General features: G+C 42.5%; 1 protein-coding gene across 1 annotated transcript; it reads right to left on the minus strand.

Moving 5' to 3' along the window:
* Nucleotides 1-57045: 57045 nt before the first annotated feature.
* On the minus strand, nucleotides 57046-116863 carry GNAI1 (G protein subunit alpha i1). The gene is made up of 9 exons (XM_044983010.1): nucleotides 116384-116863; nucleotides 93097-93139; nucleotides 92873-93014; nucleotides 84858-85015; nucleotides 77591-77719; nucleotides 62724-62853; nucleotides 61273-61426; nucleotides 59172-59378; nucleotides 57046-59050 (listed from the first exon to the last, which is right to left on the minus strand). Exons 1-8 carry the CDS (start codon nucleotides 116499-116501, stop codon nucleotides 59188-59190), a joined length of 1065 nt encoding a protein of 354 aa, XP_044838945.1. The 5' UTR covers nucleotides 116502-116863; the 3' UTR covers nucleotides 57046-59050; nucleotides 59172-59187.
* Between the last annotated feature and the right edge of the window lie 27316 nt (nucleotides 116864-144179).

Consider the following 144179-nt stretch of genomic DNA (forward strand, 5'->3'; position numbering starts at 1 on the left):
CAGAATAGGTTCTCACTGTGCCCATTTCTCATTACTGTCCTTGGGACTGATCCCGCTTCCCTTCTTTGCCTCAGTGGGCACCAGTGTAGGCCCCACATCATGAGAATGACATTCAGGATCGGAATTTTAATCCCAACATATTTTTTAAAGACTGCAGTCTGGAACGCCTTTGACCTTTTCGGTGTTCTCTGTTTGATTGGCTGAACAGTCTATCCCCTCCCTGGGGCTCACTCTCTGACTCTGTTACTAATCACATGGCAGAGGAGTACAAATGTCACAGCAGCACAAAGCTACACTCCCCAGAATCCAGGCAGCACTGCAATTCTCACATTCCATCCTTGGAACGCAGATGATGAGAAAACAAGCTCACACGACAGATGGGAACCTTTCCTTGTGAAAATGAATGTGAAAAAGGAGCACTCAGCATTCGGGGGGGTCATTGTCTCTGCTGCGCAGTTTCTTGCAGAGGTCTTAACACAAATTCACGGGCAAGTTTATGAAAGTGTAGATGGAATCTAAGATGGTATAATTTGCACCTTCTTCCGGCCCCTTTAGTGAGCATGTTGCTTCAATTTAGATTGGAGTGGCATTGGCCACTGTCGGTAGACAGGATACTGGGCTAGATGGACCTTTGGTCTGACCCAGTATGGCCATTCTTATGTTCTTATGACACATGGACACTACTATATGGGAATACTCACTGGTATGTAATAAAGAATTCTAGTCCAGTCCCTCAGCTAGTGTAAATTGATATAGAACCAATTGCTTCAATTGAGCTACTCTGATATATACCAGTTGAGGACCTGGCCCTTTAAGTATTTAAAACCCTAAAATGATCATTGTGGAGTTAAAGTTCTGTAATTTTAAGATAAATTCCCTGCCACATGTGCATCAGCAGTACACATGATTATTTGCAACTTGCCAGGAAACGAGCAGTCAGTAACGTGACCACATTTAAACGGCTAAGCTATAGCTGAGATTAATAAAATATAGGAACCATGATGTGAAGTAGAGAGATTCTGAGTGGTAAAAATAATACACTATTCACCACTGCATACCTCCAGTGCACTAACATAATGGGATGGATTTCCCCTTTTAGTCTTCAAACACATTCCTCAGGGAGGCCTGAATATCTGCGCAGCTCAAAACTTTCACCACCAGCTCATTAACAACATTTACAATGCCATGAATCTAACCACAATGTTTGCAATCATGGTTCCTAGTAATGCCATTGCTACTGATGCTGTTATCTAACAAGAGCAGCCACTAAAACTGGGACTATTCAAATTTGATCTTCACTAAGTGCTTCATACTACGCATATTATGCTACTATGCATATGTAATTGGAACAACAAATGATAATAGCAAGCATTTGCTTGTATAGGGACAAGCTACTCAATCATCTGTAATAATAGTTGAAGGTTCCATGGGCTGGGCTCTCTGATGTACCAAATTTCTGCTTGGAGTAGCAGAGAATGGGTATCATCAAGGAGCCATTTAGGACTTCCTAAATCTCTGTTTGGAGCAGTCTTTGACAAAGGTTAGAGGAACCTGGGGGCTGCTTTGACCTCTCCCAGGTGACAGCAATTCTCAAGGTGTAAGGCAACCATATTTTCCCAAAGCAAAATAGGACACTGCTTGGGGCCGGCCCAAGGCCCCCCACCCTCTCCCCACCCACATGGGGCCAGCCTGAAACCCCCTGCCGCCTGCCCGTGTGCGGCTGGCCCGTCCCAAGCCAGTTCCTTCCTTCCACTCAGGGCTGGGGTTGCCATTCTCCCACCTCCACTCACACAGTCCTCTGTGCTCCAATAGGGGTTGTGCCCCACTTTTTTTGGCAAAACTGAACATTTCACCCACCTTAGAGTAGCCCCATCTAAGTTGTATTTGCCTAGTTTATTGATAAGAATATCATGTGAAACCGTATCAAATGCCTTGTCCTGTTTGCTCTTGCCAGCTGATGATCAGAGAGCACACAGCTGAAAGGAAGGCAGACAGCACTAGCAAAGAATTTGGAAACTCTCTTCCTTTCTTCCCTATTACCCCCACTCTTTTGTTTGGATTTTCATTGCATGAGACGCTCTTTGGTGTAGGGTCAGCATTTTCTTGTTTCTACTGAACATTTGTGGTTGCTGTGAAATAATAAAATAATAATAGGGAGAAGTAAACCAGAGAAGCATTCATGGAAGCCTGAAATGTCTATCCTGGAATGTCTACCCATTTCAGGGAATATCTAATCTGGGACACCCATGATACCATTTAATCTCCTCATTTTCTCTCACCCACAGACCTAAGCAGCTGCAAATCTTGGCTTGTGAAATCAAGTGATCAGTTGCTGAAGTAAAAATGTGTTAACTTTAGCAGTTGCTTTATGTCTCTCCATGCCAATTGCCAGGCATGACAAATAAGCACTTTTAAAAATATAGGGCCAGATTCACCAATACACTCTTCCTGTTTGCACCCCCTCGAGTGATGAAAATAGCTATAAAACTAATCTTCGCAGACTGATTATGCCTGCTTTGCATTACCAGAGCGACACGAAGCAGCCAGAATATGACAGTGACTGTGGCCCATAAAATCCATCTCCAGTGGTAATAGTGAATATGACCAATAACAAACCATTTTCTGTTCCTAAAGTATTAAGCTCTAACTGGAAAATGTGTCTCTTCGCTATCAAAGGAATGTCCATTTTCACTGCAACATTCAGGTTTGCCTTAAACATTGCATATTCTGTTAGAAATTCATAGTATTCAAAAGTCATTTATGTCTCATTCTCCATTTGTTAATGAAAGAGCTGAAACACTGGGGTAGTGATTCTTGTAATAACTGTCTGTTCAGTGTCTCTCTGTGTTTCTCTACTTCCTGAAGCAAATCAATGCATTAGGAAAGTCTGACTCTTTGGCCTGGTCTACACTGGGGTGGGATCGATCTAAGATACGCAACTTCAGCTACAAGAATAGCGTAGCTGAAGTCGACGTATCTTAGATCAACTTAGATAGACTCACTTCGCGTCCTCGAGGCATGGGATCAATGGCCGCCGCTCCCCCGTCGACTCAGCTTCTGCCTCGCGCCCTGGTGGAGTTCCGGAGTTGACAGGGAGCATGTTTGGGGATCGATGTATCACGTCTAGACGAGACGAGAGATTCATCAATTTCCAAGAGATTGATCACTACCCGCCGATCTGGCAGATAGTGTAGGCATACTCTTTGGATTCGTGTGTGAATTTTTTGCAGCTGACTTGTGTATTTATTCTTCCTAAATGGAAAAGGAATCCATCACATCTGGATCAATCTTCTCATTAATGGTCTGATCCAAAACTTACTGAAGTCAATGTGAGTCTTTCCATTCACTTTAGTATGCTAGGGATCAGTCCCTGTGTAGTTGGGAAACTAGCCTTCTGCAAGCATTACTCACATGTGTACTCTCACTGATGTTTACTTCTGTGAGCGAAGCCTACGCATGTGTGTGAGGGTATCTGGACACAGCCAAAGTATTGCTCATTATAAATAATAAGAATCATCCATGTCATTGGAAGACTAAATTTCCCTTAGTTGATTGTCTTTAATTTTGCCCTAAAGTCCAGATCTTTGTGTAATAAAGGCTTTAAAAAGTCCAATCTTCCTTTTTCCATCCTCTCCCTGCTCCCTCCATCCCCCAGCCCTGGGGGTGAACACTGCTACACGTTGCAGCTAGAAGAAACTGTAGAATAAAATACAGAATCTCTGCTCCTGGGACATGCATGCAAAATTTTCTTCTTCTATTTCCTTTATAGCTTGTCACAACTTGCTTGAATTGCACATAGAACTATCTCTGCACTAGCTCGCCGATATCAGAAAGTGCCAATTAATACCAGGGCTGTCTGCAGAGTGTCTTTCAGTCCCTTTAAGGTTTTCTCTCTTTCCCCAGAAGATCCTTTTCAAATGTGGGTGAAGATGTCTGTGAATTATGTGCTCGTGACAAGCATAGCCCAATACAAGTAAATGCATGTAACTACATACTTTGGGTACTGGGTAGAAATGAAAAGGACAGCATATTATTGTAATGTCTTGGTAGACACAGACACAGGCAATAGATGTGATTATGCTGATGCTGTGTTAACTGTGCAAAGACAGTTCTAGCTTCCCTGCTTTTATTATGCAGGAAGGAAAAATTAAGTGCTATGTGGCTTTTGAGTCATTGGCTTCTCTGAAAACATTGCCTTACATAGGACCTGATGGGACTCTTTCTAATGACTTCAGTGGGCATTAGATCAGGCTTAAATGCAGGGATTGACAGGTCTGATGTAATTATTTGCACCTGTACAGCTATTAAACACAGCTTTAAAACCTCTTCTGTTCAAATGATCCTGAACTAGAATTTACATGGAAAATGGATCATTCTTCAAATAAACTTATATTTTACAGGGCATAATATGTCTATGAATATGTAATGGGAGTTCTGAATCTACCACCTTCTACCAACTACTGTTTGGTTTTCACAGCTCCTAAGTGTTGCAGTCATAGACCTAACACATTCTTTATTGTGAAGAAATGCTCTTTTCAAGTGGCTAGCAGCTTCTAAAGAGAGATTAGAGCAAATTAAGTCTGCATATACCATATATAGCAGTGGTGGACAACCTGTGGCCTGGGCGCCACACACGGCTCGTTAGGGTAATCCGCTGGCAGGCCACCAGACAGTCTGTTTACATTTGCATGGCCGCCCACAACTCCAGTGGCCGCAGTTCACCATTCCCGGCCAATGGGAACCACAGAGACATGCTGGTCGCTGCTTCCCGCAGCTCACATTGGCCGGGAATGGTGAATCGCAGCCACTAGGAGCTGCAGGCAGCCATGCAAATGTAAACGAACTGTCTGGCGTCCCGCCAGCAGATTACCCCGATAGGCACAGGCCGCAGGTCACCCACCACTGATATATAGGGATCACTTCACCCATGGCTGAAATGCCCCAGGCAATAACTGCACATGTAACCCACGTGCTTTTATACTGCCTTTTTTGTTGGTGTTTTATTCCAAAGAAAAAGAGAGCAGCAGTGGAGAGTAGGAAGATCTTTGTTGGTCTCATCGTGATTCTGATACACATACAGGGAGAAAAGCAGGGACGTGGCCAGAAGTGTCAGAAATACGCAGCAGAGGAGTGTGGTACCCACTGAGCATGCTCAAAAACTTCCTTGAAGCCAATGTTTGAAGGCGCCATTATGCACAAGCAGTTTTGCATGTCTTACACATCCTCAGTCTTAGATGTGAGCCAATCATCCAATGGACTTGGCTCAATGCTGATGATGGAAGGCTATTTAGATACTGAGCCCTTAGGGTCAGGCTGGTTTCCTACTCTGTTTGTACCATGTTGAGCACAATGGAACTCCAATCCTTGGAGTCCATAAGCCCTACATACTACTACTGCTAATAATAATAATAATGAATAATGCCAGAAGAGATGGATGCTATCATGTTTGGGTCTCAAAATCTGTAACACTTTGGCTACGGTTATGTGTTATTCCAGCCTTTGCCTATTAGGGAAACCCCTTAATCAAAATAATGTATGGGTCACTACAGTGTATTTTATGGGGGAAGGGGGAGAGCTGGAAGAGGAGCTTCTGTCACCCCATAGCATGTATTTACTAGGGAAAAGGCATGTTCTTAACTCAACAACTAAAGCGAGCTAAAATCCTAGGGCAGACAGGGCAGTTTTTACACAGGTCATGCTATGGGGGAGTCTAGAGTTTACCTACATTTTAGGCCACACTATGGACTGAGAAATGGCCTATGGAGAAAATCAGTAGAAAAAAGAATGTATATACACACGTGTGCGCTAAAGAGAAATGTTATGGTGAAGCCCTACATTGCAGCGTAACAACCCTTCCTTACAATTCACACACACAAAAGGGAGTTTGTGAAAGTCTATTGAGGAAGAACAGACTGGTAGACTTACTGCCTAATAATTTTTTAAACAAAATCTATTAATATTTTTGCAAATATTTGTTTGTAGCCAATGTACACATTTGACTAACAAGCAATTGTGCAGTGCTGTGTCTGTGAAGGGAACTGAGAATTGTTAAGAAAGACCTAAACTTAGGGTTTCGAAGACAATAGCTCTGGGTTTGGCTCTGTGCAATACTTTCTGAAAAGACAGAACTCTGACATGACTTCAGCAAAAATGTAAGCCGAAATGCAAGAAGGTGAATATAACAGTTGGTGCACATAATTTGCCTCCATGTCCCAGTTCTACACACACATACCCCCACACTCTGGCTCTATTTTACTCTCTTCTAATAAATACTTGCTTCACCAGGCTATGGTTTTAGACTGCCATGAATCAGATTATGGTCTGAAGTACAGTTTCTACTCTGGCTTTGTCTACACAATGACTTAGTGCTCAGCCAGCCAGGGTGTGACTCTACAGTGCACTAGCTTGCCGCACACTAAGTCGCTGGGTGGACCTTTCTACACCAGGAACTAAAAGTTCCATTGTGCGCTTTGACATACTCCCATTTCCAACAGCTGGTATATCCCGTCCTGCCTTTCAGCTTAAACAGGAATACATCAAAACACGTTACGGAACTTTTAGCACTCAGTAGCAGGGTCCACATGACGACTTAGTGCGCAGCATGCAAGTGCGCTGTATATTCACACCTGAGCTTGCTGTGCACTAAGTCACCATGTAGACAAGCCCTAACTCAGATATACTTTGAGAACACAATGAATTGTTGCTTTCACAGCCAATACCTTGCCTGCTACTAATAGGAAATGTAGTAAAGCAGAAGGGGATCAATTGTGGGAAAACTGGCAAAATTGCTTATAGGTTGGACAATGCATCTTGATAATCCAATATTAACTACTGTCTATCCTGGAAGTTCTCATATGATGCTTGTCAAATGAGCAGCTAACCTGCTTTGCTTCATCTATGAACTAGCATATGGAGCAACTTCTCGGAAAGACCGTCAGAGCAGATTCTTTATCTAGGCCTTGTCTACACTACAAGACTATTTCGAATCAACTTAGTTCGAATTTGTGGATTCGACCTTATGAAGTCGAATTTGTGTATCCATACTAAATACACTAATTCGAATTTCTGAGTCCACATTCACGGGGCCAGCGTCGACTTTGGAAGCGGTGCACTGTGGGAAGCTATCCCACAGTTCCCGCACTCCCCGCTGCCCATTGGAATGCTGGGTAGAGCTCGCAATGCCTGCTGGGGGAAAAATGTGTCGAGGGTGGTTTTGGGTAACTGTCATCATTCAACCGTCACTCACAAACGCCCTCCCTCCCTGAAAGCGCCGGCGGGAAATCTGTTCGCGCACTTTTCTGGTCGGTTACAGCGCGGACGCCACAGCACTGCGAGCATGGAGCCCGCTGCGATCATCGCTGCACTTATGGCCGTTGTCAACTCCTCGCACCTTATCGTCCACCTGTGCAACAGTCAGCTACTGAGAAATCGGGCGAGGAGGCTCCGGCAGCGCGGTGAGGAGAGTGGCGCAGACCTCTCAGAAAGCAGGGTACGCCGGGCAGTGGAGATCATGGTGGCAATGGGTCAAGTTCATGGTGTGGAACGGCGATTCTGGGCCCGGGAAACAAGCACGGACTGGTGGGACCGCATAGTGCTGCAGGTCTGGGATGAATCACAGTGGCTGCGAAACTTCAGGATGCGTAAGGGCACTTTCCTTGAACTCTGTGACTTGCTGGCCCCTGCCCTGAAGCGCCAGGACACCGGATGCGAGCAGCCCTGAGTGTGCAGAAGCGAGTGGCCATAGCCCTCTGGAAACTTGCCACGCCAGACAGCTACCGGTCAGTAGCGAACCACTTTGGCGTGGGCAAATCTACCGTGGGGGTTGCTGTGATGCAAGTAGCCCACGCAATCGTTGAGCAACTGCTCTCAAAGGTAGTGACTCTCGGAAACGTTCAGGTCATCATAGACGGCTTCGCCGCGATGGGATTCCCAAACTGCGGTGGGGCTATAGATGGGACTCACATCCCTATCCTGGCACCGGCCCACCAGGCCAGCGAGTACATTAACCGAAAGGGCTACTTTTCCATGGTGCTGCAAGGACTAGTGGACCATAGGGGACGTTTTACCAACATCAACGTCGGGTGGGCGGGCAAGGTTCATGACGCGCGTGTGTTCAGGAGCTCTGGTCTCTTTAGACTCCTCCAGGCAGGTACTTTCTTCCCGGACCACAAAATAACGGTTGGGGATGTGCAGATGCCTACAGTGATCCTCGGGGACCCAGCCTACCCGCTAATGCCCTGGCTCATGAAGCCCTATACAGGCGCCCTGGACAGTGAGAAGGAACTCTTCAACTACCGGCTAAGCAAGTGCAGAATGGTGGTGGAGTGTGCTTTCGGACGTCTCAAGGGGAGATGGCGGAGCTTACTCACTCGCTTGGACATCAGCGAAAAGAATATCCCCGTAGTTATTGCTGCTTGCTGTGTGCTGCACAATCTGTGTGAGAGCAAGGGCGAGGCCTTTTTGTCCGGATGGGAGGTTGAGGCAAATCGCCTGGCTGCAGTTTACGCTCAGCCAGACACCCGTGCCGAGAGAATATCCCAGCGGGAAGCGCTCTGTATCCGGGAGGCTTTGAAAGCAAGTTTCCTCGGAGATCAGGGTAACCTATGACTCTCCACTTGCTTTCAAGAGAAACTGACCCTGGGCCTGTGTCAGTTTGTGTCGATTTGGATCTGCGGCTACATGCCTTGTTCTCCAAGTTTCCCCCACTTCCAAAGCACGTTTTTAAGCAAAGTAATTGTTACACTCATTATTAATAAATCTTTCTTTTACTTTGCATTTCTGTTCTGGTGTTGAGACATGGACGCATACTGTGCTGGGCACGGTGTGCACTGACGTACAGACCGCTTCCTCCATAGAGGACTGACATCCTCCTGCTCCTACATAGGTCTCTGGGGTGGGGACGGATGACAGTGGTTCTGCATGAAGGGGAGGGTTTGCAGGAAGGGGCGAGTGGTGCCTTCTTTGCATAGGGGTTTGGATGACGGCAGTGGGCTGCGGGTTTCTGCGTGGGAAGGGGTGATGGGTGTGGGAGAAGGGTGACTATCTGTCCGTGGATGAGGGCTCTTGTTGGGGCTCAGGGCAGCGGATAGGCTCGTGGATCCGTTGCAAGTGCATCGTAAGGGCAGCCTGCCTTCACAGTAATGGCGTGACAGGCGCTAGGACCCTGGACAATTATACACATTACGAAATGAACAGGGGCAGCATACACAACACAGAATGACCCTGGTGCCTACTGACTGCAGTGTGTGTGTGCCCCGCAGTTGATCCTTTCCCCAAGTCTGTACCCTGGTACTGTAGGCTATACCGTGCAAGTATGAAACCCCTGTCCACCCCATACACCGAAAAATCCTCTGACAGGAAAGACATGACGGAAACAGTGATTAACAGCAAACAGCTTTTATTAATCTAATAAACAGTGGGGGGATGAACCTTGGATTTGGGACTGGCTGAGCCTATAAGGGAAGCACTTCTACAAATTTCTAACGTGAGAAGTGCGGGGTACACGGCCGCTCTGCTCTGGTTCAGTGACAGTTCTCACGTCCTCTACCACCCCTCCGTCTTGTACTTTTGGGTGAGGGGGGGCCAGGACTTCTTGGCTGGTGAGGGCGATTGCAGAGACACTGCAGGGGGGCCCTGTCCTCCAGCCTGTGGTCCTGCAGGACATCAACAAGGCGACGAAGCGTGTCCGTTTGTTCCTTCATGAGACCAAGTAGCGTTTGGGTGGTCTGCTGGTCTTCCTGCCGCCACCTATCCTCACGTTCCATGAGTGTGCGATGCTGCTCACATAGGGTCTCCCTCCAGTGTTTCTGCTCTGCAGCCTCTGCTCGGGAGCAGACCATCAGTTCAGCGAACATGTCGTCCCTAGTCTTCTTCTTTCGCCGTCTAATCATTGCCAGTCTCTGCGAGGGGGATGCCTGGGCAGTCCGGGAAGGACCCGAAGCTGTGTGATGGGGAAAGTTAGTGATTTCCTTGTACAGATACATTTTCGCGAACAGTGAACACCGTCTAGTCAATTTCCATGAAGAAGACCGTACCGGACAACAAGTGTCACGTGGTCTCCAGAGAAGCACAACATTTTGGCCTACGCTCTGATTGGCTGCGCCATTGCACAGGAGAGCGGAGAAGTCGGGAGAGAGAGCAGAATCCCTCTAGCAGAGAGTCCTGGTAAGCCTTACAGTACATTATGCTTATCAGTTAACGGATAGCTGTGCCGTCGTGCTAACGGCAATCTGGAAATCAGATACTATGACCCTTTTGCAGCCACTCCCGACACTGCAGGGGAAAGATCAATGTATGCTTTTCCTGTGTGGCCTACAGCACGTGGCTGCTAAGCGCGGGGCTTTGTTATGCAAAGTATAAGTAAACCATTAAGAACAGTAACTATTCGCTAATTGCCCTAATTAGATGCAGCACTTCAGTAACGAGATTACCCTGAGGCGTGTCTCTCGAGTGCAGAAAGAAAGGATGTTAAGGGAAGCACTTCACCGACCGGGACCCTACGCGGCCATGCTGGTAGAGGCGATGGTTCCCCTGTATCTGAGGATGTCGTGGCGTGGAAGAGTGAGCTTCACCGGAGGACCAAATAGGGCACCTCTTCCTCGAAACCTCCTGCGGAGGGTATTTGAGGAACTGTTTGAAGCATTTGTGGAATTGTCCATGGAGGACTATTGTTCCATCCCAATCTGTGTAGACCTACTGTTCGTTTAGTTTCCCTTTAAAAAGTTTTAGATATAGTATTTATAGATAGAATTTATATTTTTGGTATACATGTTTTCGAGCAAATAAATATTTTCTTGTTTATACGACTTACCGCCTGATCCTTCCCCTGACTCTGAGTCCGGGTTCACGGCCGTGAGGGTTGGTAGGGGATCTCTGTGAGGGTGAGGAACAGATCCTGGCTGTCAGGGAAAGCGGCATTGTGTTCGCTGTCGCCTGCGCCTTCCTCCACGGACCCTTCGTCGTCTTGCCCATCGGCGAACATCGAGTAGGAACTGTCCTGGCTCACTATGCCATCCACTGAGTCCACGGTCAGTGGTGGGACAGTGGTGGCAGACCCACCGAGAATGGCATGCAGTGCCTCGTAGAAGCGGCATGTCTGGGGCTGTGCTCCGGAGCGTCCGTTTGCCGCTCTGACTTTTTGATAGCCTTGCCTCAGGTCCTTGACTTTCACGCGGCACTGCATCGCATCCCGGCTGTATCCTTTCTGTGTCATGGCTTGGGAGACCTTCTCGAAGGTCTTTGCATTACGCTTGTTGGAGCGCAGCTCCGACAGCACAGACTCCTCGCCCCACACAGCGATCAGATCCTGGACTTCCCGGTCTGTCCATGCTGGGGATCTCTTTCTATTCTTGCATTGGGCTGACTCCTCTGCTGGAGAGCTCTGCATCGTTGCAGGTGCTGCGGAGCTCGCCCCGATGTCCAGCCAGGACGTCAGATTCAAAGTGCCCAGACAGGAAAATGAATTCAAATTTTCCCGGGTCATTTCCTGTGTGGCTGGTCAGAGAATCCAAGCTCCGACTGCTGTCCAGAGCGTCAACAGAGTGGTGCACTGTGGGATAGCTCCCGGAGCTACTAAGTTCGATTTGCATCCACACCTAGCCTAATTCGAGCTAGCAAGTGCGAATTTAGCGTTACTCCACCTGTCGGGGTGGAGTACCAAATTCGAACTAAGGAGCCCCCTAGTTCGAATTAAATGGCTTCCTGGTGTGGACGGTTGAGCGATTAGTTCGAATTAACGCTGCTAAATTCGATTTAAGATCCTAGTGTAGACCAGGCCCTAGATTGCATTAACTGGTTTATTATCCTTAGCCCCAGAAGGAAGATGAGGGATTTAATCACATCCTGAAATACATGTGTCAAGGAAGGAAGAAAACAAGCAAATGCCCTGTAAAATAGAGCTCAAAATACTTCCTTACCTACCTCACAGGGCTTTCGTGAATTAATTTTTAGTGAGCATTTCAAAGAGGTAAATCACTAAGGAACAGTTGTATTTGGAAACTGAATTTATTCTTTATTTCTGCCCGTGGTACAGTAATGCCTATAAGCCTCTGTGGCAGGGTGGCGACTCAGCGGCACGGCACCTCCTGCTGGTCATCCTGGGAATTAGCTTTTTCCTGCCCAGAGCGCCCTCTTCAAGCTGGTGTCTTGCCTGCCGCTGGCTCCTGTGTTCCTCCCGGACCCTGGTACCCTCTATGTCAGGGTTCTGCCCCGACAATAACCCACAATCTGGGTCTCCCCACGCAGGGGAACCCCCCAACCCTCTATCCCCACCTTGCCTCAGTGGCTACTGCCAGTCTCCATCTAGCCCCCACTCACTGGGGCAGTCTGTAAAACACTCATCATTGGCAAGGAGGGTTCATAGACTTAAGGTCAGAAGGGACCATTATGATCATCTAGTCTGACCTCCTGCACAATGCAGGCCACAGAATCTCACCCACCCACTCCTGTAACAAACCCCTAACCTATGTCTGAGTTATTGAAGTCCTCAAATTGTGGTTTAAACACCTCAAGCTGTGGAGAATCCTCCAGTAAGTGACCTGGGACACACACACTGCAGAGGAAGGCGAAAAACCTGCAGGGCCTCTGCCAATCTGCCCTGGAGGAAAATTCCTTCCCGACCCCAAATATGGCGATCAGTTAAACCCTGAGCATGAGGGCAAGACTCACCATCCAGCACCCAGGAAAGAATTCTCTGTAGTACCTCAGATTCCACCCCATCTAACATCCCATCACAGACCACTGGGCATATTTACCTGCTAATAATCAAAGATCAATTAATTGCCAAAATTAGGCTATCCCATCATACCATCCCCTCCATAAACTTATCAAGCTTGGTCTTGAAGCCAGATATGTCTTTTGCCCCCACTACTCCCCTTGGAAGGCTGTTCCAGAACTTCACTCCTCTGATGGTTAGAAACCTTCATCTAATTTCAAGTCTAAACTGCCTAGTGTCCAAGACTGCTGCCTTTGCCTATCTCTGAGCTGCTCCTCTGCAGCCCCAGTACCTATTTGGCCCCTTTTTGCAAGGCCTGCAGCCTGGGGTTTTTCCTGGCTAGAGCTCCCCAGCTCCCTCTGCCCTTCCCCAGCACTGCTCCACCTCAGGTGCTCAGCTCCCAGGCTGTTAGCTTCTGGCCCACTGCCCTCTTATAAGGGCAAGCTGGGCCCTGATTAAGCTGGCCACAGCTGTGGCTGCTTTCTCCATCAGCCTCCCTTTTCCCAGCTGCGGCCCTCTCCAAGGCTGCTTTAACTTCTTCAGGACCGGAGTGGGGTGCTAGGTACTGTATGTACATATAGTAAAAGACAGTCCCCACCATGAAGTGCTTACAATGTAAATTAAAGTGTGGTGGTGGCAGCACTACACTTAAGGTTAAGGCTAGCTTACTTTTTCATAGCTGATTGTTCTAAAATCCACATGCTTAGTCTTGAAAGTTACTGCACCTCATAGGGACCCAGGAGGACGTGTGGTCAGATTTTGAGGTTGGTTGAGCAAAGGGTTTCTGAAGTACAGACCTCCTAAATAAGTCATGTGACACCAACATTGTACAGTTCATCTGATAGTTTTGCACATAGCTGGGGCTCCTATCATGGATTATTAGGGTTGGAAGGGACATCAGGAGATCATCTAGTCCAACCCCCTGCTCAAAGCAGGACCAATCCCCAAATGGCCCCTTCAAGGATTGAACTCACAAGCCTAGGTTTAGCAGGCCAATGCACAAACCACTGAGCTATCAGCCATCAGTATTGAGTTCACCAGTGTTCAACACCCACCGCCCCTTTGGGAAAGCAATACTTTGAAAGTTATTCAGGGTGAAAGTTGGATCTACAGTATCTCAAGCCAAGCTGAAGAGCCAGAGAAAATCATTTGTACGGTGTGACAGGACTCGGGTTCTGTTGCTAATCAGAGTGTTTGCAGGCAGGCTGATGTCAGAGGGACTGGATGCAGTGGTGAGCTGGAGCCGGTTCGCAAGAACCGGTTGTTAAATTTAGAAGCTGATGTAGAACCGATTATTAAAGGGGCCAGCGGGTGGGCAAACTCTGGTCCGCGGGACCATCCTGTCCGGCCCGCCTGAGCTCCCAGCTGGGGAGGCTCCCCTGGCCCTCCCCCGCTTCCCCCCTGCCCTTGCAGAGTCCCAGCGTGTCATGCCACAGGCGCTCTGGGCAGCTCTGAAGCTCCTACCACTTTGGGCAGCATGGTAAGGGGGCCAGGCCGGGGCTGGGAGGAGGGGTTGGATAAGGGGCAGGGAGTGGTTGGAGGGGGCGGAGGTTTGAGGGGGGCAGTCAGGGGACGGGGAGGTGGGTAGGCGTGGGAGTTCCAGGGGTCTGTCGGGGTGGTGGTGGATGGGGTCGGGGCAGTCAGGGGACAGGGAGCGGGGTGAGTTGGGTAGGGGGTGGGCTCCGGTGGCTATTTAAAGGGCTGGGGCGGTAGAAGCAGGGGAGCCCCGGGCCCTTTAAATAATCCCCAGAGCCCAGTGGTAGTGGGGGGCTCCGGGGGCTTTTTAAAGGGCCCAGGGCTCCAGCTGCCTCTGCCACCCAATCCTTTAAATAGCTGCGGGACCCCTGCTGCTTCCCCAGGGCTCCCGCAGCTATTTACAGGGCCAGGGCAGTAGAAGCAGGGGAGCCCTGGGCCCTTTAAATAGCCCCCAGAGCCCCAGGCTGCTGCTGCTACCCCAGTGGGGGGGGCACTTACCTTACAGAGTGGGCTGGGGCTGACTCCCTTAGCCACGCCCTTTCCGCCCTAGGCCCCACCCCTTCCAGGGGCCAGAGCTGGCCCCAGCGTACCGGTAAGTCACTGGACTTACTTTCACCCCTGGTCTCGGGAGGGGGTGGTCAGGGGACAAGGAGTGGGGGGGGGTGATGGGTTGCGGGTTCTGAGGGGGCAGTCGAGGGCAGGACGTGGGTTGGGTTGGGGTTGGATGGGGGGGGGAGACAGGCACATGGTGGGGGTATCTTCACTTGTTCCGGGTGAAGGACCCGCCGCTGAAATGCTGCCGAAAACCCAGAGCGAGTGAAGACCCCCCCCCTCCACTGAAGTGCTGCCGAGGACCTGGTAGGGAACCAGTTATTAGGATTTTGGGAGCTCATCAATGACTGGATGACTTGCGGTAACATTTCTTGTGCCCACTGGTTGCTCCCTGGCTGCATTTTGTAGAGGCTCCTTGTGGAAGTTCTGCTCTGAGAGCAGTTTCCTGTTTACAAGCTGATATTTCAGAGTGTTCTAACAGCCACATGCATACTCTGTTCTTACTTTAGTGTCAGGGAGAACACCAATAATTAAATAGAGGGAAGACAAAAGACTCTAGAAGCAGCAGCATTAGACCAGATCTACACTCAGGGGCGCTGGAACAATTTGTATAGTGGGGGTGCTGAAAGCCATTCAACCAAACTGTAAACCCTGTATATGATGGAAACCACTTTGAGCCAGGGGATGCTGCTGCACCCCCAGCACTTCTAGTTCCAGCACCTATGTCTACACTAGAAACGTTTGCCAATATAGTAATGTCAGTTGAGTGTGTGATTCTTAATGACATTGTTTTAATTAACAAAAGCCCTAGTGTAGATGTACCATTTATCTCATTTGGGTAGCTGGTATAAGCTATAACATCAGAAGTATGCTCTTACCATTGTAAGTTGAACCTACATACATTAAGAGTGTTTGCTGGGTTAGCTATAGCAGTAACCTTTTGTAGTGACTACTATGCCTTAAGGTAAGGCAAACATGTGTCATGGTCCTCACCTGTTTCCTAAACAATGGGACAGAGTGTGAGCAAAGAAAATCAGGTAGCTAGGTAGCTACAACTCTCATCAATGGCAGCATGATCAAAAGGAACTGTAGTGCACCAGGAAACACATCCCTAATAGAGAGCCCTATTCTCAGGGCTGTCATAATGCTGACATTAATAAATGTAGTGCCAGGGTAATGCGGTCAGTCAAAACTATAACTTGTGTTTATCATTAAATATGAAGTCAGAAAACAAATTTCAATTTTCTACAATAATTTATCCACGCGTCACAAACCAAAAGCTTTCACTCATCCTAGTGCTGTTGTTCCTGTGAAAAGGGGTCCAAAAGGAAATGTTAGACATCAGAGCATTTTTTTTAAAACCAGCCATTGCAAACCTCAAATGATATTTTCCCCTCACAAATCAAGGAATAGGAAACAGGAAAATCAAGGAGTACACAAATTACAACAAAATTTTAAAACGATACTCAAATCCAAAGGACAGAATTTCAGTAGAACTTTTTCACCCCGTGTTAAAATGGAAATCCAGGTATAACATCAATTATTATGGGCCATTCATTAGGGCAATGGGAAGAGTCTGTGGTGCAAATTGAGGGTCACTTCATCAAGGGCTCCCTCAGATATAGTCCCCACCCCGATAACTGATTTTAATAATCCAAGAGCTCTAAAATCCACATGCACAGGAAGATTGTCTTGAAAATGTGTATACTCCTGGGGTAGAGTTAGTGGTGCAGAGGTTGGGTAATTTGATTAAGGGGTTCCCAGTATACATCCCCAGTATGAATTTCTTTTAATTTTCAAACTGCTCAAAATCCATGTGCATAGTGAGATTATTCTGAATACCATTTATCATAAGGCCTGTACAGATCTAGACAAAACAATAATATGCCTAGACACATTTCCCTGCCTCAGTTTCCTCACCACTTTGAGTGTTCTTTGAGTTGAGGTGGTCCAAGATTTTTAAGGAGTCCATAAGAACATAAGAAAGGCCGTACTGGGTCAGACCAAAGGTCCATCTAGCCCAGTATCTGTCTACTGACAGCGGCCAATGCCAGGTGCCCCAGAGGGAGTGAACCTAACAGGTAATGATCAAGTGATCTCTCTCCTGCCATCCATCTCCATTCTTTGACAAACAGAGGCTAGGGACACCATTCCTTACCCATCCTGGCTAATAGCCATTTATGGACTTCACCACCATGAATTTATCCAGTTCTCTTTTAAACCCTGTTGGAGTCCTAGCCTTCACAACCTCCTCAGGTAAGGAGTTCCACAAGTTGACTGTGCGCTGGGTGAAGAAGAACTTCCTTTTATTTGTTTTAAACCTGCTGCCCATTAATTTCATTTGGTGACTCCTAGTTCTTGTATTATGGGAATAAGTAAATAACTTTTCCTTATCCACTTTCTCAACATCAGTCATGATTTTATATACCTCTATCATATCCCCCCTTAGTCTCCTCTTTTCCAAGCTGAAGAGTCCTAGCTTCTTTAATCTCTCCTCATATAGGACCCTCTCCAAACCCCTAATCATTTTAGTTGCCCTTTTTTGAACCTTTTCTAGTGCCAGTATATCTTTTTTTGAGGTGAGGAGACCACATCTGTACACAGTATTCGAGATGTGAGCGTACCATGGATTTATATAAGGGCAATAATATATTCTCAGTTTTATTCTCTATCCCTTTAATGATTCCTAACATCCTGTTTGCTTTTTTGACTGCCTCTGTACACTGCGTGGGCATCTTCAGAGAACTATCCACGATGACTCCAAGATCTTTTTCCTGACTCGTTGTAGCTAAATTAGCCCCCATCATATTGTATGTATAGTTGGGGTTATTTTTTCCAATGTGCATTACTTTACATTTATCCACATTAAATTTCATTTGCCATTTTGTTGCCCAATCACTTAGTTTTGTGATATCTTTTTGAAGTTCTTCGCAGTCTGCTTTGGTCTTAACTATCTTGAGCAGTTTAGTATCATCTGCAAACTTTGCCATCTCACTGTTTACCCCTTTCTCCAGATCATTTATGAATACATTGAATAGGATTGGTCCTAGAACTGACCCTTGGGGAACACCACTAGTTACCCCTCTCCATTCTGAGAATTTACCATTAATTTCTACCCTTTGTTCCCTGTCTTTTAACTAGAATCATTCCCCTCCCCCTTTCCTCCTGCACTTGCTTTCTCCTCTGTGTAAGTGGACTGTTATCCCCTTACTGACATTCAGTGCGGGTGTTTTGGTTGGCTAGCTCCCAGCACTAAAAGGGGAAGGGCCGATGGGAAATCAGAACCCTGAGACTGACAGTCCCCAGGGGCAATGGGGAACGGCCAATGCTCCATTGCTTAGTTATCATGCCCTGAAGTTTGCCCTGAGCATTAGCCATCTCATTGTCCAAGGGGCTCCATTTGAATGGATGATCATCAGAGTTCAAATAACCCTTTATTGTTAGCCCCGTGCCAAGTGCAAGAATTTCTCCTGTCCCCTCCTGCTTTTAGTTCAATATGGAGGCAAAAGACATGAGAGAAGGCAAATAAACCCAACTGTCAAAATGGAATCTGCAGTGTGTGACACGGATAAACACAGTCCCTAATATCAAGCAGAAATCATAAACTCTATCTAGACAGATTATCTCAGTTGTCACACCTACATCTCCTGGTGCATGATAAATGACATTCCTTCCAGGGTCACTTAGGAAATGACTGAGTTTAGATTGGGAATCTCTTGTTACACAGTCAGTACAGCAGAAGAGTCTGTACTAACCATGTTTAAAGTAATGTTAACGTTAATTTGTTGCCATGTCTTTATTTTACTAGCCCGTTCACCTGGCTACCATCCCCGAAGAGACAGTACCCAATTTCTAGTTGGTATTGTTCAAGGAAAGTGGTTTTGTTTTGTTTTCCCTCAACTATAGTTTTGATGGCTACATGCAGAGGACTGTCATAATAACGCTTTTGGTTTCATCTGATGAATCACACTTCAGTATTTCAAGGACAGAATTATAAACAAACCTTCACTGAAAAAATTAGAGACACTTGACAATGAACTACTCTATTTATACCAGGTTTATATCTAGTTCCCAGGGCATTATTGACTTGGTCGGTGCTTGCAATAAAGGGAAAACAAAGCTTGCATTTTTATTATGAGAGTAACTAGTGATCTGAAAATAATGTGGAAAAAAGCAGCTTTCAAATCTAGCTGAGTTTCCACATCTTGGTATTTAAATACCCCATCTCTGCAGTGCCTTAGCACAACAAAAGTCTTTACAAATTTATCTTCACAACAACCTGTGAAGTAGGGATGATTTATTATTAACCCCGTTTTACAGATGGGGAGCTGTGGCAGAGATTACAGGCTTTGTCCCAGGTTATATAGGAAGTCTGTGGTAGAACAAGGAATCAAACCAAAGCCTCCTGCATGCCAGTCCAATGCCTTAACCTCCCAGCTGACATAGCCTTGTCCCCATGCAGGCCTGTGTTGTCCATTTTTGGAGCTTTATAAGCTGGCGGCAGACCTCCAGGCAGGCAGCTTGCACCCCGACAGCCCCACTGCTGCCATGCTTTCTGCCTCTGGGGTTATGGAGCATCCGTTCTGCCAGCAGATCCCAAGGTGGTGAATCAGTCCCACTGATTTGATTGTATTAATGCCTGTGTAACTAAAAGCCAGATTCGGCCCTTTGCACTAGAATTGCCCTAGGTGTATATTCATTATCTCACTGTTGACATAGGGCAAAAAGAGGGGGGTAGTAGGTTATGTCCAGAGATCCTAATTTTCCATGATGAAAACCCCCAAAATTCCCTGATTAAAGACCAGAAAAAACCGTGGTTTTTCCATGATTAAAATGAAACATTGAACTTTAGTTTCCCTATGCACAATATAAATAGGTATCAGTTGAACACAATGTTTTATTGATATATTTACCATTTTTAAGCAAGTTTGAAGCCTACCTTCAATGTGAAATTTGTCCTTGCCAAACTCAGTGACACAGTTTTTAGGGGTCTTTCCTAAGTTCTCAGCATCTTTTCATAACTGCAATTATTCATGTCTGGAGGCTGACGTGAAATTTGAGATGCATTAAAACCTGAACCTCTCTACACAGTAGAGTAACCTCTATTCACTGGAAGCAGTTTATTGGAGTATGTTTAGCTATGTAAATTTAAAGCACATTCAAAAATCAACCACAAGACGGGGAGCTTGCGTGCACTGAGTAAGTGACACTGGTACTTTCAGTAAAATTTAATTGATAATTAATCCATGTTTTTATTTCTTCACAAAATGTAAAATCTAAAGATACTCTATAAAAATAACCAACACAGGGTCCGCACAGGTATCCGTCTTCTCGCGCTGTGCCCAGGCTGGTAAAATAAGCATTCTCACACCTTCTTCTGGTGTTTCACCCTTGTGCTTTATTTTACAGTGCCACCGTGCAGTCCCCTTTATCCCCCAGAAGGATCCAGATCCAGATCCAGACTAACACGGCTACCCCTCTGATACTTTATCCCCCAAGTTATCCCCTTGCCAACCTGTTTCAGTGTCTCTTGGCCCTTGAGACTCCCGTCTTGTGGTGAGGAGGCAGAGCTGTAGCCTCCTAACCCCATGCCTCCTGACTGAGTGTTGTTCAGGGCTTTTATAGCCCGCCCAGCCTTCAGCCCAGCTGTTGCTGCTTAGCTCAGTCTATTGCAGTGAGCCAGCCCTTGTTAGGGCCAGCAGCTAGGCACCTCTGCCCTTGGCCTCTTTGCCCCAAAGCAGGGTTTAGCCAGCATTTTAGCAGGGCATTCAAGGGGTTTCACCCCTGCCCTGCCACACCATGGTGAACGGATTTCTAGGATCTCTGGTTATGTCTGCAGAGCTGTTAATGGGCCACTCTAATGGGTACCTTATAATAGGTGCTAACTACTTATGCTAAACAATCTGTTCCACCTTGCATTTCTGCTGTGATGCTGGGAGTACCTTTCCCAGACCTGAGGAAGAGCTCTGTGTGGCTTGAAAACTTGTCTCTCTCACCAACAGAAGTTGGTCCAATAAAAGATATTACCTCACCCACCTTGTCTCTTCTTTTTAAATCCTGGACATTCTAATGCAGGAAATTTTCAACCTTTCATTCTTACAGCTTTCAAAAGATTAAATGTCCATTTTCCCTATATCATTGTGAGCCTCTCTAGATGATTAAGCAGTTCAACGGAGATGGCTTTAGGTGTCCAGTGTGAGATACAACTTCAGTGGCAATTTTCTTTCAAGCAAGGAAGGAAACAACAAGAAGAAATATAGTCCTGTCCATATTCAATATGGCTGGACATATATAAATCATGAACTGTGCAAAGCTTCTGAAACATTAAGTGAAGACACAAGTCCTTCTTTAAATTCACACACACTCCTGCTTTTGTTCTGCAAATTTGCTGTAGTCTGTACCAGACAAAACAAAATGCTGTCTTTCTGAGTAGAGCCATTAGTGACAGTGCTAATTATTTCAGGGTATTTTCTTTGCCCTTTGCCTCTGGAGGTAGTTTTGTTTAGTGGATAGGGCACTGGACTAGAATTCAGGAAAATTCAGTCCTCTTCCTGCCTCTGCCACTCACCTTCTGTGCAACCTTGGGTGAGTCACTTCACACTCCTGGCCTTAGTTTCCCTCCCCGTGGAATACGAATAATGATGTTTACTTCCTTTTATAACATTCTCTGAGATGTATGGATGAAAAGTGCTGTATTAGAGTTACGTATAATTACTGAGTAGAGCATTTTTATGAGTCTTGCTGAGATGGTTTAAATTACACTTATGTTAAACTGTTTGCTCCCTCTGCTTTAATGAGCATGATATGAAAGATCATTTTAATAGGGTATTAGCAAATGTACATTTCAGATTACAATATAAAGCTGATGACATCCTCTGAGATCAGTTCTTAAGATGGATAAAAACATGCAGAGATGTCCAAGCACTTTCCAGATATTAGCTATCAAAGCCTCACATCACCTCTGAGATATAAGCAAGGAATATCGAGGGATCAATTCACCACTGAAATATGGTCATCTCTGATTGAACATAGCAGCTGCTCAACAGCACTCTTCAGCAGAACTACATAAATGTGTAGTGGAAGTAAGAATACTCCAACTATAATTGCATGGGGGGGATTAGGGAAGCAGAATGTCACTACTTGCACTGGAATTTGGCCAGGACACCAAACACTTCTAACTACTGAAAAAATGTCAACAAATCTTCAGTGAATTAAATCAAGTGGTCAGAACCCGAGCTCCAAATCTCATACAAACCATGTAACTTTTGGTAGCACAGTGCTTCTGTCTCTGTGTTGTGGCCTTGGCTTAGTCCTCAAAGGGAAAACCATCACCTGTCAAATCACCAGCATCACTTCCTACAACATCCAGGAGTTCCTTGGAGGTCTCTCACCCAGCCACTGAGTAGCCCCTCCTCTTCCTACCACAGCCAAAGTCAAAATCCAAGCAAAGGAGTGAGGCAAGTCAAGATCATGACAGTCCAGCCCAATGTGAGTACTCACTTGAGCAACGTTATTACCTGTCTGAGGGCCAGTGGGACTCCATTACATTAATTGGCCTAATAACCTAAGTGCCTGCAAGATCAGGACTTTATCCAGTGACTAGTATTGACACAGGCTTTAAGAAGTTAGATACATGAGTTGTATCCCGAGAGTGTCACTTTAGGGGAAGAAAATAAGTGTTTGAGGAGAAATTCAGTGATTTTTTCCCCCCTGAAACAGCTAAAGCCACCCTGCTTTTCTGCTCTGTGGTAAGCGTGAAACATACTGAATCACTCTGGCAGATATCTTAAGCAAGGTGATTGTATATCACTTCACGTGGTTCTAGTCAAACATGCTCTTGCGTAATAAAAAATAATAACCATGTTCTCATGCCCTATACCATATTTTTTATGGCACTGACATCATTAGCAACTGCTAGTAAATTGACCAGTAAGAGAGTCGATTTCCTGTAGCTCAGTGTACAAGTCTTAATGATCCATTTTTTTCAGTCCATGTTCACAGCCATGCAGGAAAAGGATGTCCTATTTTTAGAAATAACCTTGAGCATGTTTATTGGCAAGCATATCTATAGACAAACAGTGCAACGGCTGTAACTCTTTTATCCAACTGCTTTTCATAATCAAAGAGCACAGCTAAACAGGCGATGCTACTGAACTTATGCATTCAGGAAGCAAAGCACACCTGGATGAAGCACAGTCTACTCGTGTTATTGTTTTTTGTTCTTTTCTTTTTTAATGTATTTTCCAGAGATGGAGATAAAAAGAATTTGAGGTCAAAGCCTACACTTCCACACAGACTGAATCACTGCTGGAGCTGTGCAAGCTCTGCGAGGCTTAGTCCATGAAGGGAACAGCAAACTGAGCTTTGCAGTATGGATGCAAACCAAGTTTGGCTTTGGTAAACTGGAGCCTCCAAGTGAAACCAGCACCTCCCTGACTCCCCCCGCCCTCACATATATAGATGTCTTTCTGCCACACTTATACCAGCTGCTCTCCCCACACACACACCCCAAACAGGAGTCCTCCTCTCCTTCACCAGCTGCCTCTTCTTCCAAATCAGCACCAACACAATATCTTGTGAGGTTAGCAATGGAATCTGCTTCTCACTGCTGGGACCTGGGAGCCCCTTCCAAACCTTCCTGCAGGTTTTTGGGGCCACAAAAGGCCATTTCTTCCAGAATAGGCTTCAGAGAGCTATGAGAAATGAGTGACTGCCTCCATTCCTTCCCTACCACCACCTGTGGGGGAAATGCCCCGTTCCCTTGCTTGATGGCTTTATTGAAAGATAACTCACAATCTATGTGGCAGCTAGGGAGCTCCTGAGGATGACCTGAAATAAAAGTATGTGCTAGGGCAGATGTCTCATAATCCCTAGCATGCCACTGGGGCCCAATTCCCTCATTAATCTCAAAGGGACTGCATAAAGTTAGGCAAGTTCTGAAGTACTTTGCTGAATTGGGGTTAAGGAATACCCCGGCAGAAGGGGCGGTTGTTGCTGGGGAATGAAGGCAACTTCCTAGGAAGAGAGTGAGATTTGTGCTTTTCCAGTCTGTGCAATAATTGCAGTTGTTCACCAAACTTCTGTGAGCAAAGGCTGAGGCTTTCAAATTTGTTGAACCCCCAACCCATTCAAACTGAGGCTCAAAGTGACTGTTCCAGCTACAGCCCCAAAGATGGTCTTTTCCTTCATCTAAATGCACTGAAGTAAAAGAGCAAGAGTTTAATCTAACCTGAGTCTACCAAAGACTCCCATTAGACACGAAAAGGTATTGCAGTAATTCAGTTTTCATCCCTTTATGGATTTACATTCATTTAACACCTGTGTACCAGGGATATAAAACCCTTTAGAATTATTTTTATAGTTTCCTTTGGTGACAGCAATAATGAAAATACAATGGTAAGTTTCCTCATATATATATCAGTGCCAAAAATTCTTTGTCTGGGGAAAGGCTGTAAATAAATAAATGGGATAGCAAAGTGATACAATGTCCATTTAATCAGTAACTTGCCACTTGAACAAACCAATACCTGATGTTTCAGATAACATCTCATTCTAATACCTGATGCTGCTGGATTAATACACTGAGAAGATCCTACAAATATTCACTCAGCTGTTTAAACAAATGTGCTTTTCACTTCTTTTTGTGTTCATTTTCCAGGGCTGTTCTACAAACTAACTGGCTAGCAAGAAGGTTTCCAGAAACAGTGAATTTTAAATGAATTTTGGAGATTATTCACTGAAAACAAATTTTGAATTCTTAAAGGTGAGTATTCTCATCCCAGACCTGTGGCTGATACATACTCTCATCCAATCAGAGAGCAGAAACTGATCACAGTGACCAAAGCTAGCCAATAAAACTTGAATTTCAAATATCCAGTGCGCAATCAGTCACTGGATCATGAACCATTTGCAGAAATTACTGAGCAAATAATTATAAAGAGTGAATAAATTGGCAAAAATTGCAATCATCTTATGGACAATTTGTGAAAAGAAAAAGATGCAAAATCCATTCAATGAATTATTCATTATGAACTAGTCAGTGAACTCTACTCAGAATAATTCTTACTTATTATTTGCATTGCAGTAACATGTAGCACTCCAAAAGGAGACTGGGGCCCCATCTTATTAGATGTTCTGCAAACACGGAGTGAGAGCCAATCCCTTTTCCAAACAACTCACAAGCTAAACAGGCAAAGCAGACAAAGGGTGGGAGGAGCAACACAAGCACTGTGAGGTGAAGTGACTTGCCGAAGGTAACAGAGCAGGTCAGTGGCAGAGCTGGGAAATGGGACTAATCCCCAAATATCCTGACTCCCACTCCAATGCCCTATTCACTGGACCACACTACCTCCCCAATATTCTGATTGATTAATCCTGTAAAGTTCTAAATATATTCGGTGAGGTGCTGAGGGCCCTCAACTCCTGTTGTCAATGGCAGAAGAGGGTCTTCAGCACTTCTCAGGGTTGGGCCCTCATCTTATTGTGAAAATTAGAACTGGTCAGAAAAATTCCACTACAACACTATTTTTTTGGTCAGAATTTGCCAATTTGTCAAAACCTGCCTGCTTTCCTGCCAGCTCACCTGCCCAGCTCCTCATCAGCCTGTCTGGTGGACCAATGAGGAGCCGAGAACAAGGAAGCCCTTGGAAGCTTCTGGTTCCTCAGCAGCCCAGGCCTCTAGCTCCTCAGCAGCCTGGGCTTCCAGGGATCACAGCAGCTCACTATACATACTGCCCCAGAGTCAGGGTCTCCCAAGCTTCTGCCCTGAAGACTGCCCTGGAGTCAGGGCTCTGTTCCCTTTCTGAGTCCCTTGTTCCAGATCAAAATAAAACAGTTGTGATGGGGCAAGGCCAGGTGCCTACAGGAAAGTACTGAGGAACAGGTATGTTAGCCCCAGGCTAAACAAATCCCTGGTACCATGGTAACCAAATGGCAGTTGCTCCAGGTTAATCAAGACACCTGGGGCCAATTAAGATCCTTCTAGAAGACAGTGGAGCTAGCTACATTGATTGGGACACCTGAAGCCAATCAAGGGCTGGCTGGAACTAATTAAAAGCCTCCCAGTTAGTCAGTGAGGTGCATGTGTGAGGGGCTGGGAGCAAGAGGCGTAAGGAGCTGAGAGTGAGAGGGTGCGCTGCTGGAGGACTGAGGCGTACAAGCATTATCAGACACCAGGAGGAAGGTCCTGTGGTGAAGATAAAGAAGGTGTTTGGAGGAGGCCATGGGGAAGTAGTCCAGGGAATTGTAGCTGTCATGCAGCTGTTACAGGAGGCACTATAGACAGCTGCAATCCACAGGGCCCTGGGCTGGAACCTGGAGTAGAGAGTGGGCCCGGGTTCCCCCCAAACCTCCCAACTCCTGATCAGACACAGGAGGAGTTGACCCAGACTGTGGGTTCCACCAGAGGGGAAGATCACTGAGGTGAGCAAATCCGCCAATAAGTGCAGGACCCACCAAGGTAGAGGAGGAACTTTGTCACACAATATATCAAAATCTTCTGCAAAATGAAGTTACCATTCTCTGCCCAGCTCTAGGAAATGGGGTGGTAAATACATCACTTGTGGCATATCCCTTTGTCCATGGTGATTTGCCTTCCCTCAAACACTTATCATCTTCTCCCTCTTTTTCTGTATTCAGAGTTTTCATGAAAATACTGCAACATGCCTGCAAATTTCAGTTTTGGCTCAGAGACCAATTTAAGCTTCTATTATAACTCCTTTAATATGCAGTTGTTTTTATTTTAACAGAATTGCTGATAGACCCTGAGGATCAAGTTGCAAACAGTGTTACGGTATAATGTTTACTACTTTGCAACTGGGTTTGACAAATGTACAAAATGTTAAAATGTTGCCATGGAATATATTTCCAAGAAGTATTGTTAGAGCCTATTGGAAACTACGTGTTGCTCTAATAGGAGGGGAAAACATAATAAAATATGGATTAACACATAAGATTCATATAATAATACACCCTGACAAGAGCAATAACCATGCAGTTTCTGAGAAAAAGGATACATATTGAGCCACTTCCAAGAAAGAGTTTTAATCTATTTCCCTGGAACAGCAACTTACGCCACAGCTGACTGCTCAAAGGTTGGGCTATTTTTCCACTGACTGTGTCTGGAGAAGAAGGCTGGTTCCGTGGAATGATAGCCTGAGACTCAGTTGAATTCCTTGCTCTGCCCTAGATTTCATGTGTGACACTGGGCAAGTCACAGTCTCTTTGTGCCTCAATTTTCCATCTTTAAAATGGGGATAATTGTGTTAAAGACTGTGACTTGTTCAGAAATTATATTGATGGAGGCCATATATGTACTAGAACTGGTCAAAAAGTTTTCCACACAAGAGTGCAAGGAGCGGAAGTCCATTGGTTGGAGTGTTCTCAGCTGTCTGGTATTCTCCAGAAATAAATGATATGTGCCTACATGGGCACACAGAATTCTGAGTTAAAATAATGTTAAGGTCTGTGTGCCTTAACATTCACTTCTAAACATCACAGGGCAGAAGATAGGTGATTTCATATACTGTACTGTATTGCTGCTGTATACACTCAGTTTAAATCATAAAATTGAACTCAGGTTAGGACTACTGATACTAAACCTTATGGCCAAGATATAGTCTTACTGGAGCATAATTTTATAATGTGAAGTCCGACATAACCTTAACTATTATGGTGTTACTGGACACAACAGTAGTCTGAAGGGAAATGATAGAACATGTCTTCTGTAACCCATGAAGGTCTGGGTTCTAGATTTGGCAGGTGCAGGATCCTGTGCAAAGCAGAATACCTCGCATCCATAACTTACAGTGCACATTTGGTCATGGGAGGGTTGAGTCACAGACATTTGCTTAGGTGGGTTTAGCCCCTCAGGAAGAAGGATCAAGGTGGTTTTCAATAGTGGGGAGGGCTGGAAGGGTTTCATTATCTAGAAGGAGGTCAAAACATTTTCAGCAACCTGGATAATAAAGCTTGGGCCCCATCAGTCCAACAGCTAGCACATCTCTCGGCCCATGCCGCTTCCCGCAGCTCCCATTGGCCTGGAGGCGAACTGCGGCCAGTGGGAGCCATGATCAGCTGAACCTGTGGACGCGGCAGGTAAACAAACCGGGCCGGTCTGCCAGGGGCTTTCCCTGAACAAGCAGCAGACCAGCTTTGAGAAGCACTGCATTACTCCACCTCCCAGGTTGTCAAGCCCAAGAGAGGTTTTGCCACAGCATCCCAGCCTCTATGTCTCCTGGGCCCTTCCCTGCTTAAGAAGATAAAAGTGCCCTTAGAAGACTTTGGGTACATCTACACCATAAATGATGTGTGACTGTAGCATGGGCAGGGATATATACCCACACTTGCTCTAATCAAGCTAGCATAGATAACAACAATAATGAAGACATGGCAGCATGGATTTCAGCACCAGCTAGCAACCTGAATACATAAACAGGATCCCTGGCAGGCTTGTCATGTGGCACACAGCCCATGCTGAAGTGTGCGCTGGCATGTCTTCACTCCTATTGTTAGCCATACTAGCTAGATTAATGCTGGCACAGGCATGCCTACCCATGCTACAATCAGACCTTAATTTGTGATGTAGATATGTCCTATGCTGTCAGAAGTCTACAGCTAAGGAGGGAATATCTTCCTGTGAGCCTCATTCTCAATCCAGCAGTCAGAGGATAATCTGGTTTAGAATTGAATCCAGTCTGGATGAGTGGTACTTAGTACAGAAATGCCTTGACATGGACCTGAAGTCAAAACCAGACAGATCTAGGTAAAAGGATAGCTACTCTAGCTGGAAGCATCCTACTCTCCTATCAGAAACCTAAAATGCTCAGCTGCTCAGCAGATTGCCTGACTTTCTCAGTAGTTCTTAATTCTTCATGGATGATCATAATACTGTGCCTGATTCTCTTTTCACTTCACTTGTTTCATACCACTGTGAATTAATGGAGTTATCCCTGATTTACATTGCTTTAAGTAGGAGCACAATCAGCCCCTGTGGAGGTAACTGAAAGTGAATCAAGCATCCAGAGATGAAAAACTAGAGTGTATTATATCAAATTGCCACTTATTCAACTAAAAATCTTTCTTGACACATCACTTAACCACTTTGCAAAGGAAATTTCTAGACTCAGGATGACAACTCAGGCAGATATTTTTGCATCAAATATTATCTTGTTTTGTACATCCCCTCTCATCTATCCCTCCAAAAAAATCCAGAGAAATATTTTAAATACTTACTTACACTTATAAACGGGAATATTGAGTAGGAGCACCAAGGTTATATATCACCTCTGGATTTGTCAGTACTAGAGTACTGTGCCCTTGTTCTGGTGTCCACAATGCAAGAAGGATGTTGAAAAATTAAAGAGGATTCAGAGAACAGCCACAAAAATGATTAAATAATTGAAAAAATATCCATTATAGTGATAGACTGAAAGAGGTCAATCTGTTTAAGATTATCAAAGAGATGGCTAAGTAGTACCGTAACTTGCTCAATCTATAAGAACCTACGTAGAGAACAGGAATTTGATAACAGAGGTCTCTTCAAAGATATAGCAACATTCAATCTCTCAGATTTGGAGCTGGACAGTTTTAGTCTAGAAACAAGCTACAAATGTTTAAGAGTGAGGGCAGAGCAGATTGAGATTTATTGGGGCCCTGGGCACAAAGACCATGTGGCCCTCCACACCCAGGGGGTCCAGGGCACCAGAACTGGGGGGAGGCAAAGGGGGGGCCATGCCCACCCAATTTTTAACATGGGCATAGTAGCCTTGGGCAGGCACAGAGCAGCAGTCGCAGGTGTTGTGCTTCATGGCAGAGGTGCTGATAAGGTGATCAGATCCCCCACCACAAAGCACAGCCCCTGCTAAGGGTGCCTGCCTCTTCCCAGTAGAGGACTGAGAGGTGGCCGAGCCCCCTTGCCATGGGGCCCTGTCCCCTGTTCTTCCCCTTCCCTCCAAGCCCCTGCCTCCTGGCCAGAAGCCGGAGCTGGGCCGTGGTAAGAGCCGCTCAGGGAGCCTGGGCTGCTGTGGGGAGCCCAGTCCCTCCACTCGCTCTGGGTGGTGCACCCCGGGGGGCAGGGACATGGGCTGGCTGCTGCTTTGGGGCACCCTGCCCAAGGGAGGAAAAGGGTACGGGCTCCCCACAGCAACCTGGGCTCCCTGGGCGGCTCTTACCACTGCCTAGTTCCGGCTTTTGGCTTGGCCAGGGGGCGGGGCCTTGGGAAAAGGGAGAGGAGCAGGGGTGGGGTTGGGGGGAGGAAGGAAGAGCAGGAAGAGGAGACACAGTTCCAGCACCAGAGCACCCCCCCGCTTCTGCACAAGTTTCGGTGCCCCTCTGGGGGGCCCCAAATTGGCCAGGGCCCCTAGGCATGGGCTCTGAGGCCCCATGCATTAATCCACCACTGAGTGAGGGTAAATAATCTTTGGAACAATTTACCAAGGAGTGTGGTGGATTTTCCATCACTGGCAATTTTTAAATCAAGATTGGATGTTTTTTTAAAAGATATATTCTAGTTTAACAGGAAATGATTCAAGAAATTGCTGTGGCCTGTATTATGCTGGAGGTCAGACTAGATGATCACATTGTACGACTGGCTGCTCTCAGCAGAAAGATCTGGCAGCTGCTGATCATACAGCTGACTTGAGATTGCTGTTGCCTTGGCACTTCACCTCAGCCTTCTGCCATGGTCAGGACACAAGGGTGGGGTGGGGCTTAGGGACACAAAAGATCCTGTGGGACTGAGTGTAGGTGGCACATTGGAAATATGTGTGGATGTACATTTTGCATGTTGCTTTATGCTTTCCAGTCTTCTTTCCACAAGCAAAACTTGCTAGAGATGGATGCTATAGTATCTTCCAATGAAGTTTTGACTGAGCAATGTTACAAAATTTAGAACTAAAAGGAGCATTTTGCAAACCAATCTGTGAAACATTCTTTGGGGCACAAAGTTTCATGTCAAACAAAATTCAGAGGGCTCAAAATTGGGTGGGATATTTACACGTTTTCCCACCATCTCACTCAGTCCTAATATTATTATCCCCCTTGGGGAAGCCAAGCCAGAGAGGTTAAAGCTACCATTTAAAAAAAATGATCTCTGATTTTGGGTGCCTAAAGACACCTTAGCCAGAGCCTCAAATGTATTTAGGTACTTAACTCCTAATGGGCTTTATTTTCTGAAGTGCTGAACTATCACAACTCCAACTGAAGTCAAGGAGAGGTTCAGGTGCTCAACATCTCTGAAAATCAGGCCCAAGATGTTTCAGGAGGCACCCAAAAACAGGCCATCAAAAGATAGAAAATCAGACACAACTCCCTTATTGGAAGTTAAAGAATATCTAAACTGCAAGAGCATACAGTTTAAATGATTCTAAGCAGTGCGATTTGCTACAGATGGCCCGTCTGCCCCAAACCGCCGACAGCAGTTCTTAACTTATGTTATGTTTTACATAGGAACATTACCATTAACACATCCATATACATACTATACTAAAACTGTACTATGCTATAATGTAACTATACTTATAATTTAACATTATGTGATAAACTCACTCCTTCCACTTGCTATAGTTACACTGTCTCTTTCTGTGTTTGCTCCTTCTGCTGTGGCTGCTGCTGCTTTTTCATTCTGTTACTGTTGCAGCTTTGGGTCTATTGTTCTCTCTTCTCCAGCAGCAATTCTTGCTGGCTCCTAACTGTCCAGCTGCCGGTCAGCACACTGCCTTTTATACTGTCAGACCTTCATTGAGCATGTTCACTATTAAACATTACCTCATCCCTGCTTACTGTGCATGCTTACTACTACTAAAAAAAGCAGCCCCAGACCAGCCCAGACCTGTCCCTACCCTTCTAAGCATTTTCTCAATTCTGCACATGCTCACATGCTTAGTACCAACATTCAATTTGAGGCATCCCTGGACATGTCCAGACATGCTTGGACTTATTCAATACTAATAACCTTGCACATGCTCACTGCTGTTGTTTCCCTCAGAGTTATGGGCCATGGAGGAAGGGGCAGAATGGGGTTGGATCGTGGGTGAGGCCACAGGTGGAAGGGGTTGGAAGGGCACCCCCCTTGCTCTGACCCAGGGCCTCACAAAACCTTAACCTGTCTCTGAGCCAAAGACACAAAATGGAGGTTATGAACACAAAATGGGGTTAGAGGAATTTCTTCAGTTTCACCATGATTTTTCCTCACTTAAGTATGCGATAGCACCTCTAACAGAACCGTTCACTGGTCTCTTAAGTCCATGCATGCTGATGAGGCAGCAAAATCATGTTAAGAATGGAATAAACTCTCACTTGGAAGCCAATTGAAGGAAATGCCATTTTAGGGGATGAGTCCTCTGCACCCTTCTCAGCCGAGGCTGATCTCAAGGGATAGTGACCTCACATAATCACTGACAGTATTATCTTAAGAGTCACTTCTCAGATCTATTGCTATTGTTCATCTTTCCTCTTCTTCAAACCTGCAAACAGTTATGTGTCTAGATCAGCACAGCCTAATCAGGAAGTGCCACTGACTCTTATTGGCTCTTCCATGGAAGTTATAAATCATAGAAATGTAGGGCTGGAAGGAACCTCAAGAGGTCTAGTCCAGCTGCCTGAGCTGAAGTAGATCCAAGTATACTTAGATGTTTCCTGACTGGTGTTTGTCTAACCTGTTCTTAAAAACCTCCAATGATGGGGATTCCACAACCTCCCTAGAAAACCTATTCCAGTGTGTTTAACTATCCTTATCGTTAGAAAGGTTTTCCTAATATCCTTGCTGCAGATTATGAGACATAGTATAGTGAAACATGCTACTGCAATGTAATATTTCAGCATTGATCACAGGGCAACTCAAATGTTGCATTCCTTTAGTTATTCCATAAATCTTTTTAGTACAACTCTTTTAGGGGATGTAAAATGAAGTAGGGTCATTTACTTCTGTGCCATGGAATGAGATTTATAGCAATCCAAATGTTAAGAGCATTGTCTAATGACTATACCTTTTGGTTTGACTTTTGAAGAGTGTTAAAAGTGTTAATTGTTTGATAGTGGTGTCCCCCACTATTGAATGTTTCATTTCAAATGCAAATGTACTTTTAGGAAATTAACCCATTTCTAATCAACTTTCTTTGAAAATCTGAGATTATGAAAGACTTAAGAATTCTTGATTCAAACAAGCAGAAAATTATTCTGCAGACATATCTTTTCAACCTTGGCTTGTAGCTTAAAGGGAAACACATATGAGGAGTTGGGATCAGGTTTGGAGGTCAAGTATTAGCATTCCCATGGGCACATTCAACTGATCATGGTCTTCTAGACCATAGCTAAATATTTATTTTCTTCTTGTGAATTTGTATTTTCCAATTTTCAATGAGGTCTATGGCTAACAACAATACATCCATTAAAATACAAGGTTATGAACAATCTCTCCTTTGACCTGATACAGCCATAGGCTAAACATGCCCAACTCCCATGAAAGTCATGGGAGTTGTGTGTCTTCCCTGGTGCTTGGAACAGCCTCCCTCTCTTGTACATTAAAAACAACCCCTTTCTCTTCCTTTATAGCCATACCCTTATGCAGTAGCACCTTACTCCTGGTGTAGGCCCATTATCATAGGGGTTGACATGCTGTAAGAGAGAGTAAGGTCTCCCAATTTCTGGCTGCAGTGGGGATAGCTGTCCAATTCCTTTCTGCATGCAAGTTGGAGGAGGTAGAGAGAAGTGGGACGAGCCCTGACTCCATCTCTTGCCCCTGATATCCAGACTAGCTGGCCAGCTGCACAGCAAGACGTACGTTTTTCCATGAAAAGGAAGAATTATCTTACTCCCTCCCCAGAGCACCACTGAGAAGTAGAGGAATATCACATGATTCACAGTTCATGGTCTGATTTATTTTTGGGGCAGTGCCAGGCAGATTGTAAAGTTACAATCTAATCCACTGAGTTGAATGGGACTATTAGTGGAGTATGGTACTATTCCAGGTAAGTAATGGCAACAAGGTCTGGCTCTTAATTATTACTATTAAACCTTTATATTATGGTAGTGTCCAAATGCCCCAAATCAATATTGAAGCCACCAGGCCTTCCTGCGATCATCAGCGCCTCACTAACAGCAACTCCACACCTCCACTGTTGTCCCATGGTTTGTATTTGCCCCGTTTACTCTACATGCTCTTCAGGACAGGGATATTGCCTAATAAAAGCTCATTTACAGTGCTGCAGTCTGTAAGCAATTAAATCAGAGTAAAACCACCCATGACAAAAAGGCCAGAAGCTACTGGGAAAAGAAATTCAGATTATTTATGAGTAACATTTCAATTATGATATTGCATTTCAGTCTCTATACACTATTTAGGTCAAACTGTCCTCAGTAATGATGTCTTTCCTCTTAGCTGACATAGAACATGCTTTGGCAGGATGCAAATTGTGTTTCCCCTCTACTCCTGGTGTGCTTTATTATTTAAACTCATCGGGAACTGTGGCACACTGTTTCTTTCCCCAGATTTTAGAGAATAAACATATTTTATATGACCTTGACTCTAGGGAAAGATATTTGATCTGGAGTGTTTGTATTCAAACAAATAGTTAACAAAGAGCAAAACTAATTTATTTTGAGAACCAAGTCTAATTGCAAACAAGTTAATTCTACAACATTGGTACTCAAAACACATTACCATCACTGAGCAGGACTAAATGATCTAGCCAGTCTAGAAAACAGAACAGACTATTTGGAAGTATTAAATTTTGCCAGCTGTACTCATGTTGAGCTGTATGTTACTCCATGAGTAGTTTCATTGAAATCAATGAATGTTCATAAAGTGTTTTGAGATCAAAGGCTCTATTTAAATACAATGCATTGGGTATGTCTTCACTGCACAATTAATCTGGGTGACTGGCACCTAGCTCTGAGTACCTAGATTAGTCTAGCCTAGGTCTGAGAGTCCCCACAGCAAAGCCCTCCCTGCATTACTATGTTCTCCCTGTTTCTGCACTCACCTGTAGTGCAGACATGACCTACCAGTGGTTTTCAAACTTTTTTCCTCATGACCCAGTTGAAGAAAATTGTTGATGCCTGTGACCCAACATAATTATATCTTTTGACTAGAGTTTTCATAAAATCATAATATTGCAATACATTCCAGCGTAACCCACTTAACATAACTAACACTAGCCTTAGTAAACCTATTGTAAGGAGTGTGGGAGGTGGCTCAGGGTAGGGCAGAAGGTGGGGTGTTTATGGGATTGAAAGTTATGGCATTGAAACTAGGTTTTTTGCAGTGTAAATTTTGCAGTGCAAAAGCCTGTCAAAACTTGCAGCGATATAAATCAAAGAAACCATCGAGTGATAAGATGTCCACAGTGCAAGGTGCACTCCTTTTTGCAAGTCATCTTGATTAGCTAATTGCTTCCAGAAAGCACTATTTCTGAAAGTGATATTTTAGCACCAGTGAATCGAAGTAGCTGTATTGAAACAGCATTGCTACTCTAGTACTTTAGTGGGAGTACTGCCCTTTCGAATTGCCAGCACTATAAAATCACAGGTGACTGAAAATGCTGGCTATGTTCCATTTACATAGTAACTGACTGCACTAGAAACAACTGTATCAAAGAAATCAGTGTCATCACTACAACAGAAAGACTTTGGGTGTGTCTACACAGCAGCTGAGAGGTGAGATTCTCTCAGCTCAAGTAGACATACACACATTAGATCTGCTTCAGCTAGTGTGTTAAAAATAGCAGTGTGGCTACAGTGGCATGGGTGCAGCACAGGCTAGACATCCCAGAATTGTACTTGAGTGGCTAGCCTGATACCAGTGCCACCACACTGATACCTCTAACATTAGCTCAAGCAGAGCTAATACAAATACATCTGCACATGCTGGCAATCACAATTCCCAGCTGCTGTGCAGACATACCCTTAATATTCAACCTGTTAGAAAAAGAGTTGTTGAGACGTACAAGAAAATACAAGTGGCAGCATGCATTTAAAAGTCCAAAACAATATAGCAAGATAGAGTCTTTGTTCAAGATGGTTTCTCACAGTCTCCTTGCCAGCCTTTTACTGGCTGGTCTGGCCAGGACCCATCAGAGAGATCAAATTGCTTGGTTTGTCTCCTGAGGTGAAGGATGAAAACAGAGCCCCTCTCTGTTCCTTATATCCCCAAAGGGGTTGTTTTTTTCTTACAAGTCTCCTTTGTCCCTCTGGGGTGCAGGAGCCTTGTTAATTCTCTCTCAAGTTCAGGATCAGGATAACTCCCACAGGTTTAGCTTGATGGCTTTGTTTACTGCTAATATGTAAAATGAGGCAAACCCACATTCCTTTGTGCAGGACAGACCTGTTTACTACCTTTACCTAGACTAGGCTGTCTTGTCTTAAACATGTTCTAGTAACATCATGCAAAGGGAAGTCGTAACTTCACATACATGCATTTTACAATATTAATAACCAGTGTGTTTTTAGCTTTCACATGATACCTCTCAAGGCATATTTAAACAAATCTTATTACAATAGTGTGTAGGGTGTGAATACAGAGGTGCCTAGGGTCACAACATTAAAGGTTTTGCTCGGGGAGGTGGAGTGCAGATTGAAAAAAGAAGGCCCAGCCCATAGATTATGGATAAAAAAGGCACAATCAACTTTCACTTTCAATTTTGTCTCAACTTTATTTAATACCACCTGTTCCCACACTTCATTCTAGTTGTGTCACTGTATTTGGATTAACGAATTTGCTCCTCCATACTTCCTTTTATTGGTCTGAATTCATATTTTTCAACTCAGTGTGAAGCTTTACAGCCCTGTTACAATATCAAGGGGGCGGGAGAAAATGGGCTGATATAATACAACAAGTGAATGTTTTATTCAAGCTAATTTAATAAGGAAAAGATTAAATATTTATATCGTACTACTGGCATGCACTGTGCTCCAAAGGGAAAAATGGCTTCCTATTCCACATATGATAAAAATACAATTAGATTGTAAACTAAGTCCTAGGTACCGGTCAGGACATAATTGCTCTGCCCCAAGAGTGGACCAAGCAACAAGACTTGTCTACATGGGAAAATTGACCAGAATTCTTATTGCGGAATAAGCTTGTGACAATGCGGTTCTGGCGGGACCCAACTGAGAGTGCCAATTCAGGACAAATCGCTTAAAGCAGGGCAGTTACAGCCCAAGGCTGGGGTTTTTCCACCTCTAAGGCAAACCAAACCAGCCAAAGAGGACTTTGTTCTCACCCCACTGGCTAACCACAAGTCACACAAGTAATTCCCTTAGACATTCCAGTTTCCCAGTATCACCACCAGTGCCACTTGTCCTGGGGATGATGGTTATGAAAACCAACACCCCAATAAAAGAAAAAAGGTTCTCTCAATCCCAAAGAATCAAGCCCCAGACCCAGGTCAATATACAAATCAGAGCTTACCCACAAATCATGCTGTTGCCAATCCTTTAGAATCTAAAGATTTATTCAGAAAAGGAAAAAGATATAGATGAGAGTTAGAATTGGTTAAATGGAATCAATTACATACAGTAATGGCAAAGTTCTTGGTTCAGGCTTATAGCAGCGATAGAATAAACTGCAGGATCAAATCAAGTCTCTGGAGTACATCCCCCACTGGGATGGGTCATTCAGTCCTTTGTGTAGAGCTTCCATTTGTAGCACAGTCCTTCCAGAGGTAAGAAGCAGGATTGAAGACAAGATGGATATGAGGCATCAGCCTTTTATAGTCTTTTCCAGGTGTAAGAACACTTCTTTGTTCTTACTGTGGAAAATTACAGCAAAATGGAGTTTGGAGTCACATGGGCAAGCACCTGCATACTTTGCTGAGTTACAAGGCGTGTCTGCCTTCTCTCAATGGGTCAATTGTGTAGCTGATGGTCCTTACTGGGCCATCAAGCAGGCTAGGCAGAGCTAACACCAACTTGTCTGGGGTGTCACTCAGAAGCACAGCACAAGTTTGAAATACAGAGAGTACAGAGCCAATATTCATAACTTCAACTACAAACATATGCACAGACAGCATAATCATAACCAGTAACCCATAACAAGGTCTTAGACACCTTATATGACCCACTTTACATAAGATTTAGTGCCACTACAGGACCTTGGTTGCAGCCATGTTCTATATGGTCCCAGATTATATCAATAATGTCACAAAGCTATTCTGGAATAGTTCCCTGTATGGACACACTGATTCTGGAAGAAGAATATTCACAGAGAGCTATTGCAGAGTAATTTATCCCGCAATAGCTATTCCAGCCAATTTTCCTATGTAGAACAAGCCCTAAGTCACAATCTGGTGTCTGATCACATTTTGCATTTGGGGAAATAACTTGTGACAGTCCTATACCTTGTGCAGATTACTTTCCTCTCTGCATTGGTTCAAATGTGCTGACTGCCACATTTTTGTAGGGGAGGTAGGGCAGAAGCCCTTTAGAGGCTGCTCGCCACCCTGAATTGTGACATGGGTCTAGACCACACCAAGAATTAAACTAGCGACTTACACATTTTTACTCCTCTGTGTTGACACATGATGGGGGCCACAACTGTGTTCTAAATTAGGTAGATAAGCATATGTGTCTGTATAAGAAAGCATACTAAATTTTGTACATTTAAAATTAAGCTTCTAGTAAAAAAGAAATGTGGTGGATGTATGGAAAGGGGAAATAGGTAAACATTTAACCAAGTCTGTGATCCAAATTTGTCTTCTCAAAAAACTTGATTCATTTCTACTCCTGAGAGAAATTCTTTGTACCATCCATGGCAAAGGCAAGAGTACATTCCCAGCATGAACAAATAGTAGAGGCCAATTCAAGACACCTCAGAAACAAATTCAGCAACTGAGTTGAATCTTAATCTACTGCAGGTTATTAGTGTACAGCTATGAACTTACTTTTTTTGAAAGATCTCAACATGACACCAAATTCTTGCAACATTTATACTGCGTGTACAAGTAATCAACCTGCAGATTGTGCTCCCATGGTAACTTGAAAAGTGTCACAGCACTCAGTGGGTTTAAAGAAATAAACTAACCTGTACAGACATAGTTCAAGAACAATAATGCACAGAAGTGATTCTAAAATATTACTACTAACAAGATAGCAAGTATGTCAGAACAGGAAGAGAGAAGTACGAGGAACATTATGAAAATGGTTCATGTCATTACACACATCAAGAATGCAGAATACACAGATTGTCAAGGAAGTTTTTCTGCATAATTTGTTGACCTTTTCAATAGTTACAGATACAAATAATTCATATTAAATACCCATATTGAAAGACAGCAGGTCAATCTCACTAATGAGGGGAGGGGTAGCTCAGTGGTTTGAGCATTGGCCTGCTAAACCCACGGTTGTGAGTTCAGTCCTCAAGGGAGCCACTTAGGGATCTGGGACAAAATCACTACTTGGTCCTGCTAGTGAAGGCAGGGGGCTGGACTCAGTGACCTTCAGGGTCCCTTCCAGTTCTATAAGATAGGTATATCTCCATATATTATATGTGGTTTGGTCTGTTCTAATCTTACAGATTACTTAATTTACAGGAACATTCTTTGAGATACAATCTTCTGCATGGGTCCTACTGTAGAAATGTGCACGTAAGAGCAAAATATTTTAACCAGTAGGGTCCTTTGAAGCTATGCATGTGCCCTTCACATCCTTGTGTCCCAGTCCTCAGTGAAGTTATAAAGGGCAGAACAGTCCCACTGCCACTCAGCTTCTTTAAAAGCAGCAAAGAGTCCTGTGGCACCTTATAGACTAACAGATGTATTGGAGCATGAGCTTTCGTGGGTGAATACGTCAGATGCATCAGTTTCTTTACTAACACATAATCCAGGTAAAGGACCCCATATCAGTAGAGGAGGAGTGCAGGTTGTGGGATTGGTGCAAATACAAAAGCATCTTGAAGAATTCCAATTACTATGAGGTAAGTAACTTCATTTTCTTCTTTGAGCATTTGCCCACAGATCCCACTATAAGTGACTAGCAGACACAACTTAAGGTGAGTGAGAGGAGTCCTATCTAAACAACATTAGGACAGCCCTTTCAAACTGGGTTGTAGGGATATTAAAGAAGGTTTATATTAGACATGGTTTATATGAAAAATGACTTATTGTTAATTGATGCCTCATAACTAAAGGTTTATGTTAAAAGTAAATTTGTGATTCTAACCTGCAAGCCACCAGCTGTGTCTGTTTGAAGCCTGCTCAAAGAAATACTTTGTATAAAACTTGTTAAACATTAATTAACTCTAAGTAAGCCAAAACAGTAGCTGTTATAGTGTATAAATAGAGACCCCCCCACCCTCTGTAAGTTTTCATCTCACTTTATCTTTGATTGTTAAAAGACAGGGAGTCTCACATAAATTGGTAACACCCCAAAAAGTAAAGAAACAGTGAAATAGATGTGATTAAGATAGAGAATGTATGTGACTGAATGGTTAGGGAGTTACCAGTCTGAAGAATTCAGTGTTGGCTGAAGAAGGTGTCAAGTGGGATCAACCAGATGACCCACCACACCTCAAAGGAAGGAAAAACAAGCATCTGACAGAATAGAGCCAGCCATCTGCTGATTGATTTAACAACAGCAGAATGAGGCAACTCCTATGAACTAACATAGGGAAAAATCCCTATAAAACTGGACTCTAAAGAATAAGGACTTTGAGTCTATGGTTCTGATACCAACCTCCAGGAGCATCAGATGCATCTGACACAGACTCGGCTCCATCCTCATGACCAAGATACCTGGCCAGTAACTTGGCATGAGCAACATCTAGGCTGGTAACTATAACATCTATACAGAACCTGAATGAATGATTGTGTGGATGAATATGTGTGCGTGTGTGTGTATAAGGAATAAGTAGTAATAGAAATAAGTAGGAAAACATTGTCTTTTGTTTTGTTATGGTATTTACAATAAATGTGGCATCTTTGCCTTATCCCTCTTAATAAGATCCTGCTGGTTTTTATTATATTGGTACAACATTTTGGTGGAGAATAGCGAAAGGGGGATTATTGGTATTTTTGCCTCACTTATTGTAAACCATTCTGTGTGCACACAACCGGTTCTACAGAGCACGGTTCTATTCTTGGTTAACCAAAACTGCTGGCCCCCGTGTGGGTAGCAGGAAAATAAAGAGCTCATAAGATTATTAACAAAACCTGCTGGCCCCCGAGTGGGTAGTAGGAAAAGTAAAACTGTTAACAAAACCTGCTGGCCCCCGGGTGGGTAGTAGGAAAAGTAAAATTGTTAACAAAACCTGCTGGCCCCCGGGTGGGTAGTAGGAAAAGTAAAATTATTAACAAAAACTGCTGGCCCCCGGGTGGGTAGTAGGAAAATTGTTAACTAAATCTGTTGGCCTCCGTGAAGGTAGCAGAAAAAGAAATATATATATATATATCAGGAGCAACAAGAGGGTCCCAGGGACCAGACAGTGCTGCTCGCTGAACAAAATTTAAAATGTTTAAGAAAAGGCAAGGGAAAACAGTCCCAGAGGAAGAAATGAAGTCAAAAGTAGCTTCTACCTCACCTTTTATTAAAGAGATAACGCCTTTTCAGAAAATTCTCCAAAGATATGGGCACAGTCCTTGGACTGAACAAGCCCTTGCAGATATCTGCACCATTTTGGACCTAGAGGATAGATTGGCCCAATATATCCTCATATGCAAACCCCTAAATGCAGTAAAAAGAGATGCTGCAGGGATCTGGCTGCTGTGGAAGGCTTGTAATGACAGCTACCTCCACCTAGCAGCCTGTAAAGAGGAAAAAAATACCTCTAAAAGAAAAACTATCCCAATTGAAAAAAGGGGTAGAAAATTGGAAAGTAATGGCTCATTGGGAAAAAGAGGCTTGGGACCCCCCAAAAAATGGGAAGAAAATATGTAAAACAACCATTGTAAGCTGCTCTTTTAGGAATTAGGGGCTATAGTGCTTAATATTTATCAGTTTGGGTTTTTTTTGTTGTGGTTGGTTGTTGTTCACAACTGTTGGGAAAATGTAAAAACAAAAAACTGCATCAAGATTTAAAGCCTCTGCTGCAAAAGCAGAGAAATAAAAATGTATGTACTACCCAAACCCAGTTAAGTGCCCTTAAGGTTGGGTACAGAGAGTTAAAACAGCACTCTCACATCTTACAACAGCAGTAACATCAGAAGAAGGAACATTTGAAACCCCAGAAGGGGCAGGTTTTTGGGACCTCTCTGGAGAGTGGGAAGGGGAATATTTGGGTAAATTCCTCCTCCCAGGGCCAGAATGCCATTGCAACAGTAACAACAGTGCCTGCTTCTGCCTCAGACCTCCAGGCCATGGCAAAGTGGCTGGGGATTTTAAAATGAAAAATTTTTTTTTTTGCACCACTTAATTAGCATTTGTGCAGCCCCAAGTACCAAACACACTGTGGCAGAGACTAAGCAGGGTCTGCCATGTGGAAGCACTGTGCTAATTTATTTCTAAGTTTCTATTTTTCAGGCTCTAAAACCAAAACATCAGGAGAGCTGGTACCAGCTGAAGAGTTATAAAATACCATGGTTATAGTGTCGCGACAAAGTCTGTGTTCAGTGTTCTGTGTTGCATGTTCTCTGTTGCGTGTTCTGTGTCTGTCTCTAGTGGTGTCCTGTGCTAGCATTGAGTCCAAAAAAAAAAAAAACTACATTAGACAGAGCAAATGTCTTTTCCTCTCTCTACTTCCCCCATGTCCATCCAACTTATCAATCACCACTTGTGTCCAAAAGACTTTGGTCCCCAGTGCATCAGGTTTATTTTTTGTTAGGTTTTCCACACTTTTCTCTATACACTCTGGTTCTACTTCCCCAAGTCCTAAAGGGTAGTTCTTGGGCCCCCATAACCTGTAAGACCTTGACCCATAATTGCAGGGCCCCATCTTTCAGGTCCCCAAAAACCTCTTAAGTACAACTGTTAAAAATAGGAAATTCTGCAACATTTTAGCAAATAAATGTTAGTTTAAGTCCAAATCAGCTTAACCTTGCATAACTGTGGTCCTCCAACAAAATCTTATTTGTTGTGTGTGCTTAAAAAGGTCCTAACCTCAGTAACTTTTATTGTTTGATGGCTATTGCAGCATCAAATGTACCCAATTATTGTAATGGTTATGGTTTTATTGTACTCCCAATTATTATAACTATAATTATTTGGATTTGTGTTTAGGTTATATCTGGTGTTTAGTCAATTGTAATGGTTTTAGTTATATTCACCTGGTTATAATTGTTTGGTTTGTTTACAGATCACCTGAGCCCTACCATAACAACAACTACTGTAATAATCATAAATCAAGGGGCAGAGTGTTATCAGCCCCCCCCCAGTAAATAAATGTAAATGCAATGTCAAATTACAACCTACATTATATCAGTAATGCTACATCCCTTCATAGTTGTCTTAGTATTAAATTGTATTTGTATTATTGAAATGTTAACCATGTGTTTCTGGATAAAAAGACTGTACACTAGATTGAAATCACAAACCCATGTTGCCTCACAGTACCTTCTTTTAAACAGGTTACATAGAAAGTGACACTAACGAGTATATGTATATCGTAGTGTCAAAAGGGGGATTATGTAGGGATATTAAAGAAGGTTTATATTAGACATGGTTTATATGAAAAATGACTTATTGTTAATTGATGCCTCATAACTAAAGGTTTATGTTAAAAGTAAATTTGTGATTCTAACCTGCAAGCCACCAGCTGTGTCTGTTTGAAGCCTGCTCAAAGAAATACTTTGTATAAAACTTGTTAAACATTAATTAACTCTAAGTAAGCCAAAACAGTAGCTGTTATAGTGTATAAATAGAGACCCCCACCCTCTGTAAGTTTTCATCTCACTTTATCTTTGATTGTTAAAAGACAGGGAGTCTCACATAAATTGGTAACACCCCAAAAAGTAAAGAAACAGTGAAATAGATGTGATTAAGATAGAGAATGTATGTGACTGAATGGTTAGGGAGTTACCAGTCTGAAGAATTCAGTGTTGGCTGAAGAAGGTGTCAAGTGGGATCAACCAGATGACCCACCACACCTCAAAGGAAGGAAAAACAAGCATCTGACAGAATGGAGCCAGCCATCTGCTGATTGATTTAGCAACAGCAGAATGAGGCAACTCCTATGAACTAACATAGGGAAAAATCCCTATAAAACTGGACTCTAAAGAATAAGGACTTTGAGTCTATGGTTCTGATACCAACCTCCAGGAGCATCAGATGCATCTGACACAGACTCGGCTCCATCCTCATGACCAAGATACCTGGCCAGTAACTTGGCATGAGCAACATCTAGGCTGGTAACTATAACATCTATACAGAACCTGAATGAATGATTGTGTGGATGAATATGTGTGTGTGTGTGTGTGTATAAGGAATAAGTAGTAATAGAAATAAGTAGGAAAACATTGTCTTTTGTTTTGTTATGGTATTTACAATAAATGTGGCATCTTTGCCTTATCCCTCTTAATAAGATCCTGCTGGTTTTTATTATATTGGTACAACAGGGTATCTGATCTAAAAGCTGCCACAATGGAGTAGCGATTTATAAATGTATGAACCGAACTGCAAGTAGCTGTCCTGCAGATCTCAGAAATAGGGACTCTCCCAAAGCAAGCTAATGATGTCATCTGACTGCTCTAACTCAAAAGAGAAGAGGTAGTGTACTAAGTAGAAAATTTAATGCAGTCTAACTCATTTAGAGAGTGAGAGGAAGCAGCCTGCCCATTGGATTTATCACCAAAAACCACAGACTGGATGATTTATGAAATGGCTTTGTTCTGATCTGATAAGCAGATACAGCCATGAGACCTAGTATGTGGAAGTTAGCCTCTACAGGAAAGTTGAGCTGGGGGGAGGAAGATACCTGTAAGTGGGTAAGTTGATTTATATGAAAATCCAAAACCATCTTTGGTAAAAATTTCCGATGTGGCCTGAGAGTAATCCTGTCTTTATGGGGTGGGGGGAACAAAGCAAAACATTGTTTGGAGTGGCTGCCCTCAAAGCCTAAAAACACTGAGGGATGGGACCAAATCAAATTATTTTTTTTGCAGATATAGCAGCAAAATTAACTCTAACATAGCTATAGCCAGCCCTGAGTGTTTCAAAGACAAATATTCCAAACCAGTCCAAGAGCTGAATATGTCTCTGAATGGACAACAAAAAATAATTCCAATTAGCATGGTATGCCCTTATAGGAGAGTCTTTTCTGCTCTGGGACAAAACATCCTAATCCAGCTTCTATCCACAGAACTAAGCCAACAAGCCTCCAAGCTGTCAGATGTAGACATGCTGGGTCCAGGTGGAGATCCAAAGGTCGATGGTAATTACAGCCCATGCATCCATAAAATAAGGAGATTGTCAGAGAACGGAAAGAAGGGGTAAAGATTCTCTACAACTGTGGAAGCCAGTAAATAATTAACAAGGATTTGAAGAGATCTTAATGAATGTTAGTTAGCAAGAGTCAGGCCATACTGTAACCTTAATGACGTAAGACTTGTAGGAGCAAAGATAGTGCGAGGCGACAGGACAGGAACTGTGTACAAAGTTATTACGACCTTGCAATCACTAACCAAAATGCAGGCTTGCTTTTCCTAGGATTGAGACAAATAAGATAAGCCTTTTTGCTATGTATAAACAAAATGTAGTTGTTGCTTTTTACTGTCTGTATTATTGTTAGAAATTGTCTGTAAAAGGTATAAAGGCTTGCTGTGATTGTTTACCAGTGGAGAGACCTGTCCAGGACTGGGGTGACCCTGTGTCCTATGGCACTCTCTCCCTCCATGGTAATTACTGGAGAAATTAAAGTATTTGGTTTTGCTGCACCCAAACAAAAGCGAGAACTGAGTTTTTCTTCGACAATTTGGGGGCTCGTCCGGGATGGCAACGCCCACGGACCCACAGACAACTACTACGGATCATTCCCCTTCGAACCCCATGGCGCCACATGAGAGGTATGAGACCTTTTGAAATCTCTATTGGGGTATCGGAGGAGGACTTTCCGTGAGGACGTCTGTCTCTGTTGGGCTCACGCCATCTGAACTTATTGACTGTGCAGCAGGATCAGATGCAAAGTGGTATTGGGGAGAGGCCCCAATAAGGTTAGTTTATAGCAGTACTGGGAACTGCTGAGTTGGCCAAGGAAATGCATAAGGTAATGCATAAGGTAATGCATAGGTAAATGCATTAGAATGCACCGGTGCTGAGGGGTTTTTACCGCCTCAAGAGGGGTTGTCATACCGCCTCATGGTATTGGTCCGGACCAGGTAAAGATGCATCATGGTTAAAAAAAAAAAAAAAAAAAAAAAGGAAGAAAAAGAGGCTTTGGGGTGTGTGTGTGTACACCAGTGTGAGTGGCTGTTACCGGGCTAGCCCGGTAACTAGTGGATCTTTAGGAGATCCGACCCACGGTGGGCTGACTCAGCCCGGCATAGTCCAGCGAGGAAGCTGCCTGGGTCTAGGGGTGTGTGAACCCATCTTCCCTCCCCTTTCCCTTCCGTGTGGGCTACTGACAGTCTGATCATCTCCTTGGTTTTTGAGCCGCTAGCACGGACAGGACACCCTCTCTGTGTGTGTAAGTGGAAAATGGGTAAGGGACAGTCTAAATATTCCACCTTACCCCCTAAGGGTGCCCCAGCATATTACATGTACGTACATTATGGTCCTAAAACCTGCAGGTATTTAAATGATTGGAATCTGTACACGCGTGAAAAATTCATTTAAACAATGCCCATTAGAAGGTACCTTCAATCTAGATAAGATCATATATCTCAGTGGAGCTTTAATCACAGAGAAAAGCCTCTGACACAGTGTGAGCAATTTGTCTCGGAACGGGTTAATTTGAAATTCGGCTTAGCCCTGAGATAAAGGAGAAGTTGTTTTGTCTTCAAGGTCATGAATCAGTGCGGACTATGCTAAGTGCAAAGGCTGTACAAGTTACAGAATTGGAATTATATTTGCAAAGCTTAACTTCCCAGTGAGACATGTGTGAGTATTGAAGTGGTTTAAGGCTTGGGGCATTCATGTTTTTCCTGTGTGAGGTGGGAGCATTCCCAAAACTCTCCATTGTTGTTTTATTATTTTTAATGAAGCTTTAAAATTTGATTGTATGCTCTGTCAGTCTGATCACCTGACATGAGGGATAAATTAGTAACAGGAATTTGTCACAGTTTGGTGTGCAATTAATAATGGGGGGGCCCTGCAGAATTTACACCATCTCTCTGTTTACCCTTGTTATTTTGTGTTTGCTTTGTTTGGTATTGTTGGTTGCATGATTAAAGGTGAGCTCTAATAGAATAAGGAAACACTATTTAGCTTTGGCTCTGTTTTGTTTAACCGGTTACTGATGTTTTCCTGCTCTGTTCATTTGGGCGTTAGGTGTGTGAGCGGAACTGAACTTCTCGTTCGTAATTCCTCAGGGTGGAAGCCATGTGTGCGATGAAGCTCTGAGGTTGTCCTGAGATTTTTACAGTCCCGCCCCCCCCCCCCCCCCGTAGCGGACAATATAATAGAAGTAGAAAAATTTGGCTTAGACTGTAATTTTCTCTGCTTTCTGTGTAATTTTCTTTTCTGTTTAAGTGTCAGCAGACAAATGGGTGGGTCTCTGGGTAGACCCCCAAAGGGGTTTGGATTATGTGTTAAGTGAATGGCCATGTATTTTTGCCCAGGTGGCAAGCCTTACTAGGGAGGACTCAGGTAGTCTTGTGAGTAGAAATGTTTTGGGGACAAGACCAGAAGGGTGGGGGCTAGTTGAGTAGCCCACCCTCCTAGCTAAGAACTGGTTGTGGAACAAGCTCGTGTCCATGGATGGGACGATTCAGTGAGGAAAAAAGGATCGGGCCCAGGCGGACAGGCAACAGACAAAGAGATTTGGAAAACAGGTTGGAAACTTTTGAGGGTGTAGTGGAAAGAAGGAGTAAGTGAATATAAGCATGAGGATTTCAAATACTCAAGAGGATATTTGGAATGGTGATTTGAGTTGATAAAAGTGGCTGTTGGAAGGGAAAAGCAAGTGATTTTTAAGAGAACAGTTTTTGGTGTCTATGAAATGTTTGTAAATAAATTCAGGCAAAGAACTTATTAGATTGCAATCATTTGGCTATGAACAATTTTGTTAAATCAGTTGAAGAATGTATACAGTGCTATGTGATGAGAATTTTATTAGGCTCTACAGGCACTATAAGTGGTGATGTTTTCTTTCAGTGTTTAAAAGCAGGAGTTAAAAGAAATAAAAAGCAAGCCGGAAATAATCTGTGTTACTGCAAATTAACTAACTGATAAGGTAAAGGCCTCTGAAACCAAGGCTGTCTAAGAAACACATACGAGAAAATATGGGGTAATTCCTCTGTTTTGCCTAGAATCAACAAGAGTATTTGTATATTTTAAGTATTTAATTGCCCAGACGGGGTGGACCTCTGTTTTTGTCTTTCAGATAATCAAAGAAAACTAATGCCAGCAGCACAGCATTCAACGTACCTTGATTTACTGGCACAGTAAAAAATTATGTTGTGTGTTCTATGTTCTGTCTTGTTGTGTTTTTTTTTTTGTGTGGCCAGAATTGTTGTGTTTAATATTTTCATGAGATGGTCTGATTTGATATCAAGCGGAAATGTTGGATTGAGATGCAGATACTTGTTTTGTTCAATTTAGAATACAAAGTGTTTGGTTACATCAGAAAATGTGATATACTAAAGTCTAATACATTTTCTTAAGTAAGAGAAAGAAACTACATTGGCCAAATCTTTTAATTGAGAATTGTTGTTAAAATTTGCATACTGACAGTCTTTGGAAGCGAGGACATGAAAAGTTAACCCACTCCCCATATTGTACAAGGGATCCTTCTGGCTACCTCAGACTTTTAGCCAGCGGGCTGGGGATGGTGGATAGCTATTGGACTAGAAGTTATATTAAGTGGACTTCTCAAAGTGGGTGTGCTTGTCCTGGCTTGTCCTTCCAAAGTTCTGTAATAAGGTTATTTTAGTGAAAGGGTATATGTGGCATACATTGAATGATAATACTTCTGTACTGTATAACGGTACTGTTTATGTGTTCATGGTATGAAAAAGGTGTATAATTGAAGAGTAAAAGTTTTTTTTTTTTTTTTTTTTAACCTACAAAGAAGCCAAGAAGAGAATGGCTAACCTGCGCTGGCCCCAGTCAAGGACACCGCTTGGCTGCCTACCAAGAGAAGGGGGGGGGGAACGCTGGGACAGTGGAACGCCGGAACGGGACTTACAAAAAATAAACTGGCCAAGATTTGTGCTGAGACACACTTAAAGTGGCCAGATGCCCTTCCTTTGGCACTGATGTGTATGAGAGCCATTCCCAATCGAAAGACTGGACTCAGCCCTCATGCAGTTTTGACAGGACGCCCAATGTGACTACCAACTGCATCCCCACTAACCCCAGCTCAGATGGACATTCATTTGCTGGATAACATAATGCTTAAATATTGTCAGGCACTAATGAAATGTGTTAAGTCTTTTTATACACAGGTGATGGAAGCACTACCAAAGGATCCTGTGCAACCTTGCCACTCGTTGGAACCAGGAGCCTGGGTCTACATCAAGATCCATCAGCGAAAGACTGCCTTGGCTCCATGCTGGAAAGGCCCTTTCCAAGTCCTGCTGACTTCCGACACCGCTGTGAAGTGCCACAGACTGACTGCTTGGACCCAGGATTCTCACTGCAAAAAGACCCCTCCACATCAGAAGAATTTTCCTATTGATGATTAGCCTATTCTTTCTTCTAGTTCTACTGTGCTTCTGGACAGCTTCTGGACAACCTCTCCCTTGTCCACTGACAGACCAACTGTGCCTTTAGACTTTTCTAGAAAAAGCACAGCTATTACAGGGTGATATGTGCTGGAAACCTCTCCCCTGTAGGATGCTAAACCTTGATTGTTTTGGGAACGAAGAAGAAGCACTCACTCCACTGACATTGCCAAAGTCCAGGAATTCCTGACTGAAAAGGACACTGAGAACTGACCCTGGTGAAGAAACAAAGAATTGCATACTGGCAGGAAGAAATTTGTGGGACCCATGCTTGGGACTGTGGTATTAATTGGATTTTGGGGTTTATTCTACAGGCTGCGCCCTGTGTTCTGGATAAATCCTTCAGTATGTATTGCCCTCCCTAATAGGATTTTAACTGACATTACCCTTATCCAGTTTTCTACATACCCAAATTGCTCACAAGGGGCTGCCATTAGATTAGCACAACAAATGGCCTGGGTTATTTCCTCTGGACAAAAAAGGGAATTGACCAGATCCCTGTGGGCTGGGGCCAATAGTGTAGTAGTCATTTGGACTATTCTTAAAGGCCAAGAACATGATAAGAAATTGGGGCAACTAGAAAAGGCCACTAGTCTTATTTTTGAAGCTCAGCTATCTTAAGTACAGGCTGGAGTTGGTGAGTTACATGTCATTTCCACCCTTAGTTCTATGACCCAGAGGGAGACTGACAGAGATGGTATTGAATATCACTGAGGCTGAGAAGGCATTGCAGTGGGATCTGGACCAGACTTGGCCCACTGCCCTTACAGACACGTCAGGAGTACCATCTGATCTGTGGTCATGAAGACATACTTGGACACTTTCTGGATGGAAGTGTGGACATTCCCAGTGCTCCTTCCAAGCATATGGACCGGTTAGGGTGGGTGTGGGCTCCCACATACCGAATCCTGCTGGGTCCATGGGGAGGATGCCTGTGGGACTGTAATTATTTACCGAGACATCTGGGAAATTAGGCCACCTGGTATACCTACCTGATTTATAGACGGTACCCCTAGAATACCACCTGACAAGATATACATATTGATCTTACCACTGCTGCAGGCAATTATATCATTTACTGGCCTGCAGATAGAATGCAGATAGAATGTTGCAAGAAGCTCTTAGATTTTAGGTATATTTTGATTGGACTAGAATAATGCCTGATCGGTTTCAAAATTTGCTTTCATTGTTACCAAAGGTTCAAAGAATCTCTGAATTGCAAGGGCAAATTCCCATGCTTTAGAATATATATCAAGCTGGAAGGAATGCCTTTCATACAGCTTATAGAGTGTTTACTTTATGTACTAGGTATGATGTTTTGTGCTTTGTGTTCTCAATTGTACTACAGCCCCATTATATTATTCCTATGGGATTGTTATTGTTTGTGGTGTTGTTAGTTAATTTAGGATTATATTATTGTTGTTGTTGTTGTAGATAACGTAAGAATAGCAATGCCTTTCATGTTCATGCTAATCATGCATTGTCATTACGTCCCATGACGGTTGACATGTTTGCTGTAGAATCTGAAGTCCATGGTTTCATGCGAATTGAGATTTGAAATTGTTTGTTGTACTAGAAGTACAAAAGGGGGGAGTGTGGAAGCCAGTAAATAATTAACAAGGATTTGAAGAGATCTTAATGAATGTTAGTTAGCAAGAGTCAGGCCATACTGTAACCTTAATGACGTAAGACTTGTAGGAGCAAAGATAGTGCGAGGCGACAGGACAGGAACTGTGTACAAAGTTATTACGACCTTGCAATCACTAACCAAAATGCAGGCTTGCTTTTCCTAGGATTGAGACAAATAAGATAAGCCTTTTTGCTATGTATAAACAAAATGTAGTTGTTGCTTTTTACTGTCTGTATTATTGTTAGAAATTGTCTGTAAAAGGTATAAAGGCTTGCTGTGATTGTTTACCAGTGGAGAGACCTGTCCAGGACTGGGGTGACCCTGTGTCCTATGGCACTCTCTCCCTCCATGGTAATTACTGGAGAAATTAAAGTATTTGGTTTTGCTGCACCCAAACAAAAGCGAGAACTGAGTTTTTCTTCGACAAACGAATCCAAGTTTCTTTGAACTCAGCATAAAACATGCCACCTCCAGCCTTATAAAAAGCATGCTGTCATAGTAGTAGGGCTTCTTCTCTTTCAAAAGAGAGGCCTTTTTCTTATTTCAGTACCAACAAAAGGATCCTAATTTTTCTAGAAAGATGGAGGCCTCTACCTGGAGAATAAGAGAGATCTGGTTTACTTCCCCTTCTGCAATTGTAAAGACCAAAAGACTCAGAATCCTTCAGAAAGTGAAGCACTTTGTCAGTTCTTGACTTCAAAAACCCTCAAAAGGAAGGTCCTCAATTGTGGCTTGAACCTCGTTTGAAATGCCTGACAACTGCAGCCATGGTGTTGTCTGCATAGAGACTGCAGTGGCCATTGACCATGCTCTAGCATCAGAGGCATCCAGTGAGACCTGCAAATCAGTCTTCGTCACTAACTGACCTTCCATAGCCACTGCCTTCAATTACTCTCTGGTCTCTTGAGGAAGCTTACCCATTAACTGTAGCACTTTGTCTCACTGCAGGAAATTGTACTTCACTCACAAGACTTGATAGTTGGCTATATGAACCTGAAAACTTGCAAAGGAGTAAACTTTTCTCCCCAGAACGTCCATCTTCTTGGGCTCTTTATCTCTGGGCATAGATTTAGGCGGCCCAAGCAGCTCAGAATTTTCATGAGCCACTGTCACAACCAAAGTTTCAGGGATTGGATGAGTAAAAAGTACTCAAAACCCCTTAGGGCGAACTTGGTACCTGCAATCTCCCCTCTTAGATGTGTCCAAGACAGATTCCAGGGTCTGCCACAGGTCCTTGACAGGCTCAAGAATGCCTTCATTAGTAGGCATGGAATCTCTAAGATGTCTGCCATTCTTTTAAGGAAATCATGGAAGGCCTTGAAATAGTCTATTGTGGATGTATTAGATGGAGCCATAACTTTGTCAGGTGACAAAGATCACATGGTCAGGTGAATAGGCTGATCCTCATATTTCTCAAGGAGGTATACTTCCTTGCTATGAGGTTCTTGCTCAAACTCTGAAGGAGTTCATGGTAAGAGGACTGTGGCACTTGTAGATGATTCTTTAGAAGGATGTAACCTTACACAGGATCTTGATGCAGCTGAATACAAAGCAGAGAGGGTGAGGCCAAGGATTCCACAGAGGCCAATAGAGTCAGGACTGAGTCTCATAAAGGAAGGGCAAATGGTTCCCCATAAGTGGAAACCAGAACATGAGAGCACACTGAAGCATGGGATCTGTGATGAGAGGGGCTCCTTTCCAAGGCTACACTCAGGAATCAACCTAGGCAAAGAAGATCTCATAGGTGAAGGGCTCCTGCTGCCATGTGAAGGTGATGCATTTAACAGAATCCTTCTAGAGGAGCTAATTCCTGAGGCATAGGAACAGAAAGACTCATAGCATGAGGAGGCATTGGTACTTGTCACAAGGCACCCTCAGGGTGGGGCAAGGGCAATAGCCCTGTGGTTAAGTCAATATGGCTGAGCTCAGCCTCAGGGCTCCATGGCTGGCACCAATAGGGCTCTCCTCGTATGCGGGAAAGTGTGGCTTAATGTCCAGAGTCAATAGGGCTCCCCTTGGTGGCAGGGAAGCATGGCCCTATGGCCAAAGTCAATGGGACTCCCCTTTGCTGCAGGGAAATGCAGCCTAATGGCCAGAGTCAATAGAAGGGGGTTTTGTACGCCACTCCCGAAAGGGGGGGTGGCTGGGTAGGGGGACCCAGGCCCTCTCATCTCCACCAGGTCCCAGCCCTGGGCCCTGGTAGTGGCGAAGGGGTTCACCACAAAGACGATGGGGAATCTGACCACAACACACAGACTGCTCCAGGGACACTGGCTAGTCCCTCCCTGGGCTACTTCCTACCTTGACTCCTGCAGTGGAAGTGTTCTCAGACTCTCCAGGCCCCTTGGATGGCATAGCCCTTGGCAGCTGCAATGTCTCTGGGGCATCTGCCAGTATCCTGGTGCCAGCATCCCCCACTCTCATGGCTTGGGCTTCCAGCTGCTTCTCTGCTGGAGCTGAAGAGTGCATCCTTCCTCCTCAGCGGTCAGCCCAGACTGAGCTGAGTTGCTCCCTTTTATACTGCAGCAGTTGGAGCATACTCAGTAGGGGTGAGGGGGCGTGGCTTCCACTGCCAAGAGTACTGGTTTAACCCTTTCATCTCCCGTGCAGGGCAAGTTTACCCCATCACAGTACTGTAGAGGTTGGATGCAGAGAAATTTTCATCTTTGGTACTCAGGGCTCTGGTATCAGCAGAGACTTGGATAGCACAAATACAGGAGAGACATCCAAAAAGCGGATTCTGGTTCCAGAGTAATGGTATATAAAAGCAGCCTTGGTGGACATAGGAAACAGTACTGATGGTGATGGAATTGTGACAGTGGTACCAGCGCGGAGGTCTTAGAATTCTTATCAAGATGTGGTACCAATGCCAATGATGCCAAGGAAGTAATGCCAGTCACCAAAGATAGACGACACTTTGAAACTGTTTTTGAAGTCGGAGCAGACTGCTTTTGAGGGGGAACCTCAGAATCTACACTACACAATGAACTTTCCATTAGAAATAATATTAATGGGCATGATAAGCCCTTTGTGGAAGCTCAGAAAAAAAGTTACAAGTGGCACACTCAGAGATATGAGACTCCCCTAAACAAAACATTTTGTATGTGCATCATTGGCGAGCATAGATATCTTGCAGGCAGGGCATATTTTAAAGCCCAGAAACCTATTCTCAGCCATCAGACATATTCAAAAGAAAGAAAAATAAAACTTATCAAAACTAATTCTAAATGTAAGAACTATGGGGAAGCTGGAGGCCACCCTGGGCTCTGACTCGCTACCATGGGCAATGAAAAAGACATGCATGGTGGTTGAGGCTGCTCTGTCCTTTTTACCCTTGCTGTAGGGGGTGTAAGGGTAAGCAGGATGCATGCATAGCCCCAATGGACACTTCTGGCTAAAAGATTCTTGGCTCACACACCTATAGTGATATCCATGTGGACAAATGCTCAAAGAAGATACTTCTAAGTCATATACGATAGGCTTTTATCTGGCTGCAGCGCCCAACAGATTCACACCTTGGAAGTTTATCTCCGTGATCCTTTGTACTCTTATCAAAAGATGCTGAACATTTCAAAAGCACAAAGACCTTATCTCAGTATTCTTGTAGATTTTAAATTGGCTAGATTAATCTATTTCTAGGGGCTATAGCCATAATTGATAAATCATACACATGCGAACTCTGAACATGCTCACATAAGAGGTAATTAATGTTGGGATAGAGTACCCTTAGTATCACTAGGCATGTCTCTGGTTTCATTAAAAATCGTAATAAATTGACAGGTTTCAGAGTAGCAGACGTGTTAGTCTGTATCCGCAAAAAGAACAGGAGTACTTGTGGCACCTTAAAGACTAACAAATTTATTTTAGCATGAGCTTTCGTGAGCTACAGCTCACTTCTTTGGATGCATAGAATGGAACACACAGACAGGAGATATTTATACATACAGAGAACATGAAAAGGTGGAAGTATGCATAACAACAGGAAAAGTCTAATCAATTGAGATGAGCTATCATCAGCAGGAGGAAAAAAAACTTTTTGAAGTGATAATTAAGATGGCCCATAGAAGGTGTGAGGAGAACTTAACATAGGGAAATAGATTCAATTAGTGTAATGACCCAACCATTCCCAGTCTCTGTTTAAGCCCGAGTTAATTGTATCTAATTTGCATATTAATTCGAGTTCAGCAGTTTCTCTTTGGAGTCTGTTTTTGAAGTTTTTTTGTTACAAAATTGCCACCTTCAAGTCTGTCACTGAGTGGTTAGAGAGGTTGAAGTGTTCTCCCACTGGTTTTTGAATGTTATGATTCTTGATGTCAGATTCGTGTCCATTTATTCTTTTGCGTAGAGACTGTCCAGTTTGGCTAATGTACATGGCAGAGGGCCATTGCTGGCACATGATGGCATATATCACGTTGGTAGATGTGCAGGTGTACGAGCCCCTGATGGCATGTCTGATGTGATTAGGTCCTATGATGGTGTCACTTGAATGGATATGTGGACAGAGCTGGCATCGGGCTTTGTTGCAAGGATAGGTTCCTGGGTTAGTGTTTATGTTGTATGGTGTGCGGTTGCTGGTGAGTATTAGCTTCAGGTTGGGAGGCTGTCTATAAGCGAGGACTGGCCTGTCTCCCAAGATCTGTGAGACCAGTGGGAGAACACTTCAACCTCTCTAACCACTCAGTGACAGACTTGAAGGTGGCAATTTTGCAACAAAAAAACTTCAAAAACAGAGCTGGATAAGAGGTGGACTGAGGAAGGTTCTAGGCTGTAGCTTACAGTGAAGCAGAGAGAAAAAGGCAGACAGATCCAGTAACTTCAAGGACACCACTTTTCTGATCTAATGAAGTTATTTGTTCTGTGTTAGAGGAAAGCTACAATTTCAGATGTCAAAGGTGTTGGTTTCACAAGTTGATGTCATTTTGGTGGCTCACACACATTTTGATATTGGTGACACAAGTTGGTGTAATTTTGACTCTATTCAGGAAAGCAACAACTCTGAAAGTGTCCCTAGCCTGTTTGCCAGAAGCTGGGAATGGGCCACTTGATGATTACCTGTTCTGTTCATTCCCTCTGGGTCACCTGGCATTGGTCACTGTCAGAAGACAGGATGCTGGGCTAGATGGACCTTTGATCTGACCCAGTATGGCCATTCTTATGTTCTTATAAAGTGACAGATGTCATGATAATTAACTAATCTGCATACACGCTTCCCGCATGATGCTATGGATACAAAGGCTAACAGTGTCTTTGGATGTATGAGTAGGGAAACAGCAGGAAGAAGTGAGGTGACATGACCTGTATATACAGCACTGACGAGATTACAGAAAGACAATTTGTTACTAGATAGTTCTTTATATCGGACAAAGGCATAACATCCTCCAATAGGCTGGAAGATAAAGCTCATGGGATTGGAGGATTCTCCATCATTTGAAGTCTTTCAGATTGGATGACTTTCTAAAAGATCAACCAGAAATTATTAACCTGATGTAGTAATTACTGGGTGAAATATCATGGCTTGTGTTATACAGATCAGGCTAGGTCTTCATAACGGTCCCTTTAGGCCTTAAAATGCATGAAAAAGAACAGCTTATTTTGTATACACCATTCTGTAAATGTAAGACACAGACCTGTGAGATTCCCACCATAGAATCAGTTCGGGGGGAGGGGGCGGAAAGGAGAGTCTTCATGGAAATTTGTCCAGCTGCCAACTCATCAAGTCAAAAGAGGAAAGTTCATCAGTCTGGAATGGAAGAGCTCATGAGGAGATATATTTTCAATGCACTTGTTTAGCACAGGACAAAAAACAGTGTATATATTTCAGGAAAGAATTATAATTCGTTTTTTTTTAAAAATCTCAATTTTATTAGGATGTTAGTAAATTATACAGGATAAAATTCAGGAATCCATCAGCAATGGTCATCAATGTGTGCTCATTTTTATTTTACTTACATACACTCATGTGAATTTACACAATTTCATTTCTTTTCATTTTTATTCACTATCTTCACAAAGTGGATGCAGCAGGTCTTCCATCAGTAAATTTAATGAAAAACATTTCTCTTAGGCAAGGCACAAAGAATTTAGACAAATTTTCAGTAATTTTTGATTAATCCCAGGTTTTTTTTTTTTTACATTAAGTACAAAGACAACAAGTTAAATAGTCACAAAATATTTCAGTGATACATAAAATCAGTTGTGACTGCAGCATAATGCACAATTCAAAGCAGTCCAAGATGTAAACTGTTTACCATAATTACTAACTAAAAGAGCTTGTGTGTGAACATTTTCAACAACCTCCATCATTAATAAATTAATATTACTGCTCTTTTGTTTTAACCTCTCATTTGAAAACATTTAGAAATTCCATAGCAAACAATGGAAAATTCCAAGAATGAAAAGAGCTGAGATAAGAACTATTTCAAGGCCATTTGACAGCCTTAAACCAAGTATACACACAACCAAAAATGAGTTAATGCTTTAAACTAACTCTAATTAGACATTTAGAATGAACACTTCTAAGCATATGAATCTGTAAGAAAATATGAAAAACTTGCAACAGTTTCAGAGGTGTTCTCGTCGTGGACAAAGTAGTATGGTGTATGGTAGTTACAAACAATGTTCCAACAACTGTAGAAAGTAATATTTCTAAATTTGTTGTGACTACATTTCTTAGGTGACCAAAATGCTCAGGACAACCATCTAAGAACTTATTTACAAAATAAAAGCTTATTTCAGTTTCAAATGTATAAAAATCAGTTTTGGCACTACCCATAAGGCAATGCACAATATACCCCTTACATAGTAAATGATACAATGAAAGGAAATAAATTCTATGCAATATTATTTAAAGGGACACGGTCAATTTAAAAATCACACAAGTGCACACCATTAAAAGTCAACATTAGCAAATAATTACCTCATATGGAGATCAGAGATAGTGAAGATTTTCTTTATATTTGCAACAGAAAATATCTGTACTATATTTGATACCACTGTGCATTGCTTTTTGGTAGTGTCTGATGTTTTCATGACTATCAATAATTTGTAGAACTAGTTTTCTTACCTACAATTAATAGCAACACATTAGGAACCTGATTCTGAATCCATGGAATGAAAAGAAAACAAGTCGTCTTGCTCTCAAGTTTTGCCACTGGCTTTTACGAGAGCAAGGAGAGTTTTGTCACTCGCAGGAGAAAGATAAATAGACAAAATACATTTAAAAAATTTAATCTCTGTTATTGATACCAATAATTTCTTTTTACATTTCCATCAGTTTGGGCAATGAAAATTAACTCATCCAGTTTCAGTTTCTCAGTGTTGTAACGTTTGGACTGAAAAGATTGCAAGCAGAAGTTTATTTGTAATCAGTTGTTTCCACTGGAATTCTAATAAATCAACGAAAACTTATTAGCCTTGAAATTTTTAAGAGCTTTTTCAAAACCGAAGGTTAGGGACAAACTTCAATTCACAGTGTCCCTTTAAAGCTGAGCAAGCGTAAGATTATTTTAGACTACCAAGAAGCCTGTAACACTTGGTTATGCAAACAAAACCTAATAAGTCAGCATGCATATTTAAGATGAAACAAAAAATAAATTTTACAAGATGTTTAAATAATCCAAAGGCGCAAAAAAAAAAAAATTTACCCTTCTTAAGAGCATTCTCATAAAACGTGGAAACTTTGGAACACAAATCAAGTTATTAAAATATTCTGTTCAATGTTCATACAAATAACATTCCTACAATTACAAGTATACATACAATCAAGATACTTTTCATTGTTACCTAATATTTAATTACTTAAATTTACAAGACAAACATAAATAAAGCTGTTAAAACAGGCAAGTACAGTACTGGTCTGTTATTCAGCACAAATTGTTTTGTACTTCTTTCTTCTTGAAACCCCATCAGGTTAGAAGTTTGTGAAGTCATTCTTCAAATCTAAAAATAAAGATCAAGAGAATTAGACTCCTATGTACATGTACAAATGCTTTCTATTACCGAGGCATATACAAAATGATGAAAAGTTCTATTACTCATTCTGGTCAAGGAACACAATTACCATTGAATGCAAAGTCTTAGAAGAGGCCACAGTCTTTCAGATTATTTTTTATGATGACGTCAGTTACCGCATCAAAAACAAACTGCACATTCTTGGTATCTGTGGCACATGTGAAGTGAGTATAGATTTCCTTTGTGTCCTTTCTCTTGTTCAGATCTTCAAATTGACACTGGATGTATGCAGCTGCCTCTTCATAAGTGTTGGATCCTGAAGAAAGGGAAAAAGTTGATCAATAAATACTAAATTTCAGACTAAGGGCTTGTCAAACCCACAATAAGTGTAGACACACGGTGACCGATGCATTGGCGGTCGATTTAGCGGGTCTAATGAAGACCCTCTAAATTGACCATCTATCGCTCTCCCGTCGACTCCTGTACTCCACCTGAACGGAGACCCGTAAGGGGAGTCAATGGGAAAGCGTCTCCAGTCAACATCGCATAGTGTGGACCCCGCGGTAAGTAGATTTAATACGTCGACTTCAGCTATGTTATTCATGTAGCTGAAGCTGAGTAGCTTAGATCGATTTCCCCTTGTAGTGTAGACAAGGCCTAAGCAGCAATGAATACTATACACTTTGAAGGAAGCCATGAACTATTTTTTTTAAAACTGCTGGACAGTTTCTTTAAAAATGGAAGAATTGTATGCAGTTTTAAGTAACCTCACAACTACTGTTTTAAGTTAGAGTATAAAACTTGCTGGTGGTAAAACATGCTGGATTATTAATTATAAAGGCTATGGACTCAATTCAACTCCCACTTATTTGGAAATTTTACCCTTGACTTCGATGGGAGGTCGATCAGGTTATTAAAGAGCTATAACTGCTCTGCAAATAGAAATGATGTTTTGTTTCCATGGAATTGTTAGTTCATGTTTTCAGATTAAACACTAAGGAAAATAAATACTGAGGGAAGCAACAACCAAAAAAACCAACCTTCCCCCATTCCATTTCTTTTTGTTTACACTCACTTTTCTTTTTCATGGTGCTTTCTTCCATCTCCACCTGCCTAAATTTATATTTGGCCTATTCTCTCTTTTCTCCCAGTTTTAATTATATTTTTTCAAGTAAGTATTCTCTGCACAACAGAATGATAGATTTCCACTACCTATCAGTAGATTTATATAATTATATGACATTCTAAATACAGACCACTGCTGAATTACATCATCCTCTCTTCCTAAAGAATTCTTGCATACCATGTTTTTCCTTCCAATGTGTTTAAGAAAACCTAAATGCCCTAAACCTCTTTAGGAGAAAATCCTATGATTGTAAAGGTTTTGGAGCAAAATGGAGTACAGGAAGAGCCTAAGCAGAATAAATTGGAAAGTATCTCACCACGAAGAACATTTAAACACTTTAAATACTGAACAATGAACCAAATATTTGTGTGGATTCTCCCCCAGTGCTTCCAAACATTCCATGTACTTGAAAAGATGTTTGATATCAGCTTTCAATAAACCATGAATGTAACAATACTTTTGATTACAGTTAAATATTTTAAATTCTTGTTTAATGTTAGTAATTGGCCAACTATGCTCTCAAACCACCACCTTACAATACATCTATGTTGGAAAGACTATCAGAGTTGCCATTTTGTAAGCTGTTACAAGTTTGGGACAGTTTTCTCCCCTTATATGTACAGTTTTTCATATCTTTGAGCTGTAGTTAACTATATTTTGGAATATTTTTAGACCTGGTTGTGATTTTTCAGGCTGTCAATGCTCGCAGCCCAGAGATAGTGAGTACTGGTCTAACAGGAGCATTCCTGCTCTACAATGAGCAGTTATAAATTCTCTTAGCCTTACTCACATTCATTGTTCTACTGACTCAGCTGGGACTACTCAGGTAAGTAAAGAAAGCAGGATTTGGCACATACTTTAAAGTGACTAAAAGTGGCATAGTGAAGTTTCATGATTTTGTTACTCAACTTCCATATGAAATTGGCTCCGTTTACAACTAAAAAACTATCTCCCCAAACTGCTAGCTACAGACACAAGTTTGATTCTAGATTAAACTGTTTCTTACTGGCTCATGCATCATAAAACCAGTAATAAAATTCCATAACAGGAAGTGACTTGACTTCCCAGGTAACTAGCAGAATACCTGCATATTCAGGGTAGCAAATAGTGAGGGGACTCCTTTTGATTTTTTCTTCAAAGAGATCCTTCTTGTTTAGGAAAAGAATAATAGACGTGTCTGTAAACCATTTATTGTTGCAGATGCTGTCAAACAATTTCATGCTTTCATGCATCCGATTCTGCAATTGAAAAGAAGATACTTCAGCCTACCCTCCATTATCCTTTTCAATAGTAATGAAATCAGGAAACATATACCTGTTTGATACAGTGAAACTCTACCAATGGAGTAATAATATACAAAAAGACTTTTACAGGAGATTTTGAATCCCAGAACCCCACTCCAGTGCTGTATGAAATGGAGAACAAAATAATCAAAGCACGATTTCCTATAATAATTTTGGCAGCGTTCAGGTGAGAAAATACTTTATTTTTTCATTTACTTATGACTGTAATTTTGAATATTGAATGTCTAACAATTGCACAGTTTAGTGTCTCTCTTCCGTACATAACTGCAAACGTTATAAAGAAAAGGCATTCCATGGAAGACAGTGACCTTTAAGTGGAAATTGATTACTGTATAACTCCTCTTAAAGAAGTCAGAAAATCAAATATGGCAGCCCTGCCAGATAATCAAGTACTCCAGTGATACCAGGAGATCAAATGAAAAAGTGCTTTACTCACAAACATTTTCCAGTCATGCATATAGCCTCTGCCATGCTTTTAACTGTTTACACTAGTAGACTACCACCCACCCAGGACACAATTTGCCTAGGCTTGATTTGAAGCCTACTTCCTTACCTCCCAAATTACAGTCTACAGGAGAGTCAGCACCAAAGTAGTACTTTACTTATTAAGCCAGCTAGAGAGCAACACAGACTAGGATCACTCTTGTCAGCTCCATGAATAAAGAGTGGTGCTAGTTTGTGTCTGCTTTCGCTAGGGGAGTCTGATCCTGAAAGAAGAGTTGCTGGAAAGAAAAACCAAAGAAACGAAGACACAGATAGAGGAGACCAGCAAATGCAGGGAAAATTATCAGAGAAAGAGACCTATAGAAAGGAAGATTGAAGGACTGGACACTAGGTAAAAAAGAAAGAAAGAAAACACAAAGTGGTGGTCTAAATAAGCCATACGGTTTTCCACTAAAAATTGTCTGAATCACCAAAATTTATCTTATTAACCCCCTACTATGCAATTTAAAACAAGTGTTCACCTCTGTTACCTAATTTAAAAATAGAATGTCTTTTGGAACATGGAAAAGAGCTACGTGTAAACAAAAGTATCCAGTAAGAAAGTGATATTCAAAGAGATGGCATTTTCTTCTCCATTTCTACTGTCCACTGGGACACTTTCAAGTGGAAATTACTTCCTTGTGAAAACAGAGGATATACACACTTTTCATAAAGGGATTAACTTCTTTCAAAATCATTTAATTTTTATTTCCTCTTCTCCCCCTTCCTTCAAGATTAGTTTACTTGCCATTTCCTCATCTTCTGCTAGGACCAAGTCATAATCACTGAGCGCTACACAAAAGATTATTGCTGTAACTCCCTCAAAGCAATGAATCCATTTCTTCCGCTCTGATCTCTGGCCTCCCACATCAAACATTCTGCAAAATAGAAAAATAAGATAGCGTTAAAATTCCAGCCTTCTGAATACTATACATAAAATTAAAGAGCAGACTGTACTAGTCTGATCACACAATTTTATGGTGGAAGGGTATTAAAGTTTTAGAGTAATAGCTTAGTGTTGAAAATTAATTTTAATAAAGCCTTAAAAATCTCTTCAATACAATAATTTGCATTACTTTCTAGCAAAAATTACTTTGAAACTAAAGCAAATAAAATGCTCTGCAGAAGTAAACATGATCTGAACTACACAGTTTCTCTGCAACTGTTTATGGCTGCAAGATGTCAAAACACACTGCAAAATATGCACCTGGATATAGTTTTATTATACATATACACGGTTTATCACTCAAACTATAATTTTTCTAAACTTTCAGCTTTTCAAATTCAGCCTAGAAATCATGTTGGGTTTCGACTCGTGCACAGCCATACAGCTGGGGTTTGGCAAACACGTCAGTTGCTAATGTTTAAAACAGAAAAATCCAGTTCTCTTTCCTATAGCTGATCAGGTTGATCTTTAAAGAACTCTAATATATAAGCTGAGGTAAGCATTTCAGTACCCAAGAGATGTTTGAGATGATTTAGTCAGCGTGGATTCCTCTATTGGTGGGCATGCACCTTATGGGTGGTGAGATCTGAGTTTTTGAATAGGGCCTCCTGATACCACTGTACAAGGGATAAAGGGCAAAGTGGCCACAACTCTCCCTCAGTTTCCTCACAATTCAAAGCTTGTGTTAGCTGAGGACTCCTAAAAGCAATCTGAAGTTGCAGCTCAGGCTGGATCTTGGGCTCTGAAGCCTAGAGTGGAGAGGACTTCAAAGCCCAAGCTGCAACTTCAAAGCGCTATCTAAATAGCTATTTTTAGACCACTAGTGCAAGCCCCATTACCTAAGTCTATTGATCTAGTATGGAAGGCTCTGGATGCCGTGGACTGTGTAAACATGCTCTACAGCAGAGGTTCTCAACCTTTTTCTTGCTGAGACACCCCCAACATGCTATAAAAACTCCACAGCCCACCTGTGCCACAATATCTGGTTTTCTGCATATAAAAGCCAGGGCCAGCATTAGAGGGTAGCAAGCAGGGCAACTGCCTGGGGCTCCATGCCACAGGGGCCCCCACAAAGCCACATTGCTCAGGCTTCAGCTTCAGCCCCGGGTGGCAGGGCTCAGGGACCTGGGCTTCAGCCCGATGCGGTGGGGCTTCAGCTTTTTGCCCTGGGCCCCAGTGAGTCTAATGCTGGCCCTTCTTGGAGGGCCCCAACAAACCTGCTCGTGGCCCCCTAGGGAGCCCAGGGTCCCATGGTTAAGAGCCACTGCTCTAAAGGTCCTGAAAGTATTCAACACTGCAATTTAAATATTCATCATTACAATTTAATCTTTACTTTGGAAACTGTCTTTGCCATGTTTGATATACATGCAGTTATTTGCACCAAAACAAAGCTTCACAATCAAGTTTGCTGAGAAATTATAAAAGACCTATCAAAAACTGCATAGAAAGAAAATTGATTTGCTGTATTTCTGCAAAATTAAAATTTAAGGTTTTAAACAGATACGATAAGTAAAATCCAAAAAGAACCAGCTTAACTTCTGAGAGACAGCTTATCAAAATGGGATAAAAAACTTGTTGCTACTATTTTAGATTTATTCAATGCTCAGAAGCATGTTAGGAGCTTTACAGACAACGAAGAAATGTTGCCCTACCTCAGAGAACTTTTTTTTAAATATAGACATGATAAAACCAGGAGGGATAGAAGGATAAAGTGTACAATAAGCTAGAAGTCTACAATGTTATGTGGTTATTTTAATTATTTATGAACCCTGATGTATTAAAATATGTCTCTCTTCAAAACTTGGCCCTGTCCATTTGCATCTAAAAAAATTCTGCTCAGAAGCAAGTTATTTTTACTGATTCCTCACGTCTATAAATCCACTACTGCTTGCTTTAAAAAACAAAAAACAACAACTAAAATCCTAATGACTTCCCGCACTCCTGTTTAACTATTACAGTTTAACCCTTGTGATGCTCTGCCCACAAACTCTAAATATTATGGAGTTCTAGCTTTTTTTTAAAAAGGAAGCAATCAGGCAACCAACTAGCTGGATGACACACTTATATGCAAAGTAAAGGTCAAGAAAAGAAAAAACAAGTTAAAAAATCTACAAAAAGTATGAGTAAGTAATCTAACAAGATGTCAGAAATTTGACAGCCAGATCTTCAGCTTCCTGAGGAACAAACAGAACTGATAACTAGGGGTCAATAACTCACAATTTGTACTATTGTCACTCCCAGGGGTTTCAAATTCCCTGGCTTTGCTAATCACTCTACACCTGAGGCTAGATATTCAATAGTGTGGCTTTTTTAATTTTACCTCTGGAAAAGTAAATTTCACAAAGAATTCGGGAGACAGAGGGGAGAGGATTCATTTCCATCTGCCGCAACAGCTACATTTTTCATGGTTGAACAAAAATAATTCAATATACTTAAAACCTTCTAAAGTACAGAAAATGAAATAAATTTCCAATATAGTAAAAAGTCTTAAAACTTGGATTTGTCAAATCATAGAATCTCAGGGTTGGAAGGGACCTCAGGAGGTCATCTAGTCCAACCACTTGCTCAAAGCAGGACCAAACCCAACTAAATCATACCATGCATTTCTATCAATATAAATACTGAAGGGTTTTTTTTGTTTGTTTTTTTAAAGTGGGAACAGACAACGGATTAGATATTTAGAACAGAATTGCAGCTGGTGCACAAGAATCACAATTACCTAGTAAATGTATTTTTGTAACAAATGCTACTCTATAGTGAATCAATACTACTAAATTTGTTGCTCTTCTCATACAAGCCAATCCAGTGTACATAAAGCAAGAAAAACACTTCTCTCCAGTTCCAAAACAACTTATAAGCTTAAAGCAGACTGAAAGAACTAATCTATGATTTCTTTTTCAAAGTCCAAAAATGGAAACTAAATAGAACATACTATTTTAAGAGGAAAGTCAATTTAAAAAACAACCCCCCACACTTCTGCCAACATATTGTATTTACTATTGCTTCAATTAATACCTAAGATCACACAGCAGATTTATTTATTTCATTACACTTTATTGTGTGCCTTTGACGGTAGTCTAGTCAGTTTGCAGAGTCAGGTAGCTAGTCATATTTCCCCCTTGTTTGTGTGAGCTTTTCATATAGCAACAGAGGAGAGAAACACTTAAAAAAAGTGTGACTGTAAAACCACAAGAGTTTACAGGCTGGAATTAGGGACAAGGTTAGTAATCTACTTGTAAAACAAAATCTAAACTATTTAAAAAATGTAAGTTAAAATTGATCTAAAAACTCTCCCACAGACTTTAAATGAAAAGTTACAATGCTTTGTTAAGCCATCCAATTAATAAGATTTGCATGTGACCTTAGCAAAGTCGCAAACATCCAGACCAATTCAAAAATGATGTTCAAGGTCTATTTCTACCTTCAGATACACATAGAATAACTTCCATTGAATTCAGGGAAGTTGCAATAATTTATCCAAGGACAAAATTGTTAGTGATAGGTCACTAATAAACAGCATCCTCATTTTCAAAAGACTGGCTGGCCTAACAAGGATTAAAAAAATGTTTGTCAGGTGCAGCTAGACTCCATTCTGGATTTGACCATTTCTTTCCACCCACATTTACACTGGAAGGAAGCCACATATTCCTACTAAGGTACATTTGTATGTCAGCAAGAAGTGAGGCAGATGGAGCAGCCAAAGTGCCTATTTATTTGTGTTACCATAGGAGCCTTAGTGCAGCAAAAGCAGCCAGTTTCTTCAAAGAGCAGCAGAAGCTTCGCAAGACCTGGGGTTGGGAAGAGAAAAAGGAGGGGGGAGGGGGAAAAAGGTATATTTGGCTCTTCCCTCAATCCACCTAAAGAATATGGGAGGGAAAAGGAAAGAAGGGAAAGAGAAACACATCAAACACCTCAAAGCCAGGTGAGAAAATTGAAGGGGCATCTGTGTCCCCTCATAAGAACAGATTCATTAAAGCAAGAAGTGATTATTTAACCATCTAATCTGACCAAGCCAAGAATTTCATCCAGAAATTCCTCCACGTCAATACCCTGTGTTTGAGCTGAAGTATCTTATTTTACAAAGACATCTAGTTTTGACTTAAGACTTCAGGTAATGGAGAAGCCACAACCTTTGATAAGCTGTTCTAATAGTTAAGTACCCAAACTTAAAGAGGTGTGGTTTATCTCTAGCCTGAATTAATCTATTTTAGGCCTCTGGTCTCGTCTGCTAGAATAAAGAGCCCTTTACAGGTACTAATGAGTGATCAAGTCACCTCTTAACCTGCCCTTTGATAAATTAAATAGATTTGAGGGCTTGGCTACACTTGAGAGTTGCAGCGCTGGTGGAGGCTTTCCAGCGCTGCAACTCAGTAACTGTCCACACCTGCAAGGCACATCCAGCGCTGCAACTCCCTGGCTGCAGCGCTGGCTGAACACCTGGTCTGCTTGGGGTGTAGCGAGTGCAGCGCTGGTGATCCAGCGCTGCTCATCAAGTGTGGACACACACCAGCGCTGTTATTGGCCTCCAGGATATTAGCAGATATCCCAGAATGCTTTTAACTAAATTACTCTCTTTGTTTTGTTATGCAGCCTCTCTTTGTTTTGTTGTGAACTCGGAGCTCCGGTGCTCCGGGAGCTGCTTATCTAAAAAACAAACACAGCTCCTGTTTGCTGTGATCAATCTGTACCTGACTGTGAACAATCAAATGAGATAACCCCTGTGAATGAGGCAGGCAGGGAGTGAGTCTTTGCTTGACAGAGAAACAGAGGGGAGAAAGGGAGTCCTTTGGATGCAGGCTGTTTGCAGTGAAGAGTAAGGGGTCGGGAACATTTTCTGATTTTGCAAGGAAGGAAGCTAACACACAGTGTTGGCTCCAAAAATCCACTCTCTCTCTCCCCCGCACACTACACCCCCCCCCTCTTTTGAAAAGCACGTTGCTGCCACTTGAACGCTGGGATAACTGCCCATAATGCATCACTCCCAACAGTGCTGCAAATGCTGCAAATGTGGCCACACACCAGCGCTGGTAGCTGTGAGTGTGGCCACACACCAGCGCTGTTCCTACACAGCTGGATGACCAGCGCTGTAAACTCCCAGCGCTGCAACTCTCAAGTGTAGCCAAGCCTTGAGCTTCCTAAATCTTTCACTGAATGGTGAGTTTTCCAGACCTTGACTCATTTTTGCAGCTCTTTTCTGAACCCTTTCCAATTTAACATCCTTTTTAAAGTGTGGACACCAGAACTGGACACACATTCCAATAATGATTTCACCAATGCTGTTTAGCGGTAATACTACCTCTCTATTCCTGCTCAATGTTTCCCAGCTTATACATCTAGTTACCCACCATGGCCCTTAAATACTCTTCAGAATCACTGCTTTTGAGGATACAGTTTGCCATAGGGGTAAGATCCAGGCTCTGGTCTGACATTCTCTCAGCTTTCATGCAGGTCACTAACTGGCATGGGCTTGTGGCACGCCACGCACTGTTTGAAGCCGTGGGACTGAGGCATGTGCCAGTGTCCCAGGAGGACTAGTCCTGCAGGGCAGGAACCTACTAAGGGCTTGTCTACACTGGCAGTTAACAATGCTGCAACTTTATCACTAAGGGGTGTGAAAAAACATCCATGAGTGCAGCAAGTTGCAGCACTATAACGCGCCAGTGTAAACAGTGCCCCAAGTGCTGGAAGCCACACTCCCAGCACTGGGAGTTACGCCCCTTGTGGAGGTGGCTTTTTTAGAGCGCTGGGAGAGCTCTCTCCCAGTGCTGTGCCATGACCACACAAGACACATTAAAGCGCTGCCACAGCAGTGCTTTAGCGTTGCCAGTGTAGGCTAGCCCTAAGTGATCTAACTACTTGTTAGATTATTCTAATCCTAACTATTTACATGCCATTTAAAAATCTATTTACAGGATAAAGAAAACCACTCAGGAGAATCACTTGCAAAGCAAGAGAAACAGTGTTCCAGCAACCATCACAGTCGGTAAGAAGGAATTGAAGGGCATCACATACCTATATACTGCAGTATGAAGGTGCCACTCCAGGGGGCACCAGAGTCAAGCCGATGGATACCACTAGGGGAAAAACTTCTGGTGATGGGGCAATCACACCTACATTGGAATAGACATGAGCAAGCACTCGAAGAACTCCAGTTACTATACGGTAAGTAACCTTCATTTCTTCTTTGAGTGCTGGTCCCTATGAGTATTTGCAATGGGTGACTTCCTGTGATGCTTCCCAGGGTACCCAGGGTTGTGAGGCACCTTGCTACCACCTGCCCTTAGTGTGAGGAAACCCTGTCTGTGCCTGCCAGAGTCAGTTCCCCAACTGTACTGATCTAGGCAACACACACACTCCTCTCTAGATCTACGTAGAAACTATTCTCTCTCTACAGGTTAGCCAAAGGCACACACCAACCCCCAAACGTCTCCCCAGAGTGTGCAGCCCATTCCACTGGACACTCACAATATTCACAGATCTGCTGCTTCCAAAGAAACAGTATTGCCCCCAGCTTACAGATGCACCTCAGATCATCTCTGTGCTTAACCTTTAGATATGTTTACAGAACATTCAAATAAAAGTTTATTTAACAAAGAATAGCGATTCAAGTGATAGCAAATAGAAATATTGGAAACACGGTTCTATACAAAATAAAATAACGTACATTTTAGAGCCTAGAGTTAATTAACAAAACAGTCTCATGTTTAGCAGAGTAGTACTTAGCAGTGCTTTACCTGATACCTCTTTTCATGAGGCACAACACTGTCAGCTTGATGGGGTCTAAATTAGCTGTTACCACTCAAGAAACAGATCCTGGAGTCATTGTGGATAGTTCTCTGAAAACATCCACTCAACGTGCAGTGGCAGTCAAAAAGGTGAACGGAATGTTGGGAATCATTAAGAAAGGGATAGAAATAAGAAAATATATTGCCTCTATATAAGTCCATGGTACGCCCACATCTTAAACACCGTATGCAGATGTGGTCGCCCCATTTCAAAAAAGATATATTGGAATTGGAAAAGGTTCAGAAAAGGACAACAAAAATGCGGTATGGAACGGCTTCCATATGAGGAGAGATTAATAAGACTGGGACTTTTCAGCTTGAAAGAGAGACGACAGGGGGGATATGACAGAGGTCTATAAAATCATGACTGGTGTGGAGAAAGTAAATAAGGAGGCGTTATTTACTCGGTCTCATAACACAAGAACTAGGGGTCACCAAGTGAAATTAATAGGCAGCAGGTTTAAAACAAACAAAAGGAAGTATTTTTCTTTCATACAACGCACAGTCAACCTGTGGAACTCCTTGCCAGAGGATGTTGTGAAGGCCAGGACTATAACAGGGTTCAAAAAAGAACCAGATAAATTCATGGAGGATAGGTCCATCAGTGGCTATTAGCCAGGATGGGCAGGGATAGTGTCCCTAGCCTCTGTTTGCCAGAAACTGGGAATGGGAGACAGTGGATGGATCACTTGATGATTACCTGTTCTGTTTACTCCCTCTGGGGCACCTGGCATTGGCCACTGTTGGAAGACGGAACACTTGGCTAGATGGACCTTTGGTCTGACCCAGTATGGCCTTATGTTAGCTTGCCTCCTCAGTGAAGGATCCATCCTTAGAGGCAGGGGCGACTCTATGTATTTTGTCGCCCCAAGCACGGCAGTCAGGCGGAATGCCTGCGGGAGGTCTGCTGGTCCCGCGCCTTCGGCGTACCCGCCACCGAATTGCCACCGAAACTGCGGGACCGGTGGACCTCCCTCAGAAATGCCGCTGAAGGCAGCCTGACTGCCGCCCTCACGGCAACTAGCAGGCTGCCCCCCACGGCTTGCCGCCCCAGGCACACACTTGGTGCGCTGGTGCCTGGAGCTGCCCCTAAGGCCTGGCTTGACAAAGCCCAGGCTGGGATGATTTAGTTGGGGGTGGTCCTGCTTTGAGCAGGGGGTTGGACTAGATGACCTCCTGAGGTCTCTTCCAACCCTAATCTTTTATGATTCTATGAGCCAGAGTGTCTCCTGGTACCCCTAGATACAAATATCAAGACAATCATTTATCCTCATTCATAAACAGGACATCCCCTGCTTACTGTTTCTTCTTGGGTTTCCTCTTATTGATTTCACAATCTCTTGATTATGCAAACAGGCATACACTGTGAGGCAGAGAATACCTAATACACATATGACCAGACAGGGAGATAAGCATCTGTTACCACCTGTCTGAAAAAAAGTGTTACTAACCTTTCTGGAACTACTGTTCTTTGAGATGTGTTGCACTTGCCCATTCTGCATTAGGTGTGTGTGTGTGCTGTGAAGTCACCAGAAATTTTTCCCTCAGTGATCCCCACTGAGTCAGCTCTAGTGTTCTCTGGTGTTGCGTGCTCATGTGCCGGTATAAGGGGCCCAGCCAACCCTGCACCCTCTCAGTTCCTTTTTTGCCAACCAACTCTGACAGAGGGTCAGGGGGTCGTGGAATGGACATAAAATCATAGAAAATTAGGGTTGGAAGCGATCTCAGGAGGTCAACCCCCTGCTCAAAGGAGGACCATATGTAACATCTCTAAGAGCAAGTTATGGAAAAGTTAGGAACTGTTTTTCTTCAAGTGCTTGCATATGTCCATTCCACGTTAGGTGACTCCCAAGCAGTACCATAGGAGGTGGGACCAGAGTTCATGGACACGCTGACCGCAACACAGCTCAACCAAACCTGGAGTCATCTCTAGCTTGCTGAGTGATGGCATAGTGGCAAGAAAACATATGTACCAATGACCAAGTCACCGTTCTGCAGATGTCCTGGATCGGCACCTGGGCCAAGAATGCTGCTGAGGAAGCTTGCGTCCTTTTAGAATGGGCCGTCACTATAGCCAATGGTGGAAACTCTGCCTGCTCGTAGCATGGGTGAACGCATGATGTGATCAAGGATGAGATCCTCTGAGCCAAAATAGGAAGGCCTTTCATCCTGTCCGCTACTGCCACGAAGAGCTGTGTGGATCTACGGAACTTTTTGTCCTCTCAATGTAGAATGCCAGGGTACATCTAACGTCCGGTGTGCAGAGACGTTGCTCCTCCCTGTTCATGTGCAGTTTTGGGAAGAAAACTAGCAGAAAAGTAGCCTGATTACAGTGAAATTGCGAAACCACCTTTGGGAGGAATGCAGGGTGAGGGCAAAGCTGTCCCTTGTCCTTAAAGACGACTGTACAGGGCCCTGATCTCCTGGCTAAAGGGATAGCCACCAAAAAGGCCACCTTCCAGGAAAAGTTTGAAAAGGGGCATGTTGCCAGCAGCTTGAACAGGAGGCCCATGAGTTTTGACAAGACCAAGTTCAGGACCCACAGGAGATTGGGCTCCCAAATCTGAAGGTATAGTCTTTCCAGGCTCTTGAGAAAATGAACAGTCATCTCAAGTGAGAAAACTGATCTGCCATCCACCAGGGTGTGGAATACAGAAATCGCTGCCAGGTGCACTTTAACTGATGAAATTGCCAGACCTTGCTGTTTCAGATGTAACAAATACTCCAGAATAGCCTGCAGAGATGACCACGTGGGCGAGAGACCTTGCTGGGAAGAGCAAATGGAAAAACGCTTCCATTTGGCGAGATATGTAACTCTGGTAGAGAGCTTCCTGCTACCTAGCAGAATCTGGCAGACTTGCTCCAAACAGGCCAGGATTTAGCCATAGAGCTTCCAAGCTCCACCTGAGGTTTGGGTGGAGCATTCGACTGTGGTCCTGCTGTATCAGGTCTGGGAGGAGAGAGCGGCATCAGAGTCGCTACTAAAAGGCCCAAAAGCATGGTGAACCAGTGTTCGCAGGGCTAGGCTGGGGCTACAAGAATGACCCGCTCTCTGTCTTGCTTGATCTTCAGTAGGACCTTGTGCACTAGAAGAATGGGAGGGGGGGGGAAGGCATAGAATAAGTGTCCAGTCCAAGAGAGCAGGAAAGCGTCCATGAGTGAACCCTGGCTGTGGCCTCACAGGAAGCAGAATGGGTGACATTTCCTATTCTGCCTGGTTGAAAACAGGTCTACCTGGGGAGTCCCCCACTGATGGAAAATGATCTTTACTAGGTCAGAGCAAAAGGGACCACTCATGGTGATCTGCCAACTTGTTCCTGGCTCTCAGAAGGTGAGAAGCTTTGAGATGGATTGCGTGTGTTATGCAGAACTCCCACAAGCAATTAGTTTCCTGACATTGGGGGGTGGGGCGGGGTGAGCTCCTCCCTGCTTGTTGAGGTTGAACATGGCTTCCATACAGTCAGTGAGCACTAGCACATTCTTGTTCATGATGTGGGACAACACCTGACAGTCAGGCAGACTGCTCTTAGCACCAACATTTGTATGTAGGAAAGCTCCTCCTGGAACCACAAGCCCTGCATCCTGAGGTGCCCTAGGTGAGACCCCCATCCTAGATCCAACAGAGAATCCCTCCACCAGTCGAGGGAGGCAAGGACCGGGCAGGAACCGTGAGCAGTGAGTCCAAGTGATGGCAACTCAGTGAGTACACCGAGGCTAGTCAAACTTGAAGGGGTCTGAGGCATCGCCTCGCATGCTGCACTACGTATGTGCACGTGGCCATGCGGCTAACTATTAATGACACCACTGTTTGAAAGTGGGCTTCTGGGAGGAAAGCCATGTCCTGTGAGAAATCAAGCATTGCTCTGTGATAAATTCTATCCTCTGTACAGGCCTAGCACCTGAAAGGTCGACTGTATGGCCTGGGCCTGGGCCTGGGACCAGCCAGTCATTGAGGTTCAGGTAGACTTGTAGCCCTCTTTTTTTCAGGAAGGCCAACACTACTGCCATACATTTAGTGAAAACCTCAGGGATGCCAAAAGGCTGAACAGGAGAACTATAAATTGGTATTGAGTCTGGTTTACCATGAACCTGAGAAACCTTCTGTGGACATGGAAAATCAAGATGTGGAAATAAGCATCTCTCAAGTCGAGGATGGTGTACTAGTCCCCCAGATCCAAGGAATTAGATAATGGAGGTCAGGGAGACCAGGTGGAACTTCAGCTTTTTGAGGTAGCCGCTAAGACGGCGCAGGTCTAAAATGAGTCGGAGACCCTCCTTGGCCTTTGGAATTAGGAAATACTGGAGTAAAACCCTTTCCCTCTTAAGTCACGAAGAACCTCTCTGGCTTCCACTCAGAGGAAGGCTTGCATCTCCTGAGCCAGAAGTTGCTCATGAGAAGGAAAGCATGTGGGAGGTATTGGTAGAAATAAATATAAGCATATAACCCCTTTCCACAGAGCTCAGCACACAGTGGTCCGAGGTGATAAGAGACCATGCCATGTTGAAGGGGGGCAGGTGGTCCAAAAACTAAAGGTGGACATGATCTAGTGGCATGGGAACTAGTATAATGCCCTAAGGAATCCCATCAAAAGTTCTGTTTAGCTGGCCCCCGCCTGGGAGCCCAGGTAGGGATGCTGAGGTGGATGGGGGCAGCTGCCTGCATCTAAAACCCCTGCTTCATTTCTTTTGCAGGTCCTGATTGGGAGATGGAGCTGAGAAACAGGTGGAGTGCTGGGGCCTGAAGTGTTTCCTCAAAGGCACCTGGGCATAAAGACCCAGGGACTTGAGGGTGGCTGTGGAATCTTTCAGACCATGGAGTTTTGCATCTGTTTGCTCTGAGAAGAGCAAAGCGCCTTCAAACAGAAGGGCTGAATGGACTGCTGGACCTCCATTGGCACTCCTGAGGAGTGGAGCCAAGAGCATCTGCGCATGACCACTGCAGAAGCCCTGGATCTAGCCGCCAAGTCTTTTGCGTCCAGGGGAACCTGCAGGGAAGTCTTGGCTACAGACTTACACTCGTCTACCAGAGCAGAGAACTCCTGGGGAATTGAGTCCTTTAATTTTAACAACTAGTCCCAGACGTTAAAGTCATACCTCCCCAGCAACACCTGCTGGTTGGAGCTGCAGACCTCCCTAGAATAAACCTTTGTACCAAAAAGATCTAGTCTTTGAGTCTTTCACTTTGGGGGTTGCTGCTTGTCGCCTTTGTCTCTCTCTCTTGTTGGCTGCCAAGACCACCAAGGACCTGGGAGGGGGATGGAAGTATAAATAATCATACCCTTGAGTGGGAACAAAATACTTCTTTTCGGCTCTGAGGTGGGAGGCAAGGAGGATGGGGTTTGCCACAGGGCTTTAACTGGTCCCATGATGGCCTCACTGAGAGGGAATGCTTCCTTCAATGGGGCTGCCGCCCTAAAAATATCAGCCAGGTTGTGGGAGGACTAACTATCTATCTCCACTTTCAGCCTAAGGTTCGAGACCACTCTTTTCAACAGCTCCTGCTGAGCTTTGAAATCACAGTGGGGAAGTGACATGCCCACCTGACACTGCCTCATCCGGGGATGATGAGGAGGCAGCCTGCACCAGCAGGGGGTCCTCCTCTTCTCTTTCTGCACCGATCTGATCCTGAGGGTCTAGGTTCTGAGATTGGTACTAGGCTTGGTACTGAAGTCCAGATCGGGTGTTGTTCGATGGGATGGAAGTGCTTTCCTCTCTGAGACCACTGAGCATGAGTGCCTGGAGTCAGGGGAAAATCCCCCGGGTTCGAAAATGGCTATTGCATCTACATAGGCCAGTGCCCACTGTGCCAAGCACTTGGGGGTAGCCCTACACCTGGATCCACAACCTGATAAGGCTGACTGGGGTGGTACTGGGAAAAGTTCTTTGGCTGGGAATACAATTCCACTTCTGAGTCAGATGACGAGTCTTCCTCCAGGGGCCACAGAGGAGCAGTACCATTCGGTGCCGGGGAATGGTGCTGAGGCGGGGAGACCTGAGTCGAAACCAGCAGGGACAGTTTCCCTCTTGACGGTACCGAACATGAGCTTGGTGCAACATGCTGCCTTCTGCTCACTGGCACAGACATCACTGATTCTTGTACTGCCAGCAACAGTGCTATCGAAAGAACCAGCAAGTCCCTGGCTGCAACAAACGCCTCCAGGGTTGATGGCACCACAACTCTGCTGGTGCCACAATGTCCCTCCAGTGCGGAAGGTTGATCCGAGACCAGACTCAACAGAGCCTGCGTAAGGATAGAGTCAATGAGCCCTTGGAGTGGGGGCAGAGGAGTGGGCACACTCAGGTCACACTCCGCTGTGCTCTCCATACTTGGCTTTCTTCAGAGTTGAGGAACACTCTCTCTCAGCCACCTGCTTATGTTTTTCCTTCGGCATAGGTGATGGGAAATGGTGCCAAGAGACTCTCACAGTGGGAGAAGCACTCCGCACCAACACCAAAGTACTCAATGTCAAGTCGACCAGCTCAGCTCCAACAAGGGTCGGCACGCCGCCTACACCAAGATCTTTTGGCCACAGCATCACACTGGGAGCTCAAGTTCAGCTGATTATCCACCACCAGCACCAAATCTTTTTCAGAGAGTCTCGGCTTTCCAGGAAAGAGTCCCCCATCCTGTAATTGTGGCCTATATTCTTTGTTTACATTCAGCCACATTAAAATGCACATTGTTTGCTTGTGCCCAGTTTACCAAGCAATCCCAATTGCTTTGAGTGACATGTCTTCTTCATTATTTACCACTCCTCTAATTTTTGTGTCATTTGCAAACCATCAGTGCTGAGTTTATATTTTCTTCCAGGTCACTGATAAAAATGGTAAATAGTGTAGGGATAAGAACCTATTCCTTCAGGACCCCACTGGAAAGAGACCCACTCAAGACAATTCCCGATTTACAACTACAGTTTGAGACCTATAAGTTAGCCCATTTTAAAGCCATTTAATATGTGCCATGTTAATTTTATATTGCTCTAATTTTTTAATCAAAATATAGGCGGTACCAAGTCACACACTTCACAAAGCCTAAGCATATTACATCAACGCTATTACTTTCATCAACCAAACTTGTAATCTCATGGAAAAAGATATCAAGTTTGACAGGATCTATTTGCCATAAACCCATGTTGATTTACATACTACACAGACAGTAGGTATAACTCTTCCACTGTATCCTTTTCATGCATTTGCTTTGCTGAGAGAAGTGGAGGAGATTCCAAAATGTTTAGTTTCAAAACACCTAATGCAAACAGAGAGAACATCTCTTAGTAAGACTTGATGCAGAGACGTCTGCTCCTTAGAAGTTTCCTGAACTCTCTCTACAAAAGTCCCATTTTTTCTTCATGAAGAAAAAAATAGATTTGAAAAAGTAGTCAGTAAACAAAGCATCATGTTGCAAACTTGAACAGAAATCAGCATTTAGCTTTACCAGAAAAGATATCTTGGTGGTTTCACTTCACAAATAGCGAATGTTCATAGTCCATCAGCTCTTCAACTGATTTTTAAGTAGAAGAAAAGCTGATTTTTCAATCACTAGTTTTTCAACATTACACAAAAGGGATTATTTTAAAGAAGTTTATATGTGCACATTATTCATGTAAACATGTAAGCTTACACGGGAATTAAATAGGCTTTCCTGGTGCTGCAATTCAATGTTAAATATGCCTCCACGAAGTTGTGTTATTTCATTGTACTTGGTCTCACTATGAAAGTCATTTCCCCATTCCCTTCCCTCCCCGCTGACACCTCCTCGTCTCTGAAAATAGTTCCAAATGCCAAGAAATAAGTTGTGACAAAAATAAGTCAAAGTTGTTAATCAACATTTAAAACTTTGAATAAAACACATCACAGAGTTATGTGTACAGCTTGAATACTCACTTAAAATGAAGATCTTTGAAAGTAAAATGAGTTTCCACTATTCCTGTAGTTTTCACTCTAGTCCTGAGAACATCCTGTTGAGTCGGGATGTAACTGGTTTGTGCTATCCTGTCCAAATCATTCAAGTAACTAAAGATAAAATAAACACCGCTTTTAATTATTTAAAAAAAGATAAAGAGATTTGCACAGATAAAAGGTATTTTATCGGTTATAAAAGTTAACATATCTAAATCCTCACATCTATTCAGCACATTCAGTTTAGTGTTCATCTTAGACATAAGCAGGGACAGTATTCTTTGGGGGTAAAACAGAGAACCTGCATACTACATTCATGTATTACAGGTTATTTACCAGTTTAAAAATATTATTCTAGAAAGAAAAAAAATTAAGCAATTCATTCCCTCTTAAATAATTCTTCCTTCTAAGTCTCAGAACACGTGTGGTTTTCTTCCAGTTGGTGCAAGCAATTATAAAGCAGGAAAACATGTAAACAGAGAATACATTTTATTATCTTTACACCTGTCTACAGAATTAAAGTATTTTAATATGCTGTCCCTTAATGGGAATTATTAAATGAATGAAGAATGTTCCAGCCAAAATACTGAATCAACAGATGTTCATGTGACTTAATGCTCTATGATTCTGGTTATTGACTGGGTGGCTGGGGGTGGCTGGTTTGGCACACTGTAACACAGTAACTTTCCTTCTAGTCAGATAGTCTTGAAAACAAAGCCTTGTGTTTTACTTTCTGAAATTCTTGAGATGCGTGCCATCAATTCAGTGCTTTTAATACAGTACATATGTGATTTTTATTTGCATTCACTCTGAAAAGGAACAGAAAAAAGGAACGACTACCTATGTGATCAGAAATTATCAACTTCAGGGATATAATTAGGGGTGTTAAGTAAACTATGCTGTCATTATAAAATTGCAGGAAAGAGAAGAGGAGGTTACTGTAGGTTCTCCGAGATGTGTGCTCCTTATATGTATTCCACTGAGGGTTATACACATGCACTGGAGCTTTTCAAAGTAATATTGCTCGACGGTCTGCAGAGGCACCTTTTATTGCCTTGTGGTTTCGACTGATTGTATTAGTACCGATTGTATTCCACTGAGGGTGATTGACAAGAAGGTGCAAGGAAGATGGTGGAACCGTAGAACGGAGGACCACTGCACCGAATGAGGCATACGTCGCAGCATCACGTACTAGAGGATAGTGAGAGGAAAAGGTGTGTACTGAACGCCACGTGGCTGCCTTACATACGTTCGCAAGGGATCTATCATGGAACATGGCTCTGGTTGATGCTTGTGCTCTCATGGAATGGCCTTGTATCCCATCTGGTGAGGAGTTCCCTGACAATTGATAGTGACACTTAAGAAACCCTGAGACCCACTGAGAGATTCTCTTGGTGGATATGGTGTGTCCTTTAATTCTCTCAGCTATGGCAACAAATAGCCTGGGAGACTTCGGGAATGGCTTCGTCCTTTGTAGGTAAAAGGCTACGGCCCTACACACATCGAGGGACTGAAGCCACAATTGCTCATTAGAAGCGTGTGGTTTTGGAAAGGAGGTAGGCGGATGTATGGGTTGGTTGAGATGGAATTGGGAAACCACTTTTGGCAGAAACTTGGGATGCCATCACAGTGAGACCTTGCCCTTATCTAATGTGGTGAAATGGCCGCTCCCAGTTCACCAACCTTCCTCACTGAAGTAATAGCAACAAGGAATGCGACCTTCATAGACAGAAGAGAGAGAGAGAGCACATGCGAGGGCTTGAGGCCAGCAGTTCAAAGGGAGAGTTCATTAAAGAGGTAAGGACTAGGTTGAGGTCCCATCGGGGAGTGATAGGCCGATTTGACAGATATTTACATAAAAGGCCCGTCCAGAATCACACGGTCCAGGGGTGGGTAAAAATCAAATACCCTTCTACTGGAGGGTGGAAAGCACTAATGGTGACTACATGCACTCTGACAGAGCTGAGATCGAGTCCTGAGGTTTTCAGGTAGAGGAAATAGTCACAGCATAGGGATGCCCACAGCTTTGGGGGAAAGACTTTGCCATTGGGCCCAGGAGGTGAACCATGTCCATTTGGCCTAGCAGGATCACCTTGTGGAGTCCTTTTGGTTATTGGAGAAGAGGTCTTGCACTGCCAATGAGCATTCTTGTGCTAATGGAGGTGTCCATTCAAAATCTATGCTGTTAAGTGTAGCTTCCATGGATCTCGATGCCTGAGTCTGCCATTGTTTTGTCAGCAGTTCCAGAAACGTCTGGAGTTGGAGAGGAGGTTATTTGACATGTGGAGAAGAGGGAACCAGAATTGATGACACCAGAATGGAGAGATCAGAATGGCTGTTGTGCTGTTCTGACGGAGTTTGTGGAGGATGCCATGGGGGGGGGGGGGAGATAAGAGGAGGGGGGACACCATAGTTTGTCCAGTTTGACCAATCGATGACCAGAGCGTTGATCAGTGAGTGAGCACCGAGTCTTCTCCTGTAGCAATACTGGGTGCACTTGGTGTTGGTGCAAAAAGGTCTCTGATTGGTGTACTCAGCGACCAAGTATCAGAGGGGTAGCCGTGTTAGTCTGGATCTGTAAAAGCAGCAAAGAGTCTTGTGGCACCTTATAGACTAACAGACGTTTTGGAGCATGAGCTTTCGTGGGTGAATACCCACTTCGTCGGATGCATGTAGTGGCGACCAAAGTTGTCTGTGATTATTGTTTCATGCAACTCCCATTTGTGGTCGGTTGTAAAGGTCTTGCTGAACCTGTGATTACATTCTGGGTGCCAGGCAGGTAGGTTGCTGACAAAAGGATATGATGTGCAATGCACCATTCCCAGACGTGAGTTGCCTCCATACACAGCGCTGGGGCCTTGTGCCACTTTATTTGTTTATGTAGTATACTGTGGTGGTGGTGTCTGACATGACGAGGATGTGGCAATAGCAGATAGCTGGTAAGAACACGCAACATGCTTTGTTTACTGCTCAAAATTCAAGTATGTTTATGTGCATCCTGGACTCTCACATGGGTCCAGGTGCCTTGTGTCATGTGATCTCCAATGTAAGTGTTCCAGCCCAGTGGTTCTCAACCAGGGATACATATACCCCTGGGGGTATGCAGAGGTCTTACAGGGGGCACATCCACTCCTCTAGGTATTTGCCTATTTCTACAACAGCTACATAAAAAGCACTAGCAAAGTCAACACAAACTAAAATTTCATACAATGACTTGTTTATACTGCTCTATATACAATACACTGAAATGTAAATACAATATTTATATTCCAATTGATTTATAAGTATATGGTAAAAATGAGAAAGTAAGCAATTTTCAGTAACTGTCCTGTCATACTTGTATTTTTATATCTGATTTTGTAAGCAAGTCGTTTTTAAGTGAGGTGAAACCTGGGGCACACAAAACAAATCAGACTCCTGAAAAGGGTACAATAGTCTGGAAAGATTGAGATACACTGCACCAGCGTGTGAGTGACGTGCCCAATATGAATATCACAGTTGGCAAGGATGGGAGGAAGGGCATCCTGGAGCAGACTTGTAGTGGGTCTGTCCACCACCAAAAAGAAGAGATGACATTGGGTGGAATGTTAAGTAGGGTGTGCATAGATTGGTGCATAGGAGAATAGTTTTTTTGCAGCCACAGCTATAGACAGCAAAGATGCAGGCAGGTGAAGGGTGTGATGTATGTGCACACCACCATGTGCCCTCAAATGGAAAGGTAGGTCTTGGCAGAGACCAAAGAGTTGGAGGTTATCAGGGCTATTTGGTTCAGTAGGCTTTGGAATCTGACCTGTGGCATTTAAGCTCCTGCAGAGATCACATCAATGTGAGCTCCTATGAATTCCAGGGACTGAGGAGGGCACAAAGTTGATTTTTCGACATCGATGCTCACTCTTAGGGAGGAGAGAAGTAGAAGAAGCTGGGATATCAATGCTTGAGCTTCCTCTTTGGACCACGCTGCCAACGGCCAGTTGTCCAGATAGAGGAAGACAAGGATTCCCTGACATCATAGGTGAGCCGCTACCACAGAGAAAACCTTTGTAAAACTCGTGGGGCAGTGATGAATCTGAATGGGAAAACCCTGTACTGGAAGTGCCGTTGTCCCACTTTGAACCTCAGGACCATCTGCAAGCACGGGCCCCCCGCAGTTCCCAGTGGACACAGTTCACCGCTCCCAGCCAATGGGAGCTGCTGGAAGCAGCAGCCCATCCAACCGTGGGCCACAAGTTGCCCACCACAGCTCTAGAGTTTTTTAGATAGTGCAAGGAATCATCAGTTTTCTGGTTGAAGAGGTGATTCATTGAAGGAAAGGTCCTCAATAGTGTTCCGCACCTCTCTAGGGAAACCCAAGAAGTGTAACCAGGATTCCTTCCTCATGACAATTCCAGTCACCAATACACGCAATGACATGTCCACTGAACCAACTGCAGACTGAAGTATGGGCTTAGTGACAAACTTGCCTTCCTGTACAATTGCTTGGAATCCAGTACAATCCTTATGAGGTAACTTATCTGCAAATTCCTCCGTCCAGCCATAGTTCATAAAGCCATTCTTGGCCATCAGTGCCAAGTAATTAGAGATCTGGAACTGCAGTCCAATTGAGGAGAAGACCGTTCGACCCATGAGGTCAGGTCTCTTACCCTCCCTGTCTGCTGAGATGGAGCGTGCGTATTGTTGTTTGGTCTGCTCTACTGCAGCCTGTATTACCAAGACATTAGGTGGAGGGTGTGAAAATAAAAGTTCTGGTCATGGGGTTTGGGGGGAGGGGAGAGTGGCGTAGTACCTTGTTGCAGCCCCCTTTGGAGTTGGTACACACATGTCCAGGATATGCCACACACTGTGTGCTGGTTGAAGAATAGCATTACTGATTGGTAAGGCCACCCTTGCTGGTACTAATGTGTGCAGAATATCTAGTAACCGGTGCTGACTGTCCCACACCTCTTCCAGTGGGATCTCAAGGACAATGGCTATCTCCATAGGAGGTCTTGAAACTGACGATAGTCATCTGGTGGGGAGGAAGGTGTTGATGACACAGCTGCGTCTGGAGATGACGAAGGGAATCTCTCCCGATCCACCAGTACCGTTGGAGCTGGCCTGACTGGTGCCTCGTCTAACCCCATTTCTGAACCTCTGCCGGACAAAGGGTGGCACGGTGAAACAAGGGAGTTCTCCTGAGCCGAATGAGACTATTCCGGAGGAATATATTGGGGCCATGAGCTCCAATATGGCCAACCCAGTTGATCCTGCTGCTGTTATGCTTGTGCCCAAGACGACAGATACCAGCTTCTTGGGTAAGGCAAAGGGGGAAACTGGGAGCTGTTGGAACCCTCCAGTAGTCGTGTTTCCTGAATGGAAGTGGCAGACCATGCTGAACGTCCAGGTTGTCAGATTCAGAGAAGTCGGAGTCTTGCATGAATGCCAGTACTGATGGAACGGGATGTGTTAGAGGGGTATGGCCAGCAGATGGTAGATGTAACACATGATATGGAGCTCTCTACAGAGGTGAGTGCATCAGAACAGGGGGATAGCTCAGTGGTTTGAGCATTGGCCTGCTAAACCCAGGGTTGTGAGTTCAATCCTTGAGGGGGCTACCTAGGGATCTGGGGCAAAATCAGTACTTGGTCCTGCTAGTGAAGACAGGGGGCTGGACTCAATGACCTTTCAAGGTCCCTTCCAGTTCTAGGAGATAAGCTATCTCCATTAAAACAAAAAAAAAAACATGCAGTGACGTAGCTCCCTCCAGAGTGAACAGTTTGTGAGGGCTGGGAGTGCTTCCGAGTTTCCCCAGAGTCAAAAGTATCCGGAACCGGTAAAGGCATCTGGGATGCCAACAGCCAAAGCAGGAGGGGTACGCAGATCTGGCACTGGGACTGGCAGATCTAGCAAATGGTGCAGACTTTTATCACTCAGGCGAAACTACAAGGCAATACAAGAGCAAATATGCGGACCACTGAGCAAAACTACTTTGAAAAGCTTCGGCTCCGGGCACATGTGGAATATAATAGGGACTATCACTCAAAAAGGAATGCCTATTTCCCCAATAAAGCTAGTTACCTAACATACTGAAGCCATAGAGACTGAGGGATCTTATTAGAAGTAGGAAAATGACCCACAAAAGTGACTTTCAAGTTCTTTTTGTCCTGGATGTGCTTTCTTCAGGCTTATCTTTCTATTAAGTTATTTGCTACCTTGAGTTTCATCCTGTTTGTCCCTATTCTCGATGGCTTGAAGAGTCTAGAAAGTTCATGCTGTCATTCAGGTGCAGAGCAGATAAAAGCAGGCTGGAGATCTCTCCAGCAGTGTTTTTCAACAACTGATCCGTAGACCAATGCTGGTCCCCGAGATCTCCCTGACACAGTTTAGGAAGGCAGCAAGCCAGTCCCTGGTATCAAAAAGGTTGAGAAATACTGATCTATAGTATCTCAGTGCACTAATGGCATCATGTTTTTGTTCATTATATATGGATTTGAATCGAAAATTAAACCAATCATTTAGCCGGTGTACGGTTCGGTCTTGGTAATTTATGCTTGAGATATGCTTCAGCCACTCTCCCCCGATCCTTTTCCTTTCTACTGCAAAAAAACTAGTAGCAGCAAATTTGAAGAGCAATCAGGAACAGAAGATTTATTAAACTTAGAATCCTTTCAGATAATTCAGAATCATGATTTACACAAGCCTGTAATTGCTTCATCTTATTACTATCATCATCCTCCTCTTACCCTATTTTCCATCTGTTTTTCCTCTCTTGCTGCATCTAGTCTTAATTAGTTTTAAACTCATTAGGGCAAGAACTATATCTATCTATGCATCTGTACAGTGCCTAGCACAACAAAGACAAATCCTGATTAATACTGTGGTAGCACCCAAAAATACCAATGTAATGGAAGTGAAGCAAAGTTCAATTGACAATGCTGATTCAGAGCCAACAGTCATGAAAGGTTTTCATATACGGAACAAGTAGCCCTGAGACCACAACTCCCCCCAGCTCCACTATATGGGCAAAAATAAAATAAATGGCCATATAAAGCACTCAAGAGTACCTGTTAGTTTGTATTTCTTACATTAAACTGCTCTGGGTACTGCTCACAGATTTGACCTGTTAATTCCAGCACAACACTTAGGTTCCCCACCCAACTCCTTTTCTTCGAGTTCAGACTTCTATTTCAGGACTGCTGCAACTGTCTGATCCCAGAAAAGGACTATCTAGGTACTTCTAAGACTCCCATCAACATAGTATCAGTTCTACACTTACTAAGCTGCAGAATCATTAAGCTGGTATTCTCTGGATCTATTGAAACAGGCTTGAACTCCACTATCTTTCCACAATCTCTTGATAACTCCTGCAAGTTCCGTGGTCATAAATCCTTCCTCTGCTGCTCCAGCTAGTACAAAGAGTTGTCGGGCATCATCCTGTAAGAAACATGGAAACAGAAAACTTGAGGGTAAAAAAAAGCTAGAGCCGAAATCCATATCATTCCTTTAAGTTAATAGAAGGACTTAAAAGCATCAGCCCAGTCCACAGCAAATGGATGAATTAGTAGACTAAGGAAATGAGTATGTCTACACAGCCCATGACAGTGGCCTCCCGACCCAGGCTGGCAGACTAGGTCTCACAGAGCTCGTGCTACTGTAACCCATGTGCCTAATAGGGAGATCTCTTTAAGAGATCTATGGGGGTGGAGTAGGAATAAGTTGTGCTTGGGTCCTTATTGCTAGGCAGATGCACAATTAGATCTCCACATTCAGAAGTTTCTGGACTTGGGTGTGGCAGTTTTGGGAATGATAAATACGTTCCCTGTTCCTGAACTCAGACTCCATGAGGGCAAGTAGTCAGGGCAGCTACTTTACAAAAGGCCATATGCCCTATGTAGTTTGGGAGAAGCTGTGCTCCTGGAGCAGAAAGCTGACTGTTTTCTCTAACTCTAAAGTATTTTGCAGCAGTTTAAAGAAAAAAAAATATATACTGAACTAAGTGGCTGATTAATTGTAGCTAACTAGCTAACTGAGTTCATTTCAGCAGAGCAGGAGGAAGAGTCTTCATGGATTCCAACTAAAGATTTCTACAAACAAGTGGTGAGATGTTGCTTTTAACTCAGCAGACTATATACATTTTGTGATCAAAGACTAATAGAGACTCAGGTGAACTCAACCTAAGCTTTTGGGAACTCAGTTTCTTTTAACTGGGTTTCTGTGGGGACTGACCTGTTTAGATTTAATTTGTTTTCTTTATTTATGCTTATGTATAAACTGTGAAGATAACATATGTGGATTATAAAGCAGCCATGTTATGTTGTAAAAAATAAATTATTAACTATGTTTCTTTATCATAAGATTTTATAAAGTTGGTACTTAATTAAGCTTATTCCTTTTGTTCTTTTTGGGACTTGAATGTGGGGAGGTTGACCCTGTAGAATCATTGCTGAAAAATCTTTAGAGACAGAATTCTGAGTCTCTTGCTGCTTTTCTATGGGAGCTGGGTTTTTTAAGGCACTGGAGAAGGGCAATGAAGTGAACTCTAGCCCAACCAAAGGTTACACTACTACACTAAAAATAGCAGTGTAGACAATACTTTGAAGTTGCAACTCAGATTGGAGCTCGGGCTCTAAAGCCCACTCGTGCCGAGGCTTCAAAGCCCAAGCTGCAACAGCTACACATCTATGTTTAGTACAGTAGCACAAGTATGAGTCTGTCCACCCAACTGTAGAAAATAAAAGCCTATTAATTGAAGTTTTTAATATATTGACTGGTAGTAAATCAAATATTTGCGTGAAGACATTAAATTTTATTGATAAAGAAATTTGTAAGATCTCAACAAGAAAAATAAGTGGATCCAACGTATTTCAAGTTGAAGTCAAACTCCAATCCCATTTTAGCCCTCAAAACCAACTGGATACAGTTATATTTACACTCAAATTTTTACAGATACATTTACGTGAATTCTGAATTTGTAGTACACTATTTTTAAAGACCTACAAAAAAAAAATCAGCTCTGAGTAGAAGCCATAAATTGCTAGCTCTCCTCAAAGCATTCCTCCTCTTCTGTCAGCAGATGCATCAGGTAACCAATCGTCTCAATATACAAGAAAATGTTTTCTAGTATTTCTGGAAAGAATAGAAGAGGTATTAACCTGTAAGCCTATTTTACCCAGCAAGAATCCATTCTCTCTCAATGCTGGCCAACATCGAGCAGTTAATAGTTTTTAATAGAACAAATTTGGGAGGTTTAAAAACTAAACTGTTGAATAAAAAGCAGAATATAGAAAACTGTTCAATCATGAGTAATTTTTGTGATACATGCATCGGATTATTGCATTTTATTTCTCCTCCCATTTCTAGATATGGTGAGAATGAAAAGCAGTTCTTGTTTTGAGGGGGGTTAACTATTATATTATCATATTAGAACACTGTGGAATTCATAAGTCATATCATAGTATCACTAGTTAAAAATTTCTTATCTTACACTTATACTGCTCTGACCTTCAATACACACAAGTCTAAGCACAAGAATAAAAAACCACCTTCCTTACAGCTTAATTTTCAGATCTGTTTGACATGATAGTACAGGAATGGCATCTCCCAACATCACGAGAATTATATGTCCTGGTCTTTTTGCTCTGATTCTCTCACAGGCAAGGCTTGCTTGTTTGCCACAAACTCAAATATGGGTCCCAGTTCTCCAGGAAAGAGATTGCAGTTCAAATTTTGCCTTCATTTACAAGAGCGAAACTTTCACTGAAGGACAATTAGACTGACAGGTGTAAACGAGGGCAGAATTTGACCACAGCTGTTCTACACACTTAAATACAAAGATGAAAAAACCCTGCCCCACGGAGCAGAATCTCAACAATGGATTACATAAACAACTGAAGTAGTAACAGACACCAAGAAAGGACATTTGTTAAATACACAGATATTCTCTTTATGAATATATACATCTGAGTAGTTGAAATATTTGTTTTGTTTTGAAGTATAAGCATATTTTTTTGAGAGTGGCAGGGGTGATTTCTCTGGAATGGTTTGAATAAAACAGTGAAGCCTTGACAACAGAACTGAGAAACATACTATAAAGCAAAGGGGAGCATGGCAAGAGACACAGAGACAGCTCCTGCTGCAGAAGATGGAAAGACGGTCTCAATTAGACCGGTATCTTTGGTGGAATGGAAAGGAATAGGAGACCTTGGATTCAAAAGGTGACCAGGTTAGAAATGTAAATAGGGGCTGCACGATGCAGGGCACAATTTATGGAGCACAGAACAATCACCTGCTTCTCTTCATCCCACCTCCAATTCCATCAACAAATCTACTTTTTGTTTCATGACTTATACTTATCCGTCAGTGCCACATTTCCCTTTACAGAAACAGTAGACACACCAAGTGTGGCTGTATTAGGGGGCATTAGGATCAACTCTTCTTTTTATGAAGTTAGGTAATGTGGGGTTTCTTCCATCCTTCCCTTAAACAGTCTGGAATAGAGGGGCTTCCCTTCAGGAAAAAACAGTTACTAACTTTTCTGTAACTATTGTTCTTTGCGATGTGTTGCTTATGTCCATTCCACATTAAGTGTACATGCACCATCACCAGAGATTTTTCCCTCAGTGGTATCTGGCAGGCTGGCTCTAGCGCCCTCTGGTGCCATGTGCTGGTATAAAGGGCCTGGCTGGCCCCTTACCCTCTCAGTTCCTTCTTGCTGACTAACTCTGACAGAGGGGCAGGAGGGTGGGTCGTGGAATGGACACGAACCACACATTTTGAAGAACAATAGTTACGGAAACATTAGTAATCATTTTTTCTTCTTCAAGAACTTGGTCATGTCCATTCCACATTAGATGACTCACAAGCGGTACCCAAGGAGGTGGGTTTAGAGTTCATAGACATGCAGATTGCAACAGTACTCTTCCCAACTTGGCATCATCTCTGGCCTGCTGGGTGATGGTGTAGTGGGAGGAGAGGGTATGTACTGACAACAATAAAGCAGAAAGAAAGAGCCTCAAAACACACTTCCCCTGATTTCCTATTTTTCATACCAAGACTACACTGACAGATTTAGCTGGACCAAAGTCACTTTCAGGAAAATAAATTATATACACACACACACACTCACTGTACACACACACACACACACACACTAATTATATACACACACACATTAAGTGAGGAGTTACTGTGTGTGTACACACACACACACACACAGAGTAACTCCTCACTTAACGTGGTAGTTATGTTCCTGAAAAAAAAACAACTTTCAGTGAAATGATATTAAACTAATCCAATTTTCCCATAAGATTTAATGTAAATGCGGGGGTTATGTACCAAGGAAATTTTTGGGGGGCAGACAAAAGGCATTATATACTGTACAGTACTGTACTGTGGTTGGGAGGTGCCCCTGGCTTACCCCACACAGGCACAGTAGCAGCTTCCCCACAGAAGAACAGGCGCTGACTTTGCCTGGGGATGCTCCAGGCCCGCCTCTTCTTGGCCCTGTTCCACTCCAGGCCTACCTCTTCCCGCCCCCACTCTACCTCCTCTCTGGAGCACGCCGCGTCCCCCACCCTCCCAGTGCTTCCCTGCTGCCAAACAGCTGTTTGGCAGCGCTTAGGACTTTCTGGGAGGGAGGGGGAGGAGCGGGGACGCAGCACTTCCCCCTCCCTCCTAGAAAGTCCTGGTGGGGGGAAGCACTGTGAGGGAGGGGGAGGACGCCGAGAAGAGGAACTTGTGCAATGCTCCCTTGCAAAGTCGCTGCTCTTCCACAGAACCTTACAAGCAGTGGACAGAGCAGGCAGCCAAACGACGTTATAAGGGAGCATTGCACAACTTTAAACGAGCATGTTCCCTAATGGAGCAGCGACATAACTTTGAAACAATGTTAAGCACACACACACCCCTCTAGCCCGATATAACGCGACCTGATATAACACGAATTCAGAGATAACACGGTAAAGCAGCGCTCCGGGGAGGGGGAGGGGGGCGGAGCAGCGCACTCTGGTGGATCAAAGGAAGTTTGATATAATGCAGTTTCACCTATAATGGCTCCTGAGGACAGCGTTATACCGGGGTAGAGGTGTGTGTGTGTGTGGGTGTGTGTACACACCCACACACACAGAGACCTTTTCTGCTTCCTGAAGTGTTTAAATAAAGTCAATGTTGATACTACAGAGCTATATATGCTGAAGGTTTTGTCCCCCATCAAGCATGCCAATTCGTGATAAACCAAGTCCACAGAGCTACTTAAATGACCTATTTTCTCAGTCAATATGTAAATTTACACTGCAGCAAGAATTCAGAATAGAATCAACTTTATATTATCTATCTATCTATCTATATAAATAAATAAAATATAAAGTTGATTTTATTGTGTATATATATATATATGAGTGAAATTGTATATATGCACCCAGAACTCTGGACTATTGTAATTTTTTACAAAACAAACAGAATTGGGTTTGTCCTGTTCCTACAGACAGGAAACAAGTGACCTGACTAAATTTATGCATTACACGAAGAAAAAAATGTCACAAAACTTAGTCATCTCCTCCTTATGAGTCACTAATTTATCTCTCCATCTCCTTCTTGTTACCGCTATTAATATAGTAATTATTTTTGAATACCATCACAATAAAGAGTCATCACCCACCCAAAAGCAGTCAGTTCAACATTTACACCTGGGGGAATTCTGCGCCACTGCAAAATTCATGTCTAGTGCATAAATTTTTCCCCCCATGCAGGAAATACATTCTTCCCAAGAATTGCTGTAGTTCCACCTTTCACCCACCAGAGGCCGCTGTGGCGCCAGAATAGCCAGCAACATGAACCCAGCCACCTGTTCTGGCACCACAGCAGCTTCTGGTGGGCAAAAGGTGGAACTGCAGCATTCTGGAGCAGAATGATTTTCTGTTGAGGAAAAAAAATTCTGTGCATGTGCAGTGGTGCATAATTCCCCCAGGAGTAGAAGATCATCACAATACCCTTCCCAGGGAGCCAGGTTAAGCCACACAGAGACAATGCCTGTCCTAGAGAGATTACAAGAGGCAAGACACACCCAGTTGGAGAACAAACTAAGCAACAGGTGAGGAAAATGAGAGTAACAGTGAGAGAAACAAGGTCATAAAGACTAGATGTGTGCATAATTTGCAGGTTCTGAGCACATTATTATCTATATAAATTTTCTTGTTTCATATATAACAAGAAAACTAATGATCTAGTAACCCCTATTAGCCAAACCATTATCATTTCTGTCTTACCCATCACTATAAACTCAATGTCAAAAGCAAAGCAGCATTATCTAGTAGTCTAAATATAGGACTGGAATCTGAAGATCTGGGTTCTACTCCCAGCTTTGCCACTGACTTGGTGGCCTTAGACAGCTGAAAATCTCTGTTCACACTCTTCCCTGCAAAATTATGATAATGGCTACTACATAGGGGCATTGTGGCTATAGTCATTAATGTTAGAAAAAAGTGGTTTTGAGACATTCACATAAAAGAGGTATAAAATGCAAAGCGTCAACATATAAAATGGTGCTTCTTTCCTGATAAAACCATTTTTCTTCCCCTTGTTCTTTGTTCCCACCCACCCCCTTTCTGTCATTCAAGCTTGCAATCTTGACGTGTGAGGAAAAAGTAAATATGGCACAAGACCCTAAAGTACTAAATAATAAATAAAACATGTAATACAAATAAATACTTTATAAGTTTCTTTCAGTACATGATTTGCAGAATCTCTCCCCTTCCTCTGTGACCCTTCTGCGAAGACTAGCCCATACCAGGGCTACTTCCTGCTTCAGCTGCTGCAGCCAATGAATATTCCACACACTGACCTCCACCTCCATTGAGTACAATAACTTTTTATGCATTCCAGGGTACGGACTGCCATTTTAGGTGTTAAATCCAACATCTGGGTATTACTGAGGTCCTCAAAACCCCTTCTTACCCAACGCCTAATTCTGTAGATACTTTCCCTGGGTGCTTGAGTATCCTCTGTTAAAAGTCCCTAGATACCCAAATTTCTGCAAGTGTGTATGTGCACAGATGCCCGAGTCTAGGTGCGTGGGCACCTCTTATGCTTTAGCCATCAAACTAGGCATTTCCCCACCAAACTCACCTGCAAGGCCTGATCTGGCAGGTGTGCTCAGGGCATGCCTAAACTCACGCAAAAGGGCTGGGGAGGCCCACCTTATAAGTTTTAGCCCAGTGGTCAGAGCACTCACCCAGAATGTGGGAGGCGTGGGTACAATTCTCCCATGTCTGATGTAGAAGCAATCTGAAAACAAATTTCCCATCTCTCAGGTGAGTGCCTGAAGCACTGTGCTATGGGATATTCTGGTGCAGAGTCTCAATTTTTCCTGTTGAAACTGTTCCAATGTCTATAAATGAATAAATAATTATGCATTCGGACAGAGGAGCAGAACGACTGTGTAGAGTAGCAGTTAGGGCATTCACTTGGGATGTAGGAAATAAGTTCAAATCCATTCTCCACATGAGGCAGAAGGAAAATTTGAACAGCCATATACCATGTAAAGTGCAATGACATTTACGGAGCTCTATAAATCAAACCTCCTGCAAAGGAAAATTGTCATTTATTTGCAATGTTAAAAGTGGACTAATAATATTTTTGTCAGTCTGCACCTGTAAGACAAGGTAGGTTTGTATAAATGTTGCCAAAGTTCTTTAGATTCTGTAAAAAGAACAGGAGTACTTGTGGCACCTTAGAGACTAACAAATTTATTTGAGCATAAGCTTTCGTGGGCTACAGCCCACTTCTTCAGATGCACAGAATGGAACATATAGTAAGGAGATATATATACACATACAGAACATGAAAAGGTGGAAGTAGCCATATCAACTCTAAGAGGCTAATTAATTAAGATGAGCAATTATCAGCAGGAGAAAAAAAAAACCTTTTGTAGTGATAATCAAGATGGCCCATTTCAGACAGTTGACAAGAGGTGAAAGGATACTATTTATTTCCCCATGTTAAGTATCCTCACACCTTTGTTAGTCTCTAAGGTGCCACAAGTACTCCTGTTCTTTTTTGCAGAAACAGAACAACATGGCTGCTCTACTCTGAAACTTTAGATTCTGTGTTATTCTGAAAAGTACTTTTCTCACTCTAAGGAGTTTGGGTTTTTTTTTCTCTTCTTTTTTGGAGTGTGGATAGGGGAAAAAAATTCTAATATCTTTACCATGAAGCAACAATGGACAGAAAATGATGCTTGAACAACATATGGCATGTTAGCGGCATATCTACATTTGTATGTACTTCAATACTCACAGCCCTGGTTGGATCACAGAAGTCTATCTTCAATCTCCCCATTGCTCTAATGATAGCAATAATGGACTGAATGGTATTACTGTAGACAACAGCTTTGTATTGTTTACATTCTTCTTCTGAATAACCAGCTTCGTGGATAATCCTATGGAGGAAAATAATATTAAGTCTTCTATTCAAATGCAAGCAAGTAAATCATTTCAGTTATATCTTTTAACCATACTTACTTCATTTGCTTTACAATCGTGCTTTTCCCTGATTCACCAGCTCCTGAAAAATAAAAGGGTAAAAATTATTAAAAGACATCCTTCTTGACTTCCCTTCGTTTCCAAAGCTAGCAGTTAAAAAGTCAGTTTTCATCTTTCAAGAATCCCTTAACAACTGATATATTACTGAAGAATTTTAAAACACAATTTTTACGAGTTACCTTTTAACATCAGACAGGAAGTTTAAATTACAATTTCTTGTTTTTGACACTTACAACAGGAGGAGATTTAACTCTGAAATGCCTTTATATTCATAGCTATACTCCATCAAGCCACACAATCTTCTCATTTAAAAAAATTGCAGGAATTTCTAATACAAACAAGCGGCCAAATATATATGTGTAGAATCCACTAACTAAGTTTGCCCACCCCTGAACTAAACCAATAAATTGACAACTTTTTCCCTCACATGTTTTCACAATACCTCCCCTGAAAGACAGTGTAATAAAAATGTCATTACTGTGACATCTAAAGGCTTGTCTGTGGGCCCCACAATGCAGGCTATGGGTGTGTGAGTTGCAAAGCACACTAAAGTGTTTACCGGAGTTGCCCCAGGTAGACCCTGCTAGCACGAACTAAAAGGCACAATGGGACTGCATTAACAAAAACTAGGTACAGCTTTTAGTACACTATGTCAATCATTTCATTAGTCAGCTTCTGGCACTTAACATGTCTTTCAGCTTGACTTGGGCTAAAAGTTGTATGAGATTCAGTCTAAGAACAATTTATACTTTTTAAAAAGTTATGAAAATCATTTGTGTAAGTAATTTGTTATTCACATGAAATATACAGCAATGAATGATTCCCTCTCCTCCATATGTAAGTAGTTTTGGGTTTTTTATTTATCACTTCATCATAGTAAAAAATGGACATAAATTCTGTGCCTGGGACGGTACATTTTACCACAATCTGAAGAGTGTGTGTGTACATGCACATACACATACTACATACATATTCTCAGAGGTTCTTCTGAAGACTTCATAACTCACTTGTAGCTTCACTACTCATGAATAATGCAGCCATCCTAAACTCCTACTGATAGAACCCTTATATGGTACCACATAATCACATTCCATACAGCCACAGAGAGACATGATAAGTAAAGGAAGGGAGAGGAGGGTTCCCCAACACCATCAATGAGCTCTAGGGACAAATATTTCCCAATCTCAACTGATAAGAAGGGAAAGAGGATTGACTACACGAGTCCTCCAACTTTAGTATCAACCTCTAGTAAAAGCAGCAAAGAATCCTGTCGCGCCTTATAGACTAACTGACGTTTTGCAGCATGAGCTTTCGTGGGTGAATACCCACTGCTGCTTTTACAGATCCAGACTAACACGGCTACCCCTCTGATACTTAACCTCTAGTAAGTATGTCTAATAAAGTTGGTGCCTCCTGCCTACCATACATGGGAAAGGAGAAGAATCTTTCTCCCCCTTCCCATAATTCCATCCTACCCTCAGGGCTTGTCTACATAGCTGCACTTGTGAAATCCTCCACTGTACTCATGTAAAAAGTGACAAACTGGGGCAAGTTGTACTAATGCAACTAACACTAGAGGCTTGCATGAGTGCAGCTACATCACTAAAAATAAATAAATAAATACCACCAAAGAAAAAACCACTATGTCAGAACCAAGTGTGCCATGGAAACACAGGTTTATGGAAGAGGACTTGAAACCTTTCTTGAGGGAATTTTCAGTCTACTAAATCATTCCGGTCAACAGCTCTATCTACTGAGATCAGGGTCTCCCTGTACCAAGAATGGATGAGGGGGAGAAGTTTTAGATACTGAACAATAGCTTTGTCTTGTGGGACTACTATATTTTAAAGGCAGCCTTGTTAATCCACCTCTCTCCCCCCAAATTAAACAATCCCCAAATCACAATTTTCTCCAGGGATTCCAGATTGAGAATAAAATATTTGCCCTTTTTGCATCTGATCGTTAGCTTTTCTAGGTGGTGAGCAAGAGCTTATTGTTGGCATGTGCTATATTCCAAGGTGGAAGGAACAATTTCTACCTAACATTCCATATCATCTGAATCATATTGGTCTGAGATTAGAAAGCGTCCTGCATCCTTACAAGGAGAAAGGGAGGTGGACACTTAGCAATCCCCACAGGACTGCAGAGCTTCAGTGAACAATAGTCTGATTTCCATTTGGGATAGAAGGGGATCATGAGGCATCTCTTTCTGCTTGCTCTCACTTTGGAAGGCACAGTTCAAGAACTCCATACACTCTGACTATATAGTTCCTGCAACTATCTGCAGAGGGCACACACCTGCAAGAACAGGAGAAGCCCTGCCACTAGTGGCTGCTGGTTTGGTTTCTCCACTACTGTACTGTTCGCTACAAGAAGAAGAAGAGGGGTCCAAAGGAGCCTGAGCTAGTCTTTTATCAGTGGAGGAGGAAACCTTTCCTTTATTCTCCCTGTCCATGATCTTTGCCTCCAGTCACCTTTCTGCCCCTCATCAAAACTAAGAGCTCTGTGTTGACAGCTTGGAGAAACTTGGTAGGGACAATGTTCTCCACCTGCTCAACACAAACAAATGACACCACCAGTCAAGTAAGAGATACAAGCAGTACAATGACTGTACCTAATCAGGTGAAGAATCTGTGCGAAGCCGAGCAGAAACAACTAAGATGTTTGTACACCAAATGCAAGGAGCCTGGGTAACAAAATGGAGGTACTAGAATAACTGGTGCAAGGGGAAACAGATATTATAGGGATAACAGAAACACGGTGGAACAGTAGTCATAACTGGAGTACAGGTATTGAAGGGTATGTGCTCTTCAGGAAAGACAGAAATAAAGGTAAAGATGGTGGAGTAGCACTGTATATTAATGATGAGGTGGCCTGTAAAGAAATCTGAAATGATGGAATGGATAAAAACAGTCTGTTTGTGTCAAAATCCCAAACTACAGAAGATTAGATGGGCTCTATTTTTATCTTTCTATCTTCAGTTGCATTAATTTCTTCAAATTCAGTCATTCACAACTTAAAATAAGTACAGTAAATACTCGTTCATAAGCCGAAATTTTTTTAAGTAAAAAAGGGAGGCACCAGAAAAGGGGGTCAGCTTATGAACGGGTATAGAGACGAAGAGGTGGGCCACAGCCCCTCCCACCAACAGAGGGAGCAAGGAGAGGCAGCAGAGCCAGAAGGAAAGAAGCAGGGCCAGAGTCTCCGCTTCTGGCCATGCTGCTCTCCCCCCAGCCTTTGAAGCAGCTGCAGCTCCGGGGCTGGCACACTGCGGCCATGCCACCCGGCCCAGCCTGCCAGAGCAGCTCCAGCCAGGCCAGAGACATCCCTCCCTGGCCCTCCCCAGATAAGGTGGGAAGGGATGGGATGGGGAAAGTGTGGGTGCCCCGGGCTAGGGTGAGGTCATGTGGAGGGTGGTCACAGGGGTTACTCCCCTGACCCCCAGCTTCTCCCCCCCCCCAAAATTTTCCCCACCAGTTGCTGTCCTGGCCTGTCAAGGTAAGCAGATGGCATGCTGGGACACTTTGTTTACTTAGGGTTACATCCGTGCCTGCAGACACTCGAGGTAAACAAACCATGATGGCCTGGGAGCCAAAGTTTGCTGACCCCTGAATTATAGAGTCGGCTTATGAATGGGTCATAAAAATTTTCCATTTTCACTTATCCATCGGGGGGGTGTCGGCTTATAAACGAACCAACTTATGATTGAGTATATAGGTACATACATAACTTTCTCAGGAAGAGCTGACTAGGGCTGATAAAGCCTGATAAATAGTATTTCAGAATGAGCAAATAAAACCATTTAAGAAGCAGAACAGTATATATAATTATAGTATATTACAGTATATATAATTATCACAATAGTATCAAAGTATAATATAATGGAGAAATTGGTCATGATTTCATAGCTCATGTTGAATTTAAACTTCCATTTTAAGGCCCATTTTCAATATCCCTCTAACTTGACTGGAGAAATTAGTTTATATGCTTACATTAGGTTTGAAATAGAATTCTTCTACAGATTTAGAAGTCTACAATTAAAAACTGAAATGGTAAGAGAGCAAAAGTTAAGAGTTTCATGACTGTAGACATATGCCACATTACTTAGAAATTGAGAATGCTAGAAAAAAAATATTTGTTTGCAGTGTGGTTGTAGCCCTGTTAGTCCCAAGATAGGAGAGAGAGATGTGGACGAAACCACTGTGGAATGGGCCACCTGAATATCCTGAGAAACTCTGCTTTACCCCCCTCCCCCAACACCTACTGCACATGCCTAGCACATCACCTACCACCCCACATTAGAACCCATAGGGGGTTTCACAAAACAATTACTACCCATACTTGATGGAGACCACATCCTGAAAGAAATTTTTCCTGAATGCCCTCTTCTGGCCTTGAAACAATCCCCCATCCTTATCATCAGAAACAAGTTCCCCACATTACAGGACGGTCCAACTCAAAATGGCACCAGACCCTGGCATAACAGATGCAAAACATGCAGACCTATCTCCACTGGCATGATGATCAACACCTCCCACAACACACCCGTCAAGATCCCTGGGTCTTATACATGTGTATCACAACATGCATCAAATACCGCAAAAACAAATGTGGGTGAAACCAGAAAATCACTACACTCCTGAATAAACTTCCAGAAACAAAAACACCCTATCACTCAAGGGCGAACAATTTCCACAAAACGATCATTCCATATCTGATCTCTGTCCTCATCCTCACAGGAAACCTGCACAACACCTTCAAAAGATGTGCACAACACCTTCAAAACTTAAATTCATAACTTTGCCAGACACTAAAATCATGGACTCCATAGACACTGGTTTTATGTCTAATTGCAACAGTCTAAGGCAGTGGTCCCCAATCTTTTTGTCTGGCGAAGGACTGTGGCGGCGGTGGGGCATCCACCAAAATGCCGCCGAATTTCGGCGGCGATGCCTCTCGATGACGTCGCTTGTCAGTGGCAAGCAGCGTCATCGAGAGGCGTTGCCGCCGAAATGCCACTGGATGCTCCACCGCCAGCCAGGACGCAGGCGCATTTAGATGTGCCCGCGGGCACCGCGTTGGGGACCCCTGGTCTAAGGGCATAGCTACATTAGAGAGAGTTTACAGTGGTGCAGCTGCACCAATGAAATACATCTTCATCAGTTGCTTATCAATTAAAGTTTCCTTATACGAATAACTAAAGTTTTGAGTGCTAAGAACTTAACTGCATTCCAAATCTGCCATGAGTTGGAGGGTGACATGTTTGGGTGCGTCATAAGGGAGCAAAGAAGGGAAGCCCCAAACTATATTACGCTGCCACCTTAGGGATATGACTGGGATATACTAAAAGTCTAAGCACAGAGATCTCCTCTTGCAAACATTAAAAGAGGAATGATTGTGAATTGAGGGTGGGGCTAAGAGGAAGCCAATGAGAGAGTTTGGCTGGAAGCTGGAGCTGCAGAACAGAGCTGGTTCTGGGCTTCCAATTCTATCTGGCTCAGGAATAGAGCCAGGGAATTAATAAAACAATCTTATTTGCTCCAAGAAAACGGGTTGCAAGCAGGGCAGAGAAAATTTTAACTGACAGAAACTTGGGGATTGGTCCTGCTTTGAGCAGGAGGTTGGACTAGATGACCTCCTGAGGTTCCTTCCAACCCTGATATTCTATTATTCAGACAGCACTCAGCTTTTCAGGCGAAACAATAGAAGTCTGTCACTGTATTAAATCAGAAACAAAAGGACATGAAATTCCAAAACAAAACTAAATTACAGTTAAGGTTGCAAAGCACCACTTTGAAGTATCAATGAACACATCTGTGTTAAAAGCCAACCTATACACATTAAAAATTATGGAAATAGGCTAAACACCCTATGCACATACAGACCATTGAATAGAAACAGTCTCAATCACCAGCATCCAAATCACCTTAACTCTGCCCTTACAAGTGTTGTTTGTTTGTTTTTTAAACAGGGGAAGGGTTAAGGTTATGTAGATGTTGGTGACTAAGCCCTGGTCTACAATAGGAAATCTGGTCAGCATCACTTTTGCTTGGGGTGTGAAAAATCCACACTCCTGAATGCCACAATTAAACCCACCTAACCCTAGGTGTAGGTAGCACCAGGGCAACGGGAGACTTCTACTGTCAACCTAGCTACCACCTCTTGGAGAGATGGACTACCTATCCTGACAGGAGACGACCTTCTGTCAGCATAGGCAGAATCTTCGCTGCAGCATTTTAAGCATAGACATGCCCTGAGTTTTTGTGTTTTGTTTTGTTTTTTTTCCCCTAAATCATTTATTTTAATACCAGGGAATAAAAATCAAACAAACTAATTTAAATTGGATTTTTTTTTATAAAAAAGTTTTCCTCAAAAAGCAATCTAAAGATAGTTTAAGATACATTATAGCTCAAAGATATCTCATCATGGAATAGGGATTATAAATTCTAATTCTATAGTATGAGACAATATATTCATGTCATGTTTAAGGAAAGTTTTGTAAATGAGTTCCAATAGTTCACGGATTAAGGACCCAATTTTATGGGGTTCCAGGGGCTTCTGTATAGATTATTTAGGTTAATCTTTCTATCTACCCAATGGGACTCAATGCTCAGTCTAGAGGATACCATCAGAGATGCTTAGTTTTGCAGTTCTCAAACTGTGGATTTGTGTCTCCAGAGATAACATGCTTGTTAACAGCAAAAAAGTTTTTAAATAAATAATATATAGAGGTGAGAAATAACAGACCTCAACCCTATTGTCCCTCTGCAAATTTGTGTACACAGAGTCAATCCCTTACCGCTCTCTAAAAGTGCAAAGTTTCAAAAAAGTTCAATGAATAGAATATTGTTGGGGCCGGAATAGATCTGGACACATAGAAGAAGTCTGGAGATAAATGTGAGAAAGGAGGGACAGGCAGTAGAAACAAAAAGTGAAACTGTTCGAGCAGCATATTCCAGAAGTCTTGAGGTCTTTCTGAGTAGCCTTCATTGATTTGAGATCTATCATACCATTCTCTCACTAGAAGAGAAAACCTATAATGGCAGCAGGCCATAAAGAGACCCAGTTTGGAAATATTTTAATAAAGTTCCTCTACCTGTGGGTAAGACAGGCATGCGTGCAAAATGCAAACAGTGCCACAAAGAAATCCAAGGCCTGGTTGCCAGAATTAAAGAACATCACGAGAAGCGTTCCCTCTCAGGAGGAAGTTCTGTTGAAGATGATGAAAGGAACATGTGTAAACGTGCAGGATCTTCTGGTTGGTGAACTTTTTATTTCCATACTTCTTTCTTAAGGACTTCCTGTCTTCCTTCTGGACTATTCTTGAATTCTCATGTTTAAGCAAAAAATATAGTTGTTAACTCTATCGTACTATCATTTTAGTTGCAGTTGTGATAAAAAAATAAATAGCTGAGATAGGCAGATCTTTCTTTTACAATTACACCTTTAAAGTAGTATTGAGTGTCAGTGAATGCAATGAGTAATACTACATGAGCAGTCTGGTAATAATAATTGAGTAACTGCATTGACTTATTTTGTTTAGGAGAATCTATCCTCAACATACAGGATTCTGAAACCTATCCACCTTCAAGATCACCATTTTCTATAGTTTCAGAGTTATCTGCCAATGATAGTGTTTCAGTCACATCATGTATGTCACATAGCCACAGTATATCTGTAGCAAAAAGAAAAAAAATCATCATCATCCAGAAACAACCATAGATAAGTTTGTGATAAGAACCAGCAGATTACAAAGAGGTAATGGATGAAAAAATTGCCCGGTTTATTTATGCAACAAACTCTTCTTTCCCTATGACTGAGAACCCACACTTCATTAACATGGTTCAGTCATTAAGATCAGGATACAGTCCACCCAGCAGAGCAGATGTCGCAGGCAAATTGCTGGATAAAGTGTATGAAAGAGAAATTGAGCAGTGTGCAAGATGTCTAGAGGGTGAAATTGTTAACCTGAGTCTTGATGGGTGGAGCAATGTCCACAATGATCCTGCTGTATGTGCTTGTCTGACAACAGAAGAAGGGAATATCTTCCTTACAGAAACAATGGATACATCAGGAAATGCACACACAGCAGAATACTTACAAGTAGCAGCAGTAAAAGCTATAACAAACTGTGAAAAAAAAATCAAATGTCTAGTACGCAGCTTGGTCACAGACAATGCTGCAAACGTATCCAAGATGGGAAGAAATTATTTAGAGTCCTAAGCTAATAACATATGGTTGTAGTGCTCAGTTGATGCACCTTCTAGCCAAAGACTTCAGTGTTCCAGAAATAAAGGCTAATGTTGTTGAAATTGCAAAATACTTCCATAAAAACCACTTTGCAGCAGCTGCTCTGAAAAAGGTGGGAGGAACCAAGCTAACTCTCCCACAAGATGTGCGATGGAATTCAGTAGTGGACTATTTTGAGCACTATACCAAGACCTAGCCTAATCTGAAGACAGTTTGTGAACAAAATCGTGAAAAAATAGATGGCACTGTCACAGCCAAAGTTCTCAGCATTGGGCTTAAGAGAAATGTGGAACACATGCTGAGCACTCTGAAGCCTATTTCTGTAGCTCTGAACAAAATGCAGGGAAATAGCTGTTTTATTGCTGACAGTGTTGAAATTTGGAAGGAACTGAGTGATCTTAAAAAGAGAAATATGCAATGACAGAGTTAATTTACAAGCATTAAAAATAAAAAAAATAAAATGGACAAGCACTATGTCCAGTTCATTTTCTTACAAATAGTCTCAATACTCGGTACCAAGGTCAAACCTTAACTGTTGAAGAGGAGGAGTTGGCTATGACATGGACATCCAGCAATCATCCCTCCATAATGCCAACTATAATAAACTTCAGCACTAAGAGTGAACTATTCAAAAACTATATGTTTGCTGATGATGTTTTAAAGAAAGTCACACCAGTGAACTGGTGGAAGTCAGTTAAGCACTTGGATTCAGAGACTGTTGAAGTGATAATCTCACTTTTAACAGCAGTAACTTCTGCCTGTGTAGAACGAATATTTTCTTCCTTTGGACCGGGGTGGCCAACCTGAGCCTGAGAAGGAGCCAGAATTTACCAATGTACATTGCCAAAGAGCCAAAGTAATACATCAGCAGTCCCCCATCAGCTCCCGCCTCCCACCCACTGGCAGCCCCACCAATCAGCGCCTCCCCCTCACCTCCCGATCAGCTGTTTTGTGGTGTGCAGGAGGCTCTGTGGGGGAGGGAGAGGAGCGAGGGCATGGTAGTCTCAGAGGAGGGAATGGGAAGGGGTGGAGTGGGGGGCAGGGCCTGTGGCAGAGCCAGTGGTTGAGCAGTGAGCACCCCCCGGCACATTGGAAAGTTGGCGCCTGTAGCTCCAGCCAAGGAGTCGGTGCCTACACAAGGTGCCGCATATTAACTTCTAAAGAGCCGCATGTGGCTCCGGAGCCACAGGTTGGCCACCCCTGCCTTGGACTAAGTCATTCCAAATTGAGAAATCTTTTGGGGTCTGAAAAAGCAGGAAAGCTTGTTTTTCTTTTTCAGATTATGAACAAACAGAAAAATGAAGGGGAAGACAACTGAGTTAGCTGCAGAAGCCAATATTTCTCATGTTGACCTGGCTGACATAGTCTACTTAATTTTTTTTTAATATTTCATTTAACTATTTTAGTTAAACAATTTTAACAAAAACAAACTTGATTTTAAAAAACTAGAATGTTTAAATTAAAAAAATATGCTTGTTTTGTTAAAATATGATGTTTGCTGTTGAAGAAAAAAATCCAGAATACATAATGTCATTGTTTTAGTTAAATAAAACAATTTAAATATCTGTTTGGTGATGTTCTCCTATTAATACAAAATGGCAAGAAAATCCTCCAAATATTAATGATTAACCTTTTGGAGATAGTTCACCTCCCAATGACTTCATAAATATCTGCACTTCAATTACCTTTGGCAAATGAAATAACCAAACAATCATTCATTTTCTGATATAGCTGTAAAACGAATCTGAAAAGTTTTCAAAATAAATCACTTTAAAAATTATAGTGTGTGCCTTCTAAAAACGAAACCTACATATACCTCTGAGGTGTGAAGAATATGTATTAAGGTTATAACAACCAACAAGAGTGTGCTTTTATGTAGAAATCCATGATTAATAGAGTCTTCCCAACTAGTGACTTAAATCAAATCCACCCTGTTTAACACATTGATGTTTTTAATGTTACGTCTTCTCTTGAACTGCTCTTACCTTTTTTTTGTTTTGGAATTTACAAATTACTTGAAATGCAATAATTTGAGAGAAGCTTGAAGGACTTAAGAAAAAAGTTGTCTACATAGTACCTACAGACTACAGAAAATAAAATATTACAATAACTCACCCAGGAAGTAACGAAGCATGAAATAAAGATCAGAACATCACTGTTAGAAGCCACGAGAATAACATGACAGAATTTGAAGTGATAATGACACTGATTTGTTGGACAGAATATTTGAGATAATTCAAGATCTAGAAATCAGCCAGTGTTCAGATATTAGGTAGAAATAGAAACCATGTGTATGCCAAACTTTCAATGCACTCTCACTTTTGGTAAGCACTCTGGAAAACTAATGAATTAATGCTGCTTTATTTCTTCCTTGATAGGTCTTTGTTGCTCTAGACAAATCCTTAGAGTCAGTCTCTCACAACAATAACTCATTTAGCTGATTACAAAGAATACGTACTACTTAAGGTTACTTGTATTCTATTTACACCCCTATCATCTAGGGCAAGTATGCAACAACTCATTTAAGTATATAGAACAGGGGTAGGCAACCTATGGCATGGGTGCCGAAGGCAGCATGCAAGCTGATTTTCAGTGGCACTCACACTGCCCAGGTCCTGACCACCAGTCCAGGGGGCTCTGCATTTTAATTTAATTTTAAATGAAGCTTCTTAAAAATTTTAAAAACCTTATTTACTTTACATACAACAATACTTTAGTTATATATTATAGACTTATAGAAAGAGACCTTCTAAAACATTAAAATGTATTACTGGCACGCGAAACCTTAAATTAGAGTGACTAAATGAAAACTCGGCACACCACTTCTGAAAGGTTGCCGACCCCTGATATAGAACATAATGATTTACCACACATAGGCCTCTGTTAGTTTGTTTTGGTTTGTTTAAAGTAGTCAAATTGAACTTGAATACCTAGATTATTATTATACCTAGATTTATCAGGCCTGAAGCAAACAAGAAAAAGTAAGAGAAGGTAATTCAGGATTTTTCATTTTGACCATTATTTCTACAAAAGTATGTTATAAGTAGTCCAATGTTTCACAAGAAAATTGGAATTTAAAAATAACCCTAAGAATAGCATTCACCCTCCATAATGTCCACTTTTATCAAACTTTAAAAGACAAACCTTTAAACCCGTATTTATCTCTGGATTCCTGACCTGAAATTTAAGTTAAATTTAACAAGATATCTTCAGATCATCCCCAATTCTTTCCATATTAAGACTTAAACACATCCACACATCACTGTGTCAAATAAAGTGCTTACCCATCAGTTTCAAAAGAACATTCCAAATATAAAATGATGCATTTTGTCTTCCTACATCTACTGACACTCTAAAAGCAGAATGTAGCAAATTACCCAAGGGCCAAATCCTGGACCCAAAACACAGCCCAAACAAACAGACCATGTGCTGGGGAGAAGTATTTTCCAGGGTTTCAAGTTTTTTCCAATATGTTCACCATATCTTAACAGAGACTGACTAGTCGGCCACCTTCCCTCCCATTTGCAATTGCAAAGATCATCTCACTTCCCCCGTGGCACCTACACCAAATAAAATCTCTGAACACAGTAATTGTTTATATAGGAAATATTAATATTAACATTATAATAGCACTCACCAGACCATTATGTTGGGTGCTGTGCAAATACATATTAAAAAAAAACAACACTCTGGCCCTAAAGAACATATTGTTCTATGCTCTGATCTTGCTCAGTTTCACATGTTAGCAACTTTGCTCATATAAGCAGTCCTGCTGAAGCAGATTACGACAAACACACAAGTGGCTTTAAGAAATTAAAGGAAATAGAAGGGCAGACAAGGATAGGAATGCACATCTATAGCTAGCCATATGACAAACCAAACTCCAAGCCAGAAGTAATTCTTTTATTTTAAACAAGGAATATTCATATCATCAGTATTTCCTACTGACCACCAGTCCAGCTATTGGCTGTCAGAAAGTATAATGTTCTGTGTAACTGCAAGTCTACCTCTGCTCCAGAACCTCACTGTTCAATAGCTGACCTCTGCTGAATACAAGGAGTGCCTAGATTTCTGCTGTGATACATCCAGAACAAATTCACTCCATAGCTCTTCACGTCCCATCTCTGGAGAAGAGAATATTAAGACTCACTAAGCAGGAGGTCTCAGGATCAGCATCAGTGGTCCATGAAACCAGTACACCGCTACCTCGATATAACACCACCCAATATAACACGAATTTGGATATAACGCGGTAAAGCAGTGCTCCGGAGGCGTGAGGCTGCGCACTCCGGTGGATCAAAGCAAGTTCAATATAATACAGTTTCACCTATAACGTGGTAAGATTTTTTGGCTCCCAAGGACAGCTTTATATCGAGGTAGAGGTGTACTATTTTGCAGAGAGGGCCACCTGATAAGTCCGTGATTGAGCAAAAACACCAAATGTCAAATGTATTGCATAAAGGTGTATAGAAACGAAAACTCTTTCAGATGAACTTTCTGCTGGACTGGAGTCATCATCTCTTATACAACATCCCTTCCATTCCCCTGACACTCAACATATGTCTACACAGCAATTAAATACCTGTGATTGGCCTGGGTCAGATGACTCTGGCTTCCTGGGGTTTGGGCTGTGGGACTAAAAATTGCTGTGCAGATGTTTGGGCCTGAACTGGAGCCCAAGCTCTGGGACCCCACGAGAGTGGGTCAGCTGACCCAGGCAAACCACAGCCATGTCATAGGTCTTTTATTCCAGGATAAATGTATGGTCAGAGTCGTAAGAATGTCAGGGTAGACAGAACAAACTCCGATTAACAGCCTCACTGGGGCCTCATCTGCACTGGTATTCAGATGTCCTGCAGGTGGCCAGAGCGCCACCGTATCCACTGCTTTTATTCCCAGATCTCCTGTCTCAACAGAAAAGGCGGATTCTGCATCCCAGCCTAGACACACTCCAGTCTGCAGTGTTGAGGATAATATGCTGACTAATGTTGACCATGTCTGCTCTCAGAGGCAGAAACCTCTCAAGCCATCCTCTTACAATCCAGGAAGCATTCCACCCTAAAATGTTGTCTGTCCCCTCCGCCCCTCAAAAACGAAACGGTTTACTATCTGTGCCACTGGTAAAGGACTTGCTCCATCTCGAGCTGGGGTCTCTGCAGTCCTAGAATACTTTTTGCAACTGAAGTCTGAAGGCATAACCTTCCTAAAGGTCTATATAGCAGCAATATCTGCTCATGACAATTATATTAAGGACAAACCAATCTTCTCTCATCCTACAATCTTCATATTCCTTAATGGCACATTAGGGAAACCATTAGGGAGCCTATGGTTTCATGGGGCCTAAATACTGTCCTATCAAAACTGATGAGCCTCTCATTATAAGCCTCTGGAACAAACCTCTCTAACATCAAAATAGCATGCTCATACCAATTACATTTTCTAGGAGTGTGAGTTAGTACTTTGTAGCCCATTCCACTTTACACTGTGGTTCGTAGGAGACCCCATCCAAGCTTCACACCTCAAACGGATTCAGATTTCCACCTCTCTCAATATATTTCCCTCCCCATGTTCTTACCCAGATTCCATTCCCACTCAGGAAGCTCATCTCCATTTCCTAGATGTAAAGAGGTTCTCTGTTTTTACCTGGGGAAAAAAAATCTGTAGAAAATCAAATAGATTGTTTATAGCATATGGGGAGAGATGTCAGGGATAATCCATTATGAAAGAGATTCTTACTGGATTAGATGTATAGAACAGGGGTCCCCAATGTGGTGCCCTCGTGTGCCATGGTGCCCGCCAGTGTGTCTAAGTGGGCCCACGTATTGGCCGGATGAGCATCCGCCGAAATGCCACCAACAAGCTGCGTCATCCAGAGGCATTGCCACTGAAATGCCACTGATTTTCTGTGGTATTTTGGCGGCGACACCTCTGGATGACGCTACTTGTCGGCGGCATTTCGGCAGCGATGCCTATTAACATTGCCGCTTGTCGGCAGAATTTCGGCAGATGCTCGTCCGCCACCACGGTCCTCCGTGTCTCGTCGTCTGGCATCTGCTAGACAAAAAAGGTTGGCGACCACTGGTATAGAACATTACCGGTATATTTTATCTTTAAAACCAGTAATCCATGGTTTAAACCTCACCGACAGCTGCCACATTATCAGTGGCATCTCTTAGGCAGGTTCCTCTGGTGGAGATAAGCAAAGCAGAAACTTGGAGTTCAGTTCACTGTTTCACCAGATGCTTGCTACTCCTTGGATTTAGCATGGCACTACAATGACCAGTTTAGGAGAGCGGTGCTATTGTCCATATTTAGCTAAAAACTCCTTGTCCACCATCATCTTGGTGGAGTACTGCTTATGGGAAAAGGCCCTCAAAGAAGAAAAGTCACTTATTAACAGTTGCTCAAAGAAGGGCTGTGTGTATTCCCCATATTGGCCCACCTTCACCTCTACTTCAAAGTTCTACATATCACCACAATTTGGCAGTCAGGGAGAAGGAACTCTAAGGCGATTGTGGTGTACTCCCTTAGACAGAAGAGCAATAACATCACCCTCACAAAAGATCCCTCAAGAGCCCTTCAACTGACATGGCTTTTCAAGGCAGTTCCATAGCCTGGTATCTGGGGAGCCATATCCTACAAGTGGGACTACAATGAGGCCCTGGAAGAAGAAAGCCGGGCTTGCCCTAGTGCGCCGCTTTACATCAGAGCAGTGCATCAACACTGGATGTGTTGCATTAGCATAGTACCAGCAGTACAAAAATCCCTAATGTAGCCAAATCTTTAATCTTTAACCTTCTTGAATGAAGAGCCTAGGTATGGGCCTAAAATTCTAACCAATGTTCCAAAGCAAACCATTAAGGAACTCTGATATAGGGCCCCATTTTCAAAACTCAAGTTCTATGTTATATATGCAAAATGTGTTTGCACATGCAAATGTATGTTTCACATATATATTACCTAAAAGAATGTTTGTGATTAAATTATACACACATCACAAAAAAACATTGATCGTAATTATTTTCCCAATTTATTTTTAAACAGGTTAAATATAAAATATTTAATTGCTTGACAGAGCTTTGAAATACAGCAAAGATTCAAATTACTAGAGCAGAGGTTCATGTCCTCCAACAGTTTCTAATAATTTGCTCTATCAGTCTTCCCCTGCTTCAGCAGAGGAGTGGTTCTCCTATAAAAAGAGGGCCATACCCCTACCCCCCCCCTTCACTATGGCTAACCAGTTGGCTTCATTAAGGCTTCAACACATTAAAATTTATGATTGTAGTGTGCAAAAAGCAGCAGGAACCCACAAGTGTGAAAATTTTGGTTTAAAATCTATAAAGGTAGATACCTTAATAGAAGTGACTTGCAGGTTTTCTGAGGATATTATTAAGGCTAAATCTAGTCTGACACACCCACAAAAGCAAAAAAGCCACTGAACAGCACAGAAAGACAAAATTCAACTATTGCAGAATCCAGGGCAGAGGCAAAACGCCAACCGCTACTAACAAGGTCTGAGGTGTTAAATCATATTACTTGGGAATCCCAGGCAATGACATTAAGAGCTTTAGTAGCAAATAATGGTTTTGCTACGAGTTTACTGGATTTGTCAGGGATCAGTAAGTGAACCACCATATAACTGAGAAATCCACTTCCAAGACAAATATATAATATCAGGGAATAAAGAGGACACTGGTCCAAGCTTTGGGACTTTATATTCAGTCCATCACTAGTTGCAAGAAAGCAATGGTGAATTCATCAATGACCATCAGCATCAGACATCTCATTAACCATTAAAGCTACAAATGCCTAATCCTACTGACTTGTTTATATCCAGCTTCTCACTACTGTCAGACTTTTCTAGTACTAGCAGATCCTAAGTTCAGACCTTAAAACTTTGTACATCATTCAGTTACTATCTTGCTATCAGTCACAGAAATTCATATATAATTTTAATAGCTGCTATCTTAAGAAGTGGTAGAGCTATCTAGACTGTAAACTAAGAAAGAGACACTCTTTTTTGCATGTTTAAGCAGAAATTCACAATAGGACTCTATGTGAACAATAACATAACTAAAAATTGAAAACCAGAATGAAGCATTCATCTCCAGCAGTTTACAAACTATTTGCTGCTAAAGTCTTGTCATAACTGACATTTGGGGAAATTTAAGATAGTCACTTGCATGATCAGCAAGATTCAGAAGACCAGTTTCCCAACTTTCTAATGCTAGATGTTTATGGGTTCCAATTTTCCTAATGTGGATGCAGACTGAGATGTAGAAATCCTGGGGAGGGGGACGGACGACACAACACGTAGATCATTCAAATGCTTTCAAAATGGCTCACTTCCTCAACACAAGTCCTGCTTTTTTTTTTTTTTAAACCAGAGATCAGAGATGTTTCAATCCATGTGTTAATACCTATTTTACTTCCTGTTCTATAAGACAGCAAAACATTTCTACATAAAACTCCTCTATCCTATGACTCAGACCACTTCTGGTGAAAGTATTGCAAGATATAGTGATGTTACAACAAAGGCCTCGTTGACATTAGAAAAGTTAAGATCAGCTATTTATCATGGGTACAGCTCCACCAGCAGTAACAAAAGTGGTTTATGGGTCCCATTTTGCCTAATGCAGGAATCCTAGAAAAGTTATTTCAGTTTCAAAACTAGATTCTCAAATACAAACATCTCAGAACTGTTAAATTTATGAGATGCATCTCATCTGAAAAGAGTTTGTAAAGCTCATTTTCATTAAAAGGACCAATAGTTTATTAACAAGGAAGAAAAAGTAGTGAACATTTCAGAAAGCTCCTGCAAGCTCTTATGTAAGTAAGTACTTAACTTTACTCATGTGAGCAGCCCCAATGATTCCAATCCAGTTACCCATGTGAAAAAAGTTAAGCATGAACTAAGTGTATGTAGGACAAGGGCCTAAGAATATTCAATTTTAAGTCTACATTTAGCCATTAGATTTCCAATAGCTACATCACACATAACCCCATGGAGGTTTAAAACAAAGACAAAAAAATAGACAAACTTTTCTTAATCACCAATTATAAGCACGTTTCAACAGTTCCAACATGTAATATCTTCATTACTGCGTACGGCATGCTTCTGTAAAGGCGGCCCATTTAGAGCTGATTGAAGAGATTCTTTTCACTGTTTTTCTGTTGCCTAGTTATTGTAGCTCCTACTAAATATTGAATTAGGTGCCTTTGCTAGGTATACTGATGTCAAGTACAATACGTGTCTTTAAAAATTATATAAAACAGGATTACTACACACTACCATTTTACTTCAAAAATCCATCTATTATTCCAGTGAACTGCAATATTTGCTAGTAAAATTCCTTGAAAATATCATCTTTATAAAAGGCAGGTAGCTCACATTTTTCCCATTAACCCCTTATTTTCTTATTGCAATTTCTTATTTTTTTTAAGGAAAAAGATTGTACTTGTAGAATGTCAGCATCAACAGATAAGAAATTTCACTTATTTGGAAGTTGCAATGTCCTGTCAGTTACCCCTGAATCTAGGGGAGAAAAGCAATCAGTTTTCCCACCACAGTTAAAGCTGTGGTATGGTTCTGAGAAGCATATTCTGTTCATTCTTAAACCTGGTAAGCCAATCAACTGATTAGATGGGAGAACTGTAAGGAACAGTATTAAGTTCTAAGAGGATGAATACTTTAAATCAAAACAGCTAAACTAAAATAAATGCAATAGACATGTAAAGATGTGCTTTTCCTATCAGAAGCAGTATCAATATTGACAATTAATAGACCTGACTTTATATAAGTATGGTAAAAATATCACTGCTATGTTGAGTCAATGGTTCTCAGTCATACTGGGTCTATGACCCAGAGAAATGGCCAAAATTGACCTCACAACTGACCATACCCATAATCTTTTGTGATTGTAGAGATGTGGAAGCGGGATCACAGGATGGTTTTTAGATCATTTTGTGCATTGGGAGACACCATGCTGATTGAGATGCTTCTCTCCACCACTTACACAGCACTCAACCTCAGGGAAGTAGTGTCTCCAGAGATTTTGCAGATAAATCCACCACCTCCTGGCATCCCACTTTCCATGCCCGGAGCTACATAGCAACTGGGTTTGGGGCAAGAGATAGCAAGCTAGGGAAGGAGAAGACATGAAAATAAGCTGCTTCTTCCTTTTCCTCCCCAGGAAACTTCACACACCATCCCAACCCCAATCAATGGGTGAGAGGCATAAGACGTCTCTTTGCACCTCAGAGACAAAGAGCTCAGTCCAAATCTTCTTGTGTCAAGAACACAGATTCCTGAGGCACAAGACTGTCTCAGCATGAAAAAAAAATTCTCTGTCCCACTAGCCAAATTGCTTGTCCATGCCCTAATTATTTTTCAGCTCAACCATGTCACCCTTATTTTGAGTCATTTCACTGACTTCCGATCTGCCTGTGTAATAAATTCAAAATTCTTCTCCTCACTTTCAAGACCTTACATTATTCAACACTTGCCTACATTTCTGACTTGATCTCATTTACTGTTCCGCACCACCACAAGTGCTTATTCCTGGTCACAGTTCAACACAGGACCAACTGATATCTTTGGTCATGTTGTAATAAGGTTAGACTAAACAAAGCCTGATAGTAAATACTGAAAAGTCCAGGGACAAAACTTTCTTGATGACAACATCGGGCCTCCGTGCTGTCAATTAAGTTCTCTACATTCTTCTGATGGGAAGCCGTTACATCACTGTGTGCTAAACATTAAGATTGTATACAGTTTTGCCCCAGCTGTGTTGGTTTCAAGAGATTAGAGAGACAAGATGGGTGAAGTAACATTAACATTAAACCAAGACCTGAAGAGCTCTGTGTAAGCTTGAAGTTTGTCTCTCACCAACAGAAGTTGGTTCAATAAAAGATATTATCTGACACACCTGATCACTCCAATAGTAAGATAAAGAAACTCAAATTAAGGTTAAAAGAAAGTTAAGTGTACTACAGTTAACAGCCAATCCAACTAAACAACAACTTCATACGCTTCTGTCAGACACTTTTTAAAAAAAATCCTATAAAGTTCTGAATATTAAAAAGTTTGGAAAAACACTTAGGTTATGTCTACACTAGAGACCCAAGTTGCACTGCTGTGAAGTATCCCATGTAGCTGCTCTCTATGCTGATTCACTAGGCTTTTTTTATTGAAAAAAGTTTTTTGATCAAAACGAATGTCTATTTTTTCAACCAAAAAGTAGACAACAAAAATACAGTTAGAAGTTTTCAATTGTCAGAAACTGAATGTTTTTTACCTCCTATATGAAAAACAAAAAAATTCATAGTATTTTTTTTTATTTTGAAGTTTCCTCAAGAAAACAATGGGCATTTGCCAGCTTTATTTACTACAATTTAGTAATAAATTTTACAAAATGTACACCAGAGAGACTGTATACCCTAAAGATCTCTGATTGTTGGAAGATCACCCTAAGAATGTGGGATATTTTGACTCAAAAAGATGAAAAATCAAGAATAAATTACCACAACCTACAGTCTCTAAGGCAGTGGTCCCCAAAGTGCGGGGCATACCCCCTTATGGCACAGCAAGGCCCGGAGCACCACCCAACCCCATTCCGCTCCCAGACCGGCCCCCAACCAGAGCACAGCCCTACTCCCAGTCCCAGCTCTGCTCCCAGCCTCAACTCCAGCCCTGGACTAGCAGCAGCTTCGCTCCCAGCTCCCCGGAGGGTGCATGTGGATAGATTTCATTACAGGTAAGGGGTGGGGCACAACATAAAAAGTTTGGGGACCACTTTCTAAGGCCTAGCTTAGTTACACTGGCTTAACTAAAATGTGATGTTAAACTGATTTAGCTAAACCAGTGCAACTTTGTGTTTAGACAACATTTAAACTCAATTGTTATTTAATATTGGGAAGATAAATCATGATCAAACCCAATGAGAGACAGTCCACACAAAAAGTTACCCTAAATCAGTTTAACATCACACCTTTAGTTTAACCGGTATAAGAGCAGAAATTGTACAAGCCCTTAATAAAACATAATGAAAAAAACTAGAAATACTAATATTTTCAATATGTATAACACCTAGCATTTGAATATGTGTTAGCACAAGACCCAACAAGAAACACTCAAGTCAGGGTACTAAAATAAAATATAGTTTTTGTAGATTCTAGAGCATTGGTTCCCAAACTGGGGGGCGTGAAGAAATTCCAAGAGGGGTGCGAGGCTGTCTGGCCCTTGAGTTCCCGGCCGTGGAGGCTAGCCTGTGGCCCCTCCCCTGCAGCCATGCCCGCCCACCTCCCAGGCTTTCCAATAAGCCAGTCCTGCTGTTCTGAGCAGCCTGGTAAGGGGGCAGGGAGGGGGAGGTTTGGATAAGGGGCAGGAGGTCCCGGAGGGCAGTCAGGGGACAGGGAGTGGTGGGGCTGGATGGGGTGGGGTCCCGGGAGGGGACGATCAGGGAACAAGGAGCAGGGGGGTTGGATGATGGTAAAGGAGAGGTGAGGGGCGTGAGGGTTTCTTGAAAATTAAAAAGGGGGCGTGATGCCAAAAAGTTTGGGAACCACTGCTCTAGAGTAATTTTGTCCCTAACCTCCGTTTGCCAGAAGCTAGGTATAGGCGACAGGAGATGGATCACTTGATGATTACCTGATCTGTTAATTCCCTTTGGGGCACCTATCATTGGCCACTGTCAGAAGACAGGATACTGGGCTAGATGGACCTTTGGTCTAACCCAGTATGGCCATTCTTATCTAGCAAGAAAAAACACCGGGAGAAACAAACCAACTTCGGTGCAGGACAGATGGCGAGCCACACAAATAGGTCAAGAGGTATTCCCTGAATTATGGGCCTGTTCATGAAGTCCATAATTATGTAAAATCTTAGTCCAATTATTTTCAATGGGTTCTTCCTGCATAAGAACTTTAGGATCCAGACCCAATAAAAATTAACCCTCTGTTTTTCACAGCCCATTTTAACTGAAGCAAGTTTTCAACTCCTGGATTATGCTATTCTCAAAATGTATTGGTATGAGCAGATTAGCTATATACTCTGGGACTGCATGAAAACTGTACAGAAGAATATGTATTTTCCTATATTACAAACCCTGAATTTGTGAAACTTTTAATTAAGGAGAAACAGTTATTATTTGTGAAATACAAAAGTGAAAATACCCTTTAAAAAGCATGATTTTTAGATAATTGTATGTTCAAAGTGCTTCTATGGATGTCATGCAAATGTTTGTGCATACTATAACTGCACAAGTTAACAACTCCACAGGAAATAGTAAAATGCTTTAAAAAATTATTTCAGCTGGAGCTTGTAAGCACTACCATAATAATAAAACGATCAGTTTCTATCACCTTCAAGAACAGAAACACTAGTATGTCTACACTTTTAACACTGACCCCACATACACCTCTACTTCGATAAAACGCTGTCCTCGGGAGCCAAAAAAATCTTACCGCGTTATAGGTGAAACTGCGTTATATCAAACTTGCTTTGATCCACTGGAGTGCTCAGCCCCGCCCCCCTGAGCACTGCTTTACCACATTATATCCAAATTCGTGTTATATCGGGTCACGTTGTATAGAAGTAGAGGTGTACTTTTAACCTTTCATGCAACAAGCAATGGCTGAGGAAGCACTGCACTAACCAAACAGGCCTGACACTGAAAAAAATTCAGTTGTTTCCTTCGTTAAAAAAATGTCAAGTGCATGAATGCAGTGTAGGACTACATTTGTTTTTCTCCATACAAGGCTTGTTTCACCTCTACATCTATGCAGGAAAGAACTTAAGTTTCCTGTGCAATAGATATCCAATGTGCCATTTTACAAGTTAAAACAGAAAAGAAGAAGAATTGTTTTCCTGTGCAAAAAATGTATCAGAGTAGTATTCTGGCAGTCAACATTTCCTGGGAAAAATCAGAAAACTTTTCTTTTTGAAATTACCATTAACTACTAGTGCAGCTCCTAAAAGGCAGAAAAAACATGCAGTTCATTGAGTTTGAATATGTGAATTAATACATTCCTGTTCAGTTTGTACTTTTAAAATATATCATACAAAATACCTCACAATAATAGTGTAGTGCAAATCTCACTTCCCTCATTTGTGGGTTAATTTTAAAAGTATCTTCTGCTTGTAACTAAGGATTATGCCACATTTACTTTAGTGATGGGTTTAAAATGCTCACTTCCGATTTTCTGAAACCTCTTAAACTTTCTGGTTTACACATCCACTCATTCCCCAGACATATCTAAGTCTCTTAAAAATATGTCAAAAAACCCCACCCCCAATAATCATGAAAAGGACTAACAAACTACTGCATTCATACACTTGTGGCAGGAGACAAATATATAGTGATTCATTGAATTACACATCGCGAAAAACCCCAATCACAAAAAGTCATTTAAAAATAGATATTTAAAGTGTAGGCAAAGTAAGTGTTCCTCGTGGAAGCAGAGCATTTGGAGAGTAAAAGCAGTACCTCTATGTGTGTCCATTTAATGTTTGGTGTTTCAAAGGGCGGGTGTGAAATGAATGGGCAGGTCTACAGGGCTTAAATGTTAAAGTAAAAATCGTCCAACCCAAGGGTGTTGTCTACAACACTGATCATTACAGTTTCCATGAATTCTTCCTCTGAAGCCAGCAGAGGCCAAGGGCGCCGCTCGGTGGGTGGGGTGGGGGGTGCTGCTGCCTTCCCTATCCCCACGCCCCGAGAACTTATAAGCGGCACGGAGGCCACAAGAACATCCACGGTCCCGTTCGCGAGTGCTCATCCTACGGGGCAACAACATCTCTGGCGCCACACGCCACGTCTCGCCCTCGGCAGCGGGCGCGCAGGAGCGTTGCCCGGAACCGTGCCAGGCCCTGGGGAGGGAGTTACCGGCTGCCACCAGCGCACAGGCGGAGCAGGGTCGCTGGCCCGAGGAGCCCAGGCCCGGCAGGCACAGACCCCGGCTCCAGCACAGGGCACCGAGCCCACGGGCCGGGAAGGGCAGCAGCCCCGTCCCTTACCTAGGAGGAGCAGCTTGACCTCCCTGGCCGCCTTCTCGCCATCCTCCCGCAGGTTCCTGTCGATCATCTTACTCCGCTCCACCGCCGCCTTGTCCTCCGCGCTCAGCGTGCAGCCCATCTTGGGGGGCGGTAGGCGGTTACGGATCCCCCCAGAAAACCCCCCGTCTAGGCGCTCAGGTGACGGAGCTCACCCCACACGCGCGCGCCGGGGGGACGCGCTACACAGACAAGGCTCAGAACCGTTTCTGTCCGGGCGTGAGTGGAACCAACGGTCCCCGAAAGCAGGGACCCGCTGCCTTCCTCCTCCTCCTCCTCTTCCTGAGCTCCCTCAGCCCAGTGATGCTGCCCAGCCCCGGCTCCCAAGGCGCCGCCTGTCTCGCGCTCTCCTCAGCAACGCGCGCGCGCGCACACGCTCCAAACAACACCTCGCCGGGGGTAGCGCGCGCCGCTCGCTCGCGTACAGTTCTTCTCGCTCTAGGCCTGGGGGAAGGCAGTGCGCGTGCGCACGACAGCTCGGGTTTTAAAAAAGCCTGCGGGGAAAGGAAAAGAAAGGGGGTAGGAAACCCGGATGAAAAATGGGGAAGGGGCAAACCGCCTCTCCCAATCCACTCTGCGTCTGCGTGACGTCACCGGGCCGACAGTTTTTAATAAAATAGTCTGTTACCAGAGAAAACGGAACAGAACCGTTGAGGGGTTTTTGAATTTCAACGGTTGCAGTACTGGACTCTACCACTCTCTCTGAAGGGAGGAGTCACCCACTCAAGACTGTACCAACAGGAGCGGGGGAGTCCCCCAGTTGACTGGGGAAAGTAAGCCCCGCCCACCCGTTCCGTGTGGCCATGCCGGCCAGGGGAGCGCATCACTCAACCCCGACCGGGCTCCTGACAGTGGGGGAGGGGCGGAAGAGCCCTCCACTAACCCCCGGCGGTTAAAAGTCATGAAGCTCTTTTAAAAGGGAGCGAGGAGTGGCCAGGAACCGCCCTGTCGCCCCTTGCTAACAGAAGGAGAGAAGGGAGGGGCCTGGAGCTCCCCGTTCTCTCCTGTGGGAAGAGCGTGGGCTCCTGAGAGGAAGGACGGGGCGCTTTGACTTCAGCAGCTCTAATTGGTTATTCTGCCCTAGAAGGGGGGGGGAACAAGTGGGCAGCCAATCAGAGGGCTGAAATTTCCTGAGGTGGGGGTGGAACTACTGCCATGATGCAAGAAGTCAACTTCTCTCCATGGCAGGAGTTGGCCAGAGGAGTGGCTGGCCCCAGCGCTGACCTACCCTGCACATGGCTGCTACAACACCCATCTGGGTGTTACCCAGACAGTTTGTTTTTGGGGTGCTGGGTCCAGCTGGCTTTAGGGCTGCCTGGTGCCCAGTTTTGGAACGGAAAGTTTGGTCAGAAAGGGGACCTGGCTGTGTCTGGTCACATGCACTGAATGGACACCAAAAGTCAGGTTACCACGCGTCTGGGGAGATACTGGGTCATTAACCCATTCCAGCCCCTGCTCAGCCCGGGCTGCCTCCTAGCTGCATGCAGGCTCCTTGTCAAGCAGCAACAGCCCCAGCCCTAGGGCAGAGGGGTGAAGGGATATCTAGATGATTCAGAGAGTGGAAGGGGAAGAGTCATGAGCAACAGGGACTGGCCTTTGGGGAAAGAGGCAGAACAGGGTTGAGGCCTTGGGATCTGGTTAGTAGCTATTAGAAAGGTGGCAACCCTAAGCAGTAATTGTGGTTCACAGTCCCTGGACTGCACTCCCCTTGCTTCCTTGCCACCACAGTGCCCTCACCCTGTTGCAGCCTACTGGGCCCACTCTGCCTTTTAGGCCCCTGGGTACAGGGGAGGGCAGATGGGGTGCAAGGGCATGGGCCCAGCCAGCTGAGCTTGCCCAAAAGAACCTGGGATCCTGCACACAGGGTGTACACACACCAGAAGCAGAATCGATATGGACAACACTGCTCAAAGAACCACTGTTACTGAAGAAGATGTCACATTCTCTCTTGGGAACAGTGAGCAATATTGTATAGTTAAAGATGAGAAACTTGCAGTTCCTTCTGATTTTCACACACTAAAAAAATCCCCTCTGTGAAAATGTCCACAACTGACTTCAACTGAAGTGTCTTTGTTTTTTTAAGTTTGAGTTTATCTGGTATCAAATTATGGTTGAAAAAATTATTCCCCATTAAAATATCTTAAACTGTCTGAACATAACATTTCAAACTTAAATCATACCAAGTCCTCACTCAGCAAAGAAAATAAAGCCAAATTTGAAGAAAAATGGTTTGGTTAACCAGCAGCAGGAAACAGCTGCCTGGGCCAGAAGTCTTAAATCTCAAGTGTATAATTAGCAGAATAAAGGGAAGATGCATCTTTCCTCATCCTCCCTCCTTCACCACAAGAATCTGCTTCCTAGCCTGCTCTTCCCATCCCACCTCCCACCTCTTCCAGCCACATGTGCTTTCCATGCTCAGTTTTGGTTCTCTTCTGGCACCTTCCCCCAACCACCCTTTTCCCATTAAAAAAACGAACAACTTTTTACTAGCTCTGCTATTTATTAGTGTTATTACATATCAAAATAAACTATGGTCTACTGTGGCTTTTGCACTGCCATGTGGGAGACCTAGTGTCAGTCTCATTTCTCAAACCAGACACTTTTGGGAGCAGCTGCATAATTTACATATTTCCAAGAATGAAGGGGGTGACTAATGTTACAACAGTGATCCTTAAAGTAGATTAAAATGGATGGAGGAAGAAAGTATGTAGTGATCCCAGAAATTCTGACTGAGGGCTTGAGGTAGTGGTGTTTGGTAAGTTCTAAGAGACATCCCTAGCTATTTGAATCCAGACATTGTTGCTGCAGATGACATCTAGGAGAAGGGTCATATTATGATCTATGTACTTTATATATATAGGGCTAAACTGTGCAACCCATACTCTTGTTGGTGACCACTCAGCCAAATAGTCTCACTGAATTTCATGGGAAAACCTATGGAAGTGTTTCCAACATGAGTAATGGTTGCATTATCTAGCCTTATGTAAGTAGGGGAATAGTCCCGCTCTTGTGGGGAACTTTCCTGGTTTATACACTACCCCGGTGAAGTGGGCTAGTAGAAGGATCTGAGTCCTCGCTCCCACTTCCTTTACCCAGAGGCCTGCCTGACCTCAAGGGCTCCCCTTCCACTCTCCTGTGTGGCAGAGTCCTCATAACACAACCAAGGCTGGGCCAAGGATTCCTTGGGGGTGCTCAATCCCCAACCTAGTTGTTGTCACTTAGGGCAAGGGCTAGGATGTCCCCACTCTGGGGTGCTCTCTCTGCACTGGACACTTCCCTGACCCACTGATCATTACATACAGTTCAAAGCAAATGCAATTTATTAAACAGCAATCAATTTTAAAAAATAAGAGCCCTCAAGCTCTAAGTTGCAGGATCCTTCTTCCCAGCATCGCCCCTGCCCCGTCGGGGTTACAATCCCCCTCCATGTCTGGCCTGCATGGCCTCTTGGCTGGAGGCATCTCCCTACACTGGGCCTGCTGTCCTGGGTCCCCCTCGCTCTCCTCAGCTGCTCACCGCACTTGGCTCCAGACTGCTCCAGCCCCAGATCCACTCTGTCTTAACACTGCTGCTGCTGCTCTGCCTCCAGCTCCCTGGGCTGCTTCTCTGGCCGCTCTGGCTCTGGTTGCTGCAGCTCTCCTCCCAGGACAGGTCTGCTCTCTGGGCGGCTTCTGTGACTCTGCTCCCAACTGTGATCTGCTTCCTGGGCTGCTTTTCTGGCCCCTCTGGCTGGCACAGCTCTTCTCCCCAGCTGAGCTTGCACCCCTGCTCTCTCCTTAGCTTGATCCCACTCTGTCTGACCCAGGCAATTCCAGCTCACAGGGAGGACGGGACCCCCCTGGCCTCCTGACTCCCTCATTAGCCTGCCCATCCTGTCAATCAGACTGACCTGGAGCATTGGCCTCTCCCCATTGTTCCTGGGGATTGTCAGTCTCAGTCCCCTTTCTTTTGGTACTGGGAGCTAGCCAACCAACGCTCCCCGCTCCACACCCCACCCCACCCCACCGAGTTTTACACTTAAGGAATATGCAATTAGTTTGACTGGAGGGAGACTTTTCGTCCCAGTTCTCTATTGCCTGGCATTTTTGTAGCTGTAACACTCCATTATTATTTATTATTTGAACTACCATAGTGCCTAGGGATCTGAATCATAGGCCAGGACCACACACTGCTATGCCCTGTACAAACACCTGACAAAAAGATAATCCCTGCCCGGAGAACTGAGGACCCAGTTCAGTTTCCATTGACTCCAATAGGAGCATAATTGGGCCTCATTTTAGACCCCCAAACTAGCACATATAAATGATGGATTTTGTTTTTCTTGAATCAGCATTTTCCATATTGACTTTAACTCACTTTTAGGTAGACTTGTGGCATTTGTTATATATAACAGATGTACCGGGCCTGACAGAATGGGTTGTCCTCAGTTCTCAATAGCGTATGCTTATATGGGTGGGAAGTACAAAGGTACGTAGGGACCTAAGTCCTATTTTTAGGCATGACTGCAATCCATAACATTGCTGCTCAGCTGCCGCCTAACCCATAGGTGCTTAAAGTCGCTCAGCACCTTTGCAGTAAAAATTCCTTGATGCCAGTGTTTCTACCTCTGAGCATGTGCACTGCTATCTCCCTCTAGGTGCCTAGACCCCTATCTCCCACCTATGCCCCAGAGTGATTCATGAACCAGGGGAAAGACCAGTGTTCATCTGCTTAACTTGTGTGTGGGACCCTCTCCAATAGGCATGCACTGAGGCCTCCTAACTCCACCCAAAACAAGGGAGGGGGAGAGTCATCCCTTCTAACCTTTAGCCCAGTGGTTAGGTTAATCACCTGGGAAGTGGGAGACCCGTGATGCAAATCCCTCTGCCTGATGGGAAGGGGTTTGAACAACAATTTGCCACCTCTAAGGTGAGTGCCCTAACCCCTGGGCTACAGAGTCATTCTAACTCTCTCTGGCCCAATTAATATTTAGTTATTCAATTATTTAATTAAACTGGAAAAAACGCCAACAGGAGAGACTGAGGGAAACCCACATTAATATATTCCATAGGGTAGTCAGTAGTAGCAGCATGTGACGTTAGATAGCCTCTGATTGGGCCCCAGACACAATTTAGGCAGCTAAATGCCTATCTTTTCCTGGTTCATGAATCACACAGAGAGATAGATGCCTCCCTGCAACCCAGACTTAGGCACCAAACTCCACGAGAAGGTTTATCATACCCCTCTCACCAGCATCACGTATTGACTAGCTTAGGCAGCTCCCTGCCTAGTGTGCTGGCTTAGTGGATTGCATTCTAAGGAGCCTTTCTCTCCCCATTCATTGTATAGGGAGCGTGGGTGCCTTACTCAGGCTTTGTGGATTGCAGTGCTCTTTCTGTGATTTTATAGGTGCCTAAAAGTTAGGTATTGTGACACTTTGTCCAACACCTAGCTCCCATTTGTGTATCTTGGCCCAAGAAGCCACTATATACCCTTCAGCACACCACCTAGTAATATATTTGTAGATGGAGTCCCACCAAGAGATGGTAAATTGTAAATGGTCTTGAAGGTCTTCGTAAATAATTTACTCTCCTATTTAAGTGACAATATTATACAATAAGTCATTGCATACCTTAGAAAATTATACTCATGTTGGAAATTAAAATTCATGCCAACATTTGTAAAATAACCAGTGCAGGAATGTAGCTAATAAAAACCTAAAATAGTCAGGAGTTGCCTCAGATGATAATAATCCAGTTTAGAGTCCTTCCCAGTTCATTAATTTCATTGGTGAAGAACAGCATCCAGATGTTAAATGTAACACCTCTGTAGGGATGGCTTTTCCACTACTGACTTCATCAAATCTATATCAACTTGCCTGTTTACATTTAATGCAAACCAGAATTTTGTTGCAGCCAAAAGCACTAAACAACATGTGGTTTGTAAATTTTATAGTATCATAGTCTACCTAACATCCATCTGAGCAGGCAACTGGACAGTATAATAATTTGAATATACTGATAAGAAGAATGCAATGAATGCAAGTAATTACTATAAGTGCTGTGGAGGATTTCAGTGAAAATAAAATGTAATGTGTTGCACAAGAGAAACAGTGTTGGATAGAAGAGGAGCTGGGTGAATGCCTTATAATGTAGGGCTTGATTCTGCCCTCAGATACATAGTGCAGCTTTTGTTACTTCAGTGGAATTAGTTCTAATTACACTAGTGGAGAGGAGAATCAGTTTTGTGTGAGCATGCTATGCAATCCAGTAATCCTTACAGATAATTTCTGGCAAAATATTTGCAGTTAAAGTGTTTTTAAATGCCTGAAATAACGGTAATAGAGGGGCATTTGGTGCTTAGCTTATTTTAAATTAACCTTTCAGAAAAAAAGTCAGGTTCCCCACAAGTCACACTGGTCAGCTCTCAGTTATCGCGACTCCAGGGAGCAATGGTCTGAGATGTCATAGATACGAAGACTCTACTAGAGAAAGTTATGGCATCAGGCCATAGCTGCTCTAGTAAATGGATTTCTTGTATATGTTTTGAAAAGGCTTTTTATTAAGATATAATATGAAAAATCATACTGAAGAAGGCCCCATTCCCCACCATTCCAATACAACCTGAACTGATGATGAAATAATCATGATTTGGTGTGCTGAATGCCCCAAGTAAGCAAGAGGGATAGGATATTTCTTAGCCCCTACAAAATAGCAAATAATTAATTTAATAAGTAATGCTTCTCAAAAACTTATAAGTATCTAAAAATCTAACCTGGGCTTCTGCAGGGCTATAATGGCAGTCTTGATGTCACATAATTATGCATTCAGGATCATCACAGCGGAACAGGAATGAGATGCCGCAACTAGGAGAATTAGGCATTTTAAAAAAAAGTTTAAAGTTAGTTAAGTGTTAAGTCAAATCATGATTATTTCACTTTTAGTCATATTTGAAGTTCTCCTTTAGGCATGGACAAATGGAGTTTCCTTTGCACTAAACATCACATTCATCACTAGATTTAAATACCTAGTAGACACACACATCTGATGTGAATTTGACAACTCATTAACAATTTTTCTTGTCAACAAAAATATTGCCATAGTTGAGTAAAATATTCTTTTCGCTGTCTGAAAGCCCTTAAAATTTTCAATACAACTTTTTTTGTGGTGCACTTTCAGATACTGAATTACAATGACACTTTTTCAGGTTTCCTGATTGGCAGAGTCTACTCGATATGTTCAAGATTGTCCACAGAAACCGTTTTGCCTTGTTTCTCCAGGCATATGTAGAGTGAATGGGATATTCCTCCCAAAAGACATTAGAAGGCAACCCTAAAATCCAAAAAGACACAAGGGGTGAGCCGCTCACACCATGGTCTGGCCTCTTTACACCTGGTAAAAGGGCCGGAGCTGTATAAAGGGGCCAGTTCTTGCTGAGGGAGAATTCCTGCGACATAGGCACTGTGGAAGATAACCGAAAACTTCCCCTTGAAGACTCCCTTTTAAGCCCTGGCATATTCGGTGTAGCTGGGGTAGGAGGGATGAGTTGGGAGCATGTTGCAGATATTCCAGGCATATTACAGATCATAAGGCAACCCAGGGAGGTTACCATAACTCAGACAGGTCCTTGAGGCTGTCCAAGTTACACCTGGGGTCACTTCAGTCCCTAACACAGCCCAGGAGCAAGAGGGCACAAAGGTATCTTAAAAGTAGTTTGGACTCTCTCCCTGATGTCTGCAAGTTCTGTGCTGCAGCTATAAGAGGTGCAGCACAGAATCCCATCTCACCAAAGATAATACAAGGATGGGAGAATGTCCAGGGGAGGATGCACTGAAATTTGCATATTCTGTTTATTAATCCTAAACTCATAGAAATGTAGGGCTGGAAGGGACCTTGAGAGGTTATCTAGGCTAATCCCCCTATGCTGAGGCAGGACAAAGACAGTATACCTAGACCATCCCTAATAGGTGCTTGTTTAACCTGTTCTTAAAAATCTTCAATGATGAGGATTCCACAACCTCCCTTGGTAACCTTTTCCACTCCCTAAGTATCCTTATAGTTAGAAAGTTTGTCCTGATTCCTAAATCTCCTGTGCTGCAGATTAAGTCTATTACTTCTCGTACTGCCTTCAGTGAACATGGAGAACAGTTGATCACCATCTTCTTTATAACAGCTCGTAACATATTAGAAGACTGTTACTAGGTACCCCCTCAGTCTTCTTTTCTCAGGACTAAAAATGCCTAGTTTTATAACCGTTACTCAGAGGTCAGGTTTTCTACTGAAATTTAAAAATACTGAAATTTGCATATTATGTTTATTAATATTAAATGTAGACTGTGCCATTTGAACCTTTTCATTCAATTATGTTAGTCATTAATCAGTAAAGACCAGATTGTGCAAGCCTTACTCATGTTGGTTAACACTTATTCATGCAAGCAGTTTCATTTAACTTGTGTAAGTAAATGTTCATCACCATAAGAGTTATGCAGTTGGACCTTAAGGTAAGGTATGTTTGAGAGTAAAAACCTGAATTCAGCCTTATTTAGCAGTCTTGGTCAGGTAAAAGGGTGAAGTGTTGAAAAAATGAGGAAGAAAAGAAGTTCAGAAGAGGAAAAGAAAATGAAAAAGAATTATCAAAGGTCTATATAAACAAAAAGGATATGAATCATATATCATACAGACCTTGTCTTTATTTCTACATAGTCTTCAAAATATATGGAAGGCAAAGACTGCTCTGAATCAGAATTATAGAATCATAGGACTGGAAGGGAGATCAAGAGGTCATCTAGTCCAGTTCCCTGCACTCATGGCAGGACTAAATATTATCTAGACCATCCCTGACAGGTGGTTTGTCTAACCTGCTCTTAAAAATCTCCAATAATACAGATTCCACAACTTCCCTAGGCAATTTATTCCAGTGCTTAACTACCCTGACAGGAACTTTTTCCTAATGTCCAATCAAAATTGCCCTTGCTGCAGTTTAAGCCCATTGCTTCTTGTTCTATCCTTAGAGGCTAAGGTGAAGAAGTTTTCTCCCTCCTCCTTATGACACCCTTTTAGATACCTGAAAAGTGCTATCATGCCCCCTCTCAGTCTTCTCTTTTCCAAACGAAACAAACCCAATTCTTTCAGCCTTCCTTCATAGGTCATGTTCTCAAGACCTTTTATCATTCTTGTTGCCCTTCTCTGGACCCTCTCCAATTTCTCCACATCGTTCTTGAAATGTGATGCCCAGAACTGGACACAATACCCCAGTTAAGGCCGAACCAGCGCAGAGTAGAGCGGAAGAATGACTTCTCGTCTCTTGCTCACAACACATCTGTTAATGCATCCCAGAATCATGTTTGGTTTTTTTGTACCAGCATCACACTATTGACTCACATTTAGCTTGTGGTCCACTATAACCCCTAGATCCCTTTCTGTCATACTCCTTCCTAGACAGTCTCTTCCCATTCTATATGTGTGGAACTGATTTTTCCTTCCTAAGTGGAGCACTTTGCATTTGTCTTTATTAAACTTCATCCTGTTTACCTCAGACCATTTCTCCAATTTGTCCAGATCATTTTGAATTATGACCCTGTCCTCCAAAGCAGTTTCAATCCCTCCCCGTTTGGTATCATCTGCAAACTTAATAAGCGTACTTTCTATGCCAATATCTAAGTCGTTGGTGAAGATATTGAACAGAGCCGGTCCCAAAACAGCCCTCCAGGATTGGCCTGGAATCTCCAGGAATTAAAGATGAATCTTTAATTAAAGATTGTGTCATGTGATGAAATCTCCAGGAATACATCCATCCAAAATTGGCAACCCTACACTGTTTAGCTTGTGATCCACTATGACCCTCAGATCTCTTTCTGCAGTACTCCTTCTTAGGCAGTCATTTCCCAGTTGACTCATATTTAGCTTATGGTCAACTATAACCCCTAGATCCCTTTCTGCCAGACTCCTTCCTAGACAGTCTCTTCCCATTCTGTACGTGTGCAACTGATTATTCCTTCCTAATTGAACTACTTTGCATTTGTCCTTATTGAATTTCATCCTATTTACTTCAGACCATTTCTCCAGTTTGTCCAGATCATTTTGGATTTTAATCCTATTCTCCAAAGCACTTGCAACCCCTCCCAGCTTGGAATCATCTGCAAACTTTATATGTGTACTCTCTATGCCATTATCTAAATCATTGATGAAGATATTGAACAGAACCAGACCCAGAATAGATCCCTGTGGAACCGCACTTGATATGCCCTTCCAGCTTGACTTTGAACCATTGATAACTACTCTCTGGGAATGGTTTTCCAACCAGTTATGCTCCCACCTTATAGTAGCTCCCTGTAGGTAGTATTTCCCTAGTTTGTTTATGAGAAGGTCATGTGAGACAGTATCAAAAGCCTTACTAACATCAAGATATACCACATCTATTGCTTCCCCCGTTCACAAGGCTTGTTACCCTGTCAAAGAAGTTATCATAAGTTAAATTGCCATAAAATTATTACAAGTGATGTCCCCTATTAGTTAACAAACATTGACATTACACACATATAATTCATAAGAAAAATCATTCAAATATCATATCTAAAATATCTAAAAATGTAAAATTAAAAATTACATACTAGTATTAACACAATATTACCAGAAAGATTCTTGGAGTGAATTTTTTCTGCTCTTGAATCTTTGCAAATTTAAGAACTTCAGGCTTTTTAAACAAAGGTTTCTGTTCTTTCTGATCTTAATCGTTGCCGGGTGAATGGTAAAGTATATGCTATACGCTGATCTTTCAATAGTTTTCTTAAGGGGTTGAGTGCAGATTTCTGCTACCATAAATGGAGAGAAAAATCTTGGAAAATTACAGATTTTCCTGTTTGTGCCCTGGTCTAATATGCATATACTGTTTTGAAACCTGATCCTGCACCACTGAATTCAATGGGCATTTTGTCATTGGCTTCAATCCAACTAGGATCAATCCCATAGTTCTGGGTGTCTCTTGTAAATAAATACTGGCAAGTGAGTAAGCATTCAGCAGAGCTAGGGAAGGCTTACTCACATTTTCATATTGCTAACATGTTTCCTCATCATAGGCTTCATCCTGCAAGGTGCTCAACACTCTGCCCCTAATCCAGTAAAGCACTTAGGGATAGAGTTACAAAGGAGGCTTACACATTAACTGATAGTTGCCCTGCCACCCAGTGGGATTCACTGCCTCAGGTTAGGTGCTCAGATTCTCCACATCATGCATAGGGAGAGTGAGGTGCCTAAGAAAGGAATTTGCAGAAGCCAGCAAGCTGTCTAGGGAGTTGCCTAAACTAGTCAGTAGGAAATGCCAAGAAGAGAGATGGGGCCTAAGTACTGCCCCTCAATGATAATTACGCACATGACTCCAGCGCCCGAGGAAGGTTCTTCCCTCCACTTGGGATTCTCAGCAGTGAACCCTCTCCTGGAGGTCGGCATCAGGTCGGCAGCCAGGTCAGCCCTTTCTCATTAAAAAAAGAGAGACTCCCCTGCTCTATTATACACAATAGCCCATTAGTTAGGGCCTCACCTGGGATACAGGAGACATGTTTTCAAATCCCTGCTCTGCCTGATTTGAAGTAGAAATGTGATCTCCCACCTACTAGGAGACTGCCCTGACCACTAGGCAATGGGGGTATTCTGGTGGGGTCTCTCAGTCTTTCCTGTTGAAATTTGTATAACTAAATACTCATTGGGCCAGAGAGGGAGAGAGAGAGAGACTATAGACCCTTGGTTAGGACACCCACTAGGGATGTGGGGAAGTGACATTTAAGTCCCTTGTCCAATGAATATTATACACAGTAGAATATCTTTAGCAGGACTGGCAGGTGGCTAGGGCTGCTGGGATGTCAGAGACCTGGATTCAAGCCTCTGCTCCAAAGCTGGCAGAGCAGGGGTTTGAAAACAGCTCTCTTCTATGCCAGGTGAGTGACCTAACCACTGGGCTACTGGGTATAACAAGACACAAAGAGACAGCTAAATTCTTGCTCTCACCAGCATTTTGTGAGGGCTAGGTGTGCTCTGAGCATGCCTGCTGGATCAGGCCCTACAGGTGAGGGAATGCAGAGATTGAGAATCCCACCAGGGTCTGAGTGCCAAGCAGCTTTGCAGCAGCAGCAGGACTTAGGTGGTTTTGTGCATGCCGGCCAGTGGAAACTAAGGTGCCTACAGACTCAGGTAGCAGTTGAGCAATAACTTTGTGAATGTCAGAGGCATCTACATGTTGGATTCAGGCATCTTAAGAGGCCATTAGGAACATATGTCTTTTTGCAAATCTAGCCCTTAAACTCATGCTTAGTTTTAAACATTTGAATCATCCCACTGAAGTCAATGGGTGAAATCCTGTCTGCATTGAAGTCAGTGGAAATTTTGTATTGATTTAGTGGGGCCAAGATTTCACCAGATGAGAGCTGTTGAGCATGTGGTTGGTTAGGTGCTATTCTGGACTGGTGTCAGGGTACTCAGCACCTTGCATTATCGAGTCCCATGTCACTAACAAGTTGTTGAGTAAGCTGACACTTGCTATATTGCACAGTTATTGTTACAGCTCAGCTGAGACTTCTTAGTCATGATGGTGATCCTGTATCCACAGTCTGACACCAAACTACTTGGGAAGAAGGATATTCTTTTGGTTTAGGTACTGGAATCTGAGGATATGGATTCAATTCTCATCCTCAGTGTAACTTTTGACTAACCTATTAGTCTCTCTGTTCCTCATTTCACCTCTGTAAGATGGGGGTATAATACTTCCCTAACTCAGAGGGATGAGGATATATATGAGGAATTTGCTCAGATACTTGCTGATCAGAGCTATAGTAGTCAGGGCCGGCTCCAGCTTTTTTGCCACCCCAAGCAATGAAGAGAAAAAAAAAAAAGATAAAGCCGCAATCGGCGGCACTTCGGCAGCAGCTCTACCGTGCCCCACTTCATTCTTTGGCTGCAATTCGGCAGCAGGCCCTTCCCTCTGAGAGGAACTGAGGGACGCATTGCTGAATTGCTGCTGAAGACCTGGAAGTGCCGCTCCTTTCTTTTGGCCGCCCCAAGCACCTGCTTCCTGCGCTGGTGCCTGGAGCCGGCCCTGATAGTAGTAGATAAATATTGTTTTAAATTTGGTAAATAATTTATTAAGGAAAACAAGAATTATTAGACTCATTAAAGGAAATATGGGTTACTTTTAATGCATTAATTTTCAACTTACAAACAGGAATGAGTAAACTAGCCCTTCAGTCGGTTTAACTTGAGTGTTCCTTGTTTGAGCAGGCAGTCCTTTCTATATTGAAATAAAGCTGGCCCTGGTTGATTGGGTAATGTTATCTGTACCATTTTATTGCTTATATGTTAAATATACATAAAGTGTGTATTAGGTTGTATTTTCAATATAGAGACTTATTTTTTCTTATACAGTACATTGTTCTCCATAACTGTTACAGAAAGTCAAAATGGTTTGCAAAGTTCATAATTCTTAGTTTCCACAGTAAATGGAATACTATTAGGGTGTTTAGCTAAATAATAAATTTATATTTAATGGGGTCATGGAATTATAAATTACCTTTCTAAGGATAATCTTTCCTTTCAAAGCTAGAAAGTTCCACCTTGGTTCACTCAATTGATTTGTTTAGGCCTCAGAGAAAAATTAACCCATAACTAGGGAGTTTGTCTTGCTCTTTTACTAATGCAATGCAGTTGTAAAACGACTATCAAGCCTGTCAGTACTGCTGGGCAGCAGACCTTCTCTGTTATTAGCAATACACAGTTGTGTCTACTCTTTCAACCTTAACTGTCAGAAGCCCTGTTGAAGTCAATTAAACCTACTGCGTATGAGTGTAATATGAGTAAAGGTCAAGGATTAAGTTCACTCCTTTAAGATATTAAAACGCCAACTAATGAAAATTTAGTGTATTCATAAAAATGCAACTACTTAGAAAAAAAGCTTTCACTAATAATCTATAGATGTTGTGGTTAGCAACAGAATTAATGCTTATTAGACAAAATAGTCTCAAAACGATTATTTATAGGTTACATCCTGATCCCTTTGCAGTCAAGGGAAATTTTGCCCTTAATTTAAAATTGGACCAGTGTGACATTCTGTACCTTGTGGGAACACCCTGCACCCCCACATTCATCCTTATAAAATGATTGTGCGGTATCCAATGCAAAGTTTATCATGTTGGGTGTTTTCGGAAGGCTCACGATGCACTGAGCATTGTTGTTACAGTGATGTTATAGTAATTGTTGTTACAGTAACGTTCTAGGTTATAATTTCATGTATATAGTTATGAGGCTAAAAAAGTATCCTCATGGCTTAAAGCAAGCCCAGGAAAAAACTCTCCAAGAGCAGAGCAGCAGTTCACACCTCATCAGGGCATGTATGGGACAAACCCAGCCCAGCCTTACATGAACAAAGGATATTGGCCTATGCAACAACAAAGAATCCTTTGGACTCTCGAGTGAGTCACCCCCTTCCTTTGGTCAGTTTGAGACTGCAATGAGGTAATGCTCACCTGACTCAGGGGAAGGGGGGAGGCAAAACCAAGAGGGAAGAAAGGACATGATAAAAAGGAGACATGTTTGCCATGCTCTTCCTCTCTCTTCCACCTACATCTACAGATACCACCACCAAGTGACTGAAGCGCTGATCAAAGGGGAGAGCCTGGTTGAAAGACAACCAGCCTGTGCTGAGAAGCATCTAAGTTTGTAAGGGCAATGAGAGTGTTAAGATCCGCTTAGAATTCATTTTGCTTTTATTTCATTTGACCAAATCTGACTTGTTATTCTTTGACTTATAATCACTTAAAATCTATCTTTATAATTAATAAATTTGTTCATTTATTCTACCTGAAGCAGTGCGTTTGGTTTGAAGCATGTCAGAGACTCCCCTTGGGATAACATGCCTGGTACATATCAATTTCTTCATTATATTGATGAACTCATAAGCTTGCAGCATCCAGTGGGCATAACTGGACACTACAAAATGGAGATTCCTAGGGTTGTATCTGGGACCAGAGATTTTGGCTAGTATCATTTGGTTGCACAGTCCAAAAAGCAGCTTACATGCCAGAAGCTGTGTGTGAACAGCCAAGGAGGGGTTCTCACAGCAGAGCAGGATTGTAGTGACCTAGCAGATCACCGGTTCAAATAACACCAGAGGGGAATGTCATAACCAGTATCTAACTCTGCAAGCAGCAACAGCTAAGACTTACAGTAATGTGTATAAGCCATTTAGTTAGGTATTATCCCTGAGTCATATAAATCCTGTTTTTAAAGATACTTTCCCTATCTCTGCATTTCACCAGTGGTCAGAAGTTTGTTTCTCCCAGTCTCTGAAAATGGTCCCAACAATAGCCAGAGTATTTAATTAATTTAATTAGTAAAATGCCAGAACAAATCAAATTAAAGGGTAAATGGTATAAAAGTTCACCTAGTCTGAAAGCTGGGTAATCCCAAAGAAGTTAAACATTTTCAAGTTACAGAGGTTGAAACAAGTACACACTTAAATAGTAGAGTAGGGGTGTCTGTAATAGGTTATTTCCTTTTCTTTAAGCCCTCTTCTTCCCTACATGGAAGAACCCATGTAGAGGAAAGATAAACTGAACCTTTTAGCTTCCCAAGAACTCTTCCATTTGCATGTGTGAAACAGAATCACCATATAATAGCCAAGGTTAATTTCTTAGGAGGGAAAGAAGCTGTTTGCTGCATCGCTTATTAGATGCACTTGGGAGGTCCAGCTGTTTCCCCTTAACTGAAGCACAGCTATAAAAGTGAGTCATGAGCCCTTGCTCAAACAATTTTAAAACCCCAGATAAGGAAAGCTGGTACTGAGAAAGCTGTAGGAAGGAACAAAAGCAGGGAACATTTTGTATTGTCAAGGAACTGAAACAGGAAAGGTTCTGTATTGAATGTTATTAAAGAGGTCCTTGACAGAGAAGTTGTCAGTGCACTGAGTGTTGGGGGGAAAAACAGGATTTTTCCTATTTGAACTTTTTTTTAAATTATATCTATATTCTTGCTTAGTTTATTTAAAGTAGGGATCATGTTTTAGTAAGATCTGCTTTCCCTGTTAACTCTTGTCCAGCACAGGTATTAAAATATAACTTAGAAGGTTTTCAGGGAGGCTTAGGCTGAGAAGCTGTAAAAATGCTCACTTGAGTCCCTGCTTCCTTGACCTTCCTTGCAATTAGGCTGTCAGAAACCTGCTGGCTCTATCTGCCCTTGAAAGCTTCTCATGTGGAGTCAGTAGCGTTGAGGAAGTCCTAACTCAAAAGCTCCTAGTTAACATTGGAAGCTGAATATTTAATTAAGCTGTATTTAAGCATTCATTTGTGCCTTCCCCGTACAATGGTTTCTCCCTTCCTGGATACAGGCCATTTAACTTTTAGGACTCAATTATACAACCTTTACTCATGTTGATAAGTACTTGCATCAGTAGTCTCACTAAAGTCAAATGTCAGTAAGTGCATGCTAATGTGAGTAACAGTTGCACCATACAGCTATTTTTATCCTTGGCTAAAATGTTAGCTTTTTTTCATGCAAGTTTATCACTTCCATCCCTTTAAGGCTGTTTGCTGTCTCTGCTTAGCATGTTAGATAGATAGATAGATAGATAGGTCAGTATTCTTAGTTGTAATTTGAACGTTACAATATTTTTCCAGATGACTTCTCACATGCTGCCCAGTCAGTCTCAAACTGTGGTACTTATAAATGAGATATTTCTGTGTTTTGTGTTGCAAAAGTAAAAAGCTACATTCAGCAGGGACTCAAAATTGACAGTTTACAACTAAAATAGAGCAGATTGCATGTTGATAGTTATAAAATAATCTAAAATTACCTTTTAAAATCTCTCGCCCAGTGAGTTCTACCACTCCTTAGCAATCTCATTCTCTGTTCATTCAGCTCCTTCTCAACCTCATTTCCTTCTTTTCTCACCTCATCCAGTCACCACCTGAATCCATTCTTCATTTCTCCCTCGTCCATGCTACATTTCCAAAAATGCCACAACAGCTGGCCTTACATGATGGCCTCTGAAACTGGAAACATGGAGTCTTGGTGTCAGGCAAAAGAAGTGGTATTTTGGTGGTTACATCAGTAGCGTGAGATACAATAGAGATCTGTTAGCTATATCTACTAATCAATACTAATTGTTGTACAACAAGGATGAATATACTGAAATTATATCTATATATCTATATCTATATATATATGTACTGCTAATATTCAAAAAAGGCAAGCAGGATGACTTGGGTAACTATAGGTCAGTTAGCCTGACATCCATCCTGAGCAAAACAATAAAAAAGTTGATATAGGATTCAGTTAAGAAAGACTTAAAGGGTAGGAATATAATTAATGCCAGTCAACATGGTTTTATGGAAAATAGGTCATATCAAACAAATCTTATTTTATTTTTTGAGGTTATAGGATTGGTTGATGAAAGTAACTGTGTAGATGTAATATACTTAACTTTGTATTGCAGACATAGCCTAAGTCGACTTAAGTTATGTCAAAGTACAGCCACTGCTGTAATTAAACCGCTATTGCAAGTCCACGCTACGATTCATGTGTCGGCAGAATGCATCCACTGTAGCAGCATTTGCATTGACACAGAAAGCAGTGCATTGTGGGGTAGCTATCCCACTGTGCAACTGGCCGCAGGGTGTTTTGGGAAGGATTTGCAATGTCTCATGGGGCTCAGTACCACATGATGCAGGTTTCTCAATTCCCTCATGCTATGGGCATCCTACTAGGTTTCCAGCTGCTTTTCAACTGCCCTGGTAACCTACAAGCCAGCCATCTGTGTCAGAAAGCAGGCTCCTGCACTGCTCTTCAGTATTGTGTTGTGAATTATGAACACAAGACTATAAGAAGAGCTCAGGGGGGAGTGTATTCACCACCACACTGACCCCAGCCCCTTTCTTGTAGAAGCAGCATGTCTGTGGCTCCATACCAGAGGCAACTGCTTGCATCCCTTGACTTCTCCTATGTTCGCCACAGCTCTTTGAGTTTTACACAGCACGGTTGCATGTCCCTATCCCTTCCATGACCCGAGCAAGTTCCTGCACAGCCTCCTCTTCCCAGAGACCCAGGAGATTCGCCATCTCTCATGTACTGCAGGCAGGAGCGCATTTGCTGCGTGGCGCCAGTATGCTTAGCTGGGCAGTTGCTGTGTGAGCACTCCACACAGAGTAAACAGGAAAAGCAAGTTCAAAACTTCCCTGAGGCTTAACAGGGGAGAACCATTCACCTGTGTACCTGTCTCCAGGGCAGGAGAGTTCAAAATGGTGACCACAGCGGTCATGGTGGGCATTGTGGGATACCTCCTGAAGGCCACTTAGTGCAACGCAAGCAGTGCAGTGTTTACACTGACACTGCATTGCTCTAACTACGTCACTCTAAGTTCTACGCCTCTTGTGGAAGTGGTTCTATTATGTTGGCGTAGCAGGTGAGTTAAAGCGGTGTGAGGAGCATTGCAGTGTGTACATCTCCATAGTTAGGTCAACGTAATGTGCCTTATGTCGACAAAACTGTGTAGGGTCGACATGGCCTTAGACTTCTGTTTAACAAAGTAGCACTATACAATATCAACAAATCATATCTTAAATGGATTAAGAACTGGAAAACTGACAGATCTCCAAAAATATTCCTCAAAGGGGAATCATCCTGGAATAGGTGTGTTTCTAGTGGGATTCTACAGGGATTGGTATTGGGCCTGATGTTATTCAACATTTTCGTCTGATCTAGAAGTAAACATAAAATCACTACTGATCAAATTTGTGGCATGGACAGGGCTTTTTGTATAATAGTTGTAATTTCTGTTACAAGAAGACATGATAAAGGGTTTTGTAGCTTGGATAATAAATATTTTATTTATTTATAACGAAAGATGATCAATGCACCTTGAAACGTTTGTTTTCCTTTTGAACCCATTCTTATCTGACTCCAAGCTTGACTGCAGTTAGTCTTTGTAGTTAAAATTTCAAAGTCTGATTCATATCACTGCTGAAAATCCACCAATGAGCTGGCAAAGACAATTATAGGTATATGAGTATACACTAAAAGTGTTTTGTCAAGACACGTTCAGACACTTGTAGAATATGTAACTGACATTGACGAACATTTTGATTATTTTCACTATAGAAAATTTGAATGGCAGTAACAAATACAAAGCTGGAGCAGTAGTAAAAATAAAAAATCGCAACAATTATTTTCATGTGCATCTCATGAGATGTCTGATACCCTGGGCATCCCATAAGATACTCAAAAGGGATGGTGTACAGAACTGATACATGTATTTGTGGAGCGAATTAGGGAAAGAGTAGATGGAAGTTCCCGATTAAACAGGAGTTGTGAAGTGAATATGTGATCTGCTCCAGCCAAAATCATACTAAAAGGGCAGATAGCCTGATTCTCAAGGGTACTGGAGCCAATGCAGTAAGTATCACAGTAGCATTTCCGCCCACTCCTGGTGTGGTAGGACCCCACAAACTAGGAACAATGTGATTGTACGTATGGCAGCACTGACTGAACCAGGCCAGACTAGACTGCACCAAAATTAAAAATGATTCGATTTTGAATACTGAAGTTGTTCATTTTAACTTCCACTTACATGACTCTTAATAAATGTACATATTTTGTTTATTCACAAGAATTTTGTAGGCTGAAGCAGGCGGTGGGTATTTTACTATTCATACATCTCTGCTTCTTAGCAGTGCCTATTTAGGGCTAGACAAAAGCCTGATTGAACAACTAGGAGAAATTTTGTATTATACAGTCATGTAAATGAGCAGCTAGGACATTCTCTGGACAATTACATAAAAATGGCAAGTGACCTGCTGTACAATAGTTGCTTTCAACACGATCCAAGGCCAAGACAGGCTTTTGACAGTTGCATAATACAGATGGATCCTAATCAGCCAACCCAGAAATATTTCCTCATTCATGCAATAATAGAATCACATTTAGCAGAAGTTGAAAAAAAATAGTGATGTCAGATAAGAAAATTGATCATCATCCATTGAAGGTGAAAGCTTCTCTGATGTTATTAATGACAATAAAGCTTAGAATTCAGTATTAGGTCATGATAGCCAGATAAAAATCAGAAGTCTAGAAAAACTGCAGTATCAGGAAATTTGGGAGCTACTCAGCCTGTGACTGGAACTGGTTTTGCAAAAACCTCTGAAATTTGCAGCACATTGTGAATGTGCTATGAAATGAATAACTGGAGATAACGTGTGTTGTTAATATATGTAAAATACACAAAATTATATTTAGAATATTTTGCAATACTTAAAAATATAGTTTCTAAATTAATTTAGTTCTTGTGCAATGGAAGGTAATAGATAAACAACAGTGATCAGTGAAGTTTTCTATCCAAAGAAGAGGTATAACTTAAAGAGCAGCAGCACATTCTTCCTTGCACTGCTTGCTGTTATATTTTCACTGTGACCTGGAGGAACGTCTGCTAGTATTAAAGGATAATTCAGTCTCTCTGTACATTCTCTCCTTGACTTCCAAGATGACAACAAGGGTGCCAGTCAATGGAACACAGGAAGTACAACACCATTTCAAATCGATGGCCCATTTTTATGGTGTCCTTTTGCTGAGAATAGCCAGCATGAAATATTCCACAGGAAGATGCGTAATGTATTGTAATGGACAATCATGCAACAGCATTCTCAGGGGGAAGCTTTTTTCTAGTCCCAGGCAGGAAGCAATTGGCTCATGACCTGATGCATGAAAGTTGATGCCTCTGAAATATTTTTTTAATCTAGTTAGTGTGACTGAAGATGCTATTGTTATTATTCAGATGTCTAATCTCTTTAGAGCCTTCTGAATTCTTTGCCTCAATAATACTTTATAGTAGGGGGTTCCACAGATTAATGATGAGTTGTGCTTTTTTAAAAAGTATTTCCTTTTGATAACTTTTAAATATGTTTCCTTTTTAGTTTTCTTTGTTCATTATGTACAAATTATATATTTTTCTTGAGTGCTAAATTCTGGTGATGTTTTTCTTGATATGTCTGTCTCTCCACTAGACTTGGACTGAGACCCCTATCTTGTGTCATATACACCAGCAAACTCCAGCAGATGGCAACACTTTTTGGCAGATAATCACCTTTGTGCTGGATTTAAGTTGTCAAGCTTGTGTTGAAAGATTTTATATTTTAAAGCTGTGCAAAAGATTCAGCTTCACTCTAGAGGATAGTAAAAACTAGCCTCGATTCAAAGTTACTCACATATGAGACCAAGTTGTGCTTAATTAGAAATGTTTTTTTGTGTCTGCAAACTCCATCAAAGACATATACCAACTTTCTCCCCCCAAACTGGATATTGGCTAACTTATTCAAGCTGCTTTTTATCAATGGATTTCAAAAATGTTTGCTAGGAACAATCACCTGGGACAAATCAATATGGCCATTAGTCCTGCTTCTGGTTCTAGTGAACCAGGAAAACCTGTGTGAACTGGAATCTACCATATGGAAACGAGATTTGATTAAATTCAATCCATTTAGAACTTGACAGCCTCCAAAACCATGCAAACCTTTTCGGAGACAAAAAAATAAAATACTCATTACTATTGATCAGGTCTCTACTCTGTATCCTATTATTAATAACTGATCCATTGAGGCACTCAATGAAATACATTTTAGAAATTTGGACAATAGATATGGTTCATACTAACATGTATATGTGCATGAGTTCATCCAGCTTGAGGCATGATTAACTGAACTGGATAAAGTGAAAACCATTCTATATCGCATAATACAGTTCAAATACACTAGCCATGGACTCAACTTTTACCCCCTGTTTGGGGTTTCCTTTTACTGTTTATTTAAATAATAGCAAATATAAGCCTCAATCTGATCCTTTTGCTTTTAGGATGGTTGTTTTCCTAAGGTTTCTCTCTCTGTTCTTTCCTTTAGTTCATTCTCTTTTCTGAGAGACCCTAAATTTGGTCTGGCAGCTAGGGAGAGTCAGCAAAATAGCTCTACATCATTATAAAGAGTCCTAGAGCCTGACTCCAGGGTGAATCAGCAGATTAGCTCTACTTCTTAATGGCGGGTTCAGAATGACAACTTCTTCATAATAAGAAATGGGTGCGCCTATGAAAATAGTATTGATGCACTTAATTGTCAGAACTGTATTCAGAAAAGTCAAAGAAAAATAAAAACCTGTATACTCTGAAAAACCTCAGGAAGACTAATCAGTATTAATTTATTTTTCTATTTAATTTATTCATTATTATTATTCAATATAGTTAAAAGACACGAGTCTCATTCTGATTCCCTTTCCACCCCCACACTTACAAAATTCAGGGGGTCTGAATCTGAGCTTTTCTTGTGCAAAGGCAAGCTTGGACAAAGCATAGAGGAAGGCAAGATCTCTTCCCAAAGACTTTATATTCAAAAGCAGACAATACAAAACAGATATTAAGAACCTGATCCATAGCCCATTGAAGTTAAAGTGAGTCTTTCTACTGACTTCAATGGGATTTGGATCATGCCCATAGTGCCCAAAGTGGCTAGGTGAAGGGTTTGTATCTCAAAGCATAGAAAAAAAATTAAATTGTAAATGAATATTTAGCACTTATTTTATGAGTGGATTAACCTAGATAGGATTTGTGGAGGAAGTGGAGTGTTTAATTGTCAATGAATCACTGGCTGTGTTTTGTAAGAGGCGGTCTCAGTGTCCTGGTCAGATTCCAATTTGGGTAATTAAATTTGCCTATGTAAAATCCCCTCTGTAGTTCCAGTTTAAAAAAAGTTATATTCCACTTATTTTTTTCTTAGGAATTTCTATTTTTCTGTGCACAAAGCAACCACCTTTAAACATCTTTAAACCATCCTTCTTTGGCTTAGCCTACCACCACTGCTATCCTACAAATCTGTCTGCTCCCACTCTCACGATTCTTCATGTAATTGTTTGTATTGTAAAAAGACAGATTAGACTGAAACTACTCAGGACACAGACCACATCACACTGTATTTGTAAAGTAACATGCACACTTAATGCACTCTTTTTAAATATTAATAAATAATAACAATAAAATGGATTGTGTGGAGTATGCTAGCACAGAATGACTGCCGCATTCCACCTCAGATATAGCTGCACTGCAGTCATGGATAAATACATACATTATATACCTATGAAGTGCTGTAGGAGTCTTTAGGGTGAGAAGTTTCAGAGTAGCAGCCGTGTTAGTCTGTATCCGCAAAAAGAACAGGAGTACTTGTGGCACCTTAGACACTAACAAATTTTGTGGCCCACGAAAGCTTATGCTGAAATAAATTTGTTAGTCTCTAAGGTGCCACAAGTACTCTTGTTCTTTTTAGGGTGAGGCGCACTACAAATACATACATGTAAGTTGTTATTGTTGTACAAAATCTTTCTCAACATGAACTCAGAAACAATTACCCCCTAGATGAAATCCATATCACACATATCTCAGATATATTCTTTTTCATAGTTCCAGGATAATCTGTGAATTATTCAAGGAAGAGGTGTGTACTAATTTCTCTCAATTCCTATTAACAATAACAGATTGGTTGTAAAAGATCCAAGTTGTCAAAAAGGATATTGTCAAGACTTGTGGGAGGAAGAGTCCTTGTCACCCCTTGATATGCAGAGGAGTTTACTCTTGTAAGTTCTCTCTGCAATGTGGGGAGGATAATTCACTAAGGAATCTTAAAACTTGTACTGTAGATGTAAATTACACGAGGAAAGCAACTTAAACAAAACAGGCTATGTTGTTGATTTGTATGCAAAAGAGATATCAAAACAAGTCAAATAAAATCAGTTGGAGAATGCCTGATGAATTTGAGCCTAATGAAAAATATAATGTTCATAGTGATGCAATCCGAAAGTGTCATCAATGTCATAAAACACCAGCTGTTTGCACACTTTAAAGAATCCTAAAGAAGACGTGCAGTCCAAAAGCATGACTGCCAACGAGCTGCAAGAGCTGTTGTGATGGAGGATGGAGATGGATTGCTATGGAGACAATAGATAGCTAATAGGCAGTGTAGTAGGTGATATAAAAGGGGAAGAGGAGTAAACAGACACAATTTTAAAATGATAGATAATAATGTGCCTAACACAAAGAGTTCCTGATTTTATGTTGAAATTGGTAGAGGGTAAATTTAGATACTGTCAATAAAAACTGATGAAGCCATTAAAACATTGTTGGAGAAAATTTCTTCCAGAGAATGGTCTAATGTTTAATGCAGAGAACTAAGAGAGGTAATTTCTGGGTTCTACTGTTCCTAACTCTGCCACTGATTCTATGGCCTTTGGCAAGTCATTGCACTAATTTACTGTGGAGTTCCATAAGGGTTACAAACTGCCAGGAGTGCTGTGGATACCTTTCCCCTAATTAGCCAATTCATTTCTTTCCTGACAGCAGCCAGGAAACTGACTAGGGATGACAAGCCAAGACCAATAGATGTGATCCCTTTATTTTATGAAACACCTGTTTGTCTGTAAAAGACATATATATGTATATATACACATGAGAAGGATCATTAAATAATGTACTCTAGAGGAGTTGCACCAGATTTATGTTCACTGAAACAATCACTACATAGTGACCATCAGAAGTGTAGAGAAACCATACAAAAAAGTGGCTATTGCTGTTACATTATTGGATGTCACCAGATAGTTCTATTACAGATAGTCTTGCTAGTGCTATTTGTTCAGAATGTTGGGAGATCTTAGACAAACGCCTATTGTGAGCTGTGGTGCAGTTCTTTTTAGAAGGTGAAAAATAATTAAAGTGAAGTCATTTTCTACATGAACCTCTATAATTAGGAATAAAGTCATACAGTTTAAGGCCAGAAGGGTCAACTAGATCATCTTCTCACCTCCTGTATATCACTGGCCACCTGCACTACTTAGCATCCCCACACTAAACCCAACAACTGAAATTAGACCAAAGCATTATAGCCTATGGGAGGCTACACTGTCATGTGTTCACAGGCAGAGAATAAGAGGGTTCGAGTTACACTAGTTTCCACCCCTCCCCCTCCCTCCCCACAGCAGGGAAATGATTAAGTGAGATATTCCTAGATTGTCCTGACAAGTGACCTGCATGCACACATTACAGAGAAAGGAAAAAAACCCACCAAGGTCACTGTCAATCTGACCTGGGGAAAAATTCCTTCCCAACCCCACATATGGCAATCAGTTAGACCCTGAGCACATGAGAAAGAGGCAGCCAAGCACCTGAGAGAGAGAGAATGCTCAATGCCACCTCAGAGCTCTGGCTCACCCCACCGAATTTCCCATGGCAGGCCATGACCAACCCAGATGCTTCAAGGAAGGAGTTAAAAATACCCAGAATACATTGAGGGAGAATACCTTCCTGACCCCTGCAGGTAGCTGGCTGAAACCCTGAAGCATGAGCTGTTAGGAACAGAAGTCATAAACTAGAAGTGAGCTCCAGAGCTGCTGACCCCTGACTCCTATCAGTACAAGCAACCTAGCGATACAATAATTCCTTAAGTGTAGGTGGTGCTTACAAAATATCACATAACATTGAAACATTACAAATATCATAATGGGATGGGGAAATTCCAGCTCCAGCCTTCACCTTCAGACTTAATACTTGTCCAAACTTGACTCCTTCTGTTTCAGGACCAGATTACAAATACTGTTCCTTTGCTAACTCTTCTGTTCCCTGATTTCCCCTCATTTCACTCAGATGGCTGTGTATAGTTCCCTTTGTCTAGTCATACTTTCTCTTCATTTCCTGGATTCTTGCTTTGTTTCTGTCATTAGTCATGTCTCAATCTTGAAGACTGGAAGGAGAGAGAGATTAAATCTCTTTCTAGACTCCAGAATCTATCAATCATTCACGTTATAGCTAATCAGCATGGGAACATCCTAAATTAGGATTTCCCCCAGGAATTGAAATTGAGGAGGAGGGTGAGGGCTGAGGGATGATATTATGAGGGCATGTACGGAACTATAGTAAACACTGAAAAAGATTTCACGACCATTTTATTAGTTTTAACTCATGTTTTAAAATCATCACACAAATTAAAGTGGACTACTCAAGTCTTCTATAAAGCACTACATCTACATCTTTCTTGGTTCCTTGTTGTAATTTTGCACAAATCTGTTAATGAACTTCTTGAATGCCGTGTGTTCATCTTTGGAAGTTTCTCATGCATCTGGTACTCCAGTCCTTCAACTGATATGGTCATTAGTTCATTCATGTGATCAGGCAGAAGGCAACTTCTTTAGGAACACAAAATTCTATTCAATGACAAAGAAGAACTCTAACAGTAGCTTTTGTGACTGAGAGTAGCAAGAGATGAATTCCTACTTCTTTCAGCCCAGGAAACATGGCACAAAGATCAAGTCAAGTCACTAGTAATGATAAAAAAGAAGTTGAAGTCAAATCTTCATTCATTCATTGTAAGAGATTCCACTCTGTGTTCAAATTCTCTATTCTGTCCCGATCACATGACAGCCCCATTGCTGGTAATGCCTCACTCCACTCAACTGTCAGTGTTTTATAAGACAGGCACCTGTAAAAGCTACATAGAGGTTGAATAGAATCCAAAAGTTGCTGTTGTAGATTGGTAAGAATCAAGTCTGTGTACTTTTTCAGCTGTCTTAAATCCTTCTTGTCCTCTACTCTTAAGGCACATAAGTGTCTTCATTAGTCAACTTCTGTACTGAAGTCTTTGCTTCTTCTAGTATGTTTTCAATGGATATTTCTCTTATTGATCCAAGTGTAGTTTCTATTGCAGGATAAAGATCTACTACTGTTGTAGCAGATGTTTGGATGGCATTGTTTAATGAACCAAGTGGTTTCAACAGTAGGCTTACAAGAGAGAGAATGGCAATTGTCTTCTCTAAATGTAGTAGCAAAAGTAGTCCACCAGCTTCATTACTTAGATCTGTTGGTAGATATTTTCTGATGCCATTAATAATGGTTGCAGTAATTTTAAGGTAATTGCCAAGGACAGTTCATGAGAAAGACATTAAATGTATGGCTTTCTAATGTTTTTTGAAGATTCTGCAGCTCATACTAGTTCTAGTTGAGATAATGGAATCATAGATTGTAGGACTGGAAGGGACCTTGCGAGGTCTTCTAACCCACTCCCCTGCTCTCAAGGCAGAACTAAATATTATCTAGACTATTCCTGAGAGGTGATTGTGTAACCTGTTCTTAAAAACCTCCAATGACCGAGATTCCACAACTTCCCTAGTCAATTTATTCCAGTGCTTAACAACTCTGATAGATATGAAGTTTTTTCTAATGCCCAATCTAAACCTCCCTTGCTGCAGTTTAGGCCCATTGCTTCCTGTTTTATCCTCAGAGGTTAAGGAGAACAATTTAACTCCCTCCTCCTTGTGACAACCTTTCATGTACTTGAAAACTGTTATCATGTCCCCTCTCTGTCTTCTCTTCTCCAGACTAAACCAACCCAATTCATTCAATCTTTCCTCACAGGGCATGTTTTCTAGATCTTTAATCCTTTTTGATGATCTCCTCTGGACTTTCTCCAATTTGTCCACATCTTTCCTGAAATGTGGCACCCAGAACTGGACACAATACTCCAGCTGAGGCCATATCAATTGACTGCTATTTATTACCTTATTATTTTCTAGGTGTTTGCAAATTGATTGATTAATTATTTGCTCCATTATCTTTCTGGGTACTGAAGTTAAGATGGCCTCTCCAGTATGTATAGATGTAAGGGGGCCATGGACCCTGCCTTTGCACACCACTTGCCAATTAGGAGAGTGGCTGGTATCCAGACTGCAGTTTGCCC

The sequence above is a fragment of the Mauremys mutica genome, chromosome 1, assembly GCF_020497125.1.
Source record: "Mauremys mutica isolate MM-2020 ecotype Southern chromosome 1, ASM2049712v1, whole genome shotgun sequence".
Classification (NCBI taxonomy): Eukaryota; Metazoa; Chordata; order Testudines; family Geoemydidae; genus Mauremys; species Mauremys mutica.

What these genes read in the sequence shown, in the direction of transcription:
- GNAI1 (XM_044983010.1), bottom strand. Translation starts at nt 116,501, where the DNA reads ATGGGCTGCACGCTGAGCGCGGAGGACAAGGCGGCGGTGGAGCGGAGT. An exon ending in TTCAAAGATCTTCATTTTAA is followed by an intron (nt 62,854 to 77,590) that starts GTGAGTATTCAA and finishes TCTATTTTGCAG; the next exon opens with AATGTTTGATGTGGGAGGCC. An exon ending in TTGCTACCCTGAATATGCAG is followed by an intron (nt 59,379 to 61,272) that starts GTATTCTGCTAG and finishes CCCTTTCTTCAG; the next exon opens with GATCCAACACTTATGAAGAG.